The following is a 144,179-nucleotide window of genomic DNA, read 5'->3' on the forward strand; positions in this document are numbered from 1 at the left end:
GAACGGAGTGTACTGGGAACGGTTTGAGGTGATTTACCAAGATCATCAAAACATTAGTTGGAAGGAAAATATGATGCTAGCAGGTCAGCTTTATCTTTGGCTGATGTGGCAACAGAACTATCTGGTTTTGACAGAGATGGGCAAAAATTGCGGCCAATAGTTTTGGCAAGAGACCAGAATGCTTGGCTACCATTTGGACGAGAAGCAAGTTTTGTACCCTTAACCTGTTCGAAATCTAGTTTGAACTGATTAATAACTGATTTACAAAGTATAAGTGGTTCGCATTAAAAATATTGTGCTGAAAGGGGTTCGCGATAAAAAAATATTACATTGAAAGGGGTTCGCGAGTCAAAAAAGTTGGGAACCGCTGCTATAGATGATCCGATAAAAGCTCTATTGGGTGTCAGGCGATTTGGATGGCCACATCATAATTTGCAAATCTAATATCTTTCTGTTATTTAGTAGCTAGAAATTCCCTGCACAGCTTAAAGCTGTGCTTCGGATCATTATCTTCTTGTAATGTAACATTTTTTCCATAAAGTTGAAGTCCAGAGGATATTGCATTATTTTCAAGAAAGTTTTTATAGCCTTCTTTTCTGAAAATTCCTTGAATTCTGATGACGTCACCCACTCCAGAAAAAATACAAACAACTCCAGATCATGATGGAACTACCACCGTGCTTGACTATACGCACTAAACAATGAGGCACCATTTTTATTCCAGTTGATCGTCTCACATAAACTCTTCGCTTGGATCCAAAAATTTAAAATTTGGTTTCATCCGTCCACAGTACGTTTTACTTCTTTACAATTGTCCAATGTTGATGGACAATTCAACTCAAGCCAAGCTTAGCCCAAATCAATCGGTTCTCTCGATTTTCGTGTTTTAATGAGGGTTTTCGGGTCGCTACATGACCATGAAGTCCTGCTTGTTTAAGACGAAGTTTTACAGTGGATGTAGACACGGGAGTTTTTCTGTTCATGTTAAACTCGGCTATGATTTCAGGCGCAGTAAGTTGTCGCTTCTTTATAAATCAGTATTATGGTCTTATTTTGTGCTTCCGTTGTTGCACGCGGTCATCCTGATCGTGATTTGCTCTTTAAACTGCTAGTCTCCTTGAATCGTCGAATGGCAGTTTGTACTTCTTTAAATGAGACACCTACGTTTTTGTCAATACTTCACGTGGAATAATTTTCTTTATACAGTTATAGTAGGGCTTTTTTATTATTTTTTTTCAGTTGATTGCAAGTTACAATCAGGGTGTAAGTTCTTCGTGTACGTTGTGCAAGTTCTTCTCATTTTTATCACCAAGCACACAAAACTTACACCAAACAATCTTTCAGAATGACAGGTGTTCGATTTTTTAAGTTACAGCTCTTACTCCTCAATTTATATTATTGTAAAACACTCTAGAATAATCATCTACAACGTTCAGGAATCTTTTACAATGTTCTACCACATTCAGGAGTATTCCACACCATTCTGCAATATTCTCAAATAGTCTAGAACTTTCTTAAATGTTATTTATGCATAATAGAAAATGAATAAACATGGTAATCAATTAGTCCGATTTTAATAAAAACTTTGAAAATTACGAAAAATAAATCGCGATTCCAACCTTTTAGGCGGAAGTGTATATGTTAGGGAAGGTTAAAAATTTCTAGCCTCTTATAGAAGGAATGCCGAAAAGTTGTGAAAATCCGTTTATTTTTGAACATAGCCTTCCTTCCCTTCCCCCCTTAAATCAACACACTTGCTAGCATGATTCATTGGCTTTCGTAGTCCGCCCAAATAAAATTCAGAAGATTTTGACCCAAACCACTTGTTGGCTGCATCTACCACAGCATTATCGCTATCGAGTTTCTGTCTTTTCAAGTTCTTTTTTGAGATTTGGAAATAGAAAATAGTCCGATGGAGCCAAATCCAGTGAATAGGGCGGATGCTTTAAAGCTGGAAGCTATAGTCATGCAGTGTTGCCTGATTCACAAACGCTGTTTGCGCCGGTGCGTTGTCTTGATACATGATGACGCCATTGGGCGATATTCCACGCCTCTTGAACTTCCATTCCTCTCGGAAACGTCTCAATAAATGAAAATAATACCGGACATTGATAGTGGCACTTCGTTCCAGGAAATCAACCATGATCACTCCTTCTGCCTCTCAGAAGATGGATGCCATGACTTTCCCAGCCCACTTCTGCATTTGAAACTTATTTTAGGAGGGGGACAAGAGGAATTCTTTCACTGTTTCAAGTTTTCTTTTATTTCACGGTCGAGGTCGTGCACCCATGTTTCGTCCATAGTGGCATACCGTCACAAAACTGAGCTTCATTATCTTCAAAATGCTGCATTATTTCACGACAACACCTCACTCATTCCCGCTTTTGATCTGCATTCAGTGCTTTAGGAACACTCCTCAAAGAAACGTTCTTCATTCATAAAATATTCAGCATAATATCGTGAGCTGGTTCATGGGAGATGTTGAATGTTGTCTCAATGTAATTCAATGTTATTCTGCCCTCTTGAATGATCAGGTCATGAACGGCATCCACATTTTCAGGTGTCCACACGGTAACAGGCCTCCCACTGCGGGTTGCATCTTCAACACTATCCGGTTCATGCCGTGGGGTATGAAGGACAAGAATCCCCTAATGTTTGCTGCATGTCTTCATAAATTTCTTTTGGCGACATTCCTCTTAAATAAAGGTACTCAAGACTGTATGGTGCTTGATTCTCTTAACATTACCACCATCATTTACCTTCCACACTTCAACGCCCTCTGTAAATGAGAAGAATACAGGTATAAGCCTCGAATTGTTTATGAAAACGCAAGAAGATTCACAGCACAGATTGGCAGCATTGTCTTCCTTTGCGAGCTATACTGGGCCAAAATCTTTTAAACAACTCCTCGTATTTCTTTATATATTTTTTTTTCATCAGTTTAAATTGTTAAAAAAATCATTTATCAATAAATAATTTTGAAGTAATTTAAAATCACAATCTCTATTCGGAGCATTATAAACGATATTTATTTTTGCTCTATTTTTATGGTTTTTGGAATGTCTACTTTAGACGCACGAGCAATCCCTCAGCGTAGCGTAGTCCTAACATTTGTTTGGCTTCTGAAGTCAAAGCACATAAGTCATTCTCGAAGGTACAGAATGACGCCACCCCTACATTGCTTCCTGTGGAAAAGTACAGGTCAGCAAGCGTTTATTTAAGACCCACCAAATGTACTAAATTAAACCCCAGCTCGATATCGGATCTAAACTGTCTCAGATGCTATATAAAGATTCAATCTAAATTGCACGACTAGACAGGTAATGGAACAAAACACACCAAGGAAATAAATTGGTAGTTCAGTAACAGGCAGAAAAACTGAAGATTTATAGGCCGACTCTTATTTTATCGAAGAATTTTCAGAATCTGTTGCCCACATGAGAATGATTCTAATAACTTTTAATTTAAAAATAATTTTGGTTATTACATGAAATGTTACTTGGATGGAGTGAACGTTACAAAAGTTTGATTATTCTTCCGGTAAACTGTCATCATCTTATGTATAGAAACTTCCATAATTAGTTCTTGCAGATTGATGCCAGTTATACACGATAATAACATTTGGTTAGTAATACAGTTTCCCATAAATGGTTACCTAGCAACATCTTTTGTAAGCAACAGAGCAAAAGGAGCAGTTCACAATAAAAATGATAAATGATTGCTCACAATCTTCAGTTATTAAGGCTAAGAGAAATCAATTGGCCCTTCGCATTCTCTGTAATCCTAGGTCATTATGGTGATTGATTGGTATCTTCAAATAACGATCAAATTACCCTATTTCCATCATAGAATAAAAAGTGACCAAAGGAGAAACAAAAACCAATTTGAAAATACTGTATAATTTTAGTCTGGTTCAGAGTCCAAATGGGATTTATAAGTTATCTGTAAACAAAGTGTTTATGATTTCGACTGTGGCGAAAAATTTTGATTCTGTGCTGACGTTTTATTTTATTTTCTGAAATTAATATTATTTAGGAATAGTTAATTGCATTAAGTATTAGGAATAGTTAATTGTACAAAGACAGTAGCAAATTTAAAATTAAGAAAAGAGTTCGACAAGGAGACAAAATATCTACGAAGTTGTTTACTGCCGCCCCTGAGGAAGCTTTCAGAAGATTAGACTGGTTGCAGAAAGGAGTCAATGTGAATGGAGAGTACCTAAACCATTTACGATTTGCAGATGACATTTTGGTCATAAGCCACGATCCCAAAGAATTAGAGGAAAATCTTAAATCAGTTATGCAGAGTTAGTAAGGATTTTGGACTAAAGATGAATATGGCTAAAACAAAAGTGATGATGAACAAGTATGCCACATAAAGGGACATAATGATTGAAGGAGCAGTAATTGAAAAGGTGGAATCATATACTTACTTATCTGGGACAAGTTATTAACTGTAATAATGATAAATTGGCTGGAAGTCAAGAGAAGGATAAATTTTTGATGGATAGCATTCAGGAAATAAAAGTCACATACTGAGGAGCAATATCCCAATTTGTCTGAAACGTAAAATAATGAACCAGTGTATACTCCCCACCATGACTTATGGAAGTGAAACTTGGGCACTCACCAAAAGAATGGCTGAGAACTACACAGCGAAGAATGGAACGAATTATATTGGGAATCAGACTGTTAGATAAGAAGAGAAACACATGGATTAGGCAGCAAACTCAAGTAAAGGACATTTTTATCAAAACTAGAGAATTAAAATGGTCTTGGGCAGGACACATAGCTCGAAGACATGATGACAGATGGACTAAGAAAATAACAGAATGGTACCCAAGAGGAGCTAAGAGAAAACCTGGAAGACAACAGCGGAGATGGACAGATGAAATTCATGAGTTTGTGGGTAGTAAATGTATGGCCAGTGCTCAAAACAGAAGGAACAGGAAAGTTGATAGAGAGGCCTTCATCCTGCAGTGGATTGAAATGGCTGATGATGAATTGTATTAAGCAGCAAAATTATTATTGTATTAATAAATACTTTATATAATAATGCATTGTAACTACACTGAGTGGACAGAAATCATTGGATATCTACCTAATAACAGGTAGGCCCTCCTTTCGCAAGTATAAGGGACGTCACACAGCGAGCCATTGAGTCCACTAGTTCACGAAAGCGTTCCACAGGTATTACCATTCATGCTTGCTGTACCGCTGTCCTTAGTTCCGTAGCATTCCTGGGTGGAGGATCCAAATCTCGAACGGATCTTTCCACAGCATCCCAAAGATACTATACACGGTTCATGTCCGATGAACGGGGAAGGAAGACATTCCACGATGGTAAAACCTGCGGAATGCTCTTCGAACAATGTTCTAGTCACGACAGCTCTGTGGGGATGCTCATTGTCCTGCTGGAAGAATCCATTGTCCTGTAGGTGCACGATGACCATGATGGGATGCAGATGATCTACAAGGATGGACACGTAACCTGGACCATACAGAGATACGTCTAGACGTACCAGAGATCCCAATGTGTGCCAGTTGAACACACCCCACACCATTACCGACCGTCCACTTGCCCGAACAGTTCCTTGTTGACATGACGGGTGCACAGCTTCGTGTGGTTTCCGCCAGATGCGCATTCTCCCGTCCGCTCGAAATAACTGGAAACGGGACTCATCGGAGCCATCATCAATCATCCAAGGTCCAGTGCCGATGTTCTTTCACTCAGTTGAGGGGTAGAGTCCTCTGTTGTAGTTCTAGCAATGAAACTGGTGGGTTGGCGGCTCCCGTAACCTATTGCGGTTAAAGATCGCCTGATGGTCTTGGTGGAGACGTCTCTGGCTCCGTCCTCGATGAAGTAGGCGGTGATTTGTGCCCCTGTTGCTCTCCGGTTGGCTGAAACAATGTGAGACAGATGTCGATGGCCACGTTCATTCACCACCTTTCTCCGCCCACAGCGCTGTCCACGATAAGTTGTTATTCCGGAAGTGGTGTATTCCCGATACACTCTTGATACTGTCGAACAGGGATAATGCAATACAGTGACCATGCGTCATGCACCCACAATCATCCCTCTTTCAAAGTCTGTTTACTCACGACGTTTATCCATACTGACATCGAATTACCGTCTACGTGAATGCAGTGTACCTATATACCTGCCAAAGGGTAGGTCTGTCCACTAGCGAGAGGGGTGGCAGCGTCGCGTTGCGCTGGAACCAGGTATCCCATGAATTCTCTCCTTTCAGTGAATTTTTTTATAAAAAAATAAACATAAAACAAAAAATAATACTACTTTGTTGTGTTTTATATTTTAATTTTAACACTTTAGTAGATTATTATATTATGGTGAACTTATTTTAATGTTTTAAGTTTTTTTGTTTAATTTCATATTTTTTATTATTTTTTTATTATTATTATTCTGATGACGGGGATATATAATTATTGTCGAAACGTATGCGAAATAGCTTTATAAAATAACTCTAACTGTGCTTTACGTTTTACCATCTGTGGACGCCATTGTCCCTTCAGTGAGAGTGACATCGCCTATGCTTAGGCTCTTTAGAAACGACTACGTTTATCCACATAGTAAGCTCAAAGTAAATAATATCGTTTGTAAATCGAATAACATCACCCAATATTATCTATTAAAAACTGAAAGAACAACTGTGACCGATTTCGAATCTATTTAGTTCCATCATCAGACCGCAGGCAACCTCTATTTGAACTAATCGTGAACGAATGTATCCAATCTCACGTTTATGGAATCTCAAAGAAAGCAGGAAGAACCCAAGAAAAACCTCATACACCCCTGTGTACTTTGCACATACAATATATTCGTATGTCGGGTTCTCTGGTCGGTTTGCGTTTTTGCTTGATGAAAAATGCGAGTTTTCGGGAGACAAAACTTTGCTGTCCTCGTCCAAATGCGCTGTACGTTTTGTTATTTTTCATCCCTTTAACTCAGAACTGAGAAAACGAAATTCCAACACATCAATTTTCACCATATGACTTTAAAAAAATTCTGGAAGATAGAAAGTGAGAGAGAAAAACTTAGAAAGTTGGTGTATTTGAAGCGAATAACTAATGTCACACATCTCAGTTTTATGATTAGATTTATATACACCTAAAAGTTTAGAATCACAGAGTATTATAACGGCTTTCTTTTTTTATATATATTACAAAGTAACGACTATATTGATTTTTCATGAAAATGTCCTTCAAAAGATTTTATCACTATGTTAAACAGACATGGCATTCTGGAGATGAATTTTATAATAATGTCTTGACTAACATTATTCCAAACAATCTGCAGCGTTTCCCATAAATTTTGTGAAGATGGACAGAGTCCACAAATTTGAGGTCTAGATGATCCCATAAAAGCTCTTTTGGGTTTAAGTCAGGTGAATGGGGTGGCCACACCATAATTTGCAAAACCCCTTTCTGTTGTTTAGTAGCTAGAAAATCCCTACACAACTTTAAGCTGTGGTTCGGATCATTGTATTTTTGTATTATAAAATATCTTCCACAAAGTCGAAGTTCCATCATTTTATCTCTCTGTATTCTGAAAAATCAGTGCAGAAGCTCCCATAAACACTCGATTTTGCATCTTTGATTTATCTGTTCAATAATATTATGCATAGAACACCAGGAAAACATGTTTCATAGATATTTCTTGTCTTGGATATCGTACTGCATTTTAGTGTTAAGGGTAGTACAAATGAACCACAGATTTGGGCTTTCGGAACAAACAATTGGGACGTGTACATAAAGAAATACTGCACGTGTAGAATGAATAATGATGTCCTCTAGGAATGACCAGCTAGTATAGTGTCGAATACCTAATTCGAGGCGGGAGCAGCGGCTGTAGTTTTTCTACTATGAATAAAATGAACTTGTCGAAATATGTCCAGCAATGCAGAGGTGCAATTTTTGAATGCAGTAGATGAACAAGAGCGAACAGTTAGGCATCCAATAGCCTTCTAGTAATGGAAGAAGTTCGTTTTTTCTTGTACGGAATTTTCTTCCTTCGAATAGGTCATCGCGAGAAATCTCAGCTCCACCTTCATCACCAAAAAAGATTCGCTCTACCCCCAGCGCAAGAAAAGTAATGTTTATGTGTTTTTCATCACCACTACTGCTAACCAAAAGAATAGAATTTTTGTGGGCTTTTCATCCAGTGTAACAGCTTTGTCTTCTTTGTGTGATTTAATTAATTCTTAGATAATTAATAGATTTTAGTAAATATTAATTCAATTTCATTAAAATAAGTAATAAGTGTGATTATATTGTGCAATAATTTAAAATTTGGCTTTTGTCCACCGAACCAGTGGATCAATTTAGAAAATCCAAACTGATTTCCTAAATTGGTCCCGAACTTGTTCATATTTGTCAATTCATTGCCATTTTATATTACACTTTTAGAAATTATATCGCAATTTTGCATGGAAAATAAGATAGCAATGGCGACTTGAAATAAGCACTCAAAGGTCCTTCGCTAGTAGCACAGTGATTATAATCACCATTCTCCTCACACTGGGTTGAAAAGGCTCCAGTCAATGACGCGAGAAACTTATGGTCTCTTTTCAATCCGTGGCTGAATTAACCGGTCTCAGGCAAGAGAATAACAAGTTTTTTCTCCCCGAAACTCCGTTTTTGTCCAGAAAAACAGAAAACCGACCAGAGAATTCATGCAATTTATGCATATGCTACAGTGGATGGAGTTTTTCTAGGATCATCCTAATATGACAGTTTTATTTTTACTGGTCAAAAGCAACACACTCTCGTCACCAGATGACTACTGAAATTTTAAGTTATATGAAATTTCTCGGTGACCCCTTCAAGGTGCTTGTTTAATTCAGGAAAGCTTCACCTTAATGTTAATCCACGACAAAGTGAAAAGTCACACAGCCCTTAACTTCCTATCCAAGTTCACCTACATAGTACAGGTGAGACGTCCTACTACAGCCTTGATCTTTTTCTCTGCGACTATGACATCTTCGTCCTTCTGAAGAAGGTGCATAGAGGCTGTTGTTTTGAAGGAGATAAATCTTTGGACTCCCCCGAGTGCTTACTTTTAACCAAGTATATCTTAGGCTATTTATTTTAAAAAAATAAATTCTTATTTCCTTTGAATGACGCATTTTTTGTCATAATCACCTGAAAATCTTTTGACGCTAATGTAAGCTCGATTGACATAAAAAAATAATAATAAAACCCATAACACAAAGGCTCAAGAGATGTTGTCTTCTATTTAACTTAATCTCTCTCTCTATCTATCCATCTGTATACTAAAGGTATCGCAGCAATTCCAATGAACAAAATATCAAATAATCCTACTGGCCATAACTTTCTCATTACCATTCAGATAATGGGATTTGTTCTATTTTTAGAATAATTCTCTATACCAATGCTTTTACGTTAATGGTCTCTTTTAATACCAGAGGTTAAAAAAAATTAGCTCATCTAATTTCACGTGTCAGTTTAAGTGCGCACTGTAATATTCGCATCTAAAACGCACTTAAATTGTCATAATTATTCGTCCTACTCAACAACAGACTTCAAATCAAATTAAAGAAACTTGAAGACATTTTTCAGAGGGATTTGTAATCATTCGGACCATCTGAAATTATTCGCACTGTTTATAATTAATCTGCCTGTTGCTGCAAACCAGCAATGGCTTGTAGCTTAGTATTCATTCTCTCTCTCTCTCTCTCTGCGAAGAATACAGATGTTGGCAATGGAAGGATCTCAGAAAAAAATGAAGGAATTTGAGACAGAATAATTATTCTTTGTTGAGAAAGCCAGAAATTTGAGTCCATGAATTTAGCAGCAGTGAAAAGTTTGCGTATATCTTCTGTCTTTCTTTATTAATTCACATCTGGACCTCTTAATTTAATACTCTAACTATATTGGCTCTACTATACACATCATTTTGAAAGTGCTCCAGTTTCTTTCACTTGATATACTCGCATCATATTTCACCCAGAAGATTTCATCACTGGTGGTAATAAGGGTGGATGATGGCTATTACGTTGTAGTTTGTAAATTATGGAGAGTTAATTGTTTGCGCAAACACATCTGCCATTCTTATCCCTCTATGTATTCGCTCATCCTGGCAAGTTTTACCAGAGTAATGGAGTCATTAATGTTTGTTATTGGAGGTGGATATCTGAAACGGAGATTACCGTGACGAATAAATAGTGACCAATTGGAAAGCTTATAAGTCTTCCGCGTTTCCTAAAATTCATAAAGTGAGGGCTTCCTTTCGGCTGGATTAATTGTTTTAAAACTTTCGACGGCTACTCCATTTTATACCATCCTAGTTTGGACAGTGGTTATTAACGCTGAACTTCCACACAGTCTTGTAAAAGTCCTTATTCGAGTTCCGTCTACAAGGAAGAGACTTTTATTGACTTTTTGGTACGTGGCAGAATTAGTCTTGGGAATGGTAATGATTTTTCTCCCGAAAGCTTGGATTTTTCATTCACAAAACATTTAAAGGATCATACACACCAACTGGCCAAAATGATTAGAAACCTATTGCGGTTGTCGTCAATAGATAATTAAATGTACGATATGCAAATGTAATACACACAAATTTTTTTTTTATCTAGATGGCTCGAAGAACGTTCCTAAGATTTTCCAACCTCTGCCTTGGCCGACCAATTCTCTGGATCTAAATTCAATTGACAATTTCTGGGACATGTTGGAAAGAACATTTCGGCTTCGCAGTTCTCTACCGATCACGCTACAGCAAGTAACAAATGTCTTGTTGGAAGAATGGTCAAATGTAGTGGTAGATTACCTCAGATACCTAGTGGAATCCGTGCGACGACATGAACGGCATGAAAGGAAACCATACTATATCGCAAATAAAGATTTCTAATTTTTTGGCAAGTGATATAGAATAAAACTCGTTACAGGCACAATTTGCTAATGTGTCATGACCTTAGCTTCCTTGGCGTAAATGTGAAAAATCGTTTTACTTTTGCATATTAATTCCAGTAGTTGATAATAAAACGCAGTATTTACAGAAATTTTGCATAAATAACTCAATAAAAACAGAGTTATAAACTAAAACGAAACAGGCTGAGTTTGTTGGTCTCAGGTGAGGGTAGCATAGTTTCTGCAGGAAATTCGGATTCTTTTTTTAGGAAGCCTAAAATCGACCACAAACACGCAATTTACAGACATTATATGCAGCGCATTATGGCCTAAGTTGTCATGTGCCTGAAACCTACGACAACTTAACCTTCTATTAATGTAGGTGTTGAGTAACGGGGGTTACTAATGAAGATCCTTCTTCGCAGGTGGTACAGTAGTATTGTCACTGTCCTCCCCACATACTGGGTGGAAAAGGCCCGGGTTCGAATTCCGTCAGTAGTGCGAGGAACTTTTATGGACTTTTTTGCATTCTGTGGCTGACTTAGTCGGTCTCAGGTGTAGATTTTAAAGTCCTCCCTTCCCCCGAAAACTCGAGTTTTTCGTCCAGCTATACAGGCAAATCGACCAGATAAACATGCAATTTACAGACACAGTACACATGGGTAGTTGAAATAACTCTTCGGGTGACCCTAATGTAATGTTTTTAATGAAGATCCTCGAGGAACGTCGATATTCAGCGTAAAGCTAGGGGTGGTGATTTCATTAATTTGAACAGAATAACTGCACTGGGGGATATAGCTGAGTACCCACTGGAGTTGAGGCTACAAATCCGTATGCAAATAAATTATGGCAGAGAGAGCTATGAATGATAGAATTAAATCTCTATCCATTCTTCTTCTTCTTCTTCTTCTTCTGGCATTATAACCCAGGGTGGGTCTTAGCCTTCTGAATGATGTTCCATCAGTAAGCCCTCCCAGAAGTCAAACTTCTCCAATTTCTTATTCTCATTATCTTTAAGTCCTCTTCTACGTCATCCATCCATCTTTTCCGCGCTTTTCCTCGTGCCCTTCTACCGGCAGGTTTCCATTTCATTATCCTCTTAGTTGTTTTGCTGTCATCCATTCTCACAATATGTCCCAACCAGGCAAATCTCTGGCTCTTCAAAAATCTGACGATGTCTGTACCCTGAATAAGATTGTCAAGTTCATGGTTCATTCTGATCCTCCAGGATCCATCAAAATCTTGTACGGGCCCGAAGACGTTTCGCAAAATTCTACGCTCGAACACTTTCAACAACTGCTCATCTTTACTTGTTAATGTCCAAGCTTCACAACCGAATGTTACAACCGGTCTAATGAGACTTTTGTATATTCTTAATTCCTATCTCCATGCCAAGATTAAATGCACCCTTAAAACTTGTGTGATTTCAGCTGGTTGAAGCATGCTCTAAGCTACTGTCCAATCTTGTTCCAGACAGCCTCGATAGAATCAGGGGACTTAGCAAGCTGTTGCTCTTGACATTTTTAGGGATTTTGATCGTGTTTGGCATAAATATCTTCTAAACAAACTCCTATCTTATGAAATTCCTGCTGATTTTTGCAATTGGACATCCAGTTTTTCTCAGACTGCTCTCTCTGGCAATGATAAGTAGTGCCTTTCTTCTGACTTCTCCACTAATGTTTGTGCTCCACAAGGTTCAGTTCTTTCACCCATTCTGCTTCCTCTTGTATTTCAATAACCTTCTTCCATTGACTGGAAATTCTATCGATAGTTTTATTGATGTTAGCACATTGCACTCCACCTTCTAATTTAAAAACAGTGCCCTGCACAAACAGCGTCATCCTCTCGAATATCCATCACGAATTCCCGAAATTCTGATATTCAGGTAATTCTCCAATTGGGCAAAGTTAATTAATTCTAGTCCTCCTAAAATTCACTTCTGTGTTATATCTCGCAAAAAAACAATCTAATGCTTATCTTCTATGACACCCATTTCTAGACAAGACCAAATATCTCTATTCGGGATATCCCGACTTCTCATCTCCCTCTTTTGGCATAAGAAAGTCACAAATATTGCTTCTTATACATCTAAAATCTGAGTTTTCTCTTTCTCTCTCGACGTTACTTTTCTTTTAAACAGCTACTCACTCCGTGTAAATCTGAAATCCGCCCTATGATGGAATATTGTTCCCACGTCTGGAGTGGTGTCCCCAAAACCTCTCTCAAGCCTCTTGACTCTGTTTAAAAGAGATCAGTCAGGTTCATTAATCACCCTTCTCTTACATACTTCTCCACTCTGTGTCTTTGCAGATGGAGAGCTTCTATAACTCTACTGGCATCTATAGTTCCACCACTCTCTTCCAGACCAGTCCGAACACGTGCCTTTTCTATGGATACTTCTACGGGTATTGTTCTGATTGTCATGAATAATCCTCCCTCCTCATAATTTACTATCCAACTTCAAACTACTACCAGTCAGCATCCAAATGCAAGTTATATAAATATTTGTCTCTTGCATAATATTCTGTTGTGATTCATGTTGAAGTTTCGATAAACATGTGCGGATCTTTGTGAAGGAAAGGAATTACTTAAATCATCAACTGTTTAGGGATTTCATCCAAAATAGTTGTCCCATTACATCTTCGCATCTGAGTTCATTGTTCTGAGAGCACACAGCTAATTGGCGAATTTCCTATTTCCTTTGCTTCAGGACTAATCACATATAAAGACTCAGTTTTTAGCAGTTTCCTGGCAAATGTAATCCATCATTTGGAATGACAAACGGTGTGCTGTATTTCTATTGGATTCTCTGACAGCCAGCGTTTCTATACGAAAGAACTCGAAGGTCTTCAAAAAAATAAACAGATACGTGCAATATCTAGATCGTTGACTCTTTAGTAGGTTTCTGTGTTTACCCATAGCATAACTGTTGTGATCTGTGACAAATAAACGGCACGTTTCTCTTTGAACTCGATTGGGAAATCGGCTACAAGTACCAAAGGAAGGTGCCTATTGATAATAAAGTCCTTATGACTCTATGGATCTGTTATTGAACTCTTGTTGTATCGATTGGTGTAATATAACAAAGGCGAGATGTTTATAACGTATCAGAGAGAGATAAAAATAACACATCCGTTCAAAGCGGAATATTTTTTTTCCCTTAGACTTTCATCTGATTGATGAAATGGAAGATGCAGAACTTTATATTTGGGATGCTTAGGCATTTATGGACTGTTTGTCGGGTACAAACTGGATGCAGAACTTAGTTGACGGACATAACGAGGGTTAAAATATTAAGAGGGAGGAGCAACGTCTCCTGTTTCTTTGAATCACATTTTGTCTCGTGTCTATGAAGATAATTTGTCTATGAGATAATGAAAGATAATTTGAATTTCATGTTCGAGACCATAAATGCACTAGATTCTTGGCTAATAAAGGCGATTTTTCATTTTATTTGGAAACAGCAAAAGTGGTCTTAGATGGAGGAAGGAAGGACTTTGTTGCAGTCTGAAAAAAATCCAAACGTACGAGGGAGTATCAAAATGTTCGTTCCCTTACCTAGACATAATAGCCCTAGAAAGGTGAAACTTCACAGGATCTTTAATCCTTTCCTATGTACTCTCTATCTATAGTAACACATTTCTCCCATCTATGGATCAGTCATTTAATGCCTTGATCATAGAAGTCCTCACTTTTTGCCTGAAACCACGATTACACTTCATTGATGACTTCCTGAGACGAAACACGAAACAAAGCGGCGTCCACGCAATGGTTTCTTCATTTCTCGAAACAAGAAGTCTGACGGTGCTACGTCAGGAAAATGGGGTGGGTGCTACAGTAGTTTGAAGCCGCACTGGGCAACAAAGTTGGTGGTAGCAACAGCTTCTGCAAAGACGTCAGCAATCTTAGAACCCATCCTGCGTGGACCTTAGACATGTGCAGATGGTTATGTAAAATGCTGTGGGCAGACCCATAACTAATTCCCACTGCATTTGCGATGAAATGAATTGTCACACGTCTGTCACTCAGCACCAGCTGCTCAACCTTTGCAACCGTCTCACTGTATGTGGATGTTGACGGCCTTCCTTCTCTTAGCTCATCAAAGACACTTGTACGACCGCACTGGAACTCCCGTTTCCACTTTTTTACAGTGTCATAGGATGGACAATTCTGTCCACACACAGCTTTCATTTCTTCGTCAATTTCCTAAGCTTTCTTATCCTGCAAATGCAAGCACTTGATCACAGCTTGATACTTCAATTTGTCAACCACAGCGTCCTTCCTCAGATTTCGGGTTCCATCTCTGGTGTACAATCACCTATGGGAATGAAATTTCACATGTTAGTTATTGAATGTGTAGACAACTTATATTAAAAACGGCTTCTTCCTACTGATGTTTTATCTAGGTCAGGGTACGAACTTTTTGATACCTCCTTGTATATTGACAGTACTTTTTCCTGAAAACTTTCTCCGAAGAAATTATAGAGAAATAACCATTCCCCCTCCCGTATTATAATTCTTCTTCTTCTTATACTTAGTGGATTTAGGCTTGTGAGGCCTGTACCATTAAATCTCTTCAAAGGACTGTTCGATCCATCTTTTTCTGGGACGCCCTCTGTTTCTTTTTCCAGTAGGTTTCTAATTTATTGCCAGTTTTGGTAGTCTCTTCCTACTCATTTTTTCTACATGCTCTTTCCATTTTAACTGATATATTTTTATTTCTTCTATTATTTTGGAAGTGTTTAGTATTTCTCTTATGTCTGTGTTTCTTTGGTGATCTAGTCTTGTTAATCCCAGTAGTGGTCTGAGAAATTTCATTTGGGCTGCTTCCAGATGTTGTTTATCCCTTTTCTCAAGTGTCCATACTTCATTACCATATTTAAGTGCTGCCTTTAATTTATGTTACGCATTCGTAATTTCGTTTGTATTGTCATTTGTTTGCCAAAATTTCTTTTTATTATTCCATTCATTCTATTGTAAGTTTGTAATTTGTATTCCCTGTCCGTTTTAAATTCTGAAAGGACATCGAATACAAATTACAAACTTACAATTAATATAAGAAATAAATATTCTTAAACCGCTAAGATTGACTCTGGGGTGTTTGCTAAAAGCAACGTTTTCATCGCTGAAAAAAATTCTAAATGGTATACTGGTCTCCAAATAATGAGCAACAAACAAAAATCTAGATTTCCAATGCTGAATGTCTGCTCCAGTTTGGTTGCCCTCTTTTCTTTTAGTATGTTTAAAGCGATTCACACCAGTGGCCGTCTTCAGTACTGATTCTTTCTCCTAAAAGTAATCTACCTCAGAAATATCTTCAAAAGCGTTTGTTATGGAGATATTAACATAGATATTTGAAAGATTTTTATTTCTATAGAAGCATTTAGACTTCTATAGAAATAATCGACATACCCTTCGGGGGCCGGATTCGCTGGTCTCCAGTTTATTAGAGACGGGATTTTCAACTGCTCGTACCCAGATTTGAACTTCATGGGTACAGGAACTGCTGGCATCCACTAGCATTACACTTTCTCTAGTGGATGCGGGATTCTTTGTGGTCTTCACCACCGTACGTGATTATAGGAGACTGCTACATCCATACGAATTGCGCTCCTTCCTACGGGTGCTGGTAATAATATATTTAGTTTAGTACTTGTACAATTGCGCCCTCCTCCTCCTGGCGTGGACGGGTATTGGGAAGCAACCTTCTTGGTAATCGCTGCTTCTTGGTAGCTAAGTGGCCAGAAACAACTAAAACAACATAACAACACACACTACGCAAACATAAAACTACACTCATTTGTGGCCATTGTACAGAGTTTTGTGTATCATCACAGAGAACCATGGTGGAGTAGAACTAACGTTTAGGGACCACCTTACACAAGACACAACACATGTCCATGTCCGCATACCTTAGACTATGTGAAACTTGTAGAAGCAACTTATAACGGATGCTACGACATATTTAAATTTTCTTATCCGAGTGCCATCCGAGGCAAAACCAATCGATCACAATCGTAAAACTGAAATTTTTGATATCGATTTGAACTGCATTGCAACCAGAAAAATTTATGTATATGTCAATCAAAATAAGTCAATTTTAATGTGATTTTATTAAAAAAAAGCTGTAATAATTGTACTTTACGATACAATAATTACAGTTTTTCTGATATGCTAAGCGAAATTTTCTAATATGAACTACTGTAATTGGCCACTCCAGTTCTAGAATATACGTTTTAACCGTGTCTTCTCTACCCTTGTTTTCTTATGGATGTCTGGAACAGGGTTCCTCGAAAAAGACCAATGTTAACAAATGTGCATAAAAAATCTCAGCTAATATGGACAAAATTGCAGACCTGAAATGAACTGTTGATAACTGGAAAGCTCTGATTTGGTCTGACGAATGCAATTTTCCCTGTGTTCTAATGGTGCTTGATACTGAGTTCAGAGGAGAAGCATTGAGGTCATCCAGACTGTGTGCAAAGCTGGTTGTATGTCGGCGATACTTTGGGGATGTTTTAACTATTATTAATTGGGTCCCCTATTTGAAATATCAACTACAATGAATAAGGCTGGTTATACAAAATGATATTGATATAAACGAATTAAGGAGTTTAGTTGAATCCAACAAACCAGAATTCCTGAAGTCATTCGCGCTAAAAGAAGAGTTATACAATATTAACTGAAAAACGCAGTGACTAATTTTTGTTTAGTGTCTGTAAATGTGCTGGTTACTAGAGCTTTACGGTTATATAAGTACCGGATAGCAAAGCTTTTACTGTTCCCAAAATTTCCAGATTAAATAAAGAATGTTTCCTGGTGTTTAGATTATTTTCTTTGGCTTTGTCCTTATCTGTTTGTGTAGTAATATGAATCAATCAACACTTTTTTCCAGGCAAATCAGCATGCGTATTTATTGTGGAGAAGTTTTTCCGAGCTTCTGTTGGCATATTTATTAATGTAAACAATATTTTTTCTTGCTTATGAATTCTCCATACTCAAACAACAAAGATTTATTTAATCAGAAAATAATTATGATACCGTACAACACAAATCAATCACCTTCTCTGCATTTCCAAGAAGTACGATGGTGAAGCTACATGTACAGGGACTAGGATTTTGTATCGTCTTTCGCTGATGGATGATGTTAAAAGAACTCATTAATGACCAGATGCGTTCTGTTGTTGCTCGTGTTTTCCTGTAGAATTTTGAGCAGAAATAAGGAGTGGAGGATAAGCAATCAAGGCACGTCTCACTGATCCTCGTGAAGATCATCATTTGCACCTGCGCTGCCCAAGTTAACTACATAATTCCCAGTTTCTGACGAACTTCATCTCTTCTCTCCCACCCCTTCACTTGTCATTTCCCTCCTGCATTCTTATTAGCTGGTGATAAAACGCTACCCGAGGTGGATAGCCCAATCAATTGGTCAACGACTTTTGAGGGTATTTTCGGCTCAGCGATGTGACGCTAAAATTGAAAGGTGGAATTTTCCCTTGATGAAAAACAACCGTTAAACACGCAGCGTCCCGACGATATCGAAGGTCGAAGAACTTCTGACTCTATGAAACTGTATTACTTCTGGTGTTCTCCATTTGTATCATTGGTTTGTTTACGTTTCTTCATGTCAGTTGGGTGCAGTAAAATTCTTTAAACCACTGACAGGTAAATAGATTTCCAAGATGTTCGGGAAATCCCCTTCTTTGAGAAGAGTAAAGCATCGGACAATTCTGGGATCTCTCTGTTACTATCTTTGATTTCTATATTTGTTGATATAATATCGAAGGCAAAAAAATCATCGGGAATTTGGTTCCCCCTTTTTTTTTTACCCATTTTTATTATCCACTTATGAGTCACTTATCCTTGGTTTGTTGATATGAAAAATAAAACAACGAAAACTTGGATAAATAAATAAGATGAGACAAAACAAATAAATATGGGAAGAGAGTTGGGAAAATGTTAAAAATAACCTCAAGCGTCGTTCTTTTGGTGAAATAGAATACAGTATATTTATTGATTTTTTCTCATATTTTTTATTTTATTAATTACTTATATTTATAATGTTTTGTAGTTTGTTATCTACTATAATTTGTAATATTTTTATAAGTAAATTTTATTTATATTTTTCTTATTTATTACAAACGTCACTGGAAATAACAAATATCGAATACTTTTCTCTACAGTTTTATCTGTTTTTAACGATATTTCCAATCTAAAGTATGAAGGATCAAAATTGTTGGCTCATATATACACTGCTTAGCCATTTTATGAGGACCATCGAGATTTGGACGATATTCAAAACAAATATGTAATTTTAAGAGATCATTGTGTGTGGACAAATATAGGCTGCTGTATAGACGTAATAGCATGTTTCTGTGGCATATCATTGCCCCCCCCCCCCGATCCCACTGGAGGGTTCCACGGACAGCAAACTAAAATTGCCTCACTGTTGTTGTCGTTGGGTTTTAGGAGCATCAGCGACTAACACCATATTGCTCCATGTATAATGTCTGTAAATTGCGTATTCGGTGGTTGATTTTCTGTTTGCTGGATGAAAAGCCCGAGTTTCCGGGAGAAAAAATCGTGCTACCCTCGCTTGAAACCGACTAACTCAGCCAAATTGTGAAAAAGACCCATAAAATTTCCTCACGTCATCGAAGGGACTCGAAGTCGGGTTTTTTCCACCTGGTGCAGGGAGGATGGTGATTTTACCAACTGTGCTACCGACGATGGTATCTGCATCATTGCGGATCAAATATGCCCTGCAGTTTTGCATGCTTATCTCCATGCACAGGAGTATTTTTAAAGTGACAGCCACCCGCCGTCAAATGTTTAAAAGAGTGGTTTGCAGAACACGAGAAAGACGTTTTCACCTATCCCGGCTGGCCCAAACTTCGGGTCTCAGTTCCATTGAACATCTAAAGGATAAACTGAAGGTATATGTTTCTGTAGCACAGTCTTCTGTCTACAATTCTCCAAAACTATTATTTTTTTAGGTCACCCGAATAATTAAATTCATCTGCGGTTCTGTGTGTCTTATGTCTGTTAATTGCGTGTGTTCTATGGTCGATTTTTCTGTTTTGCTGGACGAAAAACCCCAGTTTCTAGGGGCAGCTGTTCACCTGCTCACTGTCGAATACGCACTGTTCATCGGCATGATGGAGATGGAACATTGATTCACCAGACCAGGCGACTCTTTTCCAGTCTTCCAATGTCCTGCAGTGGTCCCGTGCCCACTGCAGGTAGAGACGTTGATGACAGCCCTTTAACGTGGGCACACGAAGAGGTTGCCCACTTCAGTAGGCCTATGCACAAGAGAAACAGGGAAACGTTTCTATACTCAGAAATGTTTCCCTGTGCATCCTGGTTGTCACCTGCCGTTAATTGAGGAATGGTGAGCCATCTGCTCAAAATATTAATCCATAAATCCAATTTCCTCTTCTGTTCGACAGGGGGTCAGTTGCATTTGGGAATACTAAGGGATAAAGACCCCCCCCCCCCTCTTCCAGATACTACCAAGTGAAACGCTGTTATCGAAAACCTGGGTGGTTAAAATTAGGAAACGCTTTTCGGATCAGGCCGTTGACAATAGCATCTATTGTTTCACCAGACTATACTTCTGGAACTGTAGATTAACTGATCTCGCTTATAATTTCAGTAATAGCCCTTTGCGTACTTGACAATGATATGGGTTAGACCGCCATTCTTTTTTTACATTATCCAAACACGTTTCAAACGTTCCACCTCTGTAAGCCTATTATATGGTTCACTTGTCATTCACATTCTGCATTTAAAAACTGCGTATCCGCAAGTTAGGCGTATTTTGACATTTCCATGTTGTTCACAGCACACAAACTACTGCCGTTTTCCCACCTCGTGCGGATATATTTACACCTGGGGTGTAAATATAAATATACGGCTATATTTACACTCCAGTTCTAGTAGCCGACGTAATCTGTTTACTGTTTTCCATATAGTGTGTTTTTCAGGCATTTGTTAGTGGGTTTTGTAAGCATTTGGTAAGAAAATATTATAGTAGAAGGGAGGGTGTGAAAAATAGGGGAAAGAGTAGGAAATTTAGAAGAGAGAGGGAGGGAGAGACGAAAAAGGAAAAGAAAGACTATCAAATACTTCTGAAGTTAAAGCGAGAAGCCAAACTAAGACCACCCCACCTATCAACAGAAAATAAGTAAGAAGATAATTGCACGTTCTGGTTTCAACACGTGCCTAGTGGCTTTACGTTCGCCTAAGTCTGCGGATACAAAACGGCGGGAGATCTTGCAAGAGGTTGTGGTGCGACCTCTACACGTGGGCTCATATTCAGGGACCACATGCAGTGTTTGCAGCTTGACACGTGTGTGTTTGCATGATTTCGTGTGTGTGTGTGTGTGTGTGGGCGCTGGAGTCTCATCCACTGACTAACGAGGAAAACAAAGGATAGTTCGCATGAATAATACCAAACTTTGTAAGATATTAATGATGCTAAAGAAAAGTGGGTGCATTTCTGTTATAAAGTAGTGAGAGCTCTTTCCACTCTTCATGAAGATGCTGGAAACAGCAATGGAGTTTCAGGTATAAAGCTAGAAAAAAGCGAGCTTGAAGCTTAACTTTCTCTCTCCTTTGAGGTATTCGAATCACTTGATGCGATATTTATTAAATGGAAGAAACTTTTGGAAGATTCGAATGCAGTTGTATGAATCGTATTACCAGGTAAGTGTCACTCCCATTTTTCCACAGAACTTGTAAGAATGTTTGCTGATGCTATCGAGGCAATGTTAGGTGGATCGGAAAACTGCTAGCTTGGGGAGATACAAGGACTAATAGATTAACAGTAGCCACTGGCAGAGGTGAAAGTGACTCTTTCACTGCTTTTATTGAAATGTAATTCAGCAGCAGCCTGAAAAGCAAGGCAACGGAGATTTCCAGGACTATTGCGAGTCAAAGTGGAACAAGTAAATACATTGGCTGTGTTAGGGTAACCAAGAGTAGGAACAGGTGCATGTATACTTGCATGTACACCAATGCTAGGAATATAATTAATAAATTCCATGAGCTTGAAGTGCTAGTCAAGACATCAAAGGCAGATATTGTTGGGATATCAGATACGTGGTGTCAAACAAACAATAAGCAGTGCAGAATTGGAATTTGGGGAGTGCAATGTGTACAGAAAGGATAGACAGGACAGTAAAGGAGGAGGGGTTATGCTGTTAGTTAAGAAACACATAAAATCTAAGGAAGTCCGTCCAATTGATGCTGGTGGACAATGCAATGTTGAGTCTGTTTGGTGCGACATAAGCACTGGGAAAGGAAAAATGAGAGTAGGTGTGTGTTATAGGCCTAATGAATCTGATGAGTATAATGAGCAACTGTGCAGAGAAATAGAGTGGGCCAGTAAATCAGAGAGTCTTATAATGGGGGATTTTAATTTCCCAGATATTGACTGGAATTTGTGGATTGGTCACTCGCACACTAGCAAGGCTTTTGTGGATTTATTGCATGATTGTTTTCTACATCAGCATGTTAGGGAGGCAACTAGAGTAAGTAATACTCTTGATTTGACTATCAGTAGTGATCCTTCATGCGTTACGAATCTGCAGATAAAGGAACCACTAGGTGGCAGTGATCACAGTGTGCTGAAGTAGAATTTACTCAAAGAGGTAACTACCATCAGAGGTAAAGGGGATGGTTTTTGCTTTCGTAAAGGTGATTACTGTCGTCTGAGACAGTATTTAAATTCAATACGGTGGGACCACCTAATAATGTTGCCAACAGCAAATTCAAAATGGGAAGCATTCAAAGAACTTATCTTGGAAGCTACTAGGCTTTACATACCAACTAAGAAATATTGTTCAAGGATTAGGCCTAAGTGGATATCAGATGAACTAATGCGATATATGGCAGAGAAGAAAAATGCATGGGATACATATAAATTTATGGGTGACATGGAAGCCTATGATAGATATAAGCTGGTCTGTAACCAAGTCACAAAGAAGATTAGGCAGGCAAAGGCAGATTATGAGAAATCCTTGGTAAAGGATGCAAAGAAAAACAGAAAAGAGTTCTTTACCTATGTAAACTCCAGAAAGAAAGGGATGAATCATATTGGTCCACTGGATATTGATGGTTCAACAGTTAAGGTTCCTGCTCAGGTAGCTAACAAACTAAATGAATATTTTGCATCTACATTCACACAAGAGGAGTTATTCAGGGAAGGGGAAGGCCAGAGGTGTTTTAAACTCTGGCAGTAAGCTAGATCTTGTAATAACTGAGAGTTAAGTGGAGTATAAATTGTTGAAGATAAACATAAGAAGGACACCTAGGGTGGATGGAATCTATCCAGTTAAATTAAAGGAAGCAGCAAAGGAAGTAAGCAAACCCTTAGCCATAATTATGAGAGCATCCTTGGACTCAGGGGAGGTACCCATGGACTGGAGATGTGCAAATTTGACCCCAATCCACAAAGGAGGATCGATGGGAGACACAGGTAATTACAGACCTGTTAGTTTAACTTCTATTCCAGGGAAATTAATGGAGCCACTGGTTAAAGAAGCATTGCAGGATCATCTAGACAAGACTTCAATTATAGCTGGTACACAGCATGGGTTTATTAAGGGGAAGTGTTGTCTGACCAATTTGATTGGATACTATGATCTAGTCACAAAGAAACTGGATGCAAAGAATAATTCTGATTTCATATATTTGGATCTTAGAAAGGCTTTTGATATGTTGCACAAATTGGAGCAGTGTGGCATTGGAGGCAAATTGCTGCTATGGATAAAGGGATGGTTGAGTGGGTGAAGACAGAAAGTGGTAATCAATGGACACTGCTCTTCGTGGATTATTGTTATTAGGGGTTCAATATTGGGTCCATTGTTGTTTCCTGTATTTATTAATGATATTGATGATAGTATATCAAGCTTAATGTCCAATTTTGCAGACGATACGAAGGTCGGCAGTGTTGTTAATGATACTAATGACAGTACGCTGATGCAACAGGATCTAGAAAAGTTGAGAAGGTGGGCTCAAAGATGGAAATTGAAGTTTAACATTGGCGAATGTAAAGTACTGCATATGGGAAGCAGTAACCCCAGAGTAACGTATCAACTGTGTGGTACTACACTGAGAGTGGTAGAGAGTGAAAAGGACCTGGGGGTAATTGTGCAGGCAGATATGAAGTTTTTTGAGCAGTGCAGAGGGTCTGCAAGAGTGCTCATGATGTCTTGTTAATAATGTACAGGAATTTTTCTAGCAGGGATAAGGAGGTGGTTATCCCCTTGTATAAGGGAATAGTCAGGCTACACATTGAGTACTGTATATAGGTCTGGAGGCCTCATTTTAAGAAGGATGTAGAGCTGTTGGTACAAGTGCAGAAAAGGGCAACAATGTTAATGAATGGAACAAAGGGTTGCTCTTACGAAGAAACGTTTAAGTTTTACAAATTACAGTGTCTGGAGACTAGGCACCTGTGAGTGATCTGATTGAGGTGTCTAAAGCCTTGTATGGATTGAGCATGCTCAATGCTGATGGGATTCTTCTTCTTGCTCAGAGTAATCGCGTGAGAGGGCATAAATTCAAATTGAGGAAAGAAAGTTGTAGGATAGATGTGCGGACGTTTGCCTGTAGCCAGCGGGTGGTTGATTGCTGGAAAAAACTTCCATCTGTCGTTGTAAAAGTTGATAGCTTAAACAGATTCAAGGCAGAACTGAACAAACATTTGGAGCGAGTGAATGGGTGAAACGAGAAGAGGGTGTTTTTTTTTTTTTTTTTTTTTTTTTCTGGCTGATGCTATTAACATGTTAACATTAGCACGTGCCCTTGCTAATGTTAACTTCATGGAGATACTCAAATAAAAAAGTAATATTTTCATGGCTGTTCATTGTTGAAATCGCTCTCAGACCTGTCTAGTTCTAACCTCAACTAACTTCAAGTTGCAACACCCAATCCCTTCAGATTTTGAGATGATACACATCCGCCTTCGAACTGATGTTATGAAATATTCCATAGTGATTCTATGCTGTAGCTGTTATATTATATTCTGATTTGGAACCCTGTTTTAACAATATTTAATTTAATTTTATTTTATTTTATTGTTTTTATAATAAACTAAGAATCGAGTAGAGTTTTATGGTACTGTAAACGTAAGTAATTCTTGTGAAATATTCATCCCTTTAAGCAGTTCAATAGACGCACGTGGAAAAGCTTCTTTTTGTTAATTTTGTCGTTCAATTTAAATTGAAAATTTCGTCAGTTTGAAAGGACTGGTATAGTGTCTATAAGATTCTACTAATCAATGACCTTGAAAGCCTTGGTAACTCTTATGAGACGCGTTAGCTAATTGGAATGGTTTCCCTTTTAATTATCTTCAAGAATGTTGAAATAAGCAGTAATTAATTAGCAACTGCTTAATAATGTTCACGATCGTTCCGATCATGCCTTTATTTAGATTGTAAGCTAAAATATCATCATGTTCGCACTTAAGGGAAAGAATTTCTAATTGGGTTTAAGAAGATCAAGACAGGCAGAAGGAGAGAGAGAGAGTTAAGATCATCTTTTTTTTTAATTTGACAACACTTGAACAGTATGAACGACCGAAGAATAATTAATTAGTGATCGAATGTACTAACTGAATAGTTGCAATGCGTTGGAAATTTTTCCTGTTTAGTATTACTTTATTATAAGTCGAACCCTAGTTAATCTCAGGGTTAATAAACGGGGCAGTAGTTCATTATCGCAATATTAATGATTCAAGTGTTCTGACGGCTATATGAAGAATAAAATGATATTTGTCATTTTATTCTTCATTACTACTAAATATTTCAACAGTTGACGGATTAGATTATATCATATCTGTAAATTGCTGCTTGGGACCAATTATTTCATATTTATAATTATTCCCCTGGCATATATACAGTTCTCCCAGAAATTCTGCCATTTCTGGGAGGACTGTATGCTTCAGATTTCTTTAAATAAAAATTAAATTAACAATTGGAAACTACATAATGGTCAAGTGTTCAGGGTGATCAGAATGGTCAGTCCTCGTGGTGAACCACCTTAGCAGGTGGAGTCCCTCAGGGATCATTGTTGGATCCTCCCTCCTATTTCTGATTTTTTAAATGATATTTACGAGGCTATCCAAGGTAAGGTATGAAAGTTTGGCTAATGATTTGAAGGTAGGAAGGGTGGTTAATGATCTGAGCCAGGTCATTTTGCTTCAAAAGGATTTGGATCGGTTGTATAGATGCTCCAAAAAATGACAACTAAAGTTTAATGCTTCTAGATATAACGTTATGCATTTCGGGAACAGAAATTATGGAGTCACGTGTGAGCTAGGGAGGGAGGAGAGCTGAAATTGGTTCAAGATGAAGTTGGCTAAAAAGGCACACGTTGTCCTTGCTAAGATTTATGCTAGTAGGGAGAAGGATGTCAAATCACTCTTTACAAGGCGATGATTAAATCGCATTTGGAATAGTGTATTCAGGTCTGGGGACCACATCTAAAAAAAAAAGGAACTTCTGGAGAGTCTTTTGCGGGCATTGTTCCCAAAAAGGGCATCATTATAGCAGTTGCCCAAACAAATCATCTGCTCCGACGTGCGCAAACTGCAAAGCAGTAAAACTGGATGCATCCCATTCAATCAGGGACAACAAATGTCCTATTTACATCAAGGCAAAGCGAAACCGACAACTGAAGACCGACTATGGTAGTGAGGCCTAAGCCATTCAATAACAGTGTTATTAAATTTATACAACTTAATGCTCAGCGAGCACGTGCAGTAGCAGCGGAAATAAGAAAAAAGGCAGATGAAGAAAACATTGATATATTACTACTGCAAGAACCATACACCCACTCCAAAAAAGTTAGAGGCTATCCTCTCACATATAAAATAATTCAAGCAGATGAAGATACTCCCTGGGCTTCCATAGTCATCCGGAACCCGAACACCAAAATCTCTTCTCTCTGCACAGGTTGGGCAGTGTGTACCCATGTAATTGGCCCCTTAGGTGCCTTCTATTTAATATCACTCTATTGTAGACCCAGTCAAAACATCGGCCCAGCTATTGACTACCTAAGAACTGTTACCACTACTCTACCTAACGCTAAAATCATCCTGGGGGCAGATGTTAACTGCCGTTCTCCTGCTTGGCATAGCCTCACAGCTGACCGACCTGGTTGCCATAATGGGCGGCTTTTGGAAGACTTTCTAGCCACCTCACATTTAATATAATAAACAGGCCCAATAACCTCCCAACATTCTCCAGTACTATGTGGAAGTCTACAATAGACATAACAATTGCTACAAGATCAATCTCAAGTAAGGTGTCGGGGTGGCAGGTAAATGAAGCCTGGACCACCTCCGACCATAGAGCAATTACATACAGCCTCACAAGAAATATAGAATCAACTCCTACTCCGCACTATGATATCAACCGCTATGCCATTAGCAAAGCCAATTGGGAGCTGTTCACCACTTCTCTCCAGTCAACAATCATGGATCACCCTTCTGATATCCTCTCCTTGAATCCCGAGCAGCATCAAAAGCTTGTAACTAACATCATCACCCTCTCCTGCAATCAATCTATGCCCAAGAAAAAACCTCTTCCAAGTGCTGTACCATGGTGGTCTCAGGAACTCGAACGTCTACGCTGGACTGTTCATAACAAGAGGAAAGCTTTTCAGAGAGCTCGCACCTCTTGTCCAGCTACTGATGTGGAAGCCCTTCGTGAAGACTACAAGAGGACCAGGAACCAATACACTTCCATGATCAGGCAGCGAAAAAGAACTACATGGGAGCGGCTGGTTACCACCACTGGTAACTCGGACCCTTGGGGAGTGGTGCACCGAGTTACTACCAACAAATTGCCAAGAGGAGAAGTAGTCCATTCCACAATAACACCACAAGGAATCATGACAACGTCATGGGAGCAATCCATGATGAATATCTTGGATACTCTCTTTATCAGCGACACCGATCATCTCACAACACAACAGCAGCAAATTTGTCTAGATAATGACAATTACCACATTGACTCTGTGGAGGAAGAATTTAACACTGAAGAACTGCAGCAAGCCCTTGGCAAAATGAAGGATAAAAAATCCCCAGGACTAGATCGCATTGAACCAGAAATACTAAAAAAGGTCGCCCAGGTAAACCCCAATTTCTGCTTAACCTGTTCAATAAATGCCTAACCCAGGGATCCTTCCCAGAAAGCTGGAAAATAGCTGAATTAAAGTTAATACTGAAAAATCCATCGAAGCCTCCAGAACAGCCTAACTCATACCGACCCATTGCCCTCTTGTCCACATTGAGCAAACTACTTGAACGCCTCCTCCACACCAGACTCCTAACACACTACACAAAAGCCTACAATCCAATTCACAGTATGGATTTCGCCCAGGACGCTGCATAGAGGACGCTCTCTACCAAATAACCCAAGCTGCAGCCAACACTAATTACAAGTACTTCCTCCTCATAACCATTGACTTTGCCAGGGCCTTTGACATGCTCTGGTGGCCAAGCATTCTTCGCAGGCTAAGATTGGCACGCATACCAGCCAACTTATACAGGTGTATAGCAAGTTACCTTTCCAACAGGAAGATCACCGTCTCCTCACCATACCAGAAGCTCACCAAATCTATCTACAGAGGCTGCCCACAGGGTTCGGTCCTCGGCCCGTTCCTCTGGAACATCGTTCTTGATGAGTTACTTGGTTTGGATCTGGGCCCTGTTACTATCCAAGCATTCGCAGATGATATTACCATCTCCATCGCAGCGGACACCAGAGCAGCTCTCGAGGCCGCTGGAAATCAGGCACTACAGATCTTACAGGACTGGGCAACTCTACACAAGCTCCGGATTTCTCCACAGAAGACACAATCCATACTTCTCAAAGGCACCCTACAAATATCAAGGCCACCTCAGATCAAGGTACAAGGAAAAACCATCAAGCTGGTAACTTCCCTAAAACACCTGGGTATCATCCTGGATTCAAAGCTCTCCTTCTTCCCGCACCTCTCATACCTTCAAGTAAAAATCAGAAATTATGCAGCCTTAATCGTCCGAGTAAGCAGGTGTGACTGGGGTCTGAACCGGAGAACACTCAAACTCCTGTATAACGCTATATTCCTCCCTGTTATTACATACGGATCCGGGATTTGATACCATAGAGCAATAATTGTTCGCAATAAATGCAAACTGGAAACAATTCAGCGAAGTATACTGCTTGCCATTACCAGGGCCTGTTGCACAGTAAGTTCTCCGGCCCTACAGGTTCTTGCAGGTGTCCTCCCCCTTGACTTGGAGGTTATCCGTCGAGGATTGCACTACTGCCTGTCGCGGGGAATCCCAGCTACCATCTTTGGACATACCATCGACACCCGCACTGACTGCAAGCAAGAAAAGAAAAAACTAGCTGCCATGCTACTTCAAATCTGGCAGACAAGATGGGAGGAGACGGACAAGGGCCTGATAACTAAGAAATTCATCCCGGATGTCAAACTAGTTTATCTAAAGTCGCCGCCTTGGTTCTCTCCTGGCCTCTACTGTACATATATTATAACTGGACACGGTTCTATAAATCATAAGTTGACTACCTTGGGAATCATCAATAACCCCTACTGTACATGTGGAGAAATTGAAGATCGGGACCATCTTCTTTATAACTGCCCAATTTATAACGATCTTCGAGGAACACTGTACACCAGGCTACAACACATACCTGAAGGACAGGAGCACCTGCTAATTTCTGAAGAACAATATTATAAATCATTAACTGAGTACGCACAGAACCTCTTTTCTAGGCGCAGGACTCTACAACCCACTGAAGCCAGGGATAGAAATTGTAAAGGACTTACTCAAACTTGAAATAAAAAATCTGTACGTGACTGTTTTACCAGCATCGACTTGCTAACCCTGGAACATCCAAAGTGAGATTACCTGCTAACTTTCCATATGGTTGGGTAGGCTCCAATGGTCTTGACCATTCCACCGCAAAATATAAGTCACACTCAGCACTCTCGCTGAGTGGTTTTTCTACCCTTCTGGAGTTATCCCCTCCCCTTTTCTCCTGGTGGGGCATATGCTCCACTGTCAATTTACGGGATGCCCTTACCTACATCCCCTTACTCTTACTTTCATCCCCCATCTTCTTCCATACACCCTGTATTGCCGCACTCTACCTTATTTTTTATTTATTTTTATTATTTATTTATTTATTTTATTTTATTTTTTATTTAATTTAATTTTATTTTATTATTATTTTTTTATTTTATTTTAATTTTTTTTTATTATATATATTTTTTATTATTATTATTTTCTATTATTATCATCGGTTTTTTTTATTATTATTTTTTTAAATTTAATTTAATTTTTTATTTATTTATTATTTTATTTTATTATTTTTTTTTAATTGGTCTCCGTTCAGAAAGCTCACGCAACCCTGACGGAGAGCTGCCAGAGAATAATGGGCAGCCTGGCTACCTCCTAGTGGTGTGTGCGGGCAACGTGGGGTTCCACCAGGGGCCCTGCGGCCAAATGCCAGGACACACAACAGAACCCAACACAAAACTACACATTCAACACACTACACTTTTTCTGGCATTTACAGTGTTTTGTATTTCTTCACAGTGTACATATGGCGCAGATGTGGGAAACCACAGGTGGCGCCCGACCCTAACACTATGCACACTATAGTCCACAGTCTGCGCAGGTAGGACAGTGGTATCGTCACGTCCTTCCCACACCGGGTGGAAAAGGCCCGGGTTCGAAGCCTGTCGATGACGTGAGGAACTTTAACGGCTTTCTACAGTCCGTGACTGAGTTAGTCAGTCTCAGGCGTAGATAGCAAGGTTTTATTTCCCCAGAAACTTGGGGTTTTTCGTCCAGCAAAACAGACAAATCGACCAGAGAACACACACAATTTACAGACACAATACATATATGGGTATATAAAAGCAAGTCTTGGTGACTCTAATAAAATAATTTGAATTTTTTTGCAGTCCACACGTTCTTAGAAGGTGCGGACTGCAACGTTTGACAACCAGACATCTAAGAGGAGATCTAATTGAAGTGTATAAGGCACTAAAGGCATTGAGCAAAATGAATGGGGAAGGTCGGTTCTCCCTTGTGGGTGAGACCCGAATGAGGGGAACAAAAATATAAAATCTCAGGGAATAACAGAAGATTGGATTTCATGAAGCTCGCCTATGGTCAGCGGTTGTATCTAACATTGGAATAAGCGATCCTACCAACTGTGCTAGACACGAGGGCCGTTATAACAGGATATACTGACATAACACCACTGGGTGTCAATTGCCTCGGTGCTTATTTTAAAACAGTCACGACATCGAGTTACTTGGACGTTATTTTAATATTAATTAGCACTGGCTAGGGAGATTAATCTCATCAAAAGTGTCCCCGAACTATTTGAAGAAGTTACTGACTATTTTCATAAAGCAATACCAGGATTTCGGCACACGTAAGGAAGCCATATAATGATTCCTTGATGGCTTCGGTACGATATTAATGGCATGTTCCCTTTTCCATGGGTGGAAAACAAAAAACTTGCTTTCATGTCACTCCAAATCCTATTTGCTGAAAACTTTATAATTCCCTACAGTTATTCTTCTAAGGCTTTACTTATGAAAGTATTCCAGGGAAGTTTCCATTCTGAATTTTTGTCACTTCCTTTTATTCGATCTCTCGATATTCGTCTGAGGTTATTTCATTGGTTGCAGCAGTAGGATCATCTGATAATTTTGATCTTGTCCTTCACAACCTTCACCACTTCTGTTGGACGTTCTGGTTTCCATTTCCTCCGATATTCAACCTGTTTTGCCTCGTCATAAATTTGGCGTCTGTGTGCCGTGCTACATATCTTAATATCAGGAATTGAGACTGCCACGCGTTTATGAGTTCATACCTGAGCAGAACTGTAACTATCTTGACGAAAACTCACAAAGCGGGAAGCCAATATAAAGAAGCTAAATTTTCCGAGGTATGCCCAAACCATTCCATGAAATAGTTTTTCTGGAAAGCTACCAGCCCATATTTAACTGGGGTTATTAACCGGAGTTATCTTTTATACACTCACTGACCAAAAATTTAGAAATATTTTGCAATCGGTATCAACAGTAATTAAATGTACATATGCAAATGTGAGTTACCACATGGTATGATTACAAGTTCCTTGGCATCAGATAAATACTGTACGCTTTCTGGAGCTTCTTGGTCGATCCGGTCGTAGGGAAGACAGGTAATTTTTCCGATTTTCAGTAAGGTATGACTTTGGAGAACGTTTAGCAGGAGCCAAAATTGAGAAAACAAAGGAAATCATTGATGTCTTGGAGGCAACTATCTAAATAGTATACGAGTATAATGAGTGGAAAACAAAGGACAACGCAGCTCTAAAAGGAAGAAATGAGGCAGAAAGCAATACTCGAAGAATGAAACTGCAGAAATTTATATTCCTGGGGTCTCATTCTTCGGACCGAACCTTGTATTCTGATACCGAGGCAGTTGTAGCAAATAACTGAAAAATTCAGTTTGGACAAAGAGAGACCCATTTCCAACGGAACTATGTAGGGAAGTTGAAGAAGCTGGGATTTGGTTATCGTGTGCCTATAAAAAAAGATAGTTATTACGATCACTTGGCCTGACGACTCTTACATTCTATACCACCAATGATAGGGTGCAAGTGTAGCGTGAATCTCATGAAGCCATGCATCCGGACTGTCTCTTGATCACCGCTCAAGCGCCTGCAGGTGTTATCACGATATGGGGATATTTTGTTGGCACGGGCTGGTTTCATTCATATCGTTCGAAAGTTAGAAAAACTGGTTTTCTCCAATGAATATCTTTCTGTTATAACGGATCAGCTTTTACTCTGTAATGCTTCATTTCTACCCAGATTGCGATGAATTATTTCAAGACGACAACGGGACTATCCACCATGCAAAAATTGTATCTGAATGCTTGGAGGAACATTCCCAACATTTACAGCATCTACCCTTGCTGTCTAATTCTCTAGATTCGAATCCAATTGTGATTATCTTTCTAAAATTGAGTGCGTTGGAAAGGGCAGTTCTTTAGCGACCACAGTACAGCAGCTGACAAATAACCTGATGGAAGAATGGTCAAATTTGGAGCTAGACTCCCTCAGACACCTAGTAGAATTCATCCCAAAACGTGTACCAGCTGTACTTCGGGAAAATAGTGACCCTTATTTTGAGTTGTATGTTTTCTATTCGAGACTAAAAGATTTACACTTGGATGCGCTATGCTTTTGTTACGAACAGTAATAGGATTCAATTCTGCACTTTTGGATGTAGTTAAATGCGCCCTATGGGAATTTGTACTACTCATATTTCCTTGTTGCGGTTCTGCACCTTACATTGAATCACTGAATACTTTAAAATTATACAGTATATTTAATGAAATAAGGTAAAGCAAAATAAAACAGTACGCGACAGTAATGAATAACTTTTAAGAAAATTTGAACTTGGTTGATTCCAGATGTCTTTATACCTACAATAATACAAACAGTATGTTTTCCATTAAAGGCAGGCAAGCGTTGGATAACTTTTGTTCTAACTTCGGAAAAGGAAATAAGAGAAAAGCACGCATGTTAACCTGTGTATTTTACCAATTAAGTTAGGATTACTTAATCCGGTACAGATTATTATTGTGTTGTTTTCCTTTACATTCAACTGTAGGATGTTTCTCGTAGTAGTTAGCAGTTTGAGATTAAGACCTATGGAATAAGCTTCTCAACCTGTTGCCATGTTAATTAGTAGTTTGTTTATAAAGCAAAATGTGTGCCAACTGTTCGTATTAATACTGATTTTTTACTATAGAAACAGATGAGAACCCTGTATATTAATATCCATTATCTCGTTTTCCTTTTAATATGGTAATACAGGTCAGAGATGGCTTAGTTTCCTCCCTGAAGTAAGAATCGCAGTGAACTATTACTGCGATTTATAATCGCATGGATTGTTAATTTTCTCACTAAACAACAGCATTAGTCTCAGGCATTAGTCTCAGTTAAAACTGGATTAAAAGTTAAGAATTATAACTAGCGCATGTAGAAGTTATAAGTAATCTTTAGATTCCTTAGTGGATTTTCATTAATTAAAAACAATTAAATTGTACCAACTGATCAAAACATACAAAGTGGCCTAGAATTCTCTGCTTAAAGACGTGACACCGATTCCCTATATACTAGGTGCCTTGTTGATAATTCAAAACGATTCAAATCCCCACTTCTTACTACTTATTTATACTGCTGTATTTATATGTACTTCCTACTATTCTACTTTACCTGATAAAAAAAGATAAAGAAATCTTCATTCAGTTTCCGTTGAAAAAATGAGAAAAGATACCATCGACTGAACCTGGAATGATCAACACCAAGAAAAACCGACTGGGAACAGAAGATAAAAATTAGCACAATGACAAAGAGAACTGAATCAAAACAGCTAATAAATATGGAATGGGAAAAACTCTAAAAGAGATTGATGTGGCTAACCAAATAACAAGAAATGAAATGAATCAACTATCAAATTACTCACTGAAATTGTAAAGCGACAGCGGGATGAATCAATCGATCCATCGTGTGTTTCTTAACAATTTAATAATTTCTTAATTCAGTTTCTTAATTAAATTTTAATATCATAAATTTTATTATTATTAACTAGTTCCTGATATGAAATGTGGCCCAATATCTAGATGTAGATGGTAACTTGAAGTTCTCTTTTTTTGCGTGTCTGTGAAGCCCTTGCCCAATCAGACCTTGAAGAGTATGTTGCAAAGTGCGCTATGTAATAAGGAATGTTTTTATTTATATTAACGTTTGAGCGCCACAACCTACGTATTTGAAGACTGTTACCAACCGTGCATATATTCTTTCATAATTTTATTTCCTCTCAACTTCTGTCGCTACTGGAACCAAATCGAGATCGTTTCTATGTGGTGTGGAAGCTGCAAGTGAAGAGTAAAACTTAGAATATGTTCAAGGATATATTAAATATGTGCTTAATCACGTCAACATATGTTGAGTGGAGTAACCAGTTGCAATATCATCCTGTCCTTAATAAGCGATGATAGTGTGTAATCTAATAAATGAAACTGGAGCAACGATCATGAAGAAAGAGAGTTTTTCCTTCTTTCTGGAAAAAAAATGTAAGGGGAATTCCTAGAACATTTCATAAGAGTAAAAAAAAGATTTATTCTGCTTCAGATATCCAAAAGTTACCAACCCCTGTTATTCAGTAACAAGGTGGGTGTTTTATGTATTAGGAATCCCTATAACTGTGGGCACAGAGAATATTCTAGGACACGTTACATACTCGTAACGTAGTCAAATAGCTCTTAAGTTATACAGACTGTATAGGAAAAGGGTTAGCCTTGAGTGAAGACCTAGTTTTTAAAAACATTTCTGAAGAAAACACGTGCAGAAAATTTGGCCTTGGGCAAAAGACATCTTTTGCTGATCCTCAAGGTAAATTAAGGTAGAGTCTGCAAAAACTCTCACTACTCGAAGTTTCAAATAAAATTATTTACGAATGCATAGCAGTTTAAATGATAGCTTTTTCATAATACGCTATGCAGAGGAGCAGTTAGTACTTTTAGGATTATAAGTGGGAGTAGCGCACTTCTTGCTGGAGTAGGGTTATTTCGTATATAAATAAACGGCTATTAATACAAATAACATAACTCGAAATTATGTAACTGTTTCCAAAAGTACTGGCACATTAAGAGAGAAAAACAACAGATCATACACTCAAGGATCACATTTGATCTTTGAGTGTATGATCCTTGAGTGGGAGGCTACGTTTGGAAGGTGATTGCTCTGTGTTCGTTAACGTTAACTATTGAAGAGTTTCTTTAGCTGTTTTTTTTTTTTTTTTAATAGTTTCAAGGTGAAATAATAATCAACTTTTGTAATATTGTTATTTGATTAAGTGTGTGTGGATTACCGCATTGGCAGAGCCAATTTGGCTGCCATGTGGCAACGATCATAGTCGGCGGACACGTAATTTAGCGGGAAACGTAATTGGGTTTTCCTGCTGATAGTTACTGTATTTCTGAGTTGATCAATTATCTGGTTTAAAATATGGATAAGAAGAAAAATCCTAGAGGTGGGGGAGGAAGAGAAGAAGAGCCTGGCACATTCCCCCCCCCCCTCTTCGCGAGTTCCCAGGCTACACGGAGAGGTGGCTAAAAAGCCAACAGATCCAAAGCATAAAATTAAGAATGTTAAAGCTGGTTGGTTCATCTTCAGTTCAAGGTGCAACTTTCAGTTCTAATCCAGGAGTTAGTGGTACAAGGAATGAGGATAAAGATGTAGGTTCCATGACAGCTGTTGAGGTTCAGAATGGTGTTATAGATCAGGGAACACAGAGTGAAGAGATCAGAGAGGATATACAGGATTTACAGTTAACATCAGAGCCAAGGATATCAGATGCTTCAGAGGCTCATTCAGAATTTCTTAATGTTGATGTTGACAATTCTTCTGGGGATATTAGCAGACGAAGCATAGGTACCAATGTCAGAGAGAGCAACATAATAGTCAACAATATATACGAGCAAAGATGCAGATATGGGGATGTAAATACAGTATATGAGTTGATTACAAAGTTAAAGAAGATTGTGGTTGATTACACCACGAGCGAAGCCAACAAGGTTATAAAGACAGCATCAAATTTTATACTAGATAAATGGGTTGACATGGAGATAATTACTACAGCCTTGCTCATTGATAATGAGCGTTTGAAGGCTAGGATTGATGAGCTACAATTAAGAGCCAATCTATTCGATGATCTTATTAGAGATCAGTCCAAGCTGTCAACAATTGGAGAACAACAGGCAGTTTCTTATGCAGATAAATTGAAATCAGGTGTTGTAAAGGGGCAATTGGGTGCTCAAGTTGTTTTAGAGGATCATGAAGGTGTGTCAGATGGAAGTCATTGGCATCAAGCTAAAAACATTCAGCAAAAACAGGGCAATACTCTTATATTGCGAGCAGAAGACAATACTCAATTTACTTCCAGTCAAGAGGTGAAGGATGTTGTGGCTCAATCCCTGAAAGAAGGCTTTAAGGACATTAAAATTAGAAATTTAAAAATGATAAGAAATAAGGGAGTGCTGATTGAAACAGTTAAAAGGGAGGATTTGAATAAAATTATCAATTCTGAACAGTTAGTAAATAAAGGTTTAAAACTAGACAACATTAAACTTTCAGACCCTTCAATTTTAGTATATGATGTGCCAAAGGATGTGGAAAAGGAGGAATTTTTTGAGGACTTGTTTTATAAGAACTTTAAGGATTTTGGTTTTACTGAATTGGAAGTTAAAGAGGGTGTATTATTTAGATTTTGTACTGGATCTAAAGCCAGGTATAATAATTGGGTTATAAGTATGAATCCAAAATTATACAGGTGTATCTTAGCTTGTGATAGGTTATACATTGGGTTTGCTTCTTTTAAATTCAGAAAGTTTGTAATAATATCCAAATGCTTTAAATGTTTGGGATTCAGACATTCAGCTGGTAACTGTACACATAGGACTGTGTCTTGTGGGCATTGTGCCCAGGGGGGGCATAAATATAGTGATTGTCAAGATAAGGATGGTACTCCAAAATGTGTTAATTGTAAAAGGAAGGGAAGGATTCATGATCATTCTATAAGAGATGTTAATTGCCCTGAATATATCAGGGCATTGGAAATTGCAAGTATGCGAATTAATTATGATGAATAATGCTAGTACGTATGATCATAGAGTAAATTATTTAAGAATTGTTCAATTGAATGGGCAAAAATCAAGAAATGTCATGGATGAAATTAAAGTTGGTATGATTGAAGGAGGTTATGATATTCTGTGTCTCCAAGAACCTTATGTAGGTACATTTGCAAACTCTTGTAAGGTCACTGGATTTCCAATAACTGCTCATGTTATACACACTACTGTAGTTAAACCTAAAACTGCTATTGTAGTTTTTAATAAGAGTTTTAATATCACTGTTATATCTAGTCTTTGCTCTGAACATGCTACTTGTATTTATGTTTCAACTAATGTGATATCATTTTATTTAGTATCTCTATACTGTCCACCTTCATGTAATATTGATATTTCAGTGCAATACTTAGAAAATGTAATGCATTTTGTAGCTTCTAGTAATCTTATTTTAGCAATGGATGCTAATGCAAAATCACATTTGTGGTATAGTGATATGGTTGATTATAGAGGTGTTCAATTAGAGGAATTCATTTTATGTCATAATTTAAGTGTTTTGAATGAACCTTTTAAACCATATACTTTTGATAACATTCATGGTGTTTCCAATATTGATATCACCTTAGTAAATAATCAATTAAATAGAAGAGTCAGTTCTTGGGATGTTGTTACAAATATGACTAACAGTGATGACAGAGCTATTGTAATAATTATAAATTTATCCGAAATTAGCAATACAGATATGTCAACAGATGATACTTTGAGATTTAATTATAAAAATATTAAGTGGGATAAATTTAAAGGTGCTGTGTTGGATAGTTTTTCAATTTATACTAGGGAAAATTTAAATTCATTAACTGCTTCTGAATATGCATTTTTTGTTCAATCCTCTATTTTTAATGCTTTAAATTTGGCTGCAAAGAGAAGAAAACAGAGAGGTCATAAAGTACCTTGGTGGTCTTTGGAGCTATCAGAATTAAGGAGGGAAGTGTTTAGAATGAGGAAGCTTTTTCAGAGGGTTAGGAGTAGAAGTAATAATGAAGCATTAAGGTATAAAGAAATGTATAAAATTAAGAGGAGAGAATACCATAAGGCAATCTCTGAACACAAATTTAATGCATGGAAAGAATTGGTTTGTACTACTGGAAATAGTGAGCCATGGGGATTGTTGTTTAAGTTAACTAGAAACAAGTTGAATGTTAATAATTTAATTAATACTGTGTATTCAAATGATACTGAGTCTACTGATTGGTATTCTACAATTGCTACTATTACTAGCACTTTATTTTTGAATGACAATTGTGGGGAAGATAGTGTACAGCAGCAACAAATTAGACAGGGGAATGAACAATACACTGGATCATCTGAGATGGAATTGTTTAATATTGATGAAGTGAAATTTGTATGTTCTAAGGTTGGGGATAATAAAACACCAGGTTTAGACTTGATTGAAAATAATTGTGTTAAAAAGTTTGTTGACTTGTGTCCAGAAATAATGGTTAATATGTATAATAAGTGTTTATTGAAAGGAGTTTTTCCAGGATTTTCGAAAATTGCTCTGTTAAAATTATTACAAAAACCTGGCAAATTGTTGACTGATCCTAGGGGTTATAGACCCATTTCTTTGTTAGCAAATTTGGGCAAAATATTGGAAAGATTGTTGTTGTTAAGGCTAGAGAAATTGTTCAACGAACAAAATCTTCATTTTAAATATCAATATGGTTTTAAGAGAAATAGTTCAACAGAAGATGCCCTACGCGATTTGATTAATTTTAGTGTAAATTCTGGTGAGAAATATGTGTTAGCATTATTCATAGATTTTGAAGGAGCATTTGATACTGTATGGTATCAAAGTGTGCTTTTTTCATTAAGAGAATTAAATTGTCCCAATTTGTTATACCAAATTATTAAAAGTTATTTAATGGATAGACAGATTATTATAAGGTCCCAACATTTAACTTTTAATAGAATTATTGATCGCGGTTGTCCACAAGGATCTGTGTTGGGTCCTATTTTATGGAATCTGGTCTTAAACCAGTGGTTAAGTAGAACAGTCCCTAATTGTTATAAGGTGGCTTATGCTGATGATTTGGTTTTGTGCGTGACAGGAAGATCTAGAGCAGTATTAGAAAACAGAATGGAGGTTATTGTTCAGGATTTGACTGATTGGGCTACATTAAATAAACTAAAAATTTCATCTTCTAAAACTGTCATGATGTTATTAAAAGGAAAATTAGACTACAACAGACCACCTCGATTATTAGTAAACAGTAAACAAATTCCTCTTGTTTCCCAGGTAAAATATTTAGGGGTTATCTTGGATGATAAGTTATTATTTTCACAACATTTGAATTATTTAAGTAGGAAAATAAAAAATTACACTGCTTCTATAGTTAGGGTTACCAGAAAAGATTGGGGATTAGGTAAACGCATTTTGTATCTATATTATAAAGCTATTTTTATTCCGATTGTGTCGTATGCTGCATCAATTTGGTATGTTCGTACTGTCAATGTAAAATTTAAACAAAAACTATTATCAATACAAAGAATAATGTTGTTAACTATTTTGCGTGTTTGTAAGACTGTTTCGACTAATGCTCTACAGGTGATTGCAGGGGTATTGCCTTTGGATTTAACAGTCGTGTATAGAGCTTTTTGTTATTTTATAAGAAAAGGAATACAAATTACATTTCTGGGGATTACTAATGAAGTTTCTTCTGCAGTCAGCAAACAGAAGAAAGAAATTTTGGTGAAATTAATTAAATTATGGCAGGACCGTTGGGATTCCAGTAGTACTGGTAGAGTAACTTATTTATTTATACCTAGTGTTGAATTTAATTTTAATAACAAATTGCATTGTTGGTTTTATCCAACTATGGAATGCTCATATTTGATTACGGGGCATGGTTCCTTAAAAAGTAAGTTGCATCAGTTTAGTTTAGTGGAAGATCCTTACTGTGTTTGTGGAAGGTTGGAAACATGGGATCATATCTTATATGAATGCAATTTGTATGATGAATTTAGATTAGACTTATTTAATTTGGTACCTAATTTTATTAGGGGTTCTGAATTAATTTGGCTGTCTAATGAAAGGAATTTTGTAGAATTTCAACGGTTTTGCAGGTTGACATTTAATAAAAGGAGGAGTATACATGTTGTTACTAATACTGACTAAAGACCTTTTTTTTTTTTTTTTTTTCCTCCTCTGGATGGATAGGCATTCTGTCTTGGAGGCAGGGAGAAAGAAGGAAAAAAAAAAAAAAAAAATTTTTTTTTTTTTTTTTTTTTTTTGGCTGGCCTTGTGGAATGACCATGAGGCGGGATTGTTGCACTCACTAGTAAGATGTATTCTCCTAGTTGGTGCATTTTTTTTTGCTGGCTTTTGGGTGTGGGCACCCCAGGAGCAGGACTGCTGGCACCCACCAGTCTTGCACCTTTACTGGTGGGTGCGGGATTTAGGTGCAATATGCACAGCCAGAGCTAATAGATCCAGGCATAGCTCCTCGTGCCAGGGATGGGCACCAGGTGGTAATTGCCCAATGGACTATCACCTGGTGGCAGAGTAGCCTGTTTCACTTATAACACATTACACACACGTGTACACACACTTACACTAACAGGCCATTATGAGAATATGTTATATGATAAATTGGTGGAGATGGATGTATGTCCGGGTGCCACCCTTCGACAGTTAAATACATACATACATACATACATACTCAAGGATCACAGAACTATGACGTGCGGTACGTTCTTCCCCGAGACTGAAGGATTCATGCTCGCCATCCAAGACCAGGTAATCGACACCAGAAACTATAGAAAATACATCGCCAAGGAACCCGGAGTGACAGATGATACTTGTCGATGATGCCGCCTGGCCTCAGAAGCAATCCAACACATCACTGCAGGATGTAAGTGATTACTCAAACGGAGTACACTCGTAAACACAACTAGGTAGTCAGAATAAAATATACTAGTTGATCAAAGTACCGAATTACAAGTATGAACCCCACGAAGTACTAGAGACCCCAACCCACAAGCTGTACTGGCACCGCGCCATAATAACGGATAGGACAATCACGCACAACAGACCGGACATAACCCTTGTGGACAAGAAGGAAAAGGCTACCTGTTTGATTAACATAGTAGAGGTACCCAACACTGGCAACCTGCAGAAAATCCATGCGGAAAAATCAGGAAGTACACGAACCTGAGACAGAAGATCAAAGAGATGTGGCATATGCAACAAGTAACAACCATCCCGATCATCGTGTCAACCACAGGTATGGTGCCAAAAACCCTACACAACAGCCTAGCAGCAATAGGTCTCCCAGCGAACACCTACAAGGAGCTCCAAAAAGTCGCAATCCTGAACACCTGTTGGATAGTCAGAGAGTTCCTCGACCAACAGTAACACCAGACATAACAACAACCACCCTGTGTACTTCGTAGCAATACCCGTCACGAGGTGGAACCCCAATCAGGGAGAAATAATATAAGAGCAATAATAATAATAATAGAATTACCATTAGTAGAGGCAAACGATGCAAGAAAGCAAACTTACATAGCAGAAGCAAAAAAAAAAAAAAAAAAATCTTCCCATTTCACCCATCCATCCACTCTAAATGCTTGTCTAGCTCTGCCTTGAACTTATTTAGGTTATCCACCTCCACTACGACAGGTGGAAATTTGTTTCAACCATCAACTACCACTGGCTAAAGGCGAATTTCCGCACATCTATTCTACAACTGTCTTTCCTCAATTTGAAATTATGTACTCTCAAATGAGAAATTTGAGCAAGAGGAAGAATCCCATCAGAAGTGAAGTTGGCTGGTGACTGCATGTGTTCGGACTGTTTTGAAAGAGAGAGAGTGGGAATTATAGAAGCCAAATCAGAAGAACAGTGCCCATGGAAGTATCTATATAAAAGGCATGCAGCAGAAACGGAACGTTAATGAGACACAGAATGGAGAGATTTTGTTCGAGATGGGTCATTAATTAATCTTCTGTCCTCTTTTGAATAGAATTTAGAAGCCTGAGAGAGGTTTGTTTTGAGGGCACTTCCCCAATGTGGGAATCATAATCAATGATAGGGCGGATTTCCTATTAGTACAGAGCTATTTGGAAGAAAAGTAACGCCGAAAGCGAAAGAGAAAGCTCAGAGTTTTGATGCAAAGCAAGCAATATTTGTAATGTGCATATGCCAAGTAATATATTGGAAAAAAACAAAAAAACAAAAAAAAAACGATTATATTATTTAATGTCTGTTTATTGTTTGTGTTCTCCGATCGATTTGCTTGTTTTGCTGGACGTAAAATCCACAGTTACTGGGGGGGAAAAAAACCTTCCTATCTACCCCTGAGACCGTCTAACTTAGCCAGGGAGTCAAAAGAGCCCGTTAAAGTTCCTAGCGTCATCAACGGGAACCGAACCTGCACCTTTTCCACCCCGGTGTTGAGAGGAGGAGGCGATACCACTGGGCGAACCGCGCAGACCGCCAAGAACGATTAGAAGTCAGGATAATTCCAAATACACTTCTTTACAAAATTAACAGAACAAAATGTTTTTCATTAATATTTTATTGTAAACAGTGACTTCGACAGCGAATATTTGATATAATAGGCATCCTGGCGTTCCGGGTATCCAATAGAATTAGAAATCGATCTATCCAGGACCGTGCAGAGCCATTTTAGTACCTGAGGCAAGAATGAAAAATTGCACCCTTCTGTTAATGATGGTAACGTTGACAATTATTTAATCTTTCTTTTGGCGCCCCTTTCAGCTTTTAACCTGAGGCTAGAGCCTCGTTCGCCTCACACTCGGCATGGCTCTGGATCTACTGCCTTATAGAGCTGCACGTTATGTAAATTGTTCAAACCCATAAAACTACAGCACATCATTCCCGTTTTTTGGGTTACTTAGTTGGAAAGCCACATCTCCAGTACTGAGGATGGCAAGTCATCGTCGGTTAGGTGATTCTTTGAGATGTCGGATGGTTGGACGACTTGAAGCCGGGCAGTAGCACCCTCAAAATGGTACGTTGGCTTAATGCGTTACACAGTTTCTTCTCGACACTATCAGGAAAAATGTAGGAAATTATGCAGCTGGTTGCCAGCGTCTCACGTTGTGACTGGGGACTCAACCGGAAGACCTTATCTTTATTCTTCAAAACTGCTTTCACACCGATAATAACCTATGCTTCTGGAATCTGGAATACCAAAGCTACCACTGCCACCAACAGAAGGACGCTGGATGCCATCCAACGCTCCATACTACTCGTAACCTCCCGTGCCTGCCGCACAGTGAGCACTCACGCCCTCCAGGTCCTGGCTGGTGCCTTACCTCTCGACCTCGAGGTCATTAGAACTGGTCTACTGTACCACCTTTCTAAGGGAAACCCATAAACCTTCCTCAACTTTACAATTAATCTAGCAAATGGCAAGACAGCTGAAAAAATATTGCCTCCGTGCCCATCTGCAGCAGAAATGGCAAACCAGGTAGACATGTATGTAGATATGTATAGTATCTTCTGTATAGCGGCTCCAGGAACATAAGTTCATCTCCGCCATATTACTCTGTGATGATACAAAACTCTGTAGAGTGGCCAGAAACGTGTAGTGTTATGTTTGTGTATATTATGTGTTGTTTAGTTGTTTCTGGCCTCTTTGCCACCGGGCAGGCAACTCCTGGAAAGCTTGCCCGATGCCCATCTACACCACGAGGAAGTGGGCCACAACTAGATATGTTCTTAACCAAGTGGAGATGGACCATTACAATCTTTGTCTGCCCTGAAGATGGCGAAGTCCTGCATCCACTGGAGATAATGCTATACCAGTGGGTGCCAGAAAATCCCATACCCACAGCTACCCAAACTTAGGGTACCAGCATAGGGGAAAAAATTAATAAATAAAATCATAATTTAAAAAAAAAGTTAGTTAAAAAAAAAAGTAAAATAAAATAAACTTAATAAATAGATGAACTTGATAAATAGAGAAATATGTATAGAGAAGAGTAGGAAAAAATAAAAAAATAAAAAAATTAATTTAAAAAAATGAAAATAACATATAAACAGTATTGAAAAAAAAGTAAAATAAAATATATATGGCAAACCAGGTGGTCAAACTCGACCAAGGGAGAGATCACCAGAAAATTCCTACCAGATGTCAATAGAACCTTCCTCAGACCTCCACCATGGTTCTCGGCAGGCCTATACTATACACAACGTTTTTACTTACTGTCACGGTTCTATAAATGCTAAACTCGCCGCTCTCGGCATCACAGAGGACCCAACATGTACCTGCGGGGGGCTTGAGAGCTGGCATCAACTTGTTTACAACTGCCAGCTATATGAGGACCTTCGTTGTATCTTCATTGCGAAGATCAGATATATTCCAAAGGATCAAGAATCTCACCTCTTAGACACCCAGGATGAATACAGTGCCTTCGCTTGCTTTGCAAAGGATCTCTTCACAAGAGGAAGAACCCTCCTGGCACAACAAAGGTAGACTTGAACAAGATGATCCACAATAGCGAAAGATACATCCACCGAACCAAGATGCCCATTAGTAAAATAGAACATTTAATAACTGAACTGTATGAAGGACAATTATTGACCCCCTACAGACAAACCTTCTGAAATCGACAACCACTAATTTGGACTTTACCAACTGGAATGACAACACCAAAGGCCTTTTGGCAACCTACACTAGTGCTCCCTTGCGCGGTGCCTTCTTTACCAATTCCGGGGGGAACAGTCTCTGTCCCTCTCCTCCTCGCCTCCCCACTCTTCCTTCTGGTGGGACATGGGTATGTCCCACTGTTAATTGCAGGGGTCAATCTCTCTATCAACCCCTTAGTTCCAACTTCTACCCCTCAGTCTCCCCACCCTCCCTGTCTACATCTAACAGCGTATGCCCCATCACCATCATCATCAGCCATTTTCAATCCACTGCAGGTTGAAGGCCTCTCCAGCAACTTTCCAGTTCCTTCTGTTTTGTGCAATGGCCATCCATTTACTACCCACAAACTCATGAATTTCATCTGTCCATCTCCTCTGTTGTCTTCCAGATTTTCTCTTAGCTCCTCTTGGGTACCATTCTGTTATTTTCTTAGTCCTCGAGCTATGTGTCCTGCCCAAGACCATTTTAGTTCTTTAGTTTGGATAAGAATGTCCTTTAATTGAGTTTGCTGCCTAATCCATGTGTTTCTCTTCTTATCTAACAGTCTGATTCCAAATATAATTCGTTCCATTCTTCGCTGTGTAGTTCTCAGCTTCTCTTCCATTCTTTTGGTGAGTGCCCAAGTTTCACTTCCATAGGTCATGGTGGGTAGTATACATTGGTTCATTATTTTACGTTTCAGACAAATTGGGATATTGCTTCTCAGTATGTGACTATATTTCCTGAATGCCATCCATCCAAAATTTATTCTTCTCTTGACTTACATCCATTTATCATTATTACAGCTAATGACTTGTCCCAGATAAGTACTGTATATGACTCCACCTTTTCAATTACTGCTCCTTCAATCATAATATCCCTTTCTGTGGCATACTTGTTCATCATTACTTTTGTTTTAGCCATATTCATCTTTAGCCCAAAATCCTTACTAACGCTGCATAACTGATTAAGATTTTCCTCTAATTCTTTGGGATCGTGGCTTATAACCACAATGTCATCTGCAAATCGTAAATGGTTTAGGTACTCTCCATTCACATTGACTCCTTTCTGCGACCAGTCTGGTCTTTGAAAGCTTCCTCAAGGGCAGCAGTAAACAACTTCAGAGATATTGTGTCTCCTTGTCGAACTCCTTTCTCAAATTTAAATTTCCTACTGTCTTTGTCTAGCCTAATAAAGGGGGTAGCATTCTCATATATTTTCTTCAAAATCATATTATATGGGGTATCTATGCCTTGTCTTTCCAGTGCCCGAAACATTGCCTTATCCTGTATGGAGTCAAATGCCTTTTCATAATCCACGAATGGCAGGCATAATCGTGTTTTATATTCCTTTGCCTTCTCTATTAGCAGGTGACATTATGTGAAAGTGATCCATAGTTGAGAATCCTGTCCTAAAGCCAGCTTGCTCTTTCATTTGATTCTCATCAAGTATTCTTTCTAATCTGTTAGTGACCCTTGTGAACAACTTGTAGATGTGGGATAACAAGTTAATTAGTCTATAATTTCTAATTTCTGATTTATCTCCTTTCTTATGCAGCAAAACTATAATTGCATTATTCCACTCCTTAGGTGCCACACCTTTTCTAATGTAATTTGTGAAGCGTCGTGCCAGTTTTTGTATCATGTCTCTTCCTCCCAATTTTAACAACTCTACAGTAACTTCATCTTCCTCCGGAGCTTTCTGATCCTTCATTTTCTTCATTACATGTTCTATCTCATCAGGAAGGATTTTAGGTATGTTGTATGTGTTACTAATTTGCGATCCATCTTCTCCACTGCTGGCATCATTCCCTCGGTCCTTGTATAACTCTTTATAGTAGTCTTCTGATATTTGAATTATGCCTTCTCACTTATTCATAAGTACAACATCGCTATTCTTCAGTTTCAGTATCATTTGTCTTTCTGTATTACTGCTCATGACTGCTGATTTAAATCCTTTGTTTTCCCTTGATGCTTGTTCTACTTTTCTTGTGTTAAATTTTCTTATGTCCTTTCTGAATCTCTTTCTAATGGCTTTGCTTAACTCAGTATATTCAATTTTCTCCCTCTCAGTGTTTTTCTTGCTCTTCATTTGTCGTCTTCGGTTCATCATGACAAGTGGTTCTTGACTGATTTTTTCTTCTTTGGATTTCTTTTTACCTATAGGTTTCTTGTGCTTTATCACTTTCAGAAAGTTGTAATATTCCTCGTCGATATCTTGGTCCTGAGTAGTCTGCAGAAGCTAAAACTTATTCTTAAGTTCCAGTACACGCTGCTTTTTCTCCTCTTCTGTTATCTCAAAGGCCTTCGTATTATTTACTCGAGTCAGTTTTTTTGGATCCCATCTATATCAAGTGTGCATCTTACCATTCTGTGATCACCTCCAACATTTATCTTGTTCAGGACAGTAACATCATTCACTATATATCTTCTGTTAGTGAGGATGAAGTCGAATTCATTAGTTGTTAACCCATTTGGACTCTTCCGTGTCCACTTTCTGTTCACCCTTTTCTTGAAAAAAGTGTTCATTACTGACATTCCTCTAGATTCTGCAAATTCCACAAGTCTTTCACCTCTTTCATTTCTTTCATCAGTTCCAAAATTTCCTATAGTTCTCCTTTCTGCGTTGTTTTGTCTCTTTCCAACCTTAGCATTGAAGTCCCCCATAATGACAGTGTAGTGAGTTTCTGTTCATCTAGAAGACTCTCAATTTCGGTGTACATTTCATCAACCTCTTCATCATCATGGCTCGATGTTGGGGCATAAATCATTATAACCTTTAGCTTATACCTCTTAGAAATCCTGAGTAGTAGTCTTGACACCCTTGGTGATGTACGTTTGAATTCCAAAATGTTGTTTTTGGAATTCAAATGGCGTATGCCCCACACAGTCGAAACTTAAAAGTACTAAAATTCTGTTCGCCCAATTTTTCGGCTTTATATAACCCCTACAGAGTAGTTATTCGTTTGTTTGGTTTTTATTTTTATTTATTATTATGTGTTTTGTTTTTTTATTCATTTTTTATAGGCCCTTGCCATTGAAAGCCCAGAAAATTAGGTAGCAGGCCTGCCAGAGTTCAAATTATGTGCTGCTGTACCTGGTCTGCCTTCACGGGGAAAAGTGTGGGCAATGTTGGGTCCCATGAGGGGCTCAGCGGCTAAATGACAAGATGAACAATGGTACACAACACTACACTGTACAATATCCATACAGTTTTAGATCTCTGGCATTTACAGTGTACTGTATCACACGACAACGTAAACTCGCAGTGATGGGAGAAACCCCTGTTACCGTTTGATCCTCAACACACTGAACACTATTGAAGCAGTTTCTTCGCGGATAGTAGCACAGTGGTATCGTCACCGTCCTCCCCTATACCTCTTGGGATGGAAAATGCCCCGGTTCGAATCCCGTCGATGACACGAGGAACTTTAGTGGGTTTTTCACCCCGTGGCTGAGTTTGTCGGTCTCAAGCATAGATAGCAAGGTCCCCCCCCCCCAAAATAACTGGGGTTTTTCGTCCAGCAAACAGGAAAATCTACCAGAAAACACACGCAATTTACAGACAAAATGAATATATGCCAATTTGTAATCGGGTAGATGTAATCATTTACAGGGGACCCTAATATCATAATTGTTTATTAAAGCAGTTTCAGGAGACAGCAACCATTACAAAAAGAGCTGGCCAACGTCGCCCGAGGGCTACGTCAACCAGAATAGACCGCTATCTGACTCTGACAGTAATACAGAGACCTACTTGATGTTCTGGCATCAACTGTCCCTTGCGATTGCTGCAGTTGCAGGTGAAAGCATTTCCAACAGGACTGTGTTAATAAGGCTCAATTCAAGTGGACTCTACACAATGAAGCCAATGGTTTGTGTCCCATTAAGCCTAAACCATCTTATAGCTTGTTGAAACAGGTGCCATGAACTAGCATGTGCCTTGAAGCCTTGAAAAATGGGGTGAAGTTCTGTTCTGTAATGAGTCCCGTTTTAGCCTACAAACAGATTCTATATGTTATTTCATCTGGAGAAAAAGAGGAATGTGGTACTATCCCTCCATAATCAGCAAAAGGAGTGTAGGCCATGTTCTCGTTTGGGGACGGAATAACGATCAGCGGGCGCACCGCTCTTCATGTTTTTGATAGTGTGCCGTAAGCGCAGAGCTATCGAAAAGAGATCCTCGATCTCCATGTGCGACTTTTTTGGGCTTCGGTTGGCCCAGATTTTCTTTTCAGGCACGACAATAAAAGCTCTTTATTTTTGTCTAAAGGCAGGTGTCCGTATGTTAATGGTAGCACACTGTATATATACAGTGCAATGTTCCTACCTGTTATCACCTATGGAGCCGGTGCGTGGTTCACTCACTCGGCCTTAGTAAGAAATAGGAATAAATTAGAATCGATACAAAGGACAATACTACTCACTATTACCAGAGCATGTCGCACAGTAAACACAACCAACACCTTCAACGTCCGGCCCCACTAGGGGCCTGGCGGCCAATAAGCCGGACAAACAATGGGCACAACACATCACACTGCACAGACATGGCCCACTAACCCTAGTTTTAATTAGTATTTAAATTTACATTACACATCATTGCATCTCCCTAGTGTGTGAGAAAAAGATGAATGAGTGTGAGCGAAAAAAAGGAGAAAAAAAATATATATATATATAAAACTTGAGGGGAGGAAGAATAAAATAAAAAAAATTAAAAAAAAAAGAATGCAAGTAGAGTGTGAGAAAGCAGATTATGAATGAAGTAAATGTGTGTCTCTCCAACCCCTTCACCTGGTGGGTTCCCGCTGCCAGCTAACATATCTCATAGCGGGATGAACAGCTTGACTTTCTTACCGGATTTGACACTACATGGACATGACAGCCATCACCGACAAAGACATACTGCAGCTTTGCTACTGACAAGCCATTTGGCGATCTGAACTGGATACTCTAACCCGGTTCCCTTTAAAACCCCATCCCGGGACAGGGGAGGGAGGAGACAGGTCTCTGTCTCCTAACTATCTCTATCTACTAACTCTGCACCGCCAGAGTTAGTAGACCCAGGCTTAACTCCTCGTACCAGGGATGGGCACCAGGTGGCAATTGCCCAATGGACTATCACCTGGTGGCAGAGTATAACACATTACACACACACACTTATACTAACAGGCCATTATGAGAACATGGTATTATATTCTAAATTTGTGGAGATGGATGTATGTCCGGGTGCCACCCTGCCTCCCCCATACTTCGCCTGATGGGGTTCGTCTCCACTGACCACTTTGTGGATGCCTTCTCTATCGTCCCTGTTCCTCTATCAGTTTTCCCCCCCAGGCTTCAATCTCACACCCTCTCCCTAAACCGACCGAGTACACCCCTTAATGCCGCCAAATTCTAATCAACGTCTAAATTCTACCGGTATCGTGTAAATCTCTAAGACAACTAACACTATTATCTTTTATCTAGGGTATAGCCCCACATGTCCAAATTTAATAACATCAAAATTTTTCCCGAATTATTAAGCCTTTTAACACATCTCTCTAGCGTTCAACCCCATCCAGCAATTTCCTAACAGCAATCCCATTAAGCATTAATGTCAAACGCGTATTATTTTTATTTTGTTTTTTTTTTTGGGGGTCCTAGCCATTGAAATCCCAGGAAACTAGGTGGCAGGACCTGCCAGAGCAACTTGCTGTGATACTGGACACACCCGGCTAGACTCCACGTGGCGTGATATGGGCAACGTCCGGCCCCACTAGGGGCCTGGCGACCAATAAGCCGGACAAACAATGGGCACAACACATCACACTGCACAGACATGGCCCACAACACATCACACTGCACAGACATGGCCCACACACCTTCAAGTCTCTGACTTGACAGTGTACTGTCCTCGATATAGCGAACACACGCGGAGATGGGAGAAATCCCAAGTGCCATCTGACACGAACATACCTTATATATATATATATATATATATATATATATATATATATATATATATATATATATATATATATATATATAATATATATATTTTTTTTTTTTTTTTTTTTTGTGTTTTTGTTTTTCATTGCTCATAAAACTTTAAAGCCAAAGTCAATCATTACGAAACCACGTGTTCTAATTTAAGTAAACAATTGTCGGTGTTAGTAACAATGATTCCTAGTTGGTAAAACAATTGATATAATCACCGTCCTCCTCACACTGCGTGGAACAGTCCTGAGTTTGAGTCCCGTCGACCACGGGCCGTAATTTAATGCGTTTTTTCACATGTCTGAGTCAGTCAGTCTCAAACTTCCACTTCACCCCTCCGTTCGTTCGAAATACCTGTCCAGCTGAGCCTTAAATTTATTTAGGCTATCAAGTTCCACAACAAGGGATGGAAGTCTGTTCCACCAACCAACCACCCGCTGGCTAAAGGAAAATGTCCGCACATCTATCCTACATCTGTCTTTCCTCAATTTGAATTTATGCCCTCTCAGGTGATTATTCTGAGAAAGAGGCAGAATCCCATCAGAATTGATGTGCCATTGTTTTTTCTGTTTGAAACTCAGGTTTTTCTTCCAGGAAATAACAAATCTACCACAAAACACACGCAATTTACAAACATAATATATATGACGCAATATGGCCTAATTTAATCCCGGGGGCTCACATCTGATGAGTGTGGGGTTGGCACACCCAAAGTATCATCAGCTGGGTATCATCATTCTTCTCTTTCTTGTTGATTCCTTTCTACTTTCTCCCTCTCTCTCTCTCTCTCTCTCTCTCTCAGTAACTTGGAATTTTTTTTTTTGGCTGGTGCAGCCTAAGCCTCAGGCTTCCTTGTACTGTATGGCTAATAATAATAATTCGCTGCTGCGCCTAAGACCGTACAATAGCCAAAGTTCAAGTGTGAGACGGAACTCGATATGCTTGCAGTACTGTACTGTACTGTATTTTGCGTAACGCCCTCTCATTGTACTTTTCGTAATTACCTGTGTAGTATTATTTGCGTAGCGCCCTCTCAGTGTTTAGATCCGAATTCTTTAAATTTACTGTTGTTATTATTATTATATTTTCTGTTAAAATGCTTCTCTAGAGACATTTTCGCGAGATAACTCTGTCTCTTATTAATAAGTACGTATAGACAGTAATCTTCGTTTTCTTCTTGCCCTACTCGTCCACTCCACGTGCAGACTGTTTTGTTCAATATGGCGTCCAAGAGACCACATGATGATGACGACAGCGATGAAAATGAGAGTTACGATACGCAGAAAAAAAGTGATCTACCACTTCATATTCGAAAACAAGAAAAACGACTGATTGTAATATTAGAAAAGGCCAGCCTTGAAACCGTCAAGGTGAGTTAACATTAGAATGAATTTTCAATTTGATACCATTAGAATATAATTCTGTCGAAATTTTAAGTTGTATTGATAGTTTATTTCTCAAATATAGCACTGATTACAGTTCGATAAATAATCCGATGGAAGCGCGAATGGCGTACAAACAACAGTTCATTAAACTTATTTGCCTGTCATGAATGAATTTAATAAATTGTATAGTCGATAGTAACTGATGCCCCACAATGGCCACATTGCAGGATACTGGTCTTAAAATAACATTTGATAAACATTTATTAATCAGAGACTGTAATAAAATCATGCTCGTTATAAAACAGTATACACCATCTATATGCAAGCATAAAGCGCAATGAGAAGTTTGTACATCAGTTCAAGAATCTGCACTTAGATACATGTACAAGATTCTCAGTAGTTAGATATTGAATACCACTGAGTTTTGTACAGTGCTGAGTGAGCCACTACAAAGTGCCACACTAGTAAATGTTGTGCTAGTATGGCATACCTGTAAAAATATTGCAGATTGTTTTCAATAAAACATTCAGCTTGGTACAAATTTTTAAAGAATATTTTTGAAATTAAATTTTCTTATTAGTAAGCACTGGCCTACGAGCTCAAAGGTTTGGAGATGCAAATGCACACTAAACCTTGAAGTTTTTATGAAGAGTTTTTTTTTTTATTTTAAATTTAATCTTATATTACATATAGTTTATTTTTTGTAAGTAAATAAAATGTAGAATTAATCATTCTAAAAAATGAAAATCTTTGCATTGGCGGGTGGGGGCACAATATACCCTTGAGTCCACCCCGATTACAAATTGGCATTATTGCATACACAATGTTGTTATTTATAGTGTAGAAGTGAATGTTTCTTTATAACAAACGAATACCAAGTAATTGCAATATATTATAATTATATTCCAACTTTATCTGATTAAGAACAAAAAATAATTAATTTCGTGGAAATCTGCGGCCTGAACACAAGCTACCACTGGTTTGCAATGAGAAATATTTACATAATTCCATAAAATCAGGTTATTTAGTTATCTGTAACACAGTTACTTGATGAATTTTGTTGCATTGGGTTCAGTTATTTAAATGTTAAATCGAGAATATACATTTCTTTCTATATATGCATATATACATGCTGCAGCAGAGAAATTGGTGATTATAAAAACTCATTGAAATGTTTAATTTAAAAAAAATTATGAATATACCATATTAAAGCACAGAAAAATGCTTTTTATTTTTTGTAGACTATCTTCAAGGCAACCTCCATCAAAGCACAGAAAAATGCTTTTTATTTTTTGTAGACTATCTTCAAGGCAACCTCCATCTTTGCATTGACCCTTCCAATCTTAAGTGCCTATTGTCCATTACATACTGCAGCATTTCCACCAGGATTCTGATTATGCCTTCTTGAATTCTGAGTTTAAACTTGACAATAGAAGTGAATAATATTTCTTTATAACAGATTATGAGTACTAAGTAATTGCAATAATTTATAATGATATATCAACTTAAAAAATAATAATGGTTGTGCAAACCTGCAACATAACTGCAAGCCACTAGTGGTGTGATGAAAAATATTTGCATGATTCCTTAAAATCAAGCATTTATTGATGTTATGGTAGTATGAAGGTCATCTTCTCTTGCGGTAACCATGTTCCATTATTTTCTTGAGGAAATTAGATTAATTCTTGTGTCAGAAATGTCTCTGTTATTTGTTTTTGCCATAATCTTCAAAGGAATAAGGACTAATAAAATGTCAAGATGATATTGCATACTATACTTTAACCTTGACAAATATCTGAGTGATTAATGTAATCACAATCATTTAATGCATCCACTACTTAGATTTTGTAGGTGGAAATTTTCTTTATGCTAAATGCACCATAAAGTCCCATCTGAAATGTTAATGAAATGAAATGACCACACATAGTGGTGAGAAGAATGCCATGGATTCTGTTTAATGACAGTTGTGATAGTTGGAATATTTTTTAGCTTGCATCTGCTTCTTTTTCAGAAGAAGCTTTTTTTCTTCTTTATTCTTTTTTTAAAAAGAATGAGAAAAAAAAAAGCTTTTTCAGAAAAGAAGAAGCTAAAAGAGGCTTTAAGGTAATTTCCTCAAAGTTCTTAACCTGTGTCTTTATAGCATGAGCAGACAGCACTGGATTATTATGGTTGATGTTGACAATGCAACACAGACAGCTGAATTACCTCCACCCCAGTAGTCCATGGGAAAACATATTTTTTAATAATCTGTTTCTCTGCTGCATTCTATATACAGTTGGACCTTTCTTTAACGAACTTTAAGGATTAAGCATTAATCCCTTTAGCTTTTAATAGCTAAAAGCTTTAATTCCACGAATTAAGAGCCAAAACATTTTACAATTCAATGGTGCCTGTAAAATCCCGCAGGAGGAAACTGGCCAACCATGGCACTGGATAGAAAAAGATGGAAGTTTGGGATAGGCTTTTGGCCAGCAGTGGATCAGCAATGACTAAAAAGAAGTAAAACTTATATACTACTATGCCGACAAGTCCCACTGGTCAGCTGTCCACAGCCATTGGCAAAGATCAAGGCATATTCCCAATGTGGTCATTGGCTCTGGTCAACCTATTTTCTACTGTAAGCATCCTATTAGAGAATTAGAAGAGAGTGATTTTCCTTTATCTTGAAAATTCATCTGTTGATTTGAAGAAATGAGCCATCCACACTTTCACTAAATTTTACCTGTCTGTTTACATGGTAGCTGCAAGTGGTCCCTAATTTCAGCTTTGTTTTAACTGCTGTGCAAGTAACCATACAGTGTCTAAGAGGAAATCCTTGAGTGTAGTGTGATGAAGAAGTGGAAGAACTTAATAGTGTAGATTGCGGCATTAAAAACAAAAGAAATTGCTTTAAAATTTGATGTCCCTGCCAGTAGTGTTTCAACCATTCTGAAAAATCCTGTTTCGATTCTCCAACAGTTTGAGGAAACGGGACCTAGTCGGAAGCATGTGAAATTATGCCTTTGGGAAGATGTAGATGAAGCAGCTTTTAAGTGGATGAAGTTAATTCGAGACCAAAACATACTGATATCAGTGCTATTAATAAAAGAAAAGGCTATGGAGTTCTATTTGGCTGGACAAATTTAAAGAGCATCATGGCTTACTCGAAAAAGTTATTTCTGATGAAAGTGGAGTTTCGATCGAAGAAGACTATACCCATTGGAAAGAAACAGTTTTGAAAAAAATTATGGAGGACTACGAGTGCAAAGACATATTCAACATTGATGAAACATGTTTATTTTTTAAATGTTTGCCGAACAAGACATTGACTTTAAAAGGTGATATGTGTTTAGGTGGTAAAAATAGTAAGGAGAGAATTACACTCTTGGTTGCAAATATGGCTGGTAATGAAAAACTGAAGCTTTGGTAATAGGCAAAAGAAAATAACCCCGATGTTTGAAAGGAGTAAAGTCATTAGAGTTGGACTACAACAAAAAACCTTGAATGACAAGCGAAATTTTTGAGCATACTGAAAAAAATTATACTGGGAATAGAAAACAACCAACTTTACAGATTCTGTTATAGATTTGTGGATGTGCATATCAGAGTTGGGGAAAGTGTGGTCAAGATGTGATGGAAATGATTATAAGAATTGTTTTGCTAAAGCAGGTTTTGCTAAAAATGCTAATTAACAGAGATGAGAATGAACTACTAGAAGACATTGAGCAATCTTGGGAAGAGTTCCAAGTGAGCTTTTATCAGTGGGGAAATTGTTCTTGACAAATTTTTAGGAGTTGATAATGCTGTCATAGAAGCTGAATATCCGAGTGACTCCAACATTTTGGAGTGTATTTAAAGAACTAGTGACAATATTGATGATGAGTTTGATGAAAATAAGGGCAATAAACCTTCCAAACAAATGTTGGCAGATTTGAAACTTTGCATCGAGGCCTTTAGTGGGAAGAAAATATAACAGAAAATATGTCTGAGTATTAAGTTTAAGTTTAAACAAATGCAAACATTATTATGAACAGTGTACAGTAGAATCCAGTGTACAACAAAAAATAACCAAATATTTTGCGACATAATTCTTAAAAGTGTACTGATGAATTGTTGGCATCATGTAAGTAATCATTTTTTAATATGTATGTATTAATAAATTGTTTTAAAATGTTAGAAAATTTATTCATTCCCACTTCTTTCCCATCTTTTACTATATTTCTGAATTTACAGTATTTTTCATTGTTGATAAGGTCATGTTTCTTTTTAACGAAATTTCTGTATAACAAATTTTTTCAAGGGGACGATCAATTTCGTTATATAGAGGTCCGACTGTATATACAAAAGTTTATCCCATTGGCCAATAATGTGTACTGGGGTGACTATGGCAACAGAATGCATGTTGGTAGATATGGAGCATAATAGTATTAGTATTAGTATTAGTAACGGCCGTATGGTGCAAGAAAGCCTATGGCTTATGCTGCACCAGCCAAAAAAAAAAAAAAAAAAAAATCCGAACAAAACAATGATATAAACAAAAATTAAATAAATAAATAAATAAAAATAATAAAATGAAATAAAAAATAAATAAAAAGGAAATTAATCCTATCATCCTATGCGCTTCCCTTACCCGAAAGTACTATCCAGATGACCTTTGAATTTCCCCAAACTGTCGGCCTCTACCACCCATGTAGGCAACTTATTCCAGTAATTTATAACTCGCTGGCTAAAATAAAACTTCCTGCAGTCCAATCTAAACATTTCCCCCCGTAACTTGAATTTATGTCCCCTAGTTCTAGCATCATTTATAATCTTGAAAATTTTGTCCTCATTCATTTTACTGATGCCTCTCAGAGCCTTAAACACCTCAATCAAATCTCCTCTAAGGTGTCTAGTTTCCAAACTCTGCAACCCACATATTCGAAGTCTTTCTTCATAAGGACGCCCTTTTGCCGATCTCACCAGGCGAGTTACCCTTCTTTGCACCCTTTCAAGAAGCTCGATGTCTTTCTTTAGGTGCGGTCTCCATACTTGAACACAGTATTCCAAGTGTGGTCTAACATAAGCCTTATATAATGGGATTATCACGTCCCTATCTCTACTTGCAAAAGTTCGATAGATCATCGATAGGACACCATGGGCCTTCCTTGCAACCTGTTTACAATGCTCAGAGAATTTCATGTCTGACCGTATCGTAACACCCAAGTCCCTTTCCTCCAGTACTGGGTTTAGTTGAACTCCACCAAGTGAATAAGTTATTTTGGGATTACTGTTTCCCAGGTGTAATACCTTACACTTTGTTGGATTAAAGCACAGCTGCCATTTTTCTGACCATTCTTGAAGTCTATCTAGGTCTCTCTGAAGAAGCTCAGCTTGACAGTGATCATTAACTACTCTACCAATTTTAACATCATCTGCAAATTTAGACATCACGCCCTCTATCCCTTCATCAATGTCGTTTATGAAAATTAAAAACAACAGTGGTCCTAATACTGATCCTTGGGGAACCCCACTTCTTACATCAACCCAATCTGAGGAATAGCCATTTATCACAACCCTCTGCCTCCTGCCCTGAAGCCATCCTTCTATCCATCTAAGGATTTTCCCAGTGATTCCAACCTGTTCTAGCTTATAAAGCAACCGCTCATGTGGGACTGAGTCAAAAGCTTTGCTGAAATCTAAATAAACAATGTCGAAATTATTCCCTAAATCCAGCTCGTGAGTGACCCTTTCGAAATAGCGAACCAGATTTGTTAAACATGATTTTCCCTTTACAAAACCATGCTGAGTATCCTTGAGAATTTCAATTCGATCCAAATGATCCTGAATTCCACCCTTGATCATTGCCTCCATGATTTTCCCTACTACTGAAGTCAGACTGACAGGTCGATAATTTCCCACTTCACTTTTAGAGCCACCCTTATGTATGGGAGATACATTTGCACTTTTCCAATCCAAGGGAATCTCCCCAGAGTCTAGTGATGCTCGCATAACCAGCCTCAGTGGTTCAATGCACTCGCTTGCCGCCTCTCTCAAGATTATAGGGTATATTCCATCAACTCCAGGAGCCTTACTGGTCTGTAGGCTTGAAAGTTTTGTCATTAAATAATCTTGCGAAATTTCAATATCATTAATTACATATTTTTTAACTTCGCTCCCACAATTTCCCATTGCCACAAAAGGCTTTTCATTTGTAAATATCGATGCAAAATAACTGTTGAGTTCATCTGCAATGGCAGCTGGTGTATTTATTACTATCCCCTTTCCCTTACGTAAAGGTCCGATCTGGTTTGTCCTGCTCTTCTTGGCATTTATATATGTGAAGAATTCTTTATCCCCCCTCTTTGCTCTGTTTGCTAGTGATTTCTCATAAACTGCCTTTGCCTGTCGAACCTTTTCTGTGGCTCTATTACACATCACCTTGTAGCTGTTATAGGCTTCAGTACTTTTTATTGCTCTGTAACTTTTCCATGCCACCTTTTTCTGCTCAAGTAATGTGGCAACTTCACTATTCATCCAACTTGGAACCCTTCTCGTGGAGTATTTTTTTAATGGTATATACGCATTCAAGGCATCTGTGATTAATGTTTTAAAAGCGTACCACAGTTCAATTGTATTCATTCTCTGCGCGATATCTACCCAGTTAATAGAGGCCATGTAGTACCTTAAGGCATCGTAATTTCCTTTCCTGAAATTAAAACCCATTCCTTTGCCTTTTACTTCTGCTACCTCTCTCGTCATCATCCACCGTAGAACTCTGTGATCACTTCCTGCTACTGGTTCCTCTACTGTCAGCCCTGTTATGTCATCTGATTCATGTGTGATGATGAGGTCTAGGATATTCTTTTCTCTAGTACTTTCCCTGACATGTTGATACAAATAACAGTCATCTAGTTGATTTAAAAATTTTGTTCCCCATGTCGAGTTTCCTTCCCATTTACTCCAATCAATTAGAGGCAAATTGAAATCACCCATAATAAGACATTGACGCTTACTTGCCCATTCCATTTGCATGTAGAGGCTTTTGTCATAGTCTTCACAATCACCTGGTCTGTAGATTACTCCTACTCGCATTGTACCTTTGTTTCCAACTATCTCACACCATACAGACTCTATACTAGCATGTGAAATGTCTGAATCCGGGAAAGCTATCGTCGCACTCAGGCTGCTTCTGATAAGAAGCATTACCCCACCACCCCTTCTATCTACTCTATCCTTCCTAAATACATTATACAAGCCGTACTGAAACTCATCATCCCCAATTTCCGGGTGGCACCACGTCTCTGTAAGCCCTATTATGTCCGCGTTACTTGTTTTAACCAGCAGTTTGAATTCGCTCATTTTATTGACGACACTTCTAACGTTACTGTATAAACAATTAAGATTTACTGTTCTTGTATATTTAACAACCCTAACACAACCCTTGAAGTTTTTTAGGCTCTCTTCCCTGATATTAGCTACCCGCTCACGTGAAACGTCTTTGCCCCCAGAACATCTAGATAATACGTCGAGTTGGGGTAACAGATAAGAACTCTTAAGGTATGTGCAAGAGTTACATTGACCAATATTATCAGATAAACGCGTGTCAGTATTACCCACATCCCCCCTAACTAGCAGTTTCCCTGAGCCTTTAAGGTATCCTCAATAATACTGGCAAAAACTTTTGCACCACCTTTGTTTAAGTGTATCCCGTCTCTACAAAACAAATTCCTTCTACCTACAAGTGTGGGCCATGCTGATAGAAATTTACCCCCTAAAGCCTTGCAGATTCCTTCAAGTCTTGAGTTAATCCACAAGGCTCTTAACATATAATCCCTCCTATCGTGTCTGGGCAGAATTGCAGACACATAGACATTATGGCCTAGCTCGCGACATTTCCTCAGCATGGTCCTGTATTTTTCCAACAAATCGTCAGATCGTGTACGTTTAATATTATTTGTTCCCACATGAATAATAATATTTTCTTTACCCCCTTTAAAATCTGGCAGTCTGTTGGTGACATCATCAATAGTTGCTCCCGGCAGACATACCCTGGTTCTGCTCCACCTATCTTTATTACAAAAAATATTCCCCGTTTCCCTGACAATGGAGTCTCCTAATAAAACAATGTCCTTTTTAACCAGGGTAGTTTGCACTTGGTTTTTCTGTTTTGAGGCTCGAATCGGGTGTGCATCACTTGGTAGATTGCTGGAGTTTTGAGTCCCTGACGAGCTCCCAGAAGCATTATTTTCGAGGGCAAGCACTCGTTTTTTCAGGGAATCAAATTGTTCCATCAGTGCACCAAATTGTAATTTAAGATCGGTGCACTCCTTACATCGATCACAAAGAAAAGAATCCCCAGGTGAGGTAGGATTAGTCACCAGGTCGACCTTGGAAAACATTCCACAGGTTCCACAACGGATTAAATCATGACTCACCCGTAAATCGCCATCTGCTATTTCCGTGTGAGTCACGATACCCTGTGACGTGTTTAAGGCAGATCTCGTAACTACCATTATAAAATTAAATAAATATCAATGAAAGTAACTTTAAAAAATTATATCTATAATATTATTAAAATCAAACAGTTACAGGAAAACCTATAACAAAATAATCCAACAATATCTAAATAAATCAAATATTTAAAAGCACTATCCAAAAGTAAACCACTTAACTGAGGAGCCCTGTCTAAGCGCGTCCGCTCACCTCGAATGCCAACGTACGAATGATTTTAATATTTTTAGTTTAATTATGACAGTAGTGGTATTTTAGCAGTACTGCATTTGTTATTGAAGAACCTAATGGGGTCTCCAAGAAGAATCTGTGTTTAACATTATGTTGACTGCATCTAATTTATTTTCAAAATGCCCAGAAATATTTACTAATATCCAAACAGGCCAGTACCAAGACTGAAAGCATAAGACTGAAACTAAATGTCGAGAACGGTATTTGCACCATATATGAACATATTTTTTGTAGAGTTGCATCAACGCAATAAAATGAGTGATTGTGTGCCCATCATGTCTTATTGACATATTTTTTTTTGGAGTTGGATCAAACAGAATAAAATAAGTGAATGTGTCCACCATGCTTATGTGGACCATTTTGTTGATGGATGCACCCAGCACAGAATTTAATTTTAATTACATCTGTATTTGATTTTAATCAAATTTTGTTGTATTACAAACTAGGATTCATTTTAATTGGGTTGTTAGAAGCTGGGTTATATTTAATTGAGTTATTGCAAACTAGTTTTCATTTTAGTGTTAGCATTAGTAAAGGCAAGTGATGTAAGAAAGCAAGCTTATACAGCATCAGCAAAAAAGAAAGACACCTCTCATTTCATCCTCTCCAATAGTTTGTCAAGTTCTTCCTTGAATTTATTTAAAATATCCATAACTTTTTAAAATTCCATAACCACAAATGGAAGTTAGTTCCAGCAATCAACCACCCACTGGCTAAAGGCAAACTTCCTCACATTTACTCTGCAACCATCCTTCCTCAGTTCGAATTTGTGCCCCCTCGTGTGTGTAGTCTGATCAGGAGAAAGGATTCCATCAGCATTGAGCTTGCTCAATCCATCCAAAGCCTTAAACATCTCAATCAGATCACCTCACAGGGGCCTAGACTCGAGATGCTGCAATTTGCAGAAATGAGCCTTCCTTGGAAAGAGCACCCATTGTTCCACTCACCAATCTCGTCACCCTTCTTTTTACTCATTCCAGCAGCTCTACATCCATCCTAAATTGAGGCCTCCAGACATGTATATAGTATTCAAGATATGGTCTGACCATTGTTTTATACAATGGGATAATCATCTCCTTATCCTTAGCAGCAAAATTCCTGTATATCATGTACAAAACCCCATGAGCTGGCCTGTCTGCATTGCTCAGAGAACTTCATATCCGACTGCACAATTACCCCCAGGTCTTTTTCGTTTTCCACTAATCTGAGTGTAGTACCATGCAATTGTTACATTACTCTGGGGTTACTGCTACCCATATGCAGTACTTGGCATTTGTAAATGTTAAACTTGCAGTTGCCATTTCTCAGCCAATCTGCCTAACTTTTCTAGATGCTGTTGCAGTAGCATACCGTCATTCCTGTCTTTAACCACTGTGGCAAACTTGGACATTAAGCCTGATATGCTTCATCAGTATCATTAATAAATATAGAAAACTAGCCTAACACCAAACCTTGGTGGACTCCACTAATAACATTAGTCCCTGAAGAGTAGTGTCCATTGATTACCACTCTTGGTCTTCTCCCATTCAACCATCCCTTTATCCATAGCGGCAACTTACCTTTAATGCTTCACTGCTCAAATTTGTTCAGCAGTCTTTTATGTGCAACAATATGAAAAGCTTTCCTGAAATCGAAGTGTATGATGTCAAAATTATTTTTTGCATCTAGTTCCTTTGTCACTACGTCGTAGTATCCATCAAATTGGTCAGACAGGATTTCCCCTCCCTTAACAAGCCCACACTGTGTCTGAAGTATAATTGCAGCCTAGTCTAGATGATGCTGCATTACTTCACCAGTGATTCTATTATTTTTCCTGGAACATAATTTAAACTAACAGGTCTGTAATTAGTCATGTCACCCTTTGATCTTCCTAATTTTAATTGGGTAACCCTGTTTATTTGAAGTGGGAGAAATATGCAAGAAGACTTACATTCAAATGTGACACTGTTGTGTGGATTAAAAACTTTCATCTGCATAGTACAGTATCATATTTAAATATATCATAAATGAAAATAAATATATCAAATCAAACTGACTGGTCTGGTTCTGCTTTAGGGTTAAGATACTTATCTGTTTTTGATCATAAGAGTAAATGATTAATAAGTAAAGGAGTAATGTTTATAAAGATATTATCTTTTCATCATTTCACTACAGATATCTGGCCAGATTATAATTTTATCCCTTATCTGGTTTAGAATTCTTTTCTGTGTGGCTACCTTACAAGTTACATATCATATTTTTCAATCAGAAACTATATTTATCTGATATAATGATTCCTACTTAATATTAATTAAATATATAATGTATTATTTTGATTCCTAGGTGGGAAAAAAGTTTGAACTTTTGAATACAGATGACCATATGGGCCAGATAAAGAAATTTAACAAGGATCCCTCACAGTGTCGACCAGATATTGTCCATCAGGTATTTTTGTTACCTAATTATTATTATTATGCTAATTATTTGTTACCTAATTATTTAAAATTATTTATTAATAGGCATTTTCCAAACCACAAAATCTGAAATTCCTGCAGGTATCTCTTTGTACAGAAATAAAATAATGGCAAATGAATATTAAAAATACCTACAATGAAACACTAAAATATAGTTCCCATAAAAGGCATATACAGCAGTAACTGTATTTTCACATAGCAATAAGCTGTATTCAACAGCATATAATAAATAAATAAGGTTAGTGGTAGAGACTGTTTGATATGTCTTGTAACCTGTGCTTTATTTATTTATTTTCATTTGAATACAGGTGTTGCACAGGATCCTCACAGAAAGATGCTACAGTTTATAATCTATTTCTCTGCAGTGTTATTAACACTGAAATATGTAAGTAACTTATGTTTAAAATATGATACTGCACTGTATGGAATAAATTTTTGTGGTGAATGCATGGGTATTGCACATTGTGGTATGCTGTGTAGACACCTCCCTGGATATCACTTTATAACAAATCTGCTTATTTTTAATGTATGGGGGCAGTCAGTATGGGGAAAATCATACAATTTTGCAACTAAAGTTGTTAATTAATAATTTTTCAACTCACCATAAAACACTTATGTTGCGTTTGTTAGAGGGATTGAATATTCAGTATGGTAACACTGCACGTCAATTAACCTTAACTTGCCATTTACTGCACACTGTGAGTACCAGTCAGTTTCACAATGATGGCTTGACTGCAGTATTTTCCAAGAAGGAACTGTGCATTACAATTCAGTAGTGACTTTTTGAAAACTGCTGTCTCCTACTAGAGTGCTGTTCACTATAGCACTCTGCATTTTTTGATACCCTACTCCAGAGTTGCACTCCATTCCCACGGAATAGTGCCATTCACTCTATATGCCTTGAATGGGGGTACCCATTAGGAGGTGTTTGTGTCTCCAAGAAATCCATTGGGAAAAAAAAAATTTTAATGCTTTTCATTTTGGTTTTCAATCAGCTGCAATTCATAGTACTTAGGGTAGAGTGTTCTTTGATTTAAATCGACTTTTAACTAATATTGCAATTAATGAAAAAAATTGTTGAATTTCCAGTCAAACTTGGAATGTTACAAAGCATTTCCAATTTATAACATGGAGAATGAACACAATTTATTGCCCAAAAGTTATTTTTCATGTCCATTGGTAATTTACATCTCTGTGCTAATATTCTTTAACTCTTCGTACTACCATAAGTTTCCTGTGCCTACAGCTGTAAAACATTATTGTTGTTCAATGCTATAGGTGATAAATATATCAAAGCAGTCATTCACACCATTTCTTTATAATTTTAAAAAGATACACTTTATACATCATTCCACCTGAGAGGGTTATTTCAAAGGGAATGCCAGCTTGGGAATTCTAATTAACCAAAATTTATTGAAGTGTTGTGAAAATTCTCTTTAGAACTGTTGTTTTCTGACAGGGAGTTGCATTGAGCTGTGCAGTGCTCGGTAGTACCACTCAGCAATGCTCTTTTTGGTTTAGTTTTGGTTTACATATTGTTTATGTGCATTTTGTGATTAATTTTATTGAAACTAAATGAAAAAAGTAAACCAAAATTTTATTGAAACTAAGCTGAATATGTAAAACCAAACTAAACTGAAAAGTCCATTGCTGAGCACCACTCAGCAGTTCTTTTTTCAGTTTAGTTTTGGTTTACATTTTGTCTATGTGCATTTTGCAATTGATTGATTTTTACTCACATTTTAACTTCTATTAAATGGCCTAAAAGTGATTGAGTCATCAAATGCTAATTTACACTACATTTGGTGATTTTGAGCAATTTGAAAATCAGCAGTATGGCAAGGTGTTATTGTAAATACAGTTATATACATATAAGGTTCAGTAATTTAAAGATAAGCCTTCTTGCATTTTAATGAACATGTTTATTGTATTTATGTTTTATCACATAGTTTATAAATTTAAAGTTATACCTCATTATTATACCTCACAAACAAAATGTAACTGCTTTAAATGCTCCTGCTAAATTTAATATTGTTATGCAGAAAAATGGTGCATTAAAATAAGCCAGAAATAATGGTAATGCCAACCAGTTAAAATTATTTGCATTATATTCTATGGATAAATCTTCCCCTCTTAATGCGGGTTAATTTATTGCTTTGTTTTTATGGCCCCAATTAAGAGACCTACATGGGGTGCCTGTACAAGAAATTTATCACCAATTTATGACCAGCTTTCAGAAAGTCGTGGCAAATACGAGGGAGTATCAAAAGGTTTGTACCCTGACCTAGATAAAACATCAGTAGGAAGATGCCGTTTTTAATATAAGTTATCTACACATTCAATAACTAACATATGAAATTTTGTTCCCATAGGTGATTGTACACCAGAGACGGAGCCCGAAATCTGAGGAAGGATGCTGTGTTTGATAAGGAGTATCGAGCAGTGATCAAGTTCCTGTATTTGCAGGGCAAGAAAGCTTAGGAAATTGATGAAGAAATGAAAGCAGTGTATGGGCAGAATTGTCCATCCTATGACACTGTAAAAAAGTGGAAACGGAAGTTCCAATATGGTTGCATAAGTGTCTTTGACAAGCTAAGAGAAGGAAGGCCATCAACATCCACAGACAGTGAGATGGTTGCAAAGGTTGAGCAGCTGGTGCTGAGTGACAGACAAATGACAGTTCATTTCATCGCAAATGCAGTGGGAATTAGTTATGGGTCTGCCCACAGCATTTTACATGATCATCTGCACATGCCTAGGCGCCTCCGTAGCTAGGTGGGCAGGAGCAGCAGTGCATAGCACATGCTTCTTGATTAGACCGGGATTTGAGCCCGTGAGCCACCAAATATGGAGGATGCGGAAAGGTCAGGGAATGACCACCACATATCCCCGGAGCAATATGGCCTTAGTTGCTAATGCTCCTAAAAACCAACAACAACAACAACAGCACATGCCTAAGATCTTTGCACGATGGGTTCTAAGATTGCTGACGCATTTGCAGAAGCAATGTCAAATGCAATGTTCTCGCCAACTGTTGGATTTGTGTAATGCAGATGTTGAGAACTTTTTTGATCAGTTGGTGATGAATGCTGGGTGTACCAGTATGATCCGGAGACTATAGACATGTCAAAGCAGTAGAAACACACCTCCTCCCCACCTCCCAAAAAGGCAAAGACCACTCTATTTGCGAAGAAGATGATGTTGTCCGTGTTTTGGGACGGAAAAAAGATTATCTTGACAGTTTACCTACCTCGTGGTTCTGCACTTAACTGAGAATACTATAGAAATCTTTTGAAAAAGTTACGTGATGCTTTGGCGCCTCCGTAGCCGGGTGGGCAGGAGCAGCAGTGCGTAGCACACGCTTCTTGATTAGACTGGGTTCGAGCCCGTGACCACCAAATACGGAGAATGCAGAAAGGTCAGGGAATGACCACCGCATATCTCTGGAGCAATATGGCCTTAGTTGCTAATGCTCCTAAAAACCAAATAACAACAACGTGATGCTTTGCAGGTGAAAAGGCGTGGAATGTTAACCAAAGGTGTCCATCTTCTGTCAGACAATGCACCGGTTCACACGGCCATTGCCACCACTAACTTTGTTGCCCAGTACAGCTTCAAACTACTGTAGCACCCACCTTATTCTCCTGACCTAGCACCATCAGACTTCTTGTTTCGAGAAATTAAGAAACCACTGTGTAGACACCACTTTGATTCATCTCAGGAAGTGGAATCGTGGTTTCAGTCAAAAAGTGTGGACTTCTATGATCAAGGCATTAAATAACTGATCCATAGATGGGAGAAATGTGTTACTATACATAGAAAGGATTAAAGTTTTACCTGTGACGTTTTACCTTTCTAGGGCTATTATTTCTAGATAAGGGTACGAACTTTTTGATACCCCTTTGTATGGTATGAGTTGGCAGAATGTGTGTAGAACTTACAAAAAAATCAGTATGGAGAATTATAAGTATTCTTAAAAAGAAATGAGTGGTAGTTCCACAACATCAAGAACTGTTCAGTGTTGCACTTGTGGAAAATGTGTTTAACAACAAAAGAAGGATTACAGTGGATGAAGTGCAACATGACTTGAATCACATGGAACAGTCATCACTTTTCATGGTTAAGGTTTTACAATGTGTGCATGTTGGATGCATTGATCAATAATGGAAGACCACAAGAAACAGTAATGGTTTCTGTCTTGTCATTTTTTTAAATGAAATTCTGTCAGTGGTCAAGAATTTGAGTGCACTATGATAGGACACAATACATGAGTTCATTATTATACCTTACAAACAAAATGTGCCAGCCATAGAATAGAAACACCCTGGTTGTGCATTATCGAAAAATAAATAAAAAATAAATATAGATTATGAAGTGTATACTGGCAGAGTGAGGCGCCTCCGTAGCCAGGTGGGAAGGAGCAGCAGTGCGTAGCACACGCTTCTTGATTAGACCGGGGTTCGAGCCCGTCACCAGCAAATACGGAGGATGCGGAAAGGTCAGGGAATGACCACCGCATATCCCGGAGCAATATGGCCTTAGTTGCTAATGCTCCTAAAAACCAAATAACAATAACAACAACTGGCAGAGTGATGGCTACTGTGTTTTTGAACTCCAGTGAAGTTTTGATCATAGACTTTTTACAGACAGGTACAATAATCAGTGCCACAGCTTCTTGTCTTGTTCAGAAAGGTAATCTGCTCCTGCAGGACAATGCACATAGTTTTTGCTCCAAATGGATGCTGCCAGCCATACTTTCATTTTCTAATTGCCCTGCTTCTCTCTTTTTGCTTTTTGAATTTAAATTGTCCATTTTAAACAGATTACAAAGGCAAGTAAGCTTGACACATGAAGAATCTTTGAATTACCATTGTACAGTGTACTTGGATGACTGCCCATGAACTGATTCAATGTAACTGCTATGTAAAAAAGTTTCATACTAACTGTGAACCACAGGACATGGTTGAACATTTAATTCAATGTTCTTATAAATGTCAGTAATTCCCCACTGATTGCACTTGCACACAAAATAGAAAATGTTTAGAAAACTGATGGAAGTGTCTGTTATAGCTCTGTTTATAGCAATAATAGTAAAAAAAAAAAAAAAAACAGGTGTTATTGTATTGTCTCACTCTGTGAACCCCTAAAAAATTCCTTGTGGATCCTCAGTTTGAGAAACACTGAAGTTCTTTTTGCTGTCCAATGTCTTATATTGTTTATGTATGATGATGCACCATGTTATTTTAGTTGAGTAGCCAGAAGCTATTTGGGTAAGCAATTTCCCAATGAATGAATAGGCCGTTGAGGTCCTGTTGTGTGGCCTGACTGCTACCTAGACCTAAATTCACTTAATTTTTATCTGTGTGGGTATCTGAAATCCTTCATTTGCACAACGTTCTTTGACAATGCTGAAATACTTTTCTAGTGTCTAGAGCGAGATGCCAGCAAATTCCAACAATATCTAGAATTTTTGAATACATCAGATATCCCATGACAAGGCATATATTCAAGTGTAGGCATCATTTTGAGCAATTCCTTTGAAGGTAAAATGGATAATTGTTGGAAAGCAAAACTGGTTATAACTCAGAAACATGTGTTCATATAAACTTTTTTTGTTGTTTTCAGGTCCCAAGTTGAATCTGAAAGTATGGACCACATATTATGAAACACTGTATAGTCAGTTCTGTTATTCTCCCTCTACATAAATCTGTGACTGTCTTTATACTGAAATACCATATACCATGTCTAATTAAGAATGCATGTCTTGTGCAAAATTCTTATAGCCTTTTCCAATTTTGTTAGGTTTCCTTTTTTTTTTTTTTTTTTTTTTTTTTCTCCTCCCCTTCAAATTTTCCTAAAATATCTCTATGGATATAACTGTCATTGTGTACTCTGCTTGCTGTTTAAATCTCCAGCTAGTATTATCAACCCAATTTTTTAAAGTTGCATAAGAACGACACTGTTCTTTTAGTGTTCTGGTCATATCTTCAAATATTGCTTTTGCAGAAAACCCTTTGAAATGAAGGAATTTTATGATCGCACGGTACTCTATCTTCTCAAAATTTTGATTTTCCCTTGACCCCATTTCTTTAAAGGCTGAAAAAAATAATTAAATTTTTATTTTTTCCCTGGATTTATGGTTTTTATATTAAAAAAGATCGCTGATCACAAATAGGCACCTCCGTAGCCAGGTGGGCAGGAGCAGCAGTGCATAGCACACGCTTCTTGATTAGACCGGGGTTCGAGCCCGTGACCACCAAATACGGAGAATGCAGAAAGGTCAGGGAATGACCACCGCATATCCCCGGAGCAATATGGCCTTAGTTGCTAATGTCCTAAAAACCAAATAACAAACAAACAATGCTCACAAATATGATAATTAAATTGGTCAAATATTTTTAAAAATGGGTCAGGCTGAAAACTTTTCAACCCCCCACCCCCATATTGCACTGAGGTAGTTAGACTGAAGAACTGTGAAAGCCATGTAATGATTTTTCTCTCCAGCTTTGAAAATTTTCTTATTGCACATGTTCAGCATTACCTGTATTATCCACTGACTTTTTTCCTATTTCAGATTTTCTTTTATCTTATTTCCAGTATGGCTGGAGCTTTTCCAGCATTGAATTATATTGTATATTAAAACCTGATTAGACTTCTGTCATTGTTCTGCAACTCCCCTTATTTCTTCTTCTTATTATTATTATTTACTCAATTTATTGCTTACGTTTCACCCCTGAACAGCCTTTGGCTAGTAGGATCAATATTAGCCAGCATAATAAATAAATCTGCAGCCACTGCCAATCCACTGCAGGATGAAGGTCTCCTCAACAAGTCATGTTGAAGGAAATTAACCATAATCTGCCACTCTGGGCCAGTGTGGGTTGGCAGATCAACCATATTTAGCAGTCAGGGGCTTGAATCTTGGTCTACTCAGAGCGTGTGCTATTGCACTTTCGCTCCTGACCACTTGGCTATGGAGGCCTTATTATCAGATGTACTGTTATATATAATTGGCTACTTGAATAATATGCACATTTAAAACTTATTTTTTTTGTGTGTATGTGTGAAGACTGTTTCATTTGGCATCATTGTGTTAACAAGCAGTGTAAGAATTTACCTGTTTGTCAAGTTTATTCTGTTCTCGGTATTTTTAATTATGTTTTAGTTTCTTGTTTTTGTATATTTTTTGAAAAGAATAAAATGATCTTACTGCATGATTGTGTAATATTTGTTAATAATTTTAGTACCTTGTTATAGTGTCTTCTGATGCTTTTTGATAGCCCCTTGAATCGGGCACGTCTCTTGCAAGTATATGTGCATTCTGAAAGGAATGTTTTGATTGAAATAAACCCACAGACAAGAATACCAAGGACATTTAAAAGATTTGCAGGACTAATGGGTATGTATTTTTGCAATAGAAAATAACAGCTATGCCGACTAAATTTTTCCAACGGTTAAAATTAATTGGTCTCGATTACACTGCCCTTTGACCAGAGCTATATCAAAGGGCAGTGTAGCATTAGAGGACTAGTAAAAAAGAAATAATAGTCATGATACCGTGGAACTAACAATTGTCATACCTTTCTATGGTATTAACAATATTTTAAATGTGTGTAATGTTCTTATTATTGTGTTTATCTTTCATAATTGTTGTGTTAAACATTCAGTACATCTTTCGTTGCTGTATATGTTTGAAGTCATTTATTTTATCACAGTTTCTGACTGCAAAATAGCCGACCGGACTAGCCGGGTAGGTAAAGTGCCTGCCTGGCAACCCAAAGGTCGCGGGTTCAAATCGCACCTCGGGCTTGGATCAGAGTAAATGCAAAAACCTTTGGGAGGTACATTATGGCCACAGAAGCTGATGCGCCAACAACTAACAAAATTAAAAAAAAAAAAAAAAAAAAAACTGCAAAATATCAAGTTTGGAACATTGTGCAAACATCAAAGTTTGCCAACACTTAGGGAAATCTGCTTCCAAAACACTGCATGTAATGTGTCAAGTTTATGGATAGGATTATTTGCCATATTCTGCTATGTTTAAATGATGTCATAGATTCAAAGAGGAAAGAGAAAGTTAACAGACAGACTCTGCTGAAAGACTTTTATTGCTTGCATGCCTGAAAAAATTGAAGCCTAACAACTAGTGCATCAGAACTGCTGTGTGGCTTTTGATAAACTTGCAGAAGCTTTAAACATTTCATATGGACTCTCATAGAATTTTAAGTGATGATGTGAACATACATGCTTTACTGATGATAGAAACACAATGAACAGGAATATGACTTGGTGTTTTCTTCATAATCCACAAACAAAGTTTAAATCATAGACTTGGAAATGGCCTCATTCACTGTGGTTAAAAATATCTCGGCAAGACAGCCTGAAAGGGAAGGTGATGTTAGAAGGATTTTTTTTTTTTAAGTCACTGTGGTATTCATTATGAATTCATTCCTCAATGGCCACTAAAGAAAGATATGTACAGGTGTTCTGCTGTCTGTGAGAGGAATTTCAAGAACAGCATACAGAACATTGGGCAAAAGATTGAGTTGTTTAATGGCAGTGGATCCGCTCATTTCTTATGCAATAGGAAGAAACTTGCTAAACACAATACCACTGTGTTACCCCATCTCTCCCCACCACCTTTACTGGCTTGAAATTACTGTGTGATTTTTTTTCTTTTCCCAAATATGAAACATATGTAAGGGTGTTGCTTCTCCAGCAAACAAAAGATTATTGACACATTTTTGGGATTATTGGGAAAATGGAAGAATCTCTTAGTTTCATGTTTGTTTTGTGAATATATCAAGTTTTATTTATTTATTTATTTTTATTTCATTTTAAAAATATATATTTTTTGTTTATTTTAATTAACATAAAAAATAAAGCATATTTTAAATATTTAAAATTTTTATTAAAAAGTTTTAAAATTATATACAGCAAGTGATATAGTCCATTAAGAAAAGAAATATTAGTGCACCAAAGTTGGGCAACTTGTCAGTTTCCATAACTGTGTTTTTAACAAACTGTGGTGCAACTGCTGATGGGTTAAATACTGCAGTTAAATCACCACATACATCTGGTCTTGAGACTTTCAACCTACAAAACTGAAATTTCTCTCTATCGGATTCTTGTTAACATCAATAATTAATCCTCTTGCTCTTTACTGTACCTTTTTCACCATATCCATATCCTTGGTTCGGAGGTTCCAAACCTATGTACAGTATTCAAGATGTGACCTAACCAAAAATGGAATAATTACCTCTTTGTCCATATGAGCAAAAATCCTATATATAAATTAACATTAGCAAGGGCACATGATGCAAGAAAGAAAGCTTATATAGCATCAGCCCAAAATAAAAAAAAAAACACACACACACACACACACCTGCTTCTTATTTCACCCATCCACTTGCTCCAAATGTTTGTCTAGTTCTGCCTTGAATATGTTTAAACTATCAACTTCTACAACGACAGGTGGAAGTTTGTTCCAACAATCAATCACCCACTGGCTAAAGGCAAACTTCTGCACATCTATCCTACAACTGTCTTTCCTCAATTTGAATTTATGCCCTCTCAGGCAGTTATTCTGAGCAAGAGGAAGAATCCCATCAGCATTGAGCATGCTCAAGCCATTCAAGGCTTTATTTTTTATTTTTTTTTTTTATGAAAACCCCAAACATGAAAGGTATCAAAACCTATAGTACTTAGTACCATGCATGGGTTGAAGGAGAAGTGTGGGGGGGGGATGCCGGAAACTTTGCTCTAGAGACTAAACATGGGTTTCACCACTTCAAGTCTCCAATAAGCAAAGTGGTGGTATTTCACCGGTTGATGAAAGTCATCTACCACCTACACACCTCAATCAGATCACCTTGCAAGTGCCTAGTACCCAGACACTGTAATTTGCAAAACTTAAGCCTTTCTTCGTAAGAGCAACCCTTTGTTCCATTTACTAATCTTGTTGCCCTTCTCTGTACTCATTCCAACAGCTCTACATCCTTCTTAAAATGAGTCCTCCAGACCTATATACAGTACTCATGGTGTGGCCTGACCATTGCCTTATACAAGGGGATAATCACCTCCTTATCCCTGCTAGAAAAATTCCTGTATATTATTGACAAGACACCATGAGCTACTCTTACAGACCATCTGCACTGCTCAGAAAACTTCATATCTGCCTGTACAATCACCCTAAGATCCTTTTCACTCTATACCACTGTCAGTGTTGTACTGACAAACTACATCCTTATAGTGTAAGAAATTATTTTATTGCCTGGCATTCGAACACTAGAAATAAGGAACTTTATATATATATATAAAATTGCAGAAGCCTTCTGCTGTGACAGAAGTGCTATTTAAACATCTGTTTGTTGCTAAGATCCCCCTCTTTTAATAATTATGGCTGGTTGTGCAACCAAACAAACTTGCGATTGCTGTGGTGAAAATAATAAAAAATTTTAAAACTTTTCCGATTTGTAATGGCCCCTGCAAAAGAACCCTGGGGGAGTGCTGTTCTGGTAGATCAGTTCCAAAGATTAGTGCCACGGTTCGATCTAGATATGTCTGTAGCCAGTGCAAAAGCAGCGTCCCAACTGCTGGGAAAAACAACAGAGAGAGAGAGAGACAGCATAATAAGTGACCTAATGTTTCTCACTACTGTGGACTCGTCTGTCGAGGAGTCACGATTAGGCAAAACCAATAACCCAGGAAGTGGCAGGAAGCAAGGCATTGAGACTACAGGAAACAGCGACCTTGTAGAGCTTCAAGGGCGCCTCTGTAGCCAGGTGGGTAGGAGCGGCAGTGCGTAGCACACGCTTCTTGATTAGACTGGGGTTTGAGCCCGTGACCACCAAATACGGAGGATGTGGAAAGGTCAGGGAATGACCACTGCATATCCCCGGAGCAATATGGCTTTAGTTGCTAATGCTCCTAAAAACCAAATAACAACAATGACAGAGCTTCAAGTGCAACCAAATACACTTCATGACAATGCTACGACACCAGATCCAACAGTCCCTGATGACCCTATCATGGACCGGGTCAAAACATTCTGAAGGGAACTGGAGGACCTTATGACTGACTCCAGTAATCGCATAACTACAGCCCTGAGAGGAAAGATAATTACCATTTGGTCAAATATGGAATACTTATTGTTGAATATGCATGTCGAATGCGAGAAGGAGGCGCCTCCGTAGCCAGGTGGGAAGGAGCAGCAGTGCGTAGCACATGCTTCTTGATTAAACCGGGGTTCGAGCCCGTCACCACCAAATACGGACGATGCGGAAAAGTCAGGGAATGACCACTGCATATTCCCGGAGCAATATGGCCTTAGTTGCTAATGCTCCTAAAAAAAAAAAAAAAACCAAACCAATGCAAGAAGGCTGCCGCCAAATTACAGGCTTATATGGAGGCATGAGGAAACCAAATGCAACAGCGCCCTTGTTCGTACGCAGAGGACTGCATCCAAGCCGAATAATGAGGCCTCTGGACCAACAACCAAAAGAAAAACACTACTAAAAACCCCAAATTTAGTTATTCTAAAACCTATTGGCAACCAAGAAATTAAGACTAGCAAGGAGGTAAAGAATACAGTCGTCAATAAACTGAAGGAGCACTTTAAAACTACAAGAATTAAATCAATCAATAAGACCCGAAATGTTGGGGTACTGATCGAAACTGGAACATAGAAGAAATAGAAGACATCATAAAAAATCCTGCCATCTCGGCACTTGGCCTTACTGCAGAACAACCGAAGAAAAAAGGCCCCTCAGTAGTCGTATTTGCTGTCAGCAAGAACTCCACACCGGTGCAAATCACCAAAGAACTATACTACCGTAACCTGCAAGCGTCTCACCCTGACTCGGCCCCAGAAGAGCTTATTAAGCCAAAATTTCATAAAAAGTCTAAGTCAGATAACAATGTCAACTGGGTGGTGGATTTAACCCCCCCAGCTTGGAATACGATAAAAAATCAAGAGAGAATATATATACACTGGGGCAGCCATCATTTTAAAGAATATGTGGCAGTCCCAAAGTGTTTCAACTGCTGCAGGTTTGGCCACACCACACACACCTGCACTCAGGCTGAGTCAACCTGTGGGCAGGTGTGTGTGGTGTGGCCAAACCTGCAGCAGTATAAGGACTACCCCCAACAAAACCAGCGAGCTGGTCTGTGCAAACTGAAAAAGCTCAAAATTTCCCCATAATCACTCAATAAGAGACAACAGTTGTCCAGTTTATCTAACCGCAAAGTGAGCACAACAGAGTAGAACCTATTATGGGCCTATGCCTTAAACTGTTCAACATCCAACAGATCAAATTCATCCAACTTAATGTGCAGTGGGCCAAGGTAGTTCCAGACCAGCTAAAAGTAATTGCAAATGAGGAAAATATTGACATCATGATCCTTCAAGAACCTTATACCCATGCCAAGCAGGTGTGTGGTTACCCACTTGCATACAAAATAATCCAAGCAGATAATGAAACTCCCTGGGCAGCAATTGTAGTCAGGAACCCAGAACTCACCACCACCAAAATATTAAGTCTCTGCACATCCTGGGCAGTGTGTCGGCATGTCATAAGTCCTCTTGGAACCTTTTATGTTGTTTCTATATATAACAGACCTGGAGAGGATATTCTACCAAATAAACTATCTGGAAAACATAGTGGCCCTTTTTCCCAATAAGAAAATTATCGTGAGGCGGGTGTAAACTGCCGCTCTCCTGCTTGGTTTGCGGGGTCTGATGACCATAGTGGCACCACAATGGACAGCGATTGGAAGAGTTTATCTCCAATTCACAGCTTACCATATTAAATAGGCCACACAATTTGCGAACATTTTCATCTACTCTCTGGGAATCAAATATTGATATCACCCTGGCTAGCAGACAGATGGCTGGTGTGTCCAGGAGGCCTGGACCTTCCAGATGTCTGGAATCCAACAGCAACCATTGAATCCTAAACTCACACTGAACAGATTTAAAATAGAAAATGCTAACTGGGACAACTTCATAGCTGCTCTGGACATCTCTGTCATGCAACTCCTGGCGGGGGTCTGTAACTTGCTGGATCCAGAAGTGCACCAGAGAACTGTTACCGGGGTCATTACAAACGCCTGTACTACAACCTTTAAACGAAAAAATTCGCTCCCCAGAACTGCAGTGCCTCCGCAGAGAGGTAAATAATAAAAGGAAAGCTTTTCAAAGAGCAAGGAGATATGGCCACAACCAGAGGTGGAGGTCTTGAGACAACAATATAGAATAGCCAGGAACACCTATACAGCTCTAATCCGCCAAAGGAAAAGGACATCTTGAGAGCATCTGGTGGCATCGATTGGGAATGCCAACCCTTGGGGGATGGTATATAAAATTACCTCCAATAAACTGCCAGGGGAGAGGTTCTGACAACCGCTCTCACACCACAAGGCACAATAACCACTACCTGGGAGCAGTCAATTAATAATATACTCAGTACCATTTTACAGCCACCAATCTCTGACCTCACACCAATACAAGCCCAACTGTGTACCTCCAGTGAGTGCTACACCACACAGGGAACCGAAGAGCCCTTCACCCTGGAGGAACTTCATCGGGCAGTGTTGAAACTTGACAGAAAATGCCCAGGTCCTGACTTTCTGGAGCCCGAGATTGTCAAAAGAGTAGCAGACTACAAGCCATACTTACTGCTGAACCTTTTCAACCACTGTCCGGCATAAGGATCCTTTCCACTTGATTGGAAGACAGCTAATCTTCGACTTCTCAAGAATCCGAATAAACCGCCACAACAGCCAACATCATACTGACCAATCGCCCTCCTAACTGTTCTCAGCAAACTCCTTGAGAGACTGTCTTCTTCAGAATTCACAAGTATTATACAAACAGAAATCTACAGGCCAACAACCAGTGTGGATTCCGTCAGGGGCGCTCGACAGTAGATGCACTAATACAAGGGCATTCGACTCACTTTGGTGGCCCGGGCATTCTTGGCAGGCTCAGGCAAGCACAAAATCTCTACTCTTGCATTGAAAGCTATATATGTGACAGATCTGTCAGTGTAGAAACTCCTTACTCCAGGGTGATCAGAAAGATCCACAGGGCTCAGTCCTAGGACCACCTTTCTGGAACATGGTCCTGAATGAGTTCCTAAATCAAGATCTTGGGCATGCTAATTCCCCAGCCTATGCAGACGATTTAATCCTTTCCGTGCCTGCCAGTTCACGAGCCCAGCTTGAAATTTCTGCTAACCGAGCACTCGGCTCATCCAAGAGTGGGCTACCCAGCACAACCTGACAATCTCGGCTGAGAAAACCTCCTGCATCCTCCTGAAAGGAAGCTTAAGTTCAACCACACCACTGCAGATTAAGATCAATGCCACAACCATCAAGCACCGCACCCAGCTTAAGCACCTTGGTGTAATCCTGGACTCAGAACTGTCCTTCCTCCCACACCTACAGTATATCCAAAAGAAGATAAGACATTACACAGCATTGGTGGCAAGGGTCACCCTCAGGGACTGGAGTCTAAACTAACATACCCTAGCCCTGTTTTACAATGCAGTCTTTATTCCAGCCATCTCATATGCTGCAGGGGTCTGGTATCATTGGGCAACTATTGTCACAAATCAGAAGAAATTTGCCACCATTCAAAGAGCAATACTACTTACCATCACCAGAGCCTGCTGCACGGTGAGCACTCCTGCTCTCCAAGTCCTCACTGGAGTCCTCCCTCTAGATCTTGAAATAATTAGATGTGGCATGTTGTATCATCTGTCCAAAGGAATCTCCACTACCACCATTGGATTCACCACCAACCCAGCAATCAACCCAGAAGGTGCCTTTTCTCTGCGCATGCCAGAGAAAAGGCACCTTCTCGCTCACCTGCAGCAAGCCTGGCAGGACAGATGGACGACATCCACTAAGGGAGCGATTACAAAGAAATTAATCCCTGAAATAACGTTCATGTTCCCAAAAGTCCCAAGCTGGTTTTCCCCTGGCCTGTACATAACGTACCTCCTCACAGGCCACGGGTCGATACAAGAAAAATTAACGTCTCTGGGCATCACAGATGATCCACGCTGCCACTGTGGCACTGACAATCTTGGCACCATATAATGTATGACTGTTCTGACTATGAAGACTTGAGATCTGTTCTGATCACAAAGATTATTAATTTGCCAAAGGACTACGAACATATACTAATTCATACCCATGACAATTATAAATACTTCACCACTTTTGCACAGGATGTCTTCAACAGACGAAGAACAGTAAGGAGCCTAAACCACCAAGAGCAATAACTTGAGACAGATTCTGGGCACCCCTCTCCAGTAGCATCAACCACTGACCTCATCGAAGCTCATTCAACTGAAATTCACCTCCTTCATCCAAGTTCCATCGGGCTTATATCTGCAACTGAATCTCCAGGCAAGATCGACCAGTACCTGATCCCACTGAAGCCTCCAAAACCCAGACACTAGAGACACCAGCAGCTTTTCTGCCACAAGCCAAATTGGTGATCAAGCTGAGCACTCTCTAGCCTGGTTTTCTTTTACTCTCCTCCGTGGCCAGGGAGAGGATATTGGTTCCTGTCTCCCCCCCTGCTTACGCCTGGTGAGGCCTGATCCTGCCTCACTGACTTTCTAGGGTTGCCTTCTCTATTGTCCCCATACCCCTGGCTTTTCCCCCAGCCTTCAGCTCCCCCCTACTCTGTCTATCTCGCAGTGTACACCCCCACACAACTTATCAATTAATAACGTCCAAATTTAAACCATGCTTACATTACTCTTTTCCTTTTATATTCTAGTGTTAACTCCCTTTTTACTTTTTATTTATTTATTATTATTTTTTTACATAGGCCCTTGCCACTGAAATCATTGGAAACTAGGTGGCAGGGCCTGCCAGAGTACAAAAATCTACTGAGTACCTGACCTGTCTCCCGGGGGCCAAGTGCGGTAACGGTGGGTCCCAACAGCTAAATCAATGGTTTTCAAATTTCTTTTAATAACGGTACCCCTAAGTAATTAATTTATTTTGCGGCATCCCTACTCAATTTTCTGCCTGTTAGATCCAATTCTGTTATTTTGTTATTTTCGTTTTTAGGAGCATTAGCAACTAAGGCCATATTGCTCCTGGATATGCAGTGGTCATTCCCTGACCTTTCCGCATCATCCGTATTTGGTGGTGACGGGTTCGAACCCCGATCTAACCAAGAAGCGTGTGCTACGCACTGCTGCTCCTTCCCACCTGGCTACGGAGGCGCCAGATCCGATTCTCTCTCTGCATGTATATATGATAGATATTACAATAATATAATTATAAAAATTACATTTCATAATACAGATTATATATACTTTATAATAATTTTATTCTTTTTATAGAGGTACTAAGTAAACATCAGTTATAGATCACCACAAAATTAAAAAGATAGTGTACACCTTTTTATAATGAAATAAACATAAATTTAAAAAAAAATAATAAGTTTAGTAACTTAAACCCAAATTACGTGGCACCCCTGGAATGTTGTTGCGGCACCCCGGTTGAAAACCACTGGGCTGAATGGTCAGAAGAACAACAGTACACAACACTACACATCCATCCACTCCCCACACACTTTTTAAATCTCTGGCCTTCACAGAGTACACAACGCGGAGATGGGGGAAACCCCTGGTGCCGTCAGTGTAGTACCACACAATTGATAGGTGCCTCCATAGCCAGGTGGGAAGGAGCAGCAGTGCGTAGCACACACTTCTTGATTAGACTGGGGTTCGAGCCCATCACCACCAAATACGGAGGATGCGGAAAGGTCAGGGAATGACCACCGCATATTCCCGGAGCAATATGGCCTTAGTTGCTAATGCTCCTAAAAACCAAATAACAAACAACAAACAAACAAACCACACAATTGATACATTACTCTGGGGTTACTGCTTCCCATGTGCAGTACAGTGGTACCTTGGATTGCGAGTAACTTGGTCTGCAAGTGTTTTGCAAGACGAGCAAAAATATTTAATAAATTTTAACTTGATAAACGAGTGAGGTCTCGCAAAACAGGTACAGTCAGTCCTCGTATAACACGTGTTTACGCTACACGAATTCGATCATACACGATTTATAAATACGGGAACGATATCTTATACAACACGAACCGAATTCGCTTTTGCACGATTCGCCTTTGTGTTTACAAGAAATGGCAGTCGAACGCAGGATCACCCCAACCGAATGCAACAGATAGGAATGAAGAGCAGATTCTGAAAATGTATTTATGTTTTTTATATCAGTGAAGGGGAAACACATTTCACCATAATAACGTAAAAACCAACACAATTCCAGCTATCAGTATAATCGCAAATGCAATTAGATCGAGTTTACTACCAGTTTATAACAGGTTCCACTAGCAGGAACGCAACTGGAAATTGTTTTTATTGTTTTATGGTAGTAACCCCTAGAAATGTGCTTTAGTAAAATGTAGGTATTAATAGTGTATCTCTGCCTGTACGGTGTTGTTTATTCAATTGCTACATGCGCGCAGCTTTGTTTATGTGTATCAAGCGTGTCTCCTCATTTTGTAATAGTGTGAGCGATGAATCTGTTTAACGACAGTGCAATGTCATATTTCCATGAAATCCTCAAAAGGAGGCAAAAGCATTGGATAGGTTCCTTGTTAAAATCGCACAAAAAGAAAAAGTCAACAGATAGCAGTGATTCCGTTAGTGACAGTGAAAGTCGTCCTACCCAATAATTAATGAATTCGATTGCTTTATGTATATTAAATTTAAATATTAAAAATATAAAAAGGTATGTATGTATTTTGTATTAATCATTTTTACAGTATATGAATATTTTTGAGTTTTGGAACAAATCATCTGGGTTTCCATTATTTCTTATGGGGAAATTCACTTTGATATACGAGTGCTTTGGATTACGAGCACGTTTCCGGAACGAATTATGCTCGCAAACCAAGGTACCACTGTACTTTACATTTGTCAATGTTAAACTTCAGTTGCCACCTCTCAGCACATCTGCCCAACTTTTCTAGATCCTGTTGCAGTAGCGTACTGTCATTAGTATCATTAACAACCCTGCCAACCTTCGTATCGTCTGTAAACTTGAACATTAAGCCTGATATACCATCATCAATATCATTAATTATTACAGAAAACAACAATGGACCCAACACTGAACCTTGGGGGACTCCACTAATAACCTTAGTCCACGAAGAGCAGTGTCCATTGATTACCACTCTCTGTCTTCTCCCACTCAGCCATACCTTTATCCATAGCAGCGCATTATAGCCTTAGTAGCTAATGCGCCAATAAAAACAAAACCAACCATACCTTTATCCATAGTAGCAATTTGCCTCCAATGCCACACTACTCCAATTTGTGCAGAAATCTTGTGCAACCGTATCAAAAGCCTTTCTAAGATCCAAATATATGATATCAGAATTATTCTTTGCATCCAGTTCCTTTGTGACTATGTCATAGTATCCAATCAAATTGGTCAGAGAAGACATCCCCTTAACAAACCCATGCTGTGTCCGAACCAAAACTGAAGTCTTGTCTAGATGATCCTGCATTGCTTCTTTAAGCAGTGCCTCCATTAATTTCCCTGGAACAGAAGTTAAACTAACAGGTCTGTAATTACCTGTTTCCCTTTGATCTTCCTTTGTGGATTGGGGTCACATTTGCACGTTTCCAGTCCATGGGTACCTCCCCTGAGTCCAAGGAAGCTCTTATAATTATGACTAAGGGTTTGCTTACTAACTTTGCTGCCTTCTTTAATATAACTGCATAGATTTCATCCATCCCAGGTGTCTTTCTTATGTTTATCTTCAACAATTTCTCCTCCACTTTATTCCAAGTTATTACAAGATTATCTAGGTTACTGCCAGAGTTTAATACACCTCTGGGATTCTCCTCCCTAAATAAAACATTGTGCTGTTCATGCTGCCTATCTACACTGTTAGGGGAAGTTAACATCAGATTGGACAATTACTCCTTGGCATTTTTCATTGTCAACTACTCATGTGTGTTGCATCCTAAGTAATAAGATAATTTGGAATTACTATTATTCAAATATAGAATCTTACATTTCTCAGTATTGCACTTTATCATTTTGCCGATCACCAGTAATTTGTGTCTTGTTTAAGCAACATACCTTCAATGCTGTCATTTACTACTCTCTAATCTTTATATCATCAACCAACTTTGTTATCAGTCCCCCGTAAGCATTCAGTCGCTGTCTTTAACAAAGATTATAATACTGCCTCGTTCCAAACACTAGTCTGCTTGGAGCAGTAGCTGTTTTTAAACAACCTTTTTGTTGTTGTGGTACACTTTTAAAGATGCTAAAATTTTGTGGCACACTACAATTGCTGTTATACTCATATATTAGTATTAGTATTAGTAACGGCCGCATGGTGCAAGAAAGCCTATGGCTTATGCTGCACCAGCCAAAAAAAAAAAAAAAATCCGAACAAAACAATGATAAAAACAAAAAAAAAATAAAAAAAATAAAAATAAATAAAAAAATAAAATAAAATAAATAACTAAATAATAATAATTAATAAAAAAAAAAAAAAAAGTAAATTAAACCTATCATCCTATGCGCTTCTCTTACCCGAAAGTACTATCCAGATGACCTTTGAATTTCCCCAAACTGTCGGCCTCTACCACCCATGAAGGCAACTTATTCCAGTAATTTATAACTCGCTGGCTAAAATAAAACTTCCTGCAGTCCAATCTATATGCTATATATATTATAAATATTATAAATAATATATACACCAATGAGCCAAAACATTATGACCAGCTAGTCTCGTTATGCAAATCGAAGCAACTACAGGTGAGCTGTGCCGCGGTTCAGGACACGGTATAAAAAACACCTGATACTAAGCTCCATTATTCAGTGTTACTCTTGTTCTTCAGATGGGGAGGGCAGCGGACTTAAGGAAGTTTGACAAAGGCCAAATTGTAATGGCCAGATGACTGGGTCAGAACATATCCAAAACGGCACGACTGGTGGGATGCTCATGGTCAGCTGTGGTTAGTACCTACCAAAAGTAGTCCGAGGAGGGGAAACCCATGAACCACCAGTGAGGTGTTGGACGAACATGGCTCATCGATGCTCTAGGTGAGCGAAGTCTCTCCCGGAGAGTATGTGGCAACAGAGAGACGACTGTGGCACAACTTATCAGTAATTGGAATGCTGGTGACGGGAGTAATGTGTCACAACACACACACTACACCGAACCCTCCTGAAAATGGGGCTGTGTAACTGCAGGCCACTCCGAGTGCCCATGCTAACCACTGTTCCTTGGCGACAGCACCTACAATAGGCACATGAACATCAAAACTGGACCTTGTGTGATTGGAAGAAGGTTGTCTGGTCCGATGAATCACGTTTCCTGTTGCACCATGTGGATAGCTGATTACATGTGCATCGTTTACCTGGGGAAGTGATGGTGTTATGCTTTGGGCAATGTTCTGCTGGGATACCCTCGGTCCAGTCATCCATGTGCTGGGCACTCTGATGTCTACAACCGACCTAAACATTATTGCTAATCAGGTACACCCTTTCATGGCAACAGTCTTCCCCTCTATCGGTGCCATCTTTCAGCAGGATAATGCACCATGCCACACCACCCAGATTGTTCGAGACTGGTTTGCGGAACATTGAGGAAGACTTCCAGGAATTGCCCTAGCCTCCAAATTGTGCAGATATCAATCCCATTGAGCATCTGTGGTTTGTGTTGGAACAACAACTCCGATCTGCGGCATCTCAACCACAGACCTTACAGGAAGGATCTGCTGGTTATGTGTTTGTACCAGATACTTCAAGACACATTTAGAAATCTTGTAGCATCTATGCCTTGCCAGGTGTAAGCTGTTTTGGCTGCGCGTGGAGGACCAATATCATATTAGGTAGGTGGTCATAATGTTTCGGCTCATCAGTGTATATTATAATATATATATATATATATGATCTATATATACATATATTCACAAACTGGAAGTTATTTCTGTTTGGTATACTTAAAGGTACACTTATTATTTGTTTTAAATGTTTTTAATGTTCTTTTTTGAACATACATGAATTGCAAGAAATATAAAAGAAAATAAATTATTTAAAAGAACATACATGAAATTTAAAAGAAAATATGTAAAAAATTAACATTTAAATATAAAAACAAACAAATATACAATTATAACATTTTAATCAGTGAGATGGTTGGGTTTGAATGGAGGCACAGTTTTTTAATGCGAGAATTTTGGATAGACTTACTATCTCAGCTCCTCTTCTAACAGCTTTGTCTCTTTCTCTCTCTCTTTTTTTGTTTAAAGCAGAAAACCCTGTTTTGCACAAGTAGGAACTGGGAAATGGCAATAAAATTCTAATTGCCCTTTTGGAAATTCATGGATATTAATTTTGAATTTTGCTAATATTTTAATTTGCTAATATTAGCACTATTAGCATTAATAGAAGCATACGATGCAAGAAAGCAAGCTTTATGCATCAGCCAGAAAAAAAATAAAAACACTCCCATTTCACCCCTCCATTCGTTCCAAATGCCTGTCCAGCTCGGCCTTAAATTTATTTAGGCTATTAGCTTCCACAACAAAAGATGGAAGCCTGTTCCACCAATCAACTACCCACTGGCTAAAGGCAAATTTCTGCACATCTATTCTACAACTATCCTTCTTCAATTTGAAACTGTGCCCCCCTCAGGTTCTTAGTCTGAGCAAGAGGAAGAATCCCATCAGCATTCAGCTTGCTCAACCCATTCAAGGCCTTATACACCTCCATCAGATCACATCGCAAGTGCCTACTCTCCAGGCGCTGCAATTTGCAGAACTTAAGCTTTTCTTGGTAAGTGCACCCCTTTGTTCCCCTCACCAATCTTGTTGCCCTTCTTTGTACTCATTTTAGCAACTTTACATCTTTCCTAAAATGAAGCCTCCAGACTTGTACACAGTACTCTAGGTGTGGCCTGACCATTGCCTTGTATAACAGGATAATCACCTCCCTGTCCCTGCTAGCAAACTTCCTATGTATCATTTACAAGACTCCATGACCTGCCCTAGCAGCCCATCTGCACTGCTCAGCAAACTTCATATTTGACTGCACAATTACCCCAGGTCTTTTTCACTTTCCACTTCCCTGAGTGTAGTACCACAGAGTTGGTACGTTTCTCTTCAGTTATCGCTGCCCATATGCAGTACTTTGCATTTGTCAATGTTAAACCTCAGTTGCCACTTCTCAGCCCATTTTCTCAACTTATCTAGATCCAGTTGGAGTAGCATAGTCTTTTCTGTCATTAACAACCCTGCCAACCTTTGTATCATCTGCAAACTTAAACCTGATATAGCTTCATCAATATCATTGATAAATATAGAAAACAACAGTGGGCCCCACACCGAACCCTGGGGAACTCCACTAACAACATTTGTCCACGTAGAGCAGTGTTCATTGATTATCAGTCTCTGTTGTCTCCCACTCAACCATCCCTTTATCCATTGTTGCAACTTACCCTTAATGCCATACGTCTCCAATTTGTACAGCAGTCTTCTGTGTGCTTTCCTGAAATCCAAGTATATGATATCAAAATTATTTTTGGCATTCAGTTCCTTTGTGACCACATCATAGTATCCAATCAAATTTAAGTGAATATCCAGTGACTGGTCAGTACAAATCTCAGCCAATTCTTCTTCCTCTTGGAGATTAAGTTCTAACGTCGGAAGGTTTCTTTGCAAATGGGTCTCTTATCCACAAATATTTTTTACTTTTCTAATGTTCCACTGATTACATTATTTTAGTATAATTTGTTTTGTCAAGGGAAACATTTCTAAATTTTTTTCATATACATATTTTTTCCATATACTCAACTTTTCTTTAAAGGCGAACAACTTTTCAGTAGAAGTGAGTAAATTTTCCTCTGGATCTTGCATACTGATATTTAATTTATTTAGCTATCCAAATAAATCTACTAGAAAAGCTAATTTACAGCACCAAATTTCATCACTTAAATCACAAAATTTTGATTGCTCCAGTGAAAAAAAATATGAGCATTTCCTCGCACAACTCATCCATACGCATAAGTACATTTCCTTTCGATAGCCACCAAACCTCAGTATGCATTATTCAAGAAAAATGATCGGACTCCAGTTCCTCACATAATTTTCCAAAATAAGTATTTTTTGTTGTCTGGTTTTGATATAATTGATCAAGTATATGTTTTAAATCGGGTATGACTATCCTCGCTACTAGAACATCTCTGTGTATAAAACAGTGTGTTGTAATAATATTTTAATTGTGTTGTTTTTACTAAGTTTACAAATCCTTTTAGTGCTCCTGCCATCACGGGAGCACTGTTGGTACAAATGCCAACACATGACTTCCATGATATACCACTTTTGTAAATAATTATTCATTATTTCTAAAATATCTTGGCCAGTTGTATTTTCGTGAGTTCTTTACAACAAAAGAGAGAGAGAGAGAGATTAATAATTGTGTTCTTTTTGATAAACCTGACAAATGCTATTAATTGGGCTTTCCTGCTAATATTTGTAGAATTATCTACAATGCAGACAGTCACCCAAAATTATTAATATGTTAGTATTAGCAATGGCCACATGGTGTATGGAAGCCTATGGCTTATGCTGCACCAACCAAAAAACAATATATACAAAGGGTACTAGGAAAGTTTTGCAATACAGCTTTGTTTATTTAATTTTTTCAAAGTAATTTCCTCTACATTCAATACACCTCTCCATCCTCCGAAACCAATCTTTAAACCAGTTCTGCCAAGTTTCACTAGGGAGTAAAGCACACTCGTTGTCCCAAGCCCGTAGAAGGTCCTCATCACTGGAAAACCGCCTCCCTTTTAGCTTCATTTTCACATGCGGGAACAGTGCAAAGTCGCAGGGAGCAAGGTCTGGACTGTAGGGGGGTGCTCGAGAAGTTTCAGTCCTGTCGTGGTCAAATATTCGGTGCAGGCTTTGGCGCGGTGAGCTGGAGCATTATCGTGATGGAGGTACCAGGTGTCCATTCTTGACTTTGGCCGCAGGTTCTTCATAGATCCAATGACTTTAGGCAGGCATTGTTCAGTATACCACTTAGCTGTGACTGTCTTCTGCGTGTCCAAAACGACACGTTCCACAATTCCACTCGATTTGAAAAATACAGCTATCATTTTCTTCTTTACAGATCGGGATTTTCTGACAAATACGGGTGTGTCGTCATCATCAAAGACCCAAACTTTGTTTTGAGCCTTGGTCGGCAGATCATAATAGTACAGCCAAGTCTCGTCACCTGTCACGATGTTGTTCACATACCGAGATTGTCCCTTATCAAACTTTTTTAACATCTCCCGGCACCAAGTCACACGTCATGTCATCTGCTCTTCAGTCAGTTGATGCGGCACCCAGAGAGAACAAAGTTTCTTCACGTGCAAATGATCTTGCAGAATCGAACAAATTGCTGGTGCATTTAGGCCCAAAGTATCCTCTATCTGTTGGTAGGTCACTCGCCTGTTTTCGTCAAGCATTTTCCTCACAGCAGTAACGTTTTCCTCCGTAACTGACGTTCGTGGCCTTCCCGGCCTCTCAGAATCCTCCAGAGTTAAATTTCCCCTTTGGAATTCTCTATACCACCTGAATATCGTTGTACGATGTGGACAATCATCATCTAGTGCAAGAGTCATTTCTTCTAAGCACTGGTCTATGGCTAAACCACGCACGAAATTATACCGCAAAACTGTCCTTATCTCATTTCGTGACCACGATGCCATCGCAAGCACTTTACACTCTCACTACTAATGAATAACTGAGCCCATCGACTTGGCGCCACGGCTACTATGCACGTATGAACATGTCTCAACATGCAGCAACAAGCAGCTTCCTGTGATTCATTGTTGCGTCATATTGCAAAACTTTCCTAGTACCCTTTGTATATATATATATATATAAATAAATATAAAAAAAAAATAATAAAAAAAATTAATAACAATAATAACAAAAAAAATAAATAAATAAAATAAGAATAAAATAATAATAATAATAATAAGGAAAAAAAATAATTATCATTATTAATAAATAAGAGAAAAGGAAATGGACAACCTAAGCGTTTCCCTCCTCCCGTAGGTAATTAACCAGCTGTCCTTTGAATTTCCCCCAACTGTCACCTCTACCACCCCTTAAAGCAACGTATTCCAGTTATTTATAACTCGCTAGCTAAAATAAAATTTCCTGCAATCCAGTCTAAACATCTCACCTCCGTAACTTGAAATTATGGCCCCTTGTCCTAGAATCATTTATAACCATGAAAATTTCGGCCTCATTTATTTTGCTTATGCCTCTCAGAGCTTTAAACACCTTAATCAAGTTTCCTCTAAGGTGCCTAGTTTCCAAGCTCTGCAACCCACATATTCGAAGTCTTTCCTCATATGGATGCCCTTTTGCTGATCTCACCAGGCAAGCTAACTGTCTCTGGACCCTTTCAGGATGCACAATGTCTTTTTTTTAGGTGTGGTCTAACAATAGCCTTAAACAATGGGATTATGACGTTCTTATCTCTACTAGCAATTGTTCGATACATCTTCGATAGGACACCATGGTCCTTCCTTGCAACCTGTCTACAATGCTCAGAGAACTTAGTCTGACCGTATCATAACACCCAAGTTCCTTTCCTTCACTACCGGCTTTAGTTCAACTCCGCCAAGTGTATAAGTTATTTTGGGGTTACTGTTCCCCAGGTGCAATACCTTACACTTTGCTGGATTAAAGCATAGGTGCCATTTTTCTGACCATCCCTGAAATCTATCTAGATCATTCTGAAGAAGCTCTGCTTGGCAGCGATCATTAACTACTCTACCAATCTTTACATCATTGGCAAATTTAGACATCACACCCTCGATGTCATTTATGAAAATCAAAAACAACAGTGGCCCTAATACTGATCCTTGGGGAACCCCACTTCTTATATCAACCCAATCTGAGGAATAACCATTTATCACAAACCTCTGCCTCCTGCCCTAAAGCCATCCAGCTATCCATCTAAGGATTTTCCCTGTGATTCCAACCTGTTCCAGCTTATAAAGTAACCGCTCATGTGGGACTAAGCCAAATGCTTTACTGAAATCCAAATAAACAATGTTGAAATTATTCCCAAAGTCCAGCTCTTGAGTGACCCTGTCAAAATAGCTAACCAGATTAGTTAAACGTGATTTTCCCTTTACAAAACCATGCTGAGTATCCTTCAGAATTCCATTTCTATCTAAATGATCCTGAATTCCAACTTTGATCATCATCTGCATGATTTTCCCTGATACTGAAGTTACACTAACCGGCCAATAATTTCCCACTACACTCTTAGAACTGCCCTTATGTATTGGTGACACATTGGCACTTTAAAATTGGAACTATTAATTGGGATTTCCCACTAATATCTGTAGAATTATCTACTTGCAATGCAAGACAGTTGCTCAAAATTATTAATATGTTGAAAAACTTGTTCTTTAATATCATTGGACATTTCTTTTATACGCCTGCTGATTGGGCTGTTCGAGGTGGTAGTCTTTTTTTTTTTTTTCTTTTTTTTTTCCCTCCCCAACTTCCTCTACCAAAATACTTTTCAAGATTACTTGACATGCTGGTAAAATCAGACTTTCTGCAATCAGGTGAGATTTTTTTTTTTTTTTTTTTTTTTTTGCCACCAGTTCTGCTACTAAATAGCTGGTTTCTTGCACTTTATCAGATATTTTAGTCATACTATAAAATTCTGTGTTTTGTTTTCTAGTAGAGGTCTGTAGTCTTAAAATATTCCATAGTTTTGGATGATAAGTACTAGTGTTTTGTAGAAAAATGATGCTGCATTTTACTTGGCATCATATTCATTCAAGTTTTAAGCCACATACCACACATAAAGGTTGAGGACAATCTTGGGTACCATCATATGAAAATCCCATCACCAAATAATCATCATCATATTTAAGGCATGTTTCCTTCTTTTTTGATGTTTGCTCATTTTTATTTATTTTTTTTTTTTCATTTTTTCCAAGCTTGTTATCAATTTGCCTCTTCTGATTTCCTTTCACTAAAAATTTATCCGTCGCTAATAATTTCTAAAAAAATTAAAGTTACTTCTAGAATGCACTAATACAGTTAATTGAAAATATCTGTTCTATAAGAATTAACCGATTATTACATTTTAGAGATATAAAAACACAAAAAGTACGTACTTTTAAAACACAAAGGAAATTTCTTACTATGCTGCTTACAAGTTGCACTTATACAACTGCAGGGTGCCTGGGTGAGACTCTCGAGTGATAAGAATGGCCGAATAAAGGTGAATGGATCTACTTCTAGGAATCTGAAGGTGAACAGATCTATAAATAAGATCTTTATTGTAAAGTTCACTGGTACACGCAGGTATCACGACCCTACAATACCCTTCACGGCACGATGCCAGGGATTAATAGTACTAGGAATCAAAATGCGATGTCACATTGACCCCTGGAATCGGTGCAGCGTAAATAAACAATTTTTTTATTTGAATTCATTTTTATTATAAAACTTGGATTTATTATTATTATTTTTTTTTAATGCATTTTCTGCGGCACACCTCAAGCATACTCATGGCACACAGGTTGAGAAACACTGAACTAACCTTTTATTCTTCCTGCCAGTGACATTCTGTTCCAATTCATAAAACAGACAGTCAAAAGCCTTACTGAAGCCTAAATGTACTGTTAGAATTATTCTTTGTCTCCAGTTCTTTCATGACAATCTCATAATAGCTTATCAGATGTAGGACACAATTTCTCTTTATTAAACCCATGCTTCCTGTCCACTTGATCCTGCAGTGCATCTTAAATCATGAATTCCATGATTTCCCTTTCCATGCCACAGAAATTGAGATCTGTAATTTCCCTTTCATCCTTGGTAAACCACCTTTGTAACTCAAAGAAATATTTGCACATGTCCAATTTTGTTGGACTTCACCTGAGTCTATAGATGAAAGCATCACAGTAGAAAAAGGTTTGGCAATTTTCCCTGCTGCATCCTTTAATATTGCTAGATAAATTCCATCATCTCCTCATGCCTTTTCTTGCATTCTACAGTATTGGTTGATCACTGGCTACTCAATGTGCCCATAGTGATAAACCAGGTTATCTAAATTATTTAGCTCACATAAACTAAATTCTCTTGTGCTATTTTATGTTTTCTCAGCATTTTTATATTTACTTCTGGTTGTTTATTTCTAGTGCAACTTCTCCACAAGCTCAGTATTCGTGCAACTGAAAGTTCACAGAGATTATTAAAGGTAAGCACATTTTTAAATTACAACCTATAAATACAGGTGGTTCTTAATTATCTTAAGCAGTGAGAGGATAGGTGCAAATATTCAAAGAACATGAATACATGTTCAACTTTATATTAAATATGTATGTATATATGTATTTCTAAGAGAAAAAAAAGTGAAAAATTGGATTCTTAAACAATACTTATGAGAAATCATGCGTAATGTACAATATGATATGCTTTGTTTTTTTATATACAGTAAAAGTTGTGATATCTGGGCACTTACAGGACCAAATAGTTATTGGATATCATAAGTTTATGGATATTACAAATTATACCTAGCAACCTCACAGACAGACCTAACCATTTAATTTGTTGTTTGATATCCTGTCCTGTTTTCCCTTGTTGTACATTCTGTTCTCTCTTCAGTGCTACTTATGCAAAAAAAGTATATATGTAATCTAAAAAAAAATCAACAAGATGCCAATATTTCACTCTTTTAATTATAATACTAGCAACACTAAATTACATACACATTGTAATTAAATGTGTATGTAATTTAATTCATTTAATTAGATAATTAAACTTAAACTTTGCTGGTTCTTGACAAAAGTCACCATTCGATATCTCCACTTCCACCATGGATTCTGTGGGTATCCTGCTTCTGCTCTCCCCCACGCTTTTTCACTTCCACCTTTTTTGGATACTCTGTGTGGCTTACAAGCTACACAGAGTACTGGAAAACTGGAATGCAAAATATGCAACTGCATTTACTTACTGGGCCAAATAATATTCTGGCTTTCTGGATCATCAAGTGCCAAAAATTGCAGCTTCTACTGTATATCGATTTCCTTATTTTATTTTTTTTTCAATGGTGATCCAAACAAAAGGTATTAGAACCTTTATTACCATCTGGAATAGGTGTGTAACATGTGGCCTGACACTTCTGCTGGATTTTTACTTTCTTGACTAAAGACTCACCAATCAAAATTTAAGAGACATACTGTGAAAATAGTAACCACAAAATTAACTTTGGACTTCAAGCAAATGCCAGTTCTAATGGTGCACTATTTTTATTGCCAAATAATTATTTATTTTTATGTTGCTGTATTACATTAAGTATAAATTAATAATTTAATCAAAAGAGTTACAGTTTATTGTACTGCTGCAGTTGTATTACTAAACCATTAAAAAGATGTATGTATACACACAATGCAAAGTTCATATTGTGACTGGCTATAAATTTTATTCTGCATTATAGAATATTTGTCCTGTGAACAGGTGTAATGCAGAATAAAAAACAATGCAGGACAACTGTTCACAGAACAATATTCAACAACATTGAATATTCAAGAATTCAGAATATTGTTTTACAGTATAATATTGTAATAGTAATACAGAATAATAACAGAATGTTGTTTTACAACGTTTGTATTGACAGGTCATGGCTCCCTAAAGGTGAAATTAACTTCCTTAGGACTGACTGATGACCCAAACTGCAACTGTGGTGAGAGTGAAGATTGGGCACACATTCTATATGAATGCATAATTTATTACATCCCAGAACACAGCTAATAGCACAGATTAGCCCCCTTCCCAGGGGAAAAGAACATCTGTTCATCATAGAAGAGGAAAATTATAAAGCCTTTACAACTTTCACACAGAAAGTATTTGAAATGTGCAGAACTATCCAAAGAAGGGAAATTCAGTCCCCCAGCAATTAAACAATCAATAGTTAAAATTGCCCATGTCTCCCACCATGCCCAGACGATGACTTAAAAACTGTCAAGGTAGCAGTATTCCGTGCCCTTACAGAAACCTGACATGACAAAACCAGATTGACCTGGATACCCCCAGGACTGCCCTACCATGTGTAGGAACCTGGGGCCCACACCAAATAAGTAACCGTGTAGGGGAGGGAGATGTGCAGGGAAGCAGGTTAGCTGAAAAATATCAGTAAGCTAGTAGCAAGGGGGATGCAATGTAGAATGAAAGAAGAAAGAATGAATGAAAGACAGAATGAATAGGTGGCACTGAGTGAAAGAGTAAATTAGGAATTATGGTAAAAGGGGATAAATGTCAGTTTTAGTGAAAGAAAGAGTAGCCCAGCATGAGGGAAAGAGAGAGTGAATGAGTGTTATGGTGAATTGGAATGAGTGGAAGAGAAAATGTAATTGGCCGAAAGAATACAAAGTTAATAATAACTTACATTATTTTATATATACTAGGAAACATTTACTAACAATACAAACACTATCACTGCATTCTCCCCTGGCCTGCAAAAACTTGCAGCTAGGCCTGCACTGCAACTGAAGGATAACAGTAAGTTGAGGTGCCCAGAGAGTGCAGTGCAGTGCAGAAAGCAATAGTTGAACAAATGAAATGTAAGCCAGAAGAATGAATGAGAGAGCAAGTGTGTGAGAAAAAGAACACAAACCATAAATGTTATAGTTAAATACACACTAATCCTAGTTTTAATCTTTTATATTCTTTCTTATTTAGCTTAATTATTATGGATCAGTATTTAAATTTACATTACACACCATTGGATCCCCCCCCTGGTGTGCGAGAAAAAAGATGAAGAGTAGGAGGGGAAAAAAAATGTGTGTGTGTGTGTGTGTGTGTGTGTGTGTGTGTGTGTGTGTGTGTGTGTGTGTGTGTGTGTGTGTGTGTGTGTGTGTGTGTGTGTGTGTGTGTGTGTGTGTGAAAGATACGTATGAAGATATATATATAACCTAACAAAAAAATTATTATAAAATATAAGAAAAAAGTATAGAAATAGAATGCAAGTAGAGTGAGAATGCAGATTATGAATGAAGTAAATGTGCATCTCTCCCATCCCCACCAGGCGAGGGGGAGATTACTACTCCCTTTGCCTGGTGGGTTCCCCACTACCAGTGAGCAGAATGAGCAGTTTCACCTTCCTACGGGATTTGACACTTTTTTTTTTTTTTTTTTTATGAAAACCCCAAACACGAGAGGTATTAGAACCTATAGTACTTAGTACCGTGCTTGGTTGGAGGTTGAGAAGATGAAAGAAGATATTTGTTGACATTAAACTTGAACTTCTGTAGACTGTAATTTTCAGGAAATACGTATGAAGGAAAGTTGTTCCAGAAGACGGCAGTTGAATGAATAAACTAGGAAGATGAAAAGTTGGTTCTGTGAGTTTGAAGTTGGACAGTAAATGGATGTTGGCTGATGACGGCATGTGTTCGGACTGTTTTAAAAGAGAGAGCAGGAATTATAGAAGCCAATTCAAAAGAACAGTGCCCATGGAAGTATCTGTAGAAAAGGCATGCAGCAGAAACAGTACATCTATGAGACTGAGAGTGGAGAGACTCTGTTAGAGAGGAGTCATTAATTAACCTAACTGCCCTCTTCTGAATGGAATCTAGAAGCCTGAGAAAGGTTTTGGGGGTGCTTACATAGACCTGACAATGATCACCAATCGAGATCACACAGTTCAGATTGCCAACATGCCATTTGGCGATCTGAACTGGATACTCAAACCTGGTTCCCTTTAAACCCCATCCCCAGGCAGAGGGGGAGGAGACTGATCTCTGTCTCCTCCCTCCCTGCTTCCCCCATACTTCACCTGGTGGGGCTCATCCCCACTGATCTCTTTTTTGGAATACCCCATCCTTCTACCTGTTTCCTCCCAACTCTAACTAAACAGACTGAGTACACCCCTAACAATGCTGCGAAATTCTAATATACATCTAAATTCAGCTGCTTTCTCTTAAATCTCTTTTGGCCTTTCCAAATTCTATTATTTGCCCACTTTTATATATATATATATAGGCCTTGCAAGCCACCACTGAAATCCTCGGAAATGTAAATTAGGTGGCAAGGCCTGCCAGAGTACAGTAATACCCCGACTTACGCGAACTCGGAGTTACGCGGTTCTTGATTTTTCGTTTGGCAACATTGGCGCCCACTATCTTCAAGGTCGTTTTTCATATGTTATCGATATACGGTGCGACGGCGGAGAGTGAGAGCGAAAGATGAACAAAATTCAACTTTGCTGCGCATGAGCTGCACACATATACAAGAATTTGTATTCCAACTGTCATATTTATATGTGTGCATTCGAATTCGTGCTCAACGTTTGTCGGAAATTACATTGTTTTCACGAGAGAAATGGATCGCGTCGGTCGAGCCGTATACAGTCAGTCCTCGTATAACACGTGTTTACACTACACGAATTCGATCATACGCTATTTATAAATACGGTAATGATATCTTATAATATAACACGAACCGAATTGGCTTATGCACGATTCGCCTTTGTGTTTACAATAAATGGCAGTCGAACACAGAATCACCCCAACCGAACGCAACACGATAGGAATGAAGAGAAGATTCTAAAAATGTATTTGTTTTAGGGGAAACACATTTCACCATAATAACGTAAAAACCAACACAATTCCAGCTATCGGTATGCAATTAGATCGAGTTTACTACCAGTTTATAACAGATTCCACTAGCAGAAACGCAACTGGATTTTTATTGTTTTATGGTAGTAACCCCTAGAAATGTGAGGTGTTAATAGTGTATCTCTGCCTTTATGGTGTTGTTTATTCAGTTGCTACATGCGCGCAGCTTTGTTTACGCGTATCAAGCGTGCCTCCTCATTTTGTAATTGTGCTTTATTCCCTAAAAATGAGTAAAATACTTAAAAGGTGTGAAAAGGAAGCGTACTGGTGAAGACACTGCAGATTCAGAGAGAAAAAGAAAAGCAATTATCGATAAACAGAGGCGGACTGGGGCAAAAATTTATAGTGGCCTCATATTATGGTTTATGGCCAAAATCACACAGGCCCACTGGAGTTTCCCCGGTAAGGCTTATGGCCATTCCGCCTCTGTCGATAGAGAAAAAATATGAAATTGTGAAACGCTTTGAGCGAAATGAAAGACCATGTGATATTGCACGTGCTACATGACAATTGCAAACTTGACAGAAGGTCTCAGCTCAATTGAAAAGGGCTTAAAAATTTTAGAAAACATAGACTACAACGAAGAACGCATTATAGCTACAAAGCAAGGAATAAAAAAATTATTAGCTTGCTACTTTTTCACGCATTCACGAATTGAATGCGTGAAAAAAAGAAGTCTCTGTGTCGTCAGACAAATTTGTTAGATTTTATGAAGCCATCGACATCGAAATAACTTTTTTACGTAAGTCATTTATTTTTTTAATACATATTTTGTATTAATATGTATAAAGAACTGCAATTTTATTAATATTTTTCTTCTAAACTAGTGTTTTTGTTAGTCATTGGTCCCAATTAAACAAAATTTATATGTATTTATATGCAAAGTTGTACCCCGACTTACGCGAATTCGACTTAAGCGATTTTCGTCGGACCCACCTATCGCGTAACTTCGGGGTATTACTGTACTTAAATAATCTACTTGGTGCCTGACCTGCCTTCTCGCAGAAAAGTGTGTGGCCACAGTAGGGGCCCAACGGCTAAATGGTCAGAGAAACAACAGAACATAACACTACACAACTTTCCACTCCCCATACACCTTTAAATCTTTGGCCTTCACAGAGTTCTGTGTCACACGTACAAAGAATACAATGTGGAGATGGGGAGGGAGACCCCCTGGTGTCATCTGACATTTAACACACTTTACACTTCAGAACGATATTCAAATGTTCATATACAGGCGGGCCTCGATTAACGCAATTAATTCATCCCGTGAGCGCATCACGCATTAATCGAATATCGTAACCGATAGGAAAAATTATAATTGGTCCTTGACCTTCTGGAATGTCCATAAAGAATTTTAAAAATACCTTTTAAATAACTTTTTAACTGTATATAATGTAAAAGATAATGAAAATAATTATGGAATTAAATATTTATTGCATAAAATAGCGGTTCTTAAACTGTGCGCCGCGGAATATTTTAAATTTTCGAGGGAAACACAGCGATACTCGACATCTGTCGGACACCGCACGAACTACTAGCTCGAGGTAGTTCACAGTTTCAGCATTTCTTATTAAGTTGTTTGGACCTAACTACTAAACGAAACTGTTAGGTATTTCTTTTGGTCTGGGTGCGCCTTGAAAAAATTACTGAGACATTAAAGGTGCCGTGAACCAAGAAACTTTAGGAACCTCTGACATAAAATACACAATGAAGAAATTACTGTTGCGGAAATATTTGAACAGTGTTGACTTTCTCTTTTCATCAATCAATTGCCGATAGCCGACAACAGTCTTCTCTGGGCCCTGGCGAAATAAATATCGCAGAGAACATCAAACCTTTTGTTTGAGGGTCTATGCATTACGAAAGATTTCATCTAATTCTTTTACCGTTATCTCCTTCGCGGAATATTTTAAATTTTCGAGGGAAACACAGCGATACTCGACATCTGTCGGACACCGCACGAACTACTAGCTCGAGGTAGTTCACAGTTTCAGCATTTCTTATTAAGTTGTTTGGACCTAACTACTAAACGAAACTGTTAGGTATTTCTTTTGGTCTGGGTGCTCCTTGAAAAAATTACTGAGACATTAAAGGTGCCGTGAACCAAGAAACTTTAGGAACCTCTGACATAAAATACACAATGAAGAAATTACTGTTGCGGAAATATTTGAACAGTGTTGACTTTCTCTTTTCATCAATCAATTTCCGATAGCCGACAACAGTCTTCTCTGGGCCCTGGCAAAATAAATATCGCAGAGAACATCAAACCTTTTGTTTGAGGGTCTATGCATTACGAAAGATTTCATCTAATTCTTTTACCGTTATCTCCTTCGCGGTAACATTTTCATCTGGCTCATTTAAAAATTTGAATTTTTAAATGCAAGTCTGCATTGACTTTATTAGCAGGAGACAAACACGTCTTCTTCCGATGGTTGATGGAACACACCGAGGCAGGCAGCAGGCAAACATTTGTTTATTGACCGTACGACTTGCGGTAAGCTTAATGCGCAATTCAAATCTCTTTCAACTATCGCATAAAAAAAAAAAAGATTGCGTTAACTGGAAATTTGCATTGTGTAAAGTGAAAAGCGGTATCATTTTTCAAATAGCGTTAACTGAATATTGCGTTAATCGAACTCGCGTTATGCGAGGCCTAGCTGTACTATGGCTGCATTTCCTTTTGTGGTAGAAAGGAAATGCAGGCGTAGCAGATGAACCCTCGGTAGCATATTGCTACCGAGGGTTCATTTCTGCTGTTGGAATTTGTTCTCCTTCCACACATTATGGCTGGCTGTGTTTCATAGCATTTTCGTATAGCTGATCTCAACAAGAGTAAAGTGATGCATCAAATTTTGCCAATGTCATAAGGAGCTTTTAACATTTGGTTTTATTTTGCAGGGCTGCTATTTTCATTTGTAATTTTTTTTTTTTTTTAAATTGAATTGAATACTAATAATACCTATCTATCTCACGATTACTAAAAGATTATTAATATATTTTAAATGAGGATTATAAAAATTCTGCACAGTATTAATAAGCATATTTGAATAAAAATTTCCCTTCATTTATTCATACCAACATGTTTTCAACTTGTACTCTTACTTTTAGCCCATTTAAATTAATGCAAAAAGTATTATTCATTATTAATATTATTATAAAAAAATACTATGATTCATACAAAGGGAAAGTATCATTTAAGTTTCTATATTTTATTTTATATTTATTTGAAAAAAAAAGTGGAAAATTGTAAGTTTCAAGGATTATTTCAAAGTAATAATTAAATAAATAAAGTAAATTTTCATTTATGCTCCTGGATGACTGCATAAAGTCAGGTATTCACAAGATAGAGATAAGACAAGGACATGGCTGTTTAGTTGTGGGACTTAAACCATAATCAGCTCAAATGTGTGTGCAAATCTACCCTCACATTTTACTACCTGGCTATGGTGGCCGGTTTTTCAATGTGGAATGCACTATGGATAATTGGTATTTCCCTTTTGTTTTTATTTGTCCATTATTTTAAATTATTTTCTGTGTTTTCCCTCCTCTATTACTGCTGAAAATTGAGAGTTCACTGTTTTTAGTGACTAAATTGGTAATAGTCAAGCCCAGAGGTGGATTGACTTCAAAACCAGATTTGAAGACGTCGCAGGATCCAGCAGTAACCTTGACCACATATTCAATCATGACAAACAGAACTCTCTGACAACTATCACCATATCAAAGAGCCTTGACAGCCTTGAATTCAACCCGTCATCTACAGCTGTGGGTGTGGATGGAATACTGCATTTCATGTTGAGATGCTTGGGACCTTATTAGCATCTTCAGTGCAGTGCTGACCAATCGCATTTTCCTCCATCAATGGAATGTATATCTGGTAAGGCCTTCAGACCCATCTCCAATTCCTCGTGTCTCCTGAAACTACTAGAAAGAGCCCTCCTTCCAACTCTAATAACTCACATACTTCCAGATTCCCCACCACAAATTCATTCTTCATTACCAAATAGGTCCACCATTACCAATCTCCTTGCCATCACCCACAACATCCTTACAGCATTTGAGAGAAAAGAACTTCTCATAACATATCTCGACATTGAAGCAGCTTTTGATGCCATTCAGGTACCTGCCCTCTTACAACTGCTTGAAGACCACTACTCTATAGGTGGGGATGCATTGCACTTCCTCTCATCACTCCTTCTCAAGTGTACTATTATACTCTATCATTAAAAAAAAAAAAAAACCCTATATCGAGCAGGTATCTGCAGGAGTACCACACGGGGAGTCCTCTCTGGTCTCCTCTTTACTGCCATTATCTCCCCTTTCATAAGCCAGAGAACCAGATGTATTGTCTTATGCAGATGATTTTAAAATATTGACCACCATCCAACCAAACACAGACCCCTCTAGGATCACAGAGAAAATTAACAGTGTCCTCCTCGCACTAGCGGGCTACCTTAAACAATTTGGCATTAACATTAACCCAGCGAAGTCTAAGTGCGTGCTCTATTCCCTGAAGAAAGAAACAACAATCATCTCGCCCAACATCAATGGAATTTCCATCCCGACTGTTCCATATCATCTAGATTTAGGGGTTGTCTTTGAAGAAAGAAACAACAATCATCTCGCCCAACATCAATGGAATTTCCATCCCGACTGTTCCATATCATCTAGATTTAGGGGTTGTCTTTGACACAAAACTCAGACTCAACAAGCACATTGACAAACTCATTGGTCATGCAGTGCACCTGAAATGGAGAGTGAAACAACACCTGCATTATGTCTCAGACATGGTTACAGCAACAAAATATGTCAGGACTATTATATACTCCCCACTACTTTATGCAGCTGAAATCTGGGTATCAGCAGCACCTACGATCAGAAAACCCATATGGGCAGTCGATTATTGGCTCCTCAAATGGGTAATCTACAAGCACAGGTTATCACGCCACGTTCATACAACTGAATTGGCCCAGGCCATGGGAATCCCCAGACTGCCCTCTTATTGACGAAAAAAAAAAACTGATAATCACAGTAAAAATGTTGACCGGTCTGATCGTATCTCCTTCATTCTGGGATTTCTGTGGCTGGAAGATTCCACCTGCCCAGCTCAGAGCCACCTCAATTATTTGACCTCTTCATTCACGCCTCCACCTCTCAGATCACTTCCTACCATACCAGATGCTCGGACGAAACCAGGACATTGATTCTGACCTTTAGAAATTTGCCATCAACCGACAGTATAGAGTGGGATACTCGGCCCAACACCCTCCATGGACCACGAACTGTCAGCTGCATCTGACAGTCACCAACCCCTTAACTAATACAGGGAATGGCACCCACAGCAGACATAGCGCCACCATCTCTTGACAAAGCATTGCAACCATCTAGACAGAAGCGAATTAATTAGTGAGCATAATGGGAAACAAACCTGACAATGCTCTTGCTGCTCTCTCCCATGAACTGTGAGGACAACAGTCACTACTGTAAATTGTGTATGTATTTGTCATTTCGTTTTATCCCTATATCATTTAATGTCATCTTGTTTTTGTTTTTGAATGTCTTACAATAGTTACTATTTTTAATGTTTTTGTAATGCCTTTTCTCAATTCACTCCAGTATAAAATCATTTAGCATACCAAGGGTTAAATTTAAATGTTGTTGAATTTGAAAAATTGTATTTATTTCATTTATTATTTTTTCTTTAATTTATTTTACTAATTTACACTAGTTAAATTTGTTTTCATAACTGTCAGTTTTCAGAAATTTTGCTGAAAGAATAAGAAAACTTTTGTAATGTAGTTTGCAATTTCAAATATTGAATGCTGTTCTGCCTAAATTAGCAAAATCTCATTTGCTATATCAATATAGTTTGTGTTCCCTCCCTGGGAGTATACAGCAAGAACCTGGAGACTGGAATTAAGGTTTCTTTCTTGGAGTAATCACAAACCTTGTTTTGTGACCTCTGGGAGATGTCGTAATCATGGGACAAACTCAGTCGTACTAATTTTTGAAACACAACCTTGACTGGGAGAGAAATTATTTTACGAGTGATCAGATACGTGTTTTTCCACCCCTTTATTAGTTGGAGATACAGAGAGATTCAAAATTGTAAGTCTTGATTTATCATTGACAACTTAATGGAATTTTATTCTAACTGCTACAGTAGTAGTGATGGCAGTGTGCCATTTTCCGAAGCAGAGCACATGTTCATAATTGAATATCCACAATCCCCAGTTTTATTTATTTATTTTTTTTTTTTTTGGACTATTTAAAAGGCGTGCTGCTATATATACCAGTGATACTCAATTGGTGCTCCATGAGTAAAGGTAACTCCCACTTAACGCTGATAATTCATACCGGAAAAACAGAGCGCTAAGTGAATCCGCGCTAAGCGAGCGCCGCATTCCCATAAGGTAACATAACATATGTATTTGTAAGTTGCGGTCGGTGCCATAGGATCTTTCCTAATCAATAATAAACAGTAGTGAAAAGATGCACAAATGTCGGTCAAAATATTTAATATTCAAATATTTGTACATATAAAATATTCTGCATTACATACATATATAATTATGTGGTAACTACTTACATATCAAAATTAAACTCAATTTCAATTAAAATCATGAAATTTCAATTAAAATCATGAATTTAATTGATCTAAATTGATGAATTTAATCATGAAAAATGTTTCAATTTTGGGTTGAACTTTGGCCCTCTTCCAAATAAACTAAAAGGGATATTAATTTTAAATCCCCCGCAGCATTACTACCCAACAATAAAGTCAACCGCTCCTTCCCCGCTTTGAAACCTGGCTCGTTTTTTTTTTCTTTCAATATGAAACTTCTTTTAGGCATTTGTTAAAAACTTGTTGAGAAGTATAACACATAATATCCCTCTTCAATAATTTTAACAAGTTCTTTTCTGAAAGTTTCGGCTCTTTCATCTGCACTTGCGGCTTCTCCCTGGATTTTAAATCTATTCAACCAGCCCTTACCAGTTTTAAATGGTTCCACACTTTTTTTTTTAGGTGAGTTTTCTTAAGATTATCATATTGGCTAATCTCTCTCTCTCTTTTATAATATTTAACTTAACTGAATTCTGCATCGGATATTATCTTCAATAAAATTAGTTAAAAGTCTTTCCATTTCAATCCTAATAGTCGGCCTAGCCCTAGTTGCTTGCAGTGGAACAGCTATCTTTCCCGCTGCTAAAATTAATTCTTTATTTATTTTTTTATAATTGTTTTACAGTTAAAGTTGCAAGTCCTAAAATTGGCGCCTCCGTAGCCAGGGTGGGAAGGAGCAGCAGTGCATAGCACAGGCTTCTTGATTAGACCGGGGTTCGAGCCCGTCACCACCAAATACGGAGGATGCGGACAGGTCAGAGAATGACCACCGTATATTCCCGGAGCAATATGGCCTTAGTTGCTAATGCTCCTAAAAAAAAAAAAATAATAATAATAATAAATAGCAAGTCCTAAATTATGGCACACATTCGCTTGTCGTTGACTGGAATCGATTCGCTTCAAAACGTCTAATTTAATTTTCAAATTTAAGTATTTTTCTTACAATTATAGTCTTCATGCTGCGCCCAGACGTTGTTGCTTTTTCATTCTTATCAGCCATTATTAACTCTTCAAAAATGTAACTGCCTTGGTTGCATTAATTACAATACAATGTTCAAGTAAACTGTCCATTATGCACGATATCTAATACTGTACTGAGTGATGACTAGACTTCGGATAAATGCATATAACACAAATATTACAAGCAATATACTTGATCAATTTTTAAAATGTTGATCTCGGAACTACGTAACAAGTCACTGTGCTGCAATTAATTTAACGTGCGAGAAAATTCTCAAGTTGGCATGGGAAACGTTTTAATGCTGTTTTGGTATTCATTTTCAAGCTATCGACTCCATCAAATGAAACGATTTCATTAAATATGCCAAAGATGCAATCTGTAAAAGAGCGTTATAGTGATCTGTGACAGTGTTATAGTCAGATACGGGTTATAATATAAGAACAGTGTTATAGCGAATCAGCGTAAAGTGAACCACATTATAACAGGGGCCTGCTGTATTCATCTATGGTGAGGAATAACTGTTTTACATAATTTATTTACAAATATTGTCTTTTTAAATATGAGAGAGACCTTATGAAGTTCATTTTCTGGATCATTTTTATACTAATTAATAATAATTATATATGTAATGTGTAAAATATTCATAATTCCCTTATTGAATTAAATTTTAATAACTGTTCAAACACTTCATTCAAGCTTACATATGAGGAAGACACTTTCAATTTTCAATGCAATCTCTGTTATAATTAAGTTATAATAATAATTAAACTAAAACATGAAAATCTACCATGCGTTGTGTGTCTTTTGAATTATTCTGTATAACTTGCCAGTAAAAACATACTGACTGCCAAGAGTCATCAGGACTTGGTGATATATGCCTTACTCATAGTCTGCAGGATTTCATATTTTTAATGATGAATTCTAGTGTGCAGTATTTTTTGTAGCTCAGTCAGTAGCAGTGTGCTGTTTTTTTTTTGTTAATTTCTGTAGAACTAATAACAGTTTATTGATTTTGCATGGATTGAAAAGTGCCCTTTGCTTATATTGCTGTAGTCTATCCTAATCTGTATTTAGCAGTTTACAATGCATTTTGAAAATTCTTTATATTTTTATACTGATCCAGTGGGCATGTTTAAACCATGCACGACTTGCCATCTTCCGTGGATTCATCCAAGTACTCAAATGCTTTTTGACTATGTTTCATGTTACAATTGACAAGTTCAAGCATCTATAGCATTCCCTATCAAGCTCTTTACTTCCATTCTTCTAACATCTGAAGAGTGGTTTTTTGACAATTCATAAATTTAGTAGGACACAATGGGAAAAAAGACAGTGGCAGCTATTAAAAATTATTACATAAAAATTGCCATTTACAACTGGGCTGCAAGTTGGAATGAATTGAAGTAGAGTCAGTAGAAGTGCACGGAAAAGCTATTAAACAATTAGGATTATCCTTATTGATTTAGTTGGAATCAATAATGAAGCATACCAAAATGTATATTTTTATATGTAATGAAAAAGATATATATTTGTGGATTGTAAAACTTGACTAGAAGAAGGTAAATCAGGATATCATATGGTGATAGAAGGAATAGAAATAGCAGATTAAATGGAAGAATCTTTGGGTGAAGAAAGAATTCTGTGAAGAGAGTAAAGAAGAAAAACTTAAATTACATAAAGGCAGAATCTACTTCAATATTCTTATTTAACTTTGCTAATTTTGACTTAGAATTCAAAAATAATGTTATGCCCAAGAGAAATGAAGAATGATTTTATGAAGCAACAATACAATAGGCTCTTTGTTCTTTGTTAAAAAGAAAATTTTGGCTTTCTTCATAAAGGACAGTATGTTTGGGGAGGTACTGCTACATTTGATTAAATTTGTAAATTAATTATATTTTATTGTTATGTTTAAAAAATTATATTATTCTTGTTCTGTTTGATTTGAACTCTATATACAATTTTCTTTTGAATAGAAATATTGTCATAAAATTTTAATTTTCTTTTTATCATATTCATGTCTTAATACCATTTGAAATTAATGCATGTTAATTTAGATGGTATTAGATTGTTGTTGGGAATAAATTGCTTGTTTTTAACTGACAGATATTTATGTTATATTCTATAATTTGAACTTTTTGCTAATTTGGATTCCCCTACCCTTAATTAGTCTTACCGAAGTTTCAATACCTTTTTCCCATTGATAGATCTGAAACTCATTTGATAAAAATAAGTACTGAATAATTTCTGTTTGCCGCTTATAATTTCTCAGTTTGCTTCTTCAATGTTTATTTCCTTTCAGGTTATAAAAAATCCAGTTACTGATCATCTTCCAGTAGGCTGCAGGAAATTAGCAACTTCCTACCATACAAAAAAATTAGTTCACCCTCGAGAATTAGTACCTCCATCAGAAGATCCCATTGTTCTTGTTGTTGGTGCCATGGCTCATGGTTCTGTAAGTAGAAATGAAATAAGTTTCAGATAGTGTGTTTTTTTTGGTTGTTTTTTTTTTAATGTGCTTAGGGAAAGTGGATAATATACAGCAAAACCCCGTATAGCACTGATAATTGGTACTGAAACTGTTCCATGTTATGTGAAACCATGCTGATTGAGGTATAATTATAATAGGTTTTAATTGAATGCGTACCAGAGATACAGTCTATAAACAATTTGCACTTGATAGCCAATTAAAAGGATTTGAAATTAAAAATATTCCAAAAATTTTATTAATGAAAAAGTAATAAGAGATGAGAAAAAAGCTTTATTGTTTATTTAGGTATTTCAGTAATAAAGTCTGGTGAAGTCATCTCTTCTTTTTTCTCAGCGTACACGTCTTTGTAGCATTGAATGCCATCTTATAAAATTTGCCATATCTTGATGCTGTGTTCAACATCCGGATCTCAATTCATAATCGCCTCACAGGCCATGTCAAACCCCCCCCCCCCCAAAAAAACAACTTTCTCCAATTCTTCTGTTGAAAATTCTTTTGATTCCACTTCTTCATATGCAGTTTGCTCATCAATTTCAAGGAGAATTGCATCATCTAAGTCATTTGCATGTAAGTCAGTGCAGTCACATACATTGGCAGTGTCCAAAGTTTCAAATTCCAAGTCTTCTCCAATCTTCACAATGTCTTAGGCAATTGTCTAAACTTGTGATTCAAAACTAGTGAAATCATTTGCCAAATGGACCAAAACATGCTGCCAAACAGAATGCATGTTGTTGGCAGATCAAGATGCAGATATATTTTTGCTTGTATTTAAAGGGGGGAAAAATAAATTGTGAAATGAAAAGTTTGAAAAGCTATCGCATCGTCTTATCAGGATGGAATTCAGAATACTGAACACTGTTGCACGTTGCCGCTGACTGCCTGAGGGGGGGTTTTGGCACATGTGCATGTGAGACAATAGAGTTGGCACCGCAGCATATATATAAATGCACCTAGACTACGACAATGCAGCATATATATAAATGCACCTAGACTATGACAATGCAGCATATATGTAGAGTACATATGTAGGCTATTGAATGAATTTTAATATGTACAGTAAATTTTCGACTTAAACTTAATTGGAAACCATGTTACCATGTTATAGTGAAACCCATGCTGTTTGAAGCCGTACTAAGTGAGGTATTGCTGTAGTTTGTACATTTTTTAATAATTTTGCATATAATTTTATAAATATATTTCTGTTGTCCTATATGCATTTGTTCATGTTTCTTATCATTTCATTTACCAGAATTAATATTTACAAAATTATTACATAATATTACCACATTAAAAAAAAATAATAAAAGAACAAAAAAAATGTGGACATCAGTAATACTTTTCCAAATTTAGTGATTATATATGATAGTCTGCATCAGAAGCAATTTCTGTGCACTTTAAAAACATTTTCTACAGTATGAGCGTATGATTGCATTGAACCTACAAAATAAAATTGCATTTGGGATTTCAATATGCACAATACAGAAATTAAAATGAAACATGGTTGTTTCATTGTTAATTGGTACTTTATCAGTGGGAAGTGGAATTACAATATGATCATCTGAAGTGGGCCTTCCTAAATGAATTAACACTCCAAAAGAAAGATTATTTTATATCTCTCGTGAATGAATTGCACTCCAGTTAGTAGTTTTGCTTTAACAGTATTATGCAGGCCTACTGCACATAGGCCATATTCTGTATTAATATCCTAGACCAGTGGTATCTGTGTAGTATTCTGGCCTTCGATGCATTCTTTAAATATCCAAGCATTCTCTTCATACATGCCTGTTCTCTTCTGCATACATTGTAACAGTAGAAAACTGCAACCTTAGAAAAATAAACTGAATGCATGATGTGGATATTCATGCTGAAATCATAAAGGTTGTATGTTTTGTGTACATATTGAGATTAAAAAAAATTCCTTGTTTATGTCTCTCTTGGCAAAACATGAAATTCACAAATGGTAGCAAAGTGGCATGCCAAAAAATGAGTGACCACAATGGTACTTTAATAAATAAGCATTGCAATACAGTAAAACCTGGTTAATTCAAAGTTCAAGGAACCAAAATACATCCATGTCAATTAAAATGGTTAGTTAGTGTTATTAACATTTTGTAATTCTCATTTGATATTTAGTTTGGTTGATGTATAGATTTGTAAATATACATTAATGGGTTAATTGGTCAATATGAGAAAGATAACAATTTTGCTGTGCAGAAAGAACAGCTTTTTATTAATTGTGTGTGTGTGTGTGTGTGTGTGTGTGTGTGTGTGTGTGTGTGTGTGTGTGTGTGTGTGTGTGTGTGTGTGTGTGTGTGTGTGTGTGTGTGTGTAAATAGTTGCTATTTATGGAAAGGATTAACCATGGAAGCTACTTATTGAAAGGAAAATATTACATGCAACTGTAAATTAAAATAAATAATGCATAATAAAATAAAATAAAAAATCCACCAGTTTTCAGGATGTTAGAATTGTTCAATTCAAATGTAGAGGGTATCTGATAGAAATTTTATATCTTTTAACTTGGCTCAGCAAAGTAGTATTGAAGATGAAAGAAACACTAATGGAGCAGCTTCGTGGTTAATCTTTTCTATAAATAATGACATAATATTTAAGTAAAATTAAATGCAACAAGGCATCATATCTTTAAGAGTATAATAATCTATATAATATTGGTGTGAACACACGATAGGAAACTCTTAAACAAAAAACTACGTTAGTAGTTTGAAGGGCATCATTTTACCTGTATCTCATTGTGCTCTTCCTTCACAATGAGTTGCCATGTATTGCACTACCTCGAAGAAGTAACGCTTCACTAAAAGAGAAGACTATCATTACTTATTCTTAGTGGGCACTACCACCCAGACAGCACCGTTTCAAGGCTCATTGGCCTTTCATCGGTGGGTGGGCAGGTACCCTGGTATTGCGGACATGACAATCTAGTTGTGAAGATAATCCCGCAGTATGAGAGATGTCAGGTGTATGTGATAATATTTAAGTAAAATTAAATGCAACAAGGCATCATATCTTTAAAAGTATAATAATCTATATAATATTAGTGTAAACACACCACAGAAAATGTGGGATTATCTTCACAACTGGATTGCCATGTCTGCAATACCAGGGTACCTGCCCACCCACTGATGAAAGGCCAACAAGCCTTGAAACGGTGCTGTCTGGGTGGTGGTGCCCACTGAGAATAAATAACAATAGTCTTCTCTTTTAGCGAAGCGTTACTTATTTGCGGTAGTGCAATACGTGGCAACTCGTTGTGAAGGAAGAGCACAATGTGAGATACAGATAGAATGATGCTCTTCAAACTACTAACATAGTTTTTTGTTTAAGAGTTTTCTATGGTGTGTTTACACCAATATTATATAATGACATATTGTACACAAGCAAAATATAGATTTAATTCTACACAACCAAGGTTTTGTTTTAAAATTTTCATATCTGTAATCAAAAAACATTTTTCCAGCAGTACCCATTCACTGGACAATCTCTCTCTCTCTCTCTCTCTCTCTCTCTCTCTCTCTCTCATTTCACTCCCAGCTACTCTAAAGGAACATAATCAGATTAGTGCTGTGTTATTATTTATTTTTTTCCTTTTTCAGGAGCATAAACAAAATGGATTACATGTGCACAGAATTCTTGAGGAAGTGAGCAGAAACTATATGCAGTACACTAGCAAAATCTGCAAAAATTCAGCCTTTTCAGGATATAAACTTAATTAACATTCATCTGTATATATTCCCAGTTTATGCAACTATTTTTTTACAATCATTACTTGCCCTGGAAAAACTTTCTAAGTTGCAGTTTACTTGTTACAAATTCTGGTATTGCTTATAGCTCTAAAATTATCAGAACTGTCTTAACAAGTGGTGACTCTAATTAACATTCAAAATCAAAATTACTTCCATTAAAACAGGGTATTCAGTGATGTAATCAAAGAACCAGAAGTTCACAAAGCAGTGGTGAAATTTCAAATTCTGGTTAATGATTTCATTGAAGCTCATGTAACTAGGTCTGCAGTGATAAAGGAATGTGGGAAGAAGTTTGTTATCAGAGAAACGATCAAGGTGAGTAAAAAGCACAATTGAAGTGTGGTAACAGCACTGGCCACTCTGCATCATCAATGCTTATTTTCAAACACAAGACTGTTGTGAATAATGGGTATTCTCTGAGCTATGTAATCTTTCTTTCTTAGAAAAATTTACTTGAAAAAAGATTTTGAATTCTTTTTAATTGCTGATTCTTTTCATTGCTGATTTTGGTATACTGGATTTTGTTTAGTGATGACAAATGCATTCTGTAACTAATTTTTACCCAAAAAAAAAGATTGAGCAAAAAGAGAACCAGAATTAGTGTATTTTTCACTTATCAGAGTTTTATTTAAATTCCACATATACTAATATAATTTTGTTGGATGTTTCCTTCTTGCAGTTAAAATGGATATATACTATCAGTATTTATTTTGCATTCAAAAACTAATCTGAAGTTGATAAAACAACTGTGTTTATTGAAAACTGTACATTTCACTAATGGTGTTTTATGTCCTTTACAGGTCAACGTTGACTATACAGAAGAAACAGTGTCAATTAGCGAGTATCCTCTCTCTGCAGCACTGACATGTACAAAGCTTTGTTCTGCATTTGAAGAAGCGTGGGGTGTACATTAATACACCATTTCTATTTTGTAAATAAAACATTTATACCCAATTTTAAGCACTATTTATTAACTCTACAACAAAGTAACCACTTCTTTGATAGTATATCTGGAAATCATACAAATCTCAGAAGCTGATGGCATGAGCTGAGTGGTCAGGCATGAGAAGTGCATGTGTTTGAGGGGACCATGGTTCGAGCCTGCTAAATATTTAACAATTGTATTCATTGTCGAAATGATGAATTTTAAACTCTTTTAACCTATTGGTTCTGCTTCAGTATAAAAAGAGCATTTTTAGACCCAACAAAGCTGAATGGTCAAGGAAAAGATTTCGGTGGCATTAAGAGTTTCAATTTTCTGTAGTTCAAGCCTGTATGGCTGCTAAATATGGTTAATGATTGTGTTCATTGCCAAAATTATTAATTGTAAACTTTTCTGACCATTGAAACAGCTACTTTTGCAAAAAACACAGAATTACGCTTAGCTTAACATCCCCGAATTTTGCATGACAGAGTATAAATGGAACATTTAATGGTAGTGACTGTGCAAATCATAGTGATGCAATTTTTTGTTCATAAAATTGTGCTAGCTTCATACCATGCTCAAAGTCATCTGGTTTGTGCTGTTGGCCATTCTCTTGTTTAATTGCATGCTCAGTATACACTGGTATCAGACAACCTGCTTTGTATAGTCTCTATGGACATGTGACATTGTGTCTGATGGAGTAAATTCTTTGGACGATGGAGGTGTACCTAATAAAAACCATTGAACACATGTCATCAACCTTCACAAATGGAATTGGAAAGAACAGTACTTCAAGGTATTCCAGAATTACTTGAGAAAACTAAGGATGAAGTGTGTTTCCTCAAGGGTGAAATTTCCTCTGCTTTTGAACGTAGTAAACATTTGAATGGCCAAATAGAAAATCGGCCATTCAAATCAAAGTTCTTGTGCTTTACAAGAATTTAATTTTGATAATGGCAAAACTTTCTGCTCTTACTGAAGAAGCACCAAATCCTTAGTGCTAAGGCTTAGTTTTATGTTCAACTTAGAAACAAATACCATTATTGAAGGACCTGCCTAAGTTGCTAATACCTCTTTAAATGGAGGTTCTACTTCAGTACACTACTTGACTTTTCACTTATACAAAATACATTATTCATAGTTTGGCATATGTTTGATAATAGAGACCATTTTCCAGATGATGGGAAGACAAGCTTCAAAACAGCTGGTGATGTCAGATTTTTTTAATGTAAAGCTGATTCACTTATTCTGGTTATGCTATACAATTTAAAAAGATATTAGCAACTTAGGCAGAACTGTGTATAATGGTGTTTTTCTCTAAAGTTGGGCCTAACAAAGTCTTTGGTACCAAACTCAAAACCTGAGGGCTCTGTACTATGTCTACAGTGAGAACTGAAAATCTATCCATGAGTGAAATTGATGTAGGTAAAGTGTACAGATTTTGATTTGCACACTTTACCTGTATTTTATTTGAGTAGGATTGCAAATACTCCTACAATCCCATGGTGATTTAGTTGCAAATAGTGAATTGGACCCTTAGCTTGTGCAAAGTCCTCAGGCAAGATGACAGTACAAGGCTTCTAGGAGAAGGGAAAATCAAAGGGCCATCAAATCCATGGAGAGAAATCTTACTTAAGAATTTGCAATATTAAAAATTCAGAAAGTATTTTTGAATGCTACTTTTTATGTAGTCAAGCCCATTAATAATAAAATATGAATAGCAAATTTACAGAAATTACGAGATTTGATCTCCAAATTATGGGAATTGGCATCTATTGCTATAATTAAATTTTGAGGAATCATGCATATTACTCTTTCCTTTATAGAAAATGCTGTTATCATAATTATTGGTATATACAAGAAAGCATAATTTTATACAACATAAAAAAAAAAATTCTGATGCCCTTAAATACTGTATCTGTATGACTAACAGTACTCTAAACTCTCTTGGATGAGCACAGTGATTGTGATTGCTGTCCTTTTGTCCTATGTTGGAAAGGCCCAGACTGGTTTTTTCTTTGGTATAGAAACAGTAATGTGTAGACAAGCTCTTAATTCTGAATTTGTGTGGACAGATATTTTATACACTACTGTATGCCCATGTTGGGACTTTGAGAAACTTTTAATAAAAGGGGAAGACAAAACCTACACTGGATTGGCTGACTTATGTAAGCAAGATCCAAAAGCAGCCAGTTTTGGATCTGACTGCTGACCAAATTTAAAGATACTGCAGAGGAAAAGAAGGTACCCTTCCACTTACCTTGCAACCTCATGTTGGTGCTCTTCTGCAATGGCTCTTGGAAGGGCCAGTTTAAATTTTGCCAGAGTGGACCAATTCTATAAGGAAAAGCTCATGACTTTGGCTTTAGCCCTAGGATGTGAGAGCATTGAAGCTAGAACCAGCTGATTGCAGTGATTGATAGATCAACAATGTGCTGTAAAGCAACAAGTGGTGGAGTGATGCAGCTACCACTAATGAATAATAAACAGAGAAATTGACCACAGAATATATGCAATGTGTAATAAACTGCTTTAGTTGCTTTGGTACTTGACATGCTGATGAGGATTTCAAATGGGATGCATCGTGATTGGATATCCTTTATCAGACAGTACTGAAGAAATGGAAGTGTTTTAGCAGAAGTTTTCAAGGTGACCGATTTGAATGGCTATTTAAACAAGCAAACAATGCTTTTGGTTCTTTTTTGCATTAATATGGAAACAACTTGCCATAGGTAAATCTGTACAATTTGACTGGACTTTCCATTACATATTACAATAACAAACAGCAATGGATGATAAAACAAGTGAATGACAGATAAATTTTGATTGTGGGATGTCTACAAAATGTAAATTTTTGTTGTTTCTCTACTGTAGTGCACACAATATGCAATATACTATAGTGATTCTGGTTCTAGACCAGGGTATAATTACAAATTTTAAATGCCCTAAGGCCTGGCAATAGAGCCCTACTTTTGAATCTAAACAAGGGCTCAACCGAAAAGTGATTATGAAGAAGGCCATTTAAGTTTATGCAGAATACATGGAATTACATCAAAATATGTAATGTGTAAAACACCTTGTTAAGCTGGCTTTGCTTTTATTAGAAATTAAGAAATAACCTTTGTTGATGCAGGTTGTGATCTCCTTTGACAGATGATGAAATCAGTGCTGAAGTGATTATGCAGTAATCGCAATGCAAAAAATATATATTTTAGGGTGATAGTGACGACATAGCAAATGGTGTTTCAGTTGTAGAAACAGTTAAAAGTTAAAACCTTTTTTGATATCATGTGACATGTATTGAGAATAATATCTTTGAAAATTAATTAGATGTGTCAAGAAAAATTACAGTTCTTTAGACAAGTGATTAATTATAAAATAGGTGAGCTTGTCAATTTTTTCCTCATAATATACTATTTCATCTACTCCATTGAAGTTAATTTTATAATAGGAAGCCTCCGTAGCCAGGTGGGCAGGAGCAGCAGTGCGTAGCACATGCTTCTTGATCAGACTGGGGTTCGAGCCCGTGACCACCAAATACGGAGGATGCGGAAAGGTCAGGGAATGACTACCGCATATTCCCAGAGCAATATGGCCTTAGTTGCTAATGCTCCTAAAAACCAAACAACAAACAACAATTTTATAATGAAACACAACAATATTCCTTAGTACCCTTCAATTTCTTTTTATAAATGAGTTCAACTGGTTTGCATTTTACTGTAAAGTAATACAGTGTAATCGCAATAATAATACTGAAGGGCAACGCAACAAATAATTTGCTTCCTGAGCAACTGCTATTGACTACCCAATAGGGAAGAAGAAGCCAATGCATGAAGGGGAGCATAGAAATGAATATGTTCATCATACTACAAAGTAATGAAAATAGTGGGAGGCATGACGTACAGGACGAAACTACACACAAAGTGGTTGTAATGATTCCTGACTGTTGAGGTCACTGAACAGCAAATGCAGACCAGAGATGGACCATCATCAAGAACCTGATAGCTCCTGCAATTTTGGAAGAAATCAAGTAGAATGTGAGCGAACGACGAATATGGTCACAACAGGACCAGAACTGAAGGAGGAGGAACAGCAACCTGGAGCAACTGAAGTGGAAACAGACAAGATCCCATATCCTGAATAGAAGAAGAGTGGGAGAAAGCCCTATCAGAATTTGAGGGAATGGACTCCACAAAAAGCCACACCATACTGAAACAGACAAAAGACACCAGTGGTAAATCACAGGCCACTTCAATACCAGATTATCTCAACAACGAAGTAACACTAAACACCATCCACACAGCCATTTACTGTGCTGCTGCAGCAGCCACCAGGATGAACTGAAGGAAAACCAAAGACCAATATAATACAAAACGCAAAGACAAGGAACCACCACCTTGGAAAACAAGGTTATAGTAGACGATAGGCAAGATAAGAGTGAAGATAGGCTAATTGACCCAGTACCAACGGGATAACAAAAAACTGATCTGAAAACTACCCTGAAGAAAGGCAACATCAAAACCAGTGGAGCAGCAAAATTAGCCATAGTGGCTGTGCCCCCTCGATCCAGAAAGGAAGAAAACCAAGAACATGCAGAAGGCAGAATGGGTGATTCGAGAGGAAGCTGTATAACAGTCAATCAGGAAGTCCCACAACTGGCAAACTGAAGACCACCCTCAAGAAAGGCAACGTCCACAACAAACATGAGACATATAATCAAAATTGAAGAATACCTTGACCCTCAAGCAGAAATTCCTGGAACCCAGCAAGAGACTTCACCATTACTGGGAGAGCCCTGAGGACAACAGGATATTTAATGAAAACCAGAGCCTTCTGTAGGAAAATCAGGGACAAGAGGAGAAGGAAGACAATGGAGCCCACAGCCAGAATGTACTCAAGGAGTTCAAGGGAAACCTGTGGAGCAGCGAAGTTAGCCATAATGGCTGTGTACCCTGGATATATCTAGAAAGGAAGAATACACAAGAGATGACAGAATGGGGGATTCAGAAGGAAGAAGTATAACAGTCAATCAGGCAGTCCCACAGCTGACAAACCCCAAAAATAAATATATCAAAAACTACTGGTACAAGAAGTTCAGCTTCACACACACAGCACATAACGGAACAGCTCACCTAGATGCTCAGACACCTTGTCACCATCCCAAAGTCTCTGATTCAAGGAATCACCTACCTACAAGCTAAGGACAAAGACATCACAAACCTGACAAGTACAGACCTGTCTCCCAACAATATACAAGATCCTGACTTGCTGCATAACTAAGACAATATCCGACCATTTGGAGAGCCCAAATATGGCTGAGCAGCAGAAGCGATGTAAGCAGAGGATGCCAAGAGCAATTGACCATTGATGCTGTAGTTATGGAGCAAGCCTACAAGAAACACTGCAACCTGCACACGCCCAACATCGAGTACTGCAAGGTCTTCAACTTTGCCTCATAGCTGGCTGATAGAGACACAAGATCTACAAAGTCAATCCAATACTGACGCACTTCCTACAAGCAAACATTGTAAAATGGAAGACCACCAAGATCGAGAATGTCTGTACCAGACTGATACCCAACAGAAGAGAAATCTTCCAAAAAGATGACCTAAGCTCACCATAGTTCTGTTTACAAATCAACCAACTGTTCACCATGCCCAATAACAGCAAGTACAGATATACCCTAAAAGAAAGGAGGAAGAACCTGTACAGACTCTCACCTAATGTACATAGATGACATCAAACTATGTGCCAGAATTGAGAATCACTAACAGCTACTGTGGATCACCAAAGAGTTCACCACTGACATCAGAATGCCATTTTGCCTAGACAAATGCAAGACCCATGGCTTGCATCAAGGACATCCAGTCAGAAGAAACTACCAACCAAAGACCAGTGTAGAGAGTGAAGTCATGACAGAGGGAGAGACGTACAAATATCTGGAAATGATGCAGTCCCACCAGTTAGAACAAAGAGATCAAGACCTGTCTGACAGTAATACTATCAGAGACTGAGAAGCAAGCTAAAGCCAAATGGCAAGAACGTGGTCACAGCCACAAACATTTATGCAGTTCCAGTATTAATACACTTTCAGGATCGTAGATTTACCCCAGACAGCTTAAGGAGACTATGAGATTTACCAGGATAATGATGACAAAGGACTGCCAACATTAGCCAAAGTTAGCCATCAAGAGACTGATCATAGCCCGTACAGAAGGAAGGAGTGAGTTGACTGACCTCATTGAACATGAAGAAGGCAATTAAGAACCTGTGCGATTACTTCCAGCAAACATAATCAATCTACCAAGCCATAAGGGAGCACACAATGCTCAACCTCAAACAAGATCACATTGACGGACACTACAATGACCTCCATCAAGACTACATAGATCAGATGGCTCTTCCCCGAGACCAAAGGATTCATGCTCACCATCCAAGACCAGATAATCCACACTAGGAACTACAGGAAGTTGCATCATCGAGGATACCAGAGTAACATGGCACATGTTAATAATGCCACCAAGCCACAGTAATACAGCACATCGCAGCAGAATGCAGGGTGATCACCCAGATGGATTACGTTCACAGACACGACCAAGTGCCAGTGATAATATATCAGAAGCTAGAGCAAAAAATACCAGCTGATCAAAGAAAGTTTACCGTATTCCAAGTATGAGCCTCACGCAGTACTAGAGACCTCTACTCACAGACTATACTGAAACCATAATGGACAAGACTATTCCACACAACAGAGCATACATAACTCTCATCGACGAGAAGGAAATGACTATCTACCTGATCGATATAGTGGTGCTCAACACAAGCATCCTTCCGAAAACATACGATAAAAAGATCAGACAGCACTCAGATCTAAGACAAGAAGTTAAAGATATGTGGCATAGGGAACAAGTAATGATAAGCGTTTCAACCATCAGCATGGTGCTAAAGAACCAATAACAACAGGCCTCCTAGAGAACACTTACATGAAACTCGAGAAAGCTGCAGTCCTGAACATCTGTAGTACCATAAGAGTTCCTCGACTGACAGTAACAATAATAATAATACATGTACACTGCTCAACAAAATTAACACAACAGGTAGAGAACGTATACCTCGTGCAGCTTGCGATGAAGCGGGACATTTGGTTTGGTAGGGTACCATAGAATAACGATGAAATTAGAAAACAGCGAGAAAAGTTGGAAAGGTATCAAGATATTTATAAAGACTGTATAAAAATTACCCAAAACGTCACGTCACATGAGTCGATACAAGAGGCTCGAAAATATGGCCACATGACAACAGTATGGCGTATGATCCCCTTCAACAGCTAAATAGGCCTGAGAGCATTGTGAACGATGCCCGATATAAGATTCTGTGGCAAAGAATCCCATTTTTTCACCAGCGCAGACCTTAGCTCACAAAGTGACCAAGGAGTTTGCTGTCAGCGTGAAATGTAACCCCCAAGGGCGTCCCACACATGTTCGATCGGATTTAAGTCTGGTGTTCGTGCTGTCGTTGGATATCTTCACTTTCAAGATATTCCTCCACCACTTGAGCTCTATGTGCAGTGGTGTTGTCATGCATGAAAAAAAAATCTGGGGTAACCGCACCCCTAAAAAGTTGCACATGGGGTTCGAGGATCTGGTCTCGGTAACCATATCAAAAACATGAAGAAAGTGTGGCCATTGATCATTATTCCTCACCAAAGGCCGTTGTAGCCTAGTGATCTGGCACACAGATGCATAAGTACATGTGCCTTGAGTGACCGGGGTTCAAGCCCGTGATTGCTGAATACGGTGCTGTTTCTTGTATTCTGTCTATCTTGTGAACTCCTCTGACCGTTTGGTCGTCCCGGAGTATAAACAGAAAATTTATTTAAATTTATACGAGAACACTGCCTCCACATTAAGTGTCCCCTTTTCTGATGTTGGGGGGACAGTATCCCATTCCTCCTTGTCTCCAGATGAAAAAACATCTAGAATCTGTTTGTCGGCTAAAATGGGACTCATCAGAGAACAGAACTGTACCCCATTTGTCAGGGCTCCAAGTCACATGTTCGTGGCACCAGTTTCGACGAGCTCTGCAGTGGTTTGGGATTAATGGGATACAAACTACTGGTTTCCTTGGATAGAGTTCGCTTGAACTGAGCCTTCTTAACACAGTCCGGTTGTAAATTTTCACCTGTGGCTGCAGCAACCTCAAGAAACAGTTTATGACGGGATATCGTAGAGTTCCGTCATGGTGTTAGAGCAAGATAGCGGTCTGTTCTGGTTGACGTAGCCCTCGGACGATAGTAGCCACCTCTTCTTGTAATGGTTTCTATCTCCTGAAACTGCATCCATAGTGCCAAAACTACACTGTGTGACACATTAAGCCAACGTGCCACCTGCAACTGCTTGGCTTCCAGTATTCAAACGGCCTGCCATCTCAAAGAATCATCTAAACGACGATGACTTGCCTTCCTGAGTACTGGAGATTTAACTATACCATTGAGCAAACCAAAAAAACGAGAATGAAGTGATGAAGTCGCAACCCATGTTTTTATAGGCATGAATAATTTGCATAATGTGCGGCTCTGTAAGGTGGTAGATCGATTTCTATTGCACCCTCAGAATTTGCGTGCCAGGATGTTTATTATATGAAATATTCGCCTTCGGCGAGATTGCTCACAATAAAATATTCATGTAAAACATTTTGTTCTGTTAATTTTGTCGAGCAGTATAGAATTACTACTACCCACAATACAGAACCTTGCATTTATCAACGTTAAAACTCAATTGTCATTTTTTTAACCTATCTGCCTACCTCGTCTAGACCTTGAAGTGACATATCATGATTAATGTCATTAACTAATGATATTATGATGATTAAATCAGATTAAACAAGGTATGCTACTTTAAGGGAATAGCAGACTTAAGAAGATATCGAACTTCAAATACCTATCATTAATGACTAGTAAACACATTAGGAGGCCCAATATCAAATCTTGGGGTTAAAAGAGTCGATAAGACCTGTGTGTGTGTGTGTCACAAGATCATCACCAACTTGGAAATGGTGCTTCTGTGATGATGCATGCACTACAAAACAAATGTGTCTGTGTGTTCTGTGTGTGGTAATGTGCGATTTATTTTGTGTGACTGGCAAATATCACATACACACACTTGATCAGACGGCCTTGGACGTTAGGAATCTGGTACAACAACTTCGTGGCATGCTGACCAGGCACAATAAGTATAATCATGTCAACTGTAAAAAGAAAGATAAGATACTAACAAATTATTAAAAAAATATATATGAAATCGATAAACTTAGGGTACGAGCATAGAGAAAAAATAAATAAATACAATAATAAAAAATAATAATAAATTAATTTTTTTAAAAAATCAATAAGTTAATTTTAAAAAATGAAAATAAAATAAATAAACAATATAAAAAAGTAAAATAACAAAATAAGATAATAAAAAATATATATAAATAAATAGTAATTATTGAAAATATAAAATAAAATAAAATAAATTAAAAAAAAGATAAATAAAATCGTACACACAGTTGCCCAGACTGGAATACCGGCTAAAGAATTAGAAGAAAAAAAATAAATTAAAAAATAATAATAATAAATAAATAAAATAACAATAAAAATAAATAAATAAAATAACAATAAAAGTGAATTGTCTAAGATTGGACAAATCCCGTACCCACTTGAGGCAGTGCACTACCAGTGGGTGCCAGCAATCCTCAGGTTGCCCAGGATTGTGGGACTAAAAGTAAAAAAAGAGAAAAAAACTGAATCAATGTGAGGTGGATCTTCAAAAAGATGATCTTCTAAGAGCTATTCAAGGTGACAATATTTTATCTTTGCAAGACACCGCTCACTGTTGAGGCTAACATTATTGAAGGTGCTGGAGGCACCATAGGGGCTGGAGGTGAAGCTGAAGCAGGATTGGCCAACAGAAGTTTTTTTCTAGCAAATAAATCAGAAGCAAATTGTTGTAGGATTCCAAGTTGTGAGGCAGATTCTGCTAGATGTTTTTCGTTGCCAGGTGAGAAGGTGTTTATACGGTCTTGTAGGGATTTCCGTAGGTCAGAGTGAAAAGGGCAGTGATAGAGCAGGTGATTCCAGTCTTCCAGTTGGAGATAAAGGCAAGAATTGGTATTGCTTATTCTGAACTGAAAGAGTTTGGAGTTAAAATAGCTATGTCCAGTTATGATAAATGATGTGTAAATGTTTGGAGAGAACCACAGGGAATTCTGGTGTTAATTTTTATATTTCTTCTCAACCTCCAACTCATGCACGGTACTAAGTACTGTAGATTCTAATACCTCTCTTGTTTGGGGATTTCATAAAAAAATGTAGTTCTGCCTTTAGGGGTTGTATCCCAAATATCTTGCCAATTTTTTATTAAATCAGACCAAATCCGTTTTTTTTTTCAGCTTTGGTGTCTGCAAGACATCATTCTGTGTTCCATGAAGGTTTGATGTTTTTGAAAGTAACAGAGGGCACGATGTAAAATGTGCAAGTCCAGAGGTAATACTCCAGCTATGACCTGCAGGGCATCAGTTGAGGCAGTGCTGCAGGTATGGAGCATTGTAAGAATCGTGGATCTTTGCAAGGAGAGTAGTTTTGATTTCAGTTGGCGTTCTTAATTCTGTCATACCAAACTGGAGCAGCATAGGTTGCAATAGGTATGAATACTGCCTTGTAATATAAGAGAAGAACGCAGCTCCAAGCCCACAGTCAGTTCTCGTAATCCGAACAATAGCCATAGTAAATTTCTTAATTTTATCTATTTAGTGGCAAAATCGAGTCTATCATCAACGATCACACCAAGATGTTTTAAATGCTTGACATATGGCATTTGCTTGTTAGCTATTTTCAAGATAGGAGGACGATGAATATTTAGTTAACCTTTAAAGATCATGAGCCGAGTTCTGGATGGAGAAATTTTAAGTTTTTTGGCAGTTGCCCATTCGATGAGATCCTTTAAGACCGGAGAGGCTCGTTCTTGAATCTGTTGCCTGGAGGTGCCTGAAAAAACAATGACAAGGTCATCAGCATATGCGAATGGAGTAGCAAAATCGAACTGTCTGGTTAGCCACGTATTTAGGGTAATGTTCCAGAAGAGCGGCCCCGGAACAGATCCCTCAGGACATCCTCTATTGACAGCTCGTGTTATGCTGCAGGTTTTTGAAGTAACCTGTATATTTGTGATCAAAGTAGGCTCGGATAGCTTGGTTCAATTTGTGATGGCTTTAGACCAGTAAATCATTCTTTGTTTGTTTGGTTCTCGTAATCCGAAGAACTCTACCTAATAGAGTTTTAGGTACATCAGCAACTAAGGCCATATTGCGCCGTATATACTGTAATATGTCTGTAAATTGCGTGTGCTCTGTGGTCGATTTGCTGGATGAAAAATCCAAGTTTACAGTGGACATATCGTTTAATCGGTTTTTCGAAGTTTTTGACTCTAAAAATTTCTTCCAATCATTTTATGTAATTCATCTTTGACACCTTAAGGTTAAAATTTATCTCGTGTCAGGTGATGCCGTACCACTCGTTTTATAAAAGTGTGCCATACTACTGCTGAGTTAATATCTGAAAGACCTACAATCTTACTAACATTTTTTAGTTTCCTTCTGTCTTCCAGTTACTCTATTTAGCTTACATGTGGGCAGACTATCATTTATCTCCTTAATATTTGATCTGATCGATGTTAACCTTTTTCAAGCTTTATTTCCCGTTTGGTCTGCGAATGCAAGAATGCCCATATACATATCGAATGTGATAGTTACACAGCATCTTGGTAAAGTGCTTAGAGGTAGCAGAGAAAACCATACGCCGAAAAAAAAAAACGATTCATATAAAAGACAGCCTGAAAAATGCTGTACCATCCTTACAACGAGTAGTGGCATTTTGGACACAAATTCGAGAAAAAACCCAAGTGTGATGGGGATGGGTGAAACCTTGCTCTCCACTCCTGGGATTGACGAACTCAGTCACTGAGTGAAAAAACCCATAAAAGTTCCTCGCATTATTGACTGGGTTCGGCATTTTCCACTCGGTGTGGGGAGGATGGTGATCATAACCACTGTGCTAACGCGGACTAGTACGCCAGTTAAAAGCTAGAAACTGTAATTTGAAGAAAACTAGATAATTTTTTGTGTGGCCTGATGGAATATTGTTCCTTCTTGTGCTAGGACACTTTTTACGATGACACTCTGTTAAAAAAAAACAATGCGTAGTTGGCAATTTAAAGAAGAATAGAAAAACAGGTACTTCTCAAGTGTTTGTGAGGCCTATCGTTATAAAAATGTTTTTATTACCTGTAGTATTCTCCATATACAGTATTTTATTATTTTTTATTTATTTATTTACTTTTTAAATTACTAAAACAATCATCATTGCAAAGCGGAAGTATATTTTCTATTATATCTATGAATTTTTACCAAAGATCCCAATTCGTATGTTGTTCTTATCGTGATTTTTGAGACTTGGTAATTATATAGCGTGTGAAAATATATCCCCAAAAAATTTAGCTGGTAACCTAGCTGTGAAAAAACCTACCTTCAAAGCACAAATCATGATCTCTCGGGGCAAGGGAGAAACTTCATAAATGCAGCTCTGAATGTTCTTTCATGCATTATAGGAGTTTCTTATTTATATAATCTCTATATATTCAGTAAATACCTGTCATTAAGAGAAAGAAGACAGATAAGCCATCGCAATGAATTCGGAGAGTTAGGAAAAGAAAACACACAGATACACAACAGAACGTTAAGAATCTTATAATTGTAGAATTGGTATTGCAGTAGGGTTTTAGGAGAATCAGCGACTAAGACACATTGCTCCGTGGTCTATTTTCTGTTTGCTGGACAAAAAAACCCGAGTTTCCGGGAGAAAAACCATGCTATTCTCGCCTGAGACCGCCAAACTCGGCCACATTGTGAAAAAGGCCCATGAAAATTTCTCGCATCATCGACTGGACTCGAACTCAAGTCTTTTCCACCCGTTGTGGGGAGGACGGCAATCCTATCAACTATGGTACCCACGAGGGCTTGCTACCAATGGATTGAATCTATTGCAGCATTAACAATAGTCCAATTGGCGCAATAAAAGTTAAAAGTAAAGTCTCGTAAAGTAAATTTTGAAATTTTAGATTAAATGATAATAAGATACTACTGAAATCGCATGTGATTCTGTCCTGTAAGTAAAAATGTAGCGCGAGTTTGAGTAGATTAAAATCCCCCTAGCACGATGATTTGCGTAGTTGGTGGCAAATCTGTTAGGATCATATTCGAATTATCTTTTAGTTTAGCTTTGCAGTTACAGGGTAGGAGAAAAGCAAAGCAGTATTAATAACAATGAAATGTTATTAAATTTAAACAAAGCATATAATCCTTCCTAGTTGGAAAAGAAACTTATGGACAAATGATTTCCATTCTTCACTATTTTTAAGTCATTAAAAGTAATGCAATGGTGTAAACTCTGATATATCCGTGCTGCGAGTTAATAAGTAACGAAAGAAACTAAACTTCTCTTTATATCCTCACGTTTATCCAATATCCTTATTCTATATACATTGATACGATCGACCAAAGCTCCATTTTCTAATGTCACTTGAAATATACGGCATTTCGAATTGGTAATAAAAGTAGAGGCAGTTTGTAGTCTCATCTTCATGCTTCATTTCGTAACGGTTTATCATTCCGACAATTGCAGCACACGCTGTTCCAGAACTCGAGCTCAATTACCTGGAACAATACATTAATAGATCCTTTTGTACATCTGGAACAGTATTCCATTCATTCATTCATCCCCATCACATGACTGTGACATCTGTTTTCTCATATCTCCGCAATTACAGCAATTTATAACATTAAGCGATATGACATTCGCGCTCACCCTCGTAAACCCGTTTCCATGGAAACGCCCACGTTCCAGAAAGCAAACAGATAAGCAGGTAAAGCAGCAGGGAGAAAAGAAAAGGGGGGAAAAAGGGAAAAATGAAATCAATAACCCAAAGGACTTTAGACGTGTTGGAGTTACGTAAAGAAGCTATGAAATCGCTATTCAGCGTGGTGGTCAGGTTGGTCAGACAAGGCATCGATTTTGGTAAGGGGGCCCGAAAACTTGCGTTGTCCAATAATCCTTTGTCCGTGCTTTAAAAACAGTGAAAAAGTTAATCCATACAACTACAGAAAACTTGAACCACGAAAGTTAAAGTACGATAAAGTTGAAATGAAAATGATTGATTAGTTGTAGGAACAGAAGGTATGAGGCAACAGAGTCCATCTGAAACTGATTAGTCCAAAATACAAAAGTTATCCACTCATACAAAACTCGTATACGTGTATGAATTCTAGAAATGATGGAGGGTTGTCTTAAATGAGTTTAATGTTGAACTATAAATATGGCAGATCAATACCAAAGCTGGGCCAGTGCACGTGTCTCTCAGTTGGTTGTCAATTAAGATGTCAATGGATGTAAATTAAGGAGAACAATACGCATGGAAAAATCTGTATAAAAGGCATGCAACGTCAAGGGATACTCAGTGTTTAAGATCACCACCCTTCCATGCCGTGTAAAACTGCGTGGAGTCTATTCCAGCCAAGATGGGAAGAATTCTTATCGGTTTATATAAACCACGGCCGAGTTACCCAGTTTGCATATTCCAACTCAGATTGGGTTTTTCATCCTTAGTTAAAGATGTTGTAATAGGGTTTTAGCAGCATCAGCGAATGAGGCCATATTCCTTTGTGTATACTGTCAGTCAATTTTCTGTTTGCGGGACGAAAAACCTGAGTGTTCAGGAGAAAAATCCACTCCATGCTACCTTCGCCTGAGACCGACTAACTGAGTCACGTTGTGAAAAAGACCCATAAAAATTCCTCACGTCATTGACGGTGCTCGAACTCAGGTCTTTTCCACACGTTGTGGGGAGGACGGTGATTCTACAAACTGTTACCCATGACGGCAAGTTAAAGAGATTGTGGAATATATGCAATTTACAGCCATGATACACTTAGTTATCACTGAATTATGACCATCCTTTCCCTAATGGATTTTTCCATATAGCTCGCAGTATAAAAAGCAGAACAGCTTCGTACGTTACAGCATCGGTAATTTGCATCTGGTCGTGCAAGTCGAAGCGATGAATTAGCAGTAATGGGATGTAATAAAGATACGCATTACAGAGTTTAAAAAGGACATAATTGTGGGAGCTCGTTCGTCGCATGCTTCCACATCGGAAACGTTAAGTCTCATCGATTGTTCACGGTCCACTGTGGTTAAGGTGTACAAAGAATGGTGTCCAACGGATCAAACCATCTGCCACCGACAGAACTGGAAAGGGTTATGCAATGTGGGTGTTCACGGCGAGTGAAAAGTGCTGCGTGTTGTACGGGCTCAAGTAGGTCACGTGCAACAGTTGACATCACAGACGACCTAAGAGACACCCTCCCCTTACTGCTGATTATCATCTGTGGCGAATGCTGTGATGTCGACAACACGCTCGTTGGACACTGGAGGACCAGAAACGAGTGTGCTGGTCGGATGAGTTCAAATACCTGGCGCAACACGGACACCTTCATCTGTGGCCCAAGCAATACGAGCCCATGGACCCATTGGGCATGGTACCCACTATCGAGGCAGGTGGCAGTCGTTGCTTAATCCGGGACATATTTTCCTGTCAAGAAGTAGGGCCACTGGTGCGTATGGACCCACGTTTCACTGGTAAGGTCTTTTTTTGTGATTCTTGTTCTTTTTTGCAGTCTCCAGGGTTTCTCCCATACACTGCTGTATCATCTGTACTAGGCAAATTCCAAAGCCGGCTGTGTAAGTGTAATGTACATTTGCAAGTGTTATGTTTGTTTTGTTCTGGCACATGGAGACTTCACAGCCTCCATGTGAGACTTTGGACAAACTGGGCATGGATCCTCCTCAATTCAGTTGCCGGTGCAACAGTCAAGTCCAAAGAGACACCATTTATTTCTACTGGATTTCCAATTCTTAGGTGATATTTGAGATATGAATGCATGATCTCTAGCTGGACGGTCAATTTTACACAAATAGCCTGCAGTGCCGGGGTTCTGAAGGCTCTAGACACTGTTAGGAGGATTATCCTCTGTGCTTGAATTAGCTTTTTTGAATAGACTTTTTCTCAATGCGGTGTCCCAATGCGTCAGAACCAAAGGTCAGAAAAGGTAGGAAAAGAGATTCGTAGTAGATCCGGAGAGTATACAGGCAATTTTAGGAGACCATGTCCAACCTGCCATGTTTTATTTTTTTCCGGACTGAAATAGGCCCTTTCAAGATGATAATGCGCCTTGTCATAGGATCCGCACTGTGCACAAGTGGTTCGAGGAACACAGTGAAGATATCGGCCATATTGTTTGGCCTCCAAATTCGCCTGCCTGACCTCAATCCAATTTGGACACCTGTGGGATGTTTTGGAACAGGAAGTGAGCGTATGGAAACGCAACCGTCATCTGTTCTGACAGTGTGGAAAGTCTTGCAGACAGTATGGCTGCAGATCCCTACGGACACCTTCAGCCATCTAGGGAAGGGATTGCTAATGCGAATAATGGCTATTATCGGTGCGAACGGTCGCAAAACTAGGTATTAGGTAGGTGGTCATAATTCAGCGATCACTGAGTGTATAAATATCAATCTGTCCGTCACCATAGCCACACATTTTGAGACATCTATTAATTTATTGTTTTTTACTCAGATGACACTAAGCTCTATGTGGTTGTTTCCTTCTGTCTACAGTGTGCCTTACTCAACCAAGCACTCATAAGTTTTCATAATGCACTTGAGACAATAACCTAACTCTCAACGTACCAAAATATACTGTGTTAACCTATGCGGACCTAACAAAAAAAAATTCATCCTACAAAATTAACAATCCCATCATAAGGACTTAGGGGTGTTTTTTGCTTCCAACGCTTCTTTTGTTCCTCATATTTTGGAAATTTTTAAGAAGGCGTACAAATTACGTGGACTCATCAATAATTCAATACTTACTAGGCTTTTTGTCGGTACTGTCTTGCCAATACTTGAATACGATGTCCTTGTATGAGTCCAAAGCTGCAAAACATTTGCCGAAGCCCTAGATCAAGTATCGATACTCGATCTGGCTCTTAAAGAGAGAGAGAGAGAGAATTTTAGGAAAATTTTCAAATGATGAGTCCAGACTCTGATCTAAAACTGTTATTATTGATAAATGATATAATTGCATTTGGTTTCTTTTGCATGGAATTCTTTGATTCCAAACTGCTTTTGATTCCCGATTTTTCAGGAAAACTTCGTGATTAATAAAGTATGAAATTTGCATCAAATTAGGAAAAAGTACAACGAAACACCACGAAATGTCAAAAACGGCTTTCGGAGAAGAGATGCAACGTGCCGTTCAAAGACTTTTCAGTAGTTCGAAAAGTTTAAAGAGAGGCGCTTGTCAGTCAAAGATGATCCTCGCTCTGGCCGTCCTTCAACTTCAAAAATCGATGATTTAATGGCTCGTGTTCTTGATCCGATCAGGAGTGATTGACATTTTACTATCCGCGAAGTTGCGAGCGAAACTGATATTTCTTATGGGACATGTCAATCAATTTTACCACAATAATTGAGAACGCGATGCGTTTCAGCTAAGTTTGTGCCTCGCGCCTCACTGCTGATGACAGACAGCAGCGATTTCTCGCATGTCGACGTGCTGCTGTTGACCCACACTTTGTTTCTTCCATCATTCTGGCGACGAATAGTGGGCGTATAGCGATGACCTGGAAACAAAAGACCCAGTACTCTCATCGGAATATTTCGTTTTCTGTAAAGCCGAAAAAACCAGATGGTGTCTCACTTTTCCGGATTCACTAGTCCTTTCAAACAAAAAGCTTACCGAAAGCATTCTTCGTTGTCCATCTTGGCCAAAATGATGATGCACAGCTCATAATGTTTCCTCTCAATGAGGGCTTGCATTATTTCCAGTTTGTAAGATTTTAACCTCAACCGTTTTCTGAAAATTCCCCACGTCACTCTACATATTCCACGACTTCGAACAACAGCGTGTTCACTCTTTCCACAGTTTCATAATTTAAGCGAAAGAACATCTGTAAGGACAAAATTATAGTGATAATTAGTCTACTGAGAGGCTGTTTTTCATATCATGTGCGAAAACTTCGTTGCATTATGGATTTCTGACTTTTTCAGAGAGAAAAACGTACTGTGTTCATGCTGTGCCATTGAAAGTCGCCATTTTGTTGTATATATATCACGTTGCACCAACTATCGGCGATATTAATAATTACTAGTCACTAATAAAAAATAAAGACCTCGGCATTTTCAATAATAGAAAGAGAATCAAGAAATAAAATCTTTATAACTTCAAAGTGAAACGTTATTCACACTAAGGGAACAAATTAATGTTGTGGAATAAATGTGGAGAAGTGATCCATCAGCATCTTCATTGCTACGTAATTTTGCAGTAAGATGGTATCAGTATCATAAAAGGGACAGTCAGTTCGGTATTCTTTTTGCTGTACTTTTCGACAAATTGCATAAAAACAAAATGAAACCTATAAAAGTTTTTAAGACATCAAGCAGTGAATTTTATTTCCTCAAATAAGTCTACCACGAAAAACAAAAAGACTTTGAAATTTCATTTTTATTACACAAAATCACCTTCTCATCAACGATATATTTTCGGGATGAAATGCACTTATTTGGTGTCATAAATCCAAGGGTTTGGTGTGTTCTGATGCAGGCATTCGCAGTTAATAGATAAAATAAACTTTAGCAATGGCCTTTAATGTCAACGTAGACAAAAATGAAGAATTTGGCTTAGATTAAGGCGACGAGGGTGATTGGTAAAAAACCAATCCAATGAGAATTTTAAAATTATCAGTATTCAAAATGGAAACCTCTAATATGGTTTTCTGAATACTTCATGGCAATTGTTTTGCTGTTAATGGGATTAAATGTGATGGTAAAAAGCGTAATCTCTTTAACGAGTTTATTGTTTTGTAAGTTTGCTTGGAAACAATAAAACCATAAGTCAGATTTATAAAATCGTTTTACCTTATTTATAAAACGTATCTTATTATTTTGCATGCAATTGCAAAAGACCTCATAAAGATGTCAGCTGGTCGTCAGTTACACTCAATTAGACTTCTTTCCAATTACAGAAATGAGCTCATAATGCTGACTATTTTGTGCAACTGCGTTTCCAGTTTTCTCTCTGAACGCTCTCTGCTGGTGAAGGTTCCCTGTTTTATAGCTGCTCCACTGATTCTGGTGTTTCCCAAAGTACAGTTTTCCTCCAATCTTTTCCTCTTGTATATTAATGACCTTGTTTCGTGACTGGAAATTCTATACATAGTTTTGTTGATGTTATCACATTCCATTCCAGTTTTCAGTTTGAGAAATCTTCCCATGCACAAACAGATTTATTTCTCGAATATCCACCAATTCCTTAAATGATTATCTTCAGGTAATTTTCCAATGGGACAAAGATAACTTGGTTAATTTCAACTCTTTAAAACTTAATCTGTCTTATATCTCGCAAAAAAAGAATTATTCTGATCTTATGAGGGCTGAGCAAGCTCAATACTGATGGGATTCTTCCTCTTGCTCAGATTACGCACCTGAGTTAATATAAATCCAAATTGAGGAAAGGCAGTTGTAGAATAGATGCGCGGAAATTTGCCTTTAGCCAGCGGGTGGTTGAGTGCTGGAACAAGCTTTCATCTGTTGTTGTGGAAGTTGATAGCTTAAATAGATTCATGGAAGAACTGGACAAACTTTTGGAGTGAATGGGTGGATGAAATGGGAGGTTTTTTTTTGACTGATGCTGTATAAACTTGCTTTCTTGCATCATTTGCCTCTACTAATGCTAATACTAATGTTATGCTTAACTTTGATGACACTCAGATTTTTAGACAAAATCACATATCTCTATTAGGGATTAACTTGAGTTCCAATCTCTCTTGGCATAAGCACATTGCGAATATTGCTTCCTCAACATCTGAAAAAAAAAAAAAAAAAAACTGTTTTCTCCTTCGATTTCGGTGTTACTTATTTTCTAAGCAACAACTCGCTCTGTACAAACCTCATTGTTCCCACATCTGGGATGATGCACCCAAAAGTTCTCTTAACCTTCTCGACTCTATTCAAAAGAGGGAAGTCGCGTTCATGACTTCCCTCTTTAATGACCCATCTCTTACAAAGACTCTCCACTCTCCGTGTCATAGACATTCTGTTTCTTCTGAATGCCTATAGATATTTCCATAGGGGCTGTTGAGACCTGCCCCCCCCCCCCATGTAACTGACATCTCGAATTCTAACTCTCTTTCAAACCAATTAGGTTTGAAAGAGAATTAGAATTCTCTTTCAAATGAATAATGAATAATTGACTCATTGCGAAACATTTCGCAATGAGTCATTATTCATTTGTTCTAAAGAAATTGAAGTCTAACGTCAGCGTGTATCTCAGTCTTCTCAACCTTCATGCATGCACGATACTAAATACTATACTTTCTAATATCTTTCGTGTGCAGTTTTCAAAAAAAAAAAAAAAAACAATTATGAAAATCGATCAGAAAAAACTTTTTGGAGCATAAATGTTACTAATGATCCTGGAGTTGATGGCATGTACACAGTAATTTTGAGGCGGGCGACTAGACAGTAAATTGAACCATCGAGGTTAATTGTGAGGATATCTTTGTACTCAGGAGGTAAGCCATTGGATTGGAGAAGTGCCATCGTATCAACGATACATAAAGGCGGTTCTAAGAGTGAAGTCAGTAACTACAGAACGGTTTGTCTGATTACAGAAGTACCGAAAAGCTTGGAGGCAATGATTAAGAGTGCAATCCAGGGACATTTAGTTAGAAATGGCATTCTGAAGAACACATAAAATGGCTTTGTTAAGAGGAAATCATGTTTAACTAACCTGGTAAGCTATTTTGACACAATTACTCCTGAGCTGGTTGAACGGAACAGTTTGGACATACACGGTTTGACAAAATTAACAGAACACGTAGAAAACGTGGTGTAATTTGTGGAGATTGCGATGAAGCGGGACAAAATTTGGTATGGTGTTGTACCACAAAATAACGATGGAATGAGGAGACAGCTAGAAACTTTGGACAGGCATAAGGTATATTTATAGGGGTTGTATAAGGTCACATTACAGAAGTCGATACAAGATGCTTGAAAATATGGTCACGCGACATCAGTGGCGTATAATCCCCTTCTCTCCACTCCAACGGTTAAACAGGCCTGACAGCAGTGACCCGAGCTCGATATAAGGGTGTCAATAAGATTCTGTGGCAATAAATCCCATTCTTCCACCAGCGCAAACCTTAGCTCACCAAGTGCCTGAGGAGTTTGCTATCAGCGTGCAAAATACGACGCCGAAGGGCGTCCCACATATGTTCGATCTGATTTAATTCTGATGATCGTACTGACCATGGCAGTCGTTGGATAATTTCAGTTTCAAGATATTCCTCCACCACTTGAGTTATCTCTATCTGCAGCGGCATTGTCGTGCATGAAAAGAAAACCTGAGCCAACGGTACCCCTTAAAGGTCGCATCTAGGGTTCGAGGATCTGTTCTCGGTACCCTTGTGAAGTTATGGTACCCCCATCATAAACATGAAGAGGGGTGCGACCGTTGATCATTGTTCTGCTCCACACGAGAACACCGTCTCCACCCTTTCTCTGATATTGGAGAGATACCGCATTCCTCGTTGTCTCCAGATGAAATAATGTCTACAATATTTGTAGGCTAAAACGGGACTCATCGGAAAACAGATCTGCACTCCATTTGTCAGGGCTCCAAGTCACATGTTCATGGTACCAGTTTCGACGAGATCTGTGGTGGTAATCGGGTTAATACAAACTACTGGCTTCCTTGCATAGAGTCGACTTGAACTGAGCTGTCTTAACACAGTCCAGTTGGAAATGTTTTCACCTTTGGCCACAGCAACATCAAGAGGCAGGCCATCGTAGGGTTCCGTCTTTCCGTTAGAGCCAGATAGCGGCCTGTTCTAGTTGACATAAACCTCAGGCGTCCTTGGCCAGGTCTTCTCGTAATGGTTCCTGTCTCCTGAAACGGCTTCCATAGTGCAGAGATGACATTGCATGGCACATTAATCCAACGTGCCACCGCCGCCTACGAGTGCTCGTCTCCAAGACGTCCAACGGTGACCTCTCGAAGAATCATCTTAACGACGATGACCTGTCTTCCTGAGTACTGAAGATGTGGCTGTCCCACCGAACAAGCCAAAAAAACGGGAATGAAGTGATGTGGTCGCAAGCCCTGATGGGCATGAATAATTTCTGTAAGGTGCTAGATCGATTTGTATCGGATACTTGGGAATTTTCTTGCCAGGATGACTATTATATTAAAATATTCGGCTTCGGCAACACTGTTCACAATAAAATATTCACGAAAAATATTTTGTTCTGTTAATATTTTCGAGCAGTGTAGTTTATTTGGATTTCAGCAAAGCAACTGACTCAGTCCATCAAGAGAGGTTATTGTATAAGCTGGAACATGTTGGAATTACTAGAAAGATTCTAGGATGCATTGTAGGGTGGGTGCAAGGCAGAGAGTTGTGACTAATTTATATCTTTAGATTGGTGTAACGTGCGAAGTGGGGTCATCCAAGGATCTGTTGTTCGGATGTTATTGTTGGATAAACAACTTCGACGAAAGAATTAAGCGCTTGATGTCAAAATTTGAAAACGACGTAAAGATTTGGAGAGTCGTTAATGATCAGTGCAAGTTCAAGTCATCCTTCAGGATGACTTGAGCAGGCTTCAGGAATGGTTAGAAAAGCGACGGCTATGGTTTAATGCAGCAAAATCATCTTACACTAAACCAATAATTGCGTCTTCATCGTTTAATAGCTTTATTATGTTATAATTTTAACACTGGCCAGAGTTTGTTTTCCTCAGGTCTCCTGCTCAATATCAGAATCAGTCAACAACCCAAACACTCCACAACGGTTTTTTTCCTTCGATATAAAGATTTATAATTGAGGATGCATCTAATGTGAAGGTGTCTGTTACAATAGAAGGAACAAAATCAACTGATATTGCTATTGTCACTTTCGATAAAATTTCAAAATGGATATGCAAGTCGCATTATCTCACAATACAATTAATTCACATTAATCGCAATGCACGTTAATATTTTCATTTACATCTAATTTTTCTCGTTTCAGAGATTTTACTTCTGTACAATGGAATTATGTCATTCAATGACGGAATTAATCGAACTAGGACATTTTATGGGTTTTATCACAACGTGACTAAGTTAATCGGCCGCAATTGAGGGTGTCATACATTTTTCTTCCTTAAACCGGGTTTTTAGTCCAGCGAACAGATCGACATAGAACACAACCAATTTACAAATTATTATATTAGGGCCACCCGTAATTTCTTACATATACCCGTATATGCATTTAAGTCTGTAAACTGCGTGTGTTCTCTGGTCGATTGCCTGTTTTGTGGAAGAAAAAACTCAGTTTCTGAGAGAAAAACTTTGCTGTCTACGCCTGAGATCTAATAACTCAGCCATGGAGTGAAAGAAGCCCATTAAGTTCGCAGAGTCGTCCTTGAATCTATTTAAGCTATCAACTCCCACAACGACAGATAGCAGTTTGTTTCAGCAATCAACCACTCGCTGGTTAAAGGCAAATTTCCTCACATCTATTCTGCAGCCGTCTTTCCTCAATTTGAATTTATGCCCCCTCAAGTGCGTAATCTGAGCAAGAGGAAAAATGCCATCAGCATTGAGCTTTCTCAAACCATTAAAAGCCTTATACGCAGACCTGAGTTAGAGTCCCGTTGATGTTGTGAGTAATTTTTATGGGCTTTTGTCCCAACCGGCTGAGTTAATCAGTCTTAGGCGAGGGTAGCATGGTTTTTTCTCCCGGAAACTCGGATTTTTCGTTCAGAAAACAGAAAATCGACCTCAGAACACGAAATTTACAGATGATATACACAGTCAATATGGTCTCGGTTGCATATGCTCCTAAAACACTACTACAATAACAATAACATCGTTCCAGCAGCTCCACATCGTTCCTAAAATGAAGTCTTTATGCATAATCAAGGTGTGTCCTGACCAAGGGGTCAGGACACAACTTGATTATACAAAGGGATAACCGCCTCCTTATCCGTACTAGCAAAATTCCTGTATATTATTGACAAAACTCCATGAGCTGTCTTGGCAGCCTGTCTGAACTGTTCAGCTAGCTACATATCTGAGTTCATATCAGAAAATGGTCTAAGTCGCTCATGCGCCTAAAATCCCACAACACCAACTATTTTTTACAAAGTGATTGCAATATCATTCTAAAAAAAATGGTTGTTAGGAATTGTATCATTAAATTCTGGTTTAGGAAAATGTTCGTTCTGCCTAAGAAAAGTAGAATCTTAGAATTTTCTTCTAATTCTTTCTTAGAATTATAGACAGTACGAACTTTACATTAAGAATTTATGTACATTAAGAATTTATCAACGATCTCTCAGGATAATTACTCGGTCCATAGATTGATCACTCTTTATTCGCTTATTCATGTTAGTAAACAAATTTAGATTTTTCTTTCTCCTCTTTAATACATTAGATTAGCATTTCAAATTTTTAAAATTATCATTTCAACAAATTCTATGGAGTTTTGTAATTTTCACCAGTAGAAAGCAAAACAACTTTATGACATGATTATTATTTCTTAAAAAGTATTTCTTAAGCAGTCTCTTTAAAACGTTTTACTGTGTTGATTCACTAGCTCACTTGTGGTAAATTATTTTTGCGATTATTTGCAAAAACAGCAGTCAGATAAAATTTTATAAATTTATGTTATATTCATATACGTGCTAGTTCTTATTTTCACTCCCAGATGGCAGCAGTATCTAAATAACAAACAATTTTCAACTTTCATTAATTTCATTCTTGACAATATTTAAACATAAAACTTCTATTATTATATGCTAAAAGTATGGGATGTGAAAATTAACTGTTCTGTGGAGAAAAAGGTGAGAAAAAATAACAAAGGAAAATATTCTCATTATTTCTTTTAGAAAAAGAAAATAGACATTATTAAAGCAGGCAAGAGAAAATAGATATTAAATAAGGGAATATTCTTACTAATTTATAGAAACATTTAGGGGATTTAATTTCGATCAAATTATAATTAATTTCGAAAAAGAAAACAAAACTAAAAATTTATAATCCAACAAGTAAAATAAAATTAATAATCTTATATTAAATATGTTTGAAATAATTACTAGAAAATAAATTATCTTAAACGTCAGTGAAATAGAATTTTCCTTAAAAGGACATCGAAAATTCCTCTAATTTCCAAAGTATTCAACAGATGGCGTTGCCATCCTTTTTCCTACAGTTCTTCCTAACAGACAAAGGTATTCACCCCACAGTTTATTTCAAACCTTCCTGGTCTAACTTGCCCAAGTTTTCTACTTAAGTAGCTGCGTTCGTGAGAAAGAAAAAGAAAGAAAGTAAAGGCGCCCGATTCAGGTATTGTCACCATCCTCCAAGAATATTTACTCGGTAATTTAATGGCTAACTGGTTATCAAGTCGCTTATTGAAGCGTGTTTAAAAACCAGGTAAGATTCTGCTTTCGTGAAAAAGACTCAAGAAGATCACCTTAGCGGTCTCTTTAGGGTATAAGTTGCACGCTTATTAACTTGGATTACTCTGCTTTGCTTTCACAGCTGAAAGGATTCTGAAGATCCAATTTTATGGTAAGAGATGTGTTCAATTAAGGAGAGCATCTGCAGAGGTTTAGCAGGAAGAACTGAAATTAAGGAAAATGAATCTGACAATCCTGTTTGGTTATGGACTCATAAACTGTCAAAAGAAAAGGCGATCAGACACGAGCATAAGGAATTTTCTTTCTTCTGCATGAAAGAACTGTGTGGCGCCTTATTAACCCCGCTGTCGATGAGAAGAGAATGAGCGTTAGATAATTGAGTGGGCAATAAGTATTGCGGTGAGTTTATTGCGAAGAAAAGCCCCTTGGGGAAAAAAAGGGGTTTGTAGAGAACCAATGAATAAATGGATTTTAACTTTCTGCTGGAGCTGAGAAAATTTCCGCTCGAAAAACAATTTGCTTTTGTTCGTTTTATTGGAAGTCAAATTTTGCTTATCAGAAATATGAATATTAAAATGAGAGGTAAAATAATCATAAAACAATAGTAAAATGGCCAAAAAAGTGTTAAAATGACAAAAAATATAAAAATGCCAAAACAAATTAAAAAATCACAAAAGAGACAAAATGACAAAACGACAAAAAGTGACAAAACGACAAAAAGTGACAAAATGACAAAACCTGAAAATGACAAAAAGTACGATGACAATGGAAGCTCAAATAAAACAGTACTGAAACATGAAAATCAACAACAGATGAAAAAACAGCAGCAGAAATTACAAAAAAGAAAGCAAAACTGATGAAAAAAAGCAGAATGATGAAACACTGACAAGGTGTCATAAAAATGGCGACACGACAGAAAATATAAACACATTTTCAAGATAATGGTAAATTGTTAGATACAATGGTAAATTATCAAAAACAGAGTAATGGAAGGCAGAAATGACAAATAAAAGAAATGAGAGAAAACACTGAGAGAAAATTTACCATTGAAGAACCAATGGTAAAATGACAAAAACAACAGCGAAATGACAAAAGAAAGTAAAGTAGCAAAAACTGTGAAAAAAAACAGCAAATGAGGAAAATAACAGTGATAGAAAATGCTGATGAAGTGACAAAACAATAGCAGAATGATAGAAAATACTGACAAAATGACAAAAGCAAGAGTAAAATGAAAAAAAAAAAAAAAATAGGAAATTTGTCAAAAATATAACGATAATCACAATACTGTACAATACACAATCAATAGCAGATGACAAAAATAACAGAACAGATTACATACAAAAAAAAAAAGAAGTGAAAGAAAACACTGACAAAATGACAGAAAAAACAATGGTAAAATTAGAAAACAGCAAAATGACAAAAACAGTGAAAATTGAACAACAGAACAATGACAGAAACATTTAACAAAATGACAAAAACATTTTCAGAATGGCAAAAACAGTGAAAGAGAATTATGGAAAAATAAGAGAAAATGCCGATAAAGTTGACAAAGAAGGAGGTAGAAATAAAAAGAAATGACAGTGATAGAACACTGGCAATGCGACAAAAATTAGCAACACGACAAAAAATAAAAACACATTTTCAAAGAAAATCAGATTTTTTTTTTTTTTTTTTTTTTATGAGAACCCCAAACACGAGAGGTATTATAACCTATAGTATTTAGTACCGTGCTTGGGTTGGAGGTTGAGAAGGCGAAAGAAGATATTTGTTGATATTGGACTTGAACTTCTGTAGATTGTAATTTTCAGGAAATACGTATGAAGCAAGGTTGTTCCAGAAAACGGCAGTTGAATGAATAAATGAGGAAGATGAAAAGTTGGTTCTGTGGGTTTGAAGTTGGACAGTAAATGGATGTTGGCTGGTGGCGGCACGTGTTCGGACTGTTTTGAAAGAGAGAGCGGGAATTATAGAAGCCAATTCAGAAGAACAGTGCCCATGGAAGTATCTGTAGAAGAGGCATGCAGCAGAAACAGTGCGTCTATGAGAAAGCGAGTGGAGAGACTCTGTTAGAGATGAATCATTAATTAACCGAACTGCCCTCTTCTGAATGGAATCAAGAAGCCTGAGAGAGGTTTTGGGGGCACCACCCCAGATGTGGGAACAATATTCCATGGTAGGGCGGATTTGCGATTTATACAGGGTGAGCAGCTGTTTGGGAGAAAAGTAACGCCGAGAGCGAAAGAGAAAACCAAGTTTTTTTAGATGCAGAGGAAGCAATATTTGTAATGTGCTTGTGCCAAGAGAGATTAGAAGTCAGGGTAATCCCCAAAAGAGATATATCATTTTGCCTAGAAATCGGAGTGTCACTAAAGATAAGCATAGGAGCAGAAGAATCCTTTTTGCGAGATATAAGACAAGATTGAGTTTTAGAAGGGTTGAAATCAACTAAGTTGTCTTTGCCCCACTGGAGAATTACCTGAAGATCGGCATTTAAGGAATTGGCAGCAGATTTTCGAGAACTTGAAGCTGATTGAGCTAGACAAGGTTTCTCAAAATGGAAAGTTGAATGCAATGTGCTATCATCGGCAAAACTATGGATAGGATTTCCAGTCAATGGAAGAAGGTCATTGATATACAAGAGGAAAAGAGTGGGGGAAAGAACTGAACCTTGGGGGACACCGGCATTAGTGGAGAAGTTAGAAGACAGAGAGCCATCAACCATCACCCTCAGTGAGCGATCAGAGAGAAAACTGGATAACCAATTACTAAAAACAGTTGGCAAACCATAAGATGGAAGCTTGTTTAGAAGACCTTTATGCCAAACACGATCAAAAGCCTTTGAGATGTCAAGAGCAACTACTTGTGTTTCACCAAACCTTTCCATTGAATTAGTCCATAAATGGGTAACATAAGCCAGAATATCACCAGTGGATCGACACTGACGGAATACATACTGGCGATCGTTGATCAGATGGAAGGTTTCTAGGTAGTTTAAGAGTTGGCGGTTAATTGATTTCTCCATTACTTTAGAAAGAGTAGAAGTAATTGCAATGGGACGATAATTGGATGGGAGGGATTTGTCACCCTTTTTAGGAACTGGCTGGATATGAGCAAATTTCCAAGCAGAAGGAAAAACACCTTTGGAATAAGAAAGTGAAAAAAGGTGGCAAAGAATAGGAGTAAGTTCAGGAGCACAAGTTTTGAGAACAAGTGGAGAAATACCTTCAGGACCTGGAGCTTTCTTAGCATCAAGATTCATCAAAATCCTTCTGATATCCTTTTGACGGAAGACCAAAGGAGGCATTGAATGGAGCGTGTTAGGAATGGTGGGAGGTGTTTTACCAAGATCATTAATACATGAGCTCGAAGAAAAATGGGATGCTAGCAGGTCAGCTTTATCCTTGGCTGAAGTGACAACAGAACCATCTGGTTTGGACAGAGGTGGGAGCAGAGATGGGCAAAAGTTGCGGCCAATAGCTTTGGCAAGAGACCAGAATGCTCGGCTACCATTAGGGCAAGAAGCAAGTTTTCTACTCTTAGCCTGTTCAAACTCTAGTTTGGACTGATTAATAACTGCTTTACAATTGTTGCGAGCTTTGGTGTAGGCAGAAAATGAAACTGAAGAATTAGAAACAAGCCAATTACGATATGCAACGTTCTTCTCTTGGACAGCTTTAGCACATTTATTGTAAAACCAAGGTTTAGATAAAGGACGAGATTTTAAAGTGGAGTGTGGGATAAAGGATTCCATTCCTGCAAGAATAATTTCACTGACACGATCTGAGCAAACATTGACATCAGAAGTTTTGAAACAGTAATCAGACCAAGGAAAAGAAGAAAAGAAGTCTCGCAGGTCATCCCATTTTGCATTCTTGTAATGCCAAACAATACGAGGTTGGGAATAGCCATGAGATAGAGGTTCCATTGGAGAAGAGACAATCACCAAGTTGTGATCTGAAGTGCCTAAAGGACCTCTCACTTCAACCTTGTACTTAGAAGGGTTGTTTGTAAGAAAAAGATCAAGCGTATTGGCTGTATGATTAGGATTGTCCGGTATTCTTGTAGGTAAATGAACAATCTGTGCTAGGTCATTAGTAATTGCAAAAGCCTCAGCATCTCGACCTGCTGGGTCGGTGTGACTAGAAAACGGAAGCCAGCTGGAGTTGTGAACGTTAAAATCACCAAGGAAAATTACCTCACTGTTAGGAAAGTTGGACTGGAGAAAGTCAAGTTGCAAAGAGAGGAAGTCAAAGAGCTCCAAGTGATTAGTGGAGATGGGAGAACGGTAGAGACAACAGATGAATTTTACACAATGAGGTAGAGAGATTTTAAGCCAGAGAAGATCAAAGAGAGGAGATTCCAAATTGCCAAGTCTCTGACAGGGAATATCAGAACGGACATATGCACAAGTACCACCTTTGAGTCGAAAGGAATCATACAGCAAATAATTTGGACATCTGAGATGAGCAGTAGTTGAATCAACTGATAACTGAGATTCAGTCAGAAAAAGTACATGGGGTTTGGAAGACTGCAAGTGGAAATGGACATCATTGAGATTAGAATTGAGACCACGTATATTTGTGAAATGAATTAGGAAGTCCTTGGAGGTTTAGATCTTTTTGCAGATAAGCTTGCTCTATTATTTTGACAATTCATGGTGTATTCAATAGTAAGAAAAAGTGGGTGGGACATGCTGTATGAAGTAATGAAATTTTTGGATATGGCGTACACGTGGTAAGAATATACCCAGATCCTTGACATAACGTGGCCTCGACAATGCTCCCCGCATACACACTACTCGGACTCCCTCCAGTCACTATCTGGCAGAGTAGAGGCAGCAAGATTATACACTAGCTGATCCGGAAGCTTCCTAGAGAGTTACCAATAGGTTCAGTAAGGTGTACTAACTAGCGGCCGGCCTGCGAACACCGTTTTAGAGCTGTACCCTCCAAATGTAAGGAATATTGGATCTCACCACGACATTCATCAATTATTAGATTCAATGATTATTAGATTCAATGGTAAATTATCAAAAATAATCACAATTTAATGACCAAGTGACAGAAGAACATGGTAAAATGATAAAAAGAATAGCAAAATAGTAGAAAACTATAGCAAAATGTAGAAAATGCTGACAAATTGACAAAAACGAAAACAAAGCCAAATGACAAAAACATGATAAAAATAAAAAAGAAATGAAAAACATGACAAAAAAAACAATGACAAAACACAGTAAATGAAAAAACAGTGACAAAAATAAAAACAAATGACAAAAACATGATAAAAACAACAGCATAATGACAAAACAATACAAGACGTAGCAAGAATAAATTGGTAAAAAAATTTTAGCAGCAATGACAACTCGATTCTGATGATGAAAATAATAGAAATAATGAAAAATCATAGTAAACTATCAAAAGCAATAGCAAAAACATGTCGGAAATGTATGCGAAGTGACAATAAACAACAAATAAGTATAAACAATTAAAAAATATATATTACAAATAAATGAACAAAAATAATTATCACAAAAAATCCTTTCTGTTACGAGAGTAACAGAAAGCAAACGACAAAAGGAATAAAATTACAAAACAATAAAAAAGAGAGCAATAGAAATGCCAAAATGGCAAAACTAATAAAATTAGAAAAATAGAACAACGGAAAAAAAATAATGACAAAAAACAATACAAATGACAAAAAAAAAAAAAAAAAAAATCAAAACAATGACAAAAATCACAACAGCTAAAGTGAGAGCAATAAAATTCCATGCCACATACTAAAACAAAAAAAAAGAAAGAAAGAAATATGCAAATAACACTCGTTTTATCATTTGGTACCTTGCCAAGCGCATACTTAATGATTTGCTCCAAATATCTGGAAAGTTTTCTAATAAACGAAAAGCTTTTTCTCCCCTCAGATGTATCGCTAACGAAATACTATCACAAAATAATTGCGTTATGTTAATGATTTCAATAACTAACAACGATATAAATGTAGAAATTAGAGTCTAGCGAAAACTAGATTAAAAAAAAATAATAATAAACGACACGTACGTCTTTACTAACAAGAAATATTCTCATTAAATTTCGCTTTTCTGTTGTTCGTATCTTTTAAAAGATTCGCGAAGAAACTAATTAGAAAGTTCGCGAATAATGAATATTTAATAAACAGCCGACATACACGCGCGAAGAAAGCGCTGCTAACGCGATTTTGCTACGACCAATAGCGTTAATATTACACTAATAAAGCGAAATGGGACGCGATATAAATTAAGTGGATTCGCTTTACGCCTTATTGCTACACACAACATCGTTTAAACGTTATGAGCAGTTCGATCGGGTGCCACCAGATGGCAAAAATATAATCTCTCTCTCTCTCTCTCTCTCTCTTCCATTAAAATGGTAACGTTATCGACTTCGAGTGACTTGTATAGAATTTTGAGCGGCACTATGCTCAACGTAAGGAGGGGACTGCGCAGTCGAGCAGATTTATTATTCGCCACCTCCCCCTTCTGAAAGGGCCTTAAGTTTGTCTAGTCAGAAAATTCGATTTCGAACTGTCTTCCGTTATCCGTAATATCAAAACTGGGATATGTAAGTGAGGGCCGGCCTTTTTCCTGCGTTTTCCTGTAATGCGCTTCGGAAGGCTACATTTGTTGGCATAACACAGTGCAATAAAAATTTTGATCAATTTTTTTTTAGATATAACGCGCTTTACCATTTATGGTACGTTCACGCACGATAGGCTCACAAAACTGCGTTGGCGTGCATCAATTATTTTTCAAAACGTTGTACTTTTATGGTGTGTAACTTAATTTTTGGATAGCAGTGTATTCAATGATGAGACTTACAAAAAACGATGTAAACGAACTGTAATGTAATGTATTTTCTGATATGATTAGCAATGGTGAAGGGCGCCATCACTAATCGTATCAGAAAATTTAAAGTTCCGGTTATCCGAACTTCGATTATCCGCATTTTTTTTTTCGAAGTCTTTTCACTTTTATTTTTTCCTGTAATTTTTCCTAAAGAAATTGGCAAATTTAATATTTAATTGTAAGAAAAAACTACCGCATTAATATATATAATAAAATTAGGATTAAAGTTATTAAAATTATTTTTAAAAAAAATTATTATTATTATATTAAAAATTATAAATTAAAATTAATTATTTAATTTTAATATTTATTAATTATTAATTATAATGTATAATTTAATAATGAATTATTAATAAATTAAAATTAATAAAAATTATAATTTAAATTATT

At 37.8% G+C, this 144,179-nt stretch overlaps 1 protein-coding gene across 1 annotated transcript; it reads left to right on the top strand.

Moving 5' to 3' along the window:
* Window positions 1–52,429: 52,429 nt before the first annotated feature.
* LOC150090261 (ribosomal RNA small subunit methyltransferase NEP1) lies at window positions 52,430–111,313 on the top strand. Its single transcript, XM_090369036.1, has 6 exons — window positions 52,430–52,623; window positions 63,664–63,765; window positions 71,052–71,193; window positions 92,053–92,111; window positions 106,420–106,572; window positions 111,170–111,313. The coding sequence occupies exons 1-6, from the start codon at window positions 52,474–52,476 to the stop codon at window positions 111,281–111,283; spliced, it is 720 nt and encodes a 239-aa protein (XP_090225162.1). The 5' UTR covers window positions 52,430–52,473; the 3' UTR covers window positions 111,284–111,313.
* Window positions 111,314–144,179: the final 32,866 nt, after the last annotated feature.

Source organism: Mastigoproctus giganteus, chromosome 2, assembly GCF_048544385.1.
Source record: "Mastigoproctus giganteus isolate SK-2022 chromosome 2, ASM4854438v1, whole genome shotgun sequence".
Taxonomy (NCBI): Eukaryota; Metazoa; Arthropoda; class Arachnida; order Uropygi; family Thelyphonidae; genus Mastigoproctus; species Mastigoproctus giganteus.

Bases quoted from the DNA above. Each gene is read 5' to 3' on its own strand.
- LOC150090261 (XM_090369036.1), top strand. From the start codon at position 52,474: ATGGCGTCCAAGAGACCACATGATGATGACGACAGCGATGAAAATGAG. The intron at 52,624-63,663 runs GTGAGTTAACAT...TTTGATTCCTAG, and splicing joins CCAGCCTTGAAACCGTCAAG to GTGGGAAAAAAGTTTGAACT. The intron at 106,573-111,169 runs GTAAGTAGAAAT...TGTCCTTTACAG, and splicing joins GTGCCATGGCTCATGGTTCT to GTCAACGTTGACTATACAGA.